Source organism: Catharus ustulatus, chromosome Z (genome assembly GCF_009819885.2).
Source record: "Catharus ustulatus isolate bCatUst1 chromosome Z, bCatUst1.pri.v2, whole genome shotgun sequence".
NCBI lineage: Eukaryota > Metazoa > Chordata > Aves > Passeriformes > Turdidae > Catharus > Catharus ustulatus.
Genome location: NC_046262.2, coordinates 47,779,670 through 47,882,138, shown reverse-complemented (window position 1 = coordinate 47,882,138; position 102,469 = coordinate 47,779,670). Strand labels below are relative to the sequence as shown.

At 37.3% G+C, this 102,469-nt stretch overlaps 1 protein-coding gene across 2 annotated transcripts; it reads right to left on the bottom strand.

Moving 5' to 3' along the window:
• Positions 1-16,767: 16,767 nt before the first annotated feature.
• ALDH1A1 (aldehyde dehydrogenase 1 family member A1) lies at positions 16,768-62,237 on the bottom strand. 2 transcript variants are annotated; one of them, XM_033085037.1, is made up of 16 exons: positions 62,161-62,237; positions 60,026-60,140; positions 59,156-59,306; positions 47,669-47,787; positions 40,447-40,551; positions 36,566-36,706; positions 33,655-33,784; positions 32,489-32,550; positions 30,410-30,538; positions 27,885-27,998; positions 26,161-26,263; positions 25,414-25,598; positions 22,999-23,163; positions 21,062-21,219; positions 19,461-19,535; positions 16,768-17,358 (listed from the first exon to the last, which is right to left on the bottom strand). In XM_033085037.1, exons 4-16 carry the CDS (start codon positions 47,756-47,758, stop codon positions 17,286-17,288), a joined length of 1,530 nt encoding a protein of 509 aa, XP_032940928.1. In that variant the 5' UTR covers positions 47,759-47,787; positions 59,156-59,306; positions 60,026-60,140; positions 62,161-62,237; the 3' UTR covers positions 16,768-17,285. The 2 variants fall into 2 exon arrangements, with proteins under 2 accessions (XP_032940928.1, XP_032940930.1); XM_033085039.1 differs by lacking the exon at positions 59,156-59,306.
• Between the last annotated feature and the right edge of the window lie 40,232 nt (positions 62,238-102,469).

The following is a 102,469-nucleotide window of genomic DNA, read 5'->3' as shown; positions in this document are numbered from 1 at the left end:
TATTGGGGATACTTATTAGAAAATTTGTATTCAGTTGACTTTTCAAAGCTAGAAATTTTGTCCCTAATATCTTTTCCTTTTCCTTAGAAGAACATTTTACTGAAAGCACAGCTGTGTATAGAGTTTATGAGAATCAGTGAAACCCTGCATATATCTTGTTCTCTGCAGGTGAAATATACTTAGCCAAAGATTTCAGATTGCACCTGGGAAAACTAGGACCAAAACTAGGGAAAGCTGCATTATTCCATCTGAAGTCTCTATAAATGTGTTATAAAGGAAAAAGAAAAATAATGGTTTGCCTGTAACAGTGAAGAAGATATAACTCCTATTACACAACCACTTTCAGCTAGTAATAGTTTTATCACATTCTTAAAGACTAGAAATAAATTTTAAAAATCAGAGTGGTAAAGGAATTATCTCCTGTGTGGGAAAATATATTTGGGGAATAGACATAAGACAATTATTGATTAATTTCTCCTAACTGTCCTAGTGGTATAGAGACACTTAACATTGCATAAAAGTATGTACTGCACAATCTTCTCCGTGAATTTATGACTGGATACTTGCATTGGTCATTATGTAGTCCAAAATGGAACAGGTTATTTTTCTGACAGGTCTTGTGGAAACAGAGGATAAATATAAGCCCAGGGGCAAGTAGATGTTACATAAACCAATAAGATAGGTTGATTTTTTTTGTTCTGATCTTATTTCCTTTTTCAGAAAATTTGTCTTTATAATTATTTTAAGGCTCACAAGCTTAATAACAACAGAATTAATCAACTTACTGTCTTCCAAAAAATAAATGCAATTCCATTGAGGGCCTTCTGTATAAGAGATTCATTTCGTGCAGTAGAAAAATCGTAACCATATCCTAGTGTAAAACAAGTCTGTGACATGACAAAGCAACCTCCACCTAATTAAATTGTGGATCTTATTAAGAAAAGGCTTACAAAACACCCAGTGTAGTCTATGTATCCCTGTAAGCCACAGTGATCCAGATACAACTTCCCTCTCAAGCAGTCTTTAACGCAATTGTCAGAGCTTGGAAGGATTAACCATAGGAAAGTTCATCTTATACTTGACTATTGTACTGTTTTCATGAGCAACCACTACACTTGTCTGCAACGAGGGTGCTGGGAATCTTATATTTTAAGTTCGAGAAAGTACAGAAAAGTGCAGTGTAAGGTGTTTCATCTCTCTCCTCATCTATGAACTTCAGACTCATGGAAAAAGTATAGTAATTCAAACTATTTATAAATTGGTAAATTTTCTAACAAGTTTAATTTTTAAACTGGTTATGTCTTCATTCCACAAGCAAAAGATTGTAGCTAAGCGTGGAACCCAGTATGGTAATTTTGTCATGCTTTTGGCAAAAACTTTTTCCTGCAAGCTGGGCTTGATCTATCCTGAAATACTGATTTACACAGAGATTTTAGTTCATTATTTGTTAGCATTTTGTAATAAGAAAATTTTAGGTATTCCTCAGAAAATAGAAAAAGGGAAAAAACTGACTTTAGAGATATTTTATAGCTTGGTGTTTTTCAAGAGGTGTAGGACACTTAGAGTAGTAAAACATTTTTAATGCAGTCTGGTTCCCTAAAAAATATAAAGGGATGTTTACAGACCTTAATAAGGATTCCTTGTTCTGTCAGGAGTGAAAATTTTCTGTGGATGTTAAAGGCTTTCTCGTTGTTAATGAGTTTAGTATTTCATTCTGTGAGATTCTTTTATGTTGTGAATGGAAGGGAGACACGGTAAAGAAACCACCAAGCTGAAATTGTTCTGGGGAGCTTTCTGTTAGATCTGTATGCTGTACTGACTTTCAACAAGGTGTTCTCACAAAATACATGTATATGAATAGATGAGCGTGCAATAGCCAGTATGAACAACAATAGCAAAGCTAGATGTTTTTCACAAGGATGCTGTGATTGAAAATGAGATATTTAGTTTTATTCTTTGGTGCTTAAGAGTAAAGGTATGTCATCACTCTGTTTTGTGATGCTTTGATTTCAGTACAACATGGAAATGCTATTAATGTTAGGATGTAAAAGTACTATCAGTATCATATTTGGGTGTAAACATTCTATGTGGAGTATTTGCTTGTACCTCCATTATTAGAAGGTTCTAGATTAGTGTAAAAAGCTGAAAGACATTTGGCATTAATAATAATTCAAGGGGGGAATAAATATAATCTCCCTGTGTGTCTGGGGAACAGATGAATGTACTGATCTGCAATTCAAAGGCCTGACCATTTTAATCTGCTCAGCATGAAAATTTAAAGAAAGGGGCTAGTACATGACAACAGAATATTTTGCTTTCTTTTGAGATATATAGCATTGCAGTTGCAGCGCATAGTTATAGAAAGTTATGAATCACATCTGTTGGAGTGTTACTAAAATGATAATGAAAAATACTATTGCACACTTCGAGGCTTGTTTTGGTCAATAATTTTTTGTGGAAATGTTTTGTACATTTTTACAAAATAGTGTCTGCTCTTAATATCACAGGTATGTAAATTTTCAAAAATATTGGTGATTTAGTCTGAAAATTGCAAAAGCAAAGAAAATTTATAATACCTCTGGTTGATTTTCTACTTTGATCTATTCTTATATGTGTACATTGGTATCATACACAACAAATTACATGTTCAATAAATAATGTTCATCACTTACCATTTGACTCTTTTTTCTGTGTCCTTGCCAGCTCTCCACAGTTGTGGAGAGCTTTTAATATTTCACATTCTTAATCCATTGTGAAGAACTTAATTTAAAAAAAAGTATAGATCAAGAACATTTTTTTCAGTCTCTTTGTTGGAAATAGATAAGAAAAAATCCATTTGGTAATTTGCTGTCAATAATAGTTATAACCAGTTGTCTCAAAACATTACCTCAGTTATATTATAACAGTTATATTTCCATAATTCTTAAGAGTTTTCATTCAATACCAATTTTATCTATCAAAACAATGATTTTAAAATATTGAACTTTCTGACTACAGAATGGTACACATGGTTATCTCAACTGATTGATCCAGAAGCTAAAAACAATTTTCATGCAATGATCTATCCAAAAGAGAGAGATGTGGCAAACAGAAAATTAGGACAATTAGGTTGCATCACTGCTAGGGAACGAGTCCTGGATTTTTAAAATGAAATAATTTTTTATTTTTTTTTAAGACCTGGAAAAATTAGTAGAAGAAACATAATAAGTGATATGTTATAACAATTACCAGAAACAAAATCTTCTAAAACAATTCCATAAACTCTCAAAATACGAAGGCCAGTTCTTGAGCAAAACAACAATAATCTAATAATTTATATAAAGTAACAATCTGATCCTTACAGCATGAAAAAATGTAGCAAAATTTCATTGTAATTAACATGGGTTAATTTCTTGCTAGCTGAAAGTAAATGTGATATTTCAAAACTTTTTTTGTTAAGTCACCTAAGAACTGCTCTGCAGATACAGCCATGGGTCCAGATATTTTGGATAAAAGATAATTTTAGAAAGCCTGCAAGTCACACTCACTTGTTTAAAGGGACCATATTTAAAACACTGAAGACATTTTTCCCAAAAGCTGCTAAGCCTGGTAAGCTGGTTGCTATGATCTGATTAGTGAGAGATGCCTCTGCCTGAATAAAAGTGCAAACAAGACCATATGTTGAAATAAATAATATTGCAGGGTCACAGAATCACAGAATAAGCTAAGAATATGGATTTTATTTAACACTATATGTGAAGTAGAGACATAAAAATTAATAGAAGGGGGTGGTGGGGAACTGTTCTGGAGATACCGACTTTATACATTCCAAATATTGGGTATCCATGGGGTAGTAGCCGATGCTGCTCTCATAACTTGTAGTATGCATATGAGCAGTTGCTTCCTTTCCCACAGTTTGCCACGCCGGGAATTTTTGTCCAGATATGTTAACCATAATGTGATAACCAGATCTCACCCCCTGGAGATTAGATTCTGGGACATTAGGCTTGAAATTAGTACCTTCCTGTCATAATTTTTTATCTCCAGTTACAGCTGTGGTGATCTATTTTATGGCCCATTCCTTCTGTGGCCTTGACAGTGTTTTGAGACATGCAACTGTGTTTTTAAAGTCCTTAAGGTGTAAATAACTAAGACTGAGAGACTAAAGTCTCTTCTACAATTTTTAAGGCATTTTCTTGTTGCCAGTGTATTGCACCATTCTGGCACCTTCTGGTATCTCTGATGACCAAACACAACAATAATGCTGAAGGATCACAAATCAGGTATGTTCCAACTGCAACCAGATTAAAAATAGAGAAGCGTTTGTTTGTTTGTTTGTTTGTTTGTTTGTTTGTTTGTTTGTTTTTTAACAAGTAGTTTCTTACTGTCAATATCGGCCTCAGTCCTCCCACATAAAAACAGACTGACAGTTCTGTCTGTGCCGCTGCTGCTCTTGTGTGCCTCATGCAGATGGGCATTCTTAGATTGTAAACTGGGCCCTCTAATATTATCTGCCAGAATAAGCTCCTTGGCATTTGGTGTTTCCTATCCTCAAATGAACTTTGCTGCACAGTGGAAAGCAAATATTCTGTCTTTTCCAGAAACAGAGAGAAGTGGCACAACATGTATTGGAAGTAAGATACTCCGGGTCATGGTGACAATTGACTATAAATAACAGCTTTTAGAGAATTTTAGTGCCCACCGTCTGCCTGTTTAATATGATGCTGCTTTCCAAACAATATTAAAGTGGTAATATAATGAGCAGTTTTTAAATGAAAGCTTTCAGATGCACAAAATATAGCTGTATGTGCATGCACAGTACTGGATTTCCACATTTTTAATGAGTTTAATTAATTAGTATATCTAGCAGGTACATCCAACAGAAGACTGGTTTTCCTCGTAACTCACCCTTGGACCTGTCCTACTGGAGAGACTCCAAGGTGTTCCTCACTCCATATTTTGTTATGTCTTCTAAATGCTGGTGCAAAACTGGGTGTCCTTGTTAAAACTTCTTTTCTTGAAAATAAGACTAATCAGAATTTCAAGAAGGTGGCATAAATGTGTGAGAAAGGTAACCTACTATTCTAGAGTAAGTAAGTGTCAAAAGCTATACTGCTATATATAAAATATACATGTATTTTTATTTGTATATAAAAATATACAAAGCTACAAATATATAAAATATTTATAAAAAGCAAAAAGTACTTAGACATCATCCCCTTTACCCCAGCCATTCCCTACACATTAGGATGCTAAGGACGCCAGGAATCCTTTAGGCTCCCATCGTCTAAGCATTGACTCAAATCAAGGACAACTCAAATCTCTGGGCCATCTCCTGCAGATTGGTTTAGAGGAGATGTAAACATATCATTGTCAGTATGGAGCTTCCTCTAACCTGGACATGGTTTCTGGTTTGGTTTCCTTTTGAACCAGTCTTTTAGAAATACTTCCATGAAAGGCTGCAGCACATCATTGAAGAGCAGACAGATACTCATGAGAAGAAGGAAGTGACTTTATTTCCCTTTTCTATGCAGCATTGTGGTGGTAGCTGTAGTTCCACTTCCTTGGTAATAAGCCAGTCTAGATATGTCCTATGTCCCAGTCTGACATAGCAGAAGCAGGATTTGTTTTTGTTCCTGGGCTGCCACCAAATCTGCTTGCTTGAAGGTTTGTCACCCTTTTCTTGACCGGCAGCTACTGCTCCCTTATGCCCCGTATCAGGGAAAGAAAAGGCACAGTATGTCTGCATATCCTCTCAGTTCATGGAACATATCCATGCTCTTTCTGTGAAACTGGCAGTCTCTGTGTGTTAGGCATGCATATTACACCAGAGGCACTGTGCTGGGATGGTCATGCCATGGCTGAGGCAGAGGAGAGGCTCTGTGTGTAACCAGTGTGGTTGAAAGTGCAGGCAGTGTTTTTCTGACTGCAGGACTTCTTTTACACATGGGCTCCATCATTTCCTTCTTGTTCTGACGTATAGATGACAGAAGTCCCAGCAATCTTCCTTTTTCTCTTAAGTCACAGGCTAAAATAATATTTGCTTACTAAATGTTTATCTCATTGTCCTATATGCAGTTCCATATGCAATTTTGCAGAATACCACCAGAATGCCACCATGTATGATTCAGGCCTTTACCTGAGTGAACCTGAGCTGGCTATGTTTAATTTTAAAGATTATATGGTGTGCCTGAAAAGATTTTAACACTTTCTAAAAGACACTCATTAACACTTTGAAAACCTACCTTTACCTTGTTTCTTTATTTGAAGGTACCTCTCACCCCAATTAAATTTGGTTGGTAAAATGCTTCCATATTTTTATAAAATAACCGAAGAAAGACAAATATGTCACATTTTTCTTGTCAGCATACAGACTTGATGAAATTGTCCCTCAATTCTAATTTGTCTTTCTCTCTCTCCTGAAATCTTGCTCTTCGCCTTTCTTCCTTGCTAACTTTGGACATCACTTTTAGTTTCTCTTCTACCTCATTCACTCTATCACTTAAAAATAGAGATTAGGAGATCATAATCCAGTATTTATGTTCATTGACTGCAGAAGGATGCCTGGTGTCCTCACTTTATTAATTGCTGAATATAAGCTGAATTTAACTTACTAAAAATCCAAACTTATTGCCTTTATCTGCATAGCTACTTCTTTATTTCCAACATTTTACGTTGTGAAATTTATTGACTACATCGTGTCCTGAACTAACTATGAACATTTTGAGGCAGCTTGGGCTTTTTATCTGTTTGTGAAGCTCCCATTGCAAAACTGCTCCAAATCTAACTAGGAGCTACTAAGTGAGCATCAAGGTGTGTGAGAACCTAACCATTAGTTTCACACTGATATGGGCCATCAGATATGTATTAATCTATTACCTGCATGCATAATAGGAGGTGGCTTTATAGCTTACAGTGAAGTAAAAACGGCTTTTTTCTCTTTCCCTTCCACTTGCTTCATAAAAAAGAAAAGAAAAAAAAATTACACGTACCTTGGTCTTCTCTCCGGTAGAGGTCAGAACAACATAAGATAATTCCCACCATCTGTGTGAGTAATTGCCTTAGGAAAGAGTAAATCCTTCCTACTTGATCCTGTAAAAGTCGACAGAATTAAGGCTGTTAATAGTTTCAGATCAACTGGGAAATTGTGTAAGTGCCAGAAACCTGCTGATGTGATGTTTCAGCTAATGCCAGTGGTACATGTTTGCTGTTCTGTGGCTATCTAAAAGAAATAAAAAAATTAATAGACTGTTGTGGGTTGGCAAGGTTTAGAAATTTTTCCCATTATTATGTTAAGCTAGCCGGGATGGCTCTCCTATTAGCCGTTAAGAGCTGGAGATAAAGGACTGCTGAAGCAATGATGGCCCATTAGGGAAAGGTGGAGTCCTGCTTTTGTGTTCCGCAAGTAAGAGGACACTGGGGGTAGGAGAACTACACAGCTCGCCGGCCGAACTGGAGGAGAGAGGTTCTTTTTCTCCTGTTGGGATCAGGCTTCTTGGATTTGGACTGCTAAAGCTTCCTGCTTCCTCTGAACAACTGGGAACTGGGACGCCCACGGTGAGCAGAATTTCCTTCCTCACCCTTTTCTTCCACCTGGGGCGGGTGAGGTCACCTGGCCCCCTCCCCTGCCCCTGCAGCAGCCGCGACTGAGACGCCGCCCACCCTGGTCCATCGGAGAGCCATCGGTGACTGACAAAGGGACTGGGACTGAATTCCATTCTGTTCTGTCACTGGTTTTCTTTTTTTTTTTTCTTTCGTATAGCTGATGCTGTTTTTGTTTGTCTTGTAGATGTTTCGGTGGAGAACTGTTGTTCCCAACCTATACCTTTTTTGTGCCTGCGAGTTCCTGAGTTCCCTTTTCCTGGCAGTGCTGTCCCTTTGAACCGGGACATAGACCATCTGAAATAGTGCATAGGAAAATTCAGGGGAAAAAGATCCTTCCCAACATTAATGTGTTTTCCAGAGATGATAACTGGTACTATAACTCTTTGGGAATCACTCTTTTGATTTCTGCTTTTAAGTCAACATTGCTGTATCATATAATCTGGCCTATAGGCACTTTTCAGATCAAAATAGTCCATCTATTCTCTCACTGCAAGTATATGACAAAATGTGATACTTGCTCAAAAAGCCAGACTTAAATATAATGCATAAGTATAGAGAAAAGGCAAACTCCAAACTCACTAAAGCAAATTTTCATTTTAAAATCTTTTATTTGGTCAAAAAACCACAATTGCCTCTGTCTTACATGTCTTGTTTAAAACAATTAATTATTAATTCAGTACTGATTTTTGTTTTCCTGGATAAATACATAGATGAGTAGTAATATTCAGATAGATAACTCGTATGGAAGATAATTTGGGAAACGTTTTCACAGCAAACATGTACAGATAAACTGTAGCTCCTTCAATAGAGGTAGCAAATATCTCTGCAAAGAATTCATATCATGGTGTCTGGGTAACAGCTGAAACACCACAGGAATGAGAGGTTACATACAAAGATATGATAAAAGAAAATTCCACAACCTTTATTTATAAGATGTGATATAATAGCGCAGAAGGGTTGTCCTGTCTCACACAAACTGTCCTCAGAAACAGACAACAGTGCTTTAAAAAGCTAAGACATCTCTTTCAAGAGGTATATGAAGGCATATAACCCTTCATTTTCTACATCATGAATGAACAAGTTCAAGAATACTTCAGACTTCACAATTCCATTCTCTAACACAAAGGAAATACGAAAATGTGGAAAGGATTCTGTTCTCAACTCAATCTAAGGCAGAACAGTCATGGACTTTGACTTTACCTATAATCGCAGGCCTCCAACTCTCCCCTGTGCCACTGATTACCAGCCTTTTACTTCTACCATTCAACCAGTTCTCCATCCATCTCATTTTCATTATCAGGAGATTTTTTTCGGAAATTTTACTACTTATGTAGGATTATCTGTCCTACTGTCTTATGGCATTCCAAAGATACTTAGCAGAATCACACATTCTACATTTCAAGTCATGATATAATCCCTGCACCTGTGATGAGCTTGGATAAATTCCAGCAAGGCTGCTTGAATCTGCTCTTTTAGTTCAGCTTGTCTTGCTAGGGTTAGTCTACAAATACATGGCCATCCAAAGTGACTCAGCTGATATCTCTCTTAGATGGTCAAGGAATTGGTGGATGGTTTCCTGTGTCAGCTCCAACTGAGAGATTCATCTGAGGGTCAATAATCAATTCCACAACAGGCATTTAACTTCCACTTTCATGGCTTACATTCAGAATAACAGAGTAAAATATTTCTTCTTCTGACTACCTTGTCTGAAATCAACTGAAGTTTCTGTGAAAACATCTTTCCACTAGCAAAATTACCCTGGTAATACCCGTGTGTCTGCTAGAGTATTCCTAGATGTGCTTAAAACTTGTTTCAAGTGACAACAGCCTGGTGTAAACTGTACAAGGAGTAACCAGCTCATCTTCAGGCTGAAATCCTGTCAAGCTTTGCAGACCACAGTGTGAACACTCAGGCTAGAGCTCCCATTTTTCTGTCCTATGGTCCTGGTGGCAAACAGATTTTGTTGTGCAGGATGCCAGTGTCAAATCTTTGACCCCAGATTTTTCCCAGTCTTTTGCCTCTCCAGAAAATGTCACTACAGCTACCTGCTTTGTAAGATGGCACTTTCTCCTTTTTTCCTGTTTCACTAGAAGCAAAACACCAGTGCCAGAGACAGCAATGATGGTAGGAGCTATTTCCCTGAAAATACTTACCTGTGTGCTATGTTTAGTTGTCTATTAATCATCAGTTTTGCAATTGTTATCTTGGCACTTAGCACACAAGATTTTTCAGATTTCTTCTCAATGTTCTTAAAATACTCACTTGGATATTGAGAGCTCAGGGTGCCTCCTGGAAATGTTCACAGACAGCAAGGATGTTTTACTGGTAACATTTATGCTATTTTGTCAGTATTCTAGGCATTCACAGGTGTGTTCTAGGAGAGATTATGATGAAGAGTAAAAAATAAATTTTAAAAATAACCAATTTTTACTGTAGCTCTGCATATAAATTATATGAGATTGTGGCATAAAACGTGTGATTAGCTAGCTGACAGATTATGAAATAAAGAATATTTCAATCCTAGATTAAAATGGAATCCTTTCTTGTTCTGCAGTACTTATATAATTTTCTTTCATGTGTTTCTTATTGCACTGACAGAAAAGGTAAGATGAAGTATTGTTGGGCCATTGCGTCCTTGAGGCTAGGAACATTTCATTTATAGAAACCCTTCTGCAGGTACTCTTTTGACAAATTATTTATCCTTATCTATATATTTTTTATTGCTGTTGTTGAAGAAGTGTTTGCATTGCATTATGGCAAAGGAAATATGTATTTACCATGAAGAGGAAATAAAACCCATCTGTCACAAATGTCTCAGCAGCAGAAACACGTTTCACAGATGTTCAAAACATTCTTGAAACCCACATTAATATCTGCATCAAAGATTGAGCGGAACAGCATCCTACATATTAGTAGGTTATCTTTGGATTATTCTGCTGGGGTTTTTTTACTTCTATTTAATAAGTATTGGCAAGAAATAAAAAAATATAATAAAATAACACATAAATAAACTATTTGGTCTACCTTGCTCTGCAGGTTCACAAATGTCTTCTTCTCCTTTGCTAGCTATGGAGTGTCCGTCAATATTACTGATGTCTGCAGACATTTACGTCTTTTAGACCTGCACTTCATGTAAGTTTATTATTAGCTATGGATTCTCTGAATCTGTTCATTACGCCAAGGGTAAATTTTTTTCTCAAATTTAAATTCTTCACATGTATATGCTGACCTCTAGTCTTCCTGGAATAGCACTTCTAAAGGAAATATATATGAGGAAGAACAATAAATCTTAGGACCTGAAATTTTTAGGTGATGGTTTGAAAATATCAAGGAGATGGAATGTTTAATTTAATTTTGCTTTCAAATATTATAAGTAAAAATGCATTCTTACAAATGCTAAAACTTCATAATTGACCATATTTTAATGCCCATTAAATTTATTTCTACCTCTGCAAAGCGTTCAGTGTGGTTTTCTGCATCAAGCCCATATTGACAGTACAAATTTTCTTTTGACGTAAAAATATATCCCTCTTCAGCAGGATTTTTTAAGTTTGTAAAGCTTTTTGTAGAAAAAATCTTGTCCACCCTCTTCCCTGGAGTACCTCTGTCTTCGTCTGATTATTGCAATGAGACTGGACCTTGAAATTGTGGATTTAACCAGGTGGTCATAATTCATTGCCACACACATCCACAGGTTTGTGCATCAGTACATTAAGAAGAAAAATTTCTTACAGAGAACACAATGACAAAAAAGTAAACAGATTTTTTTCATGTAATTATATAATGTCTTATTTATACAGTTTTATATAATTTTAAATATTTAATTTATTTCTGAATGCTCTAAAATTATGTGCTCTTTTTTCTATGCCTACATTTCTTTTACATTTTCCTGGCTGAATACCAATGTTATTACTCTAATCTTCAAAATAATTTAGTCCATGAATCATTCAACACAAAGATTACTTTTAAAGATGTGCATCTTCTTTAAGTATAAGGGTTTAAATTTGTCTTTCAGACAAAACCATGTTTTTGTAAGTTAAAGCAGTAATGCCATGCAAGCTGTCCTGAGGAAGCAAAGCACCAGATTCCAATCAAGAACTTCTGAGCATATCGATGTTCATAGGAGGTGTTTGTCTGAATGACACAGTTATCTGAAGCCATCAAAATTGATGTCAGTGATAGCTGACATTCCTCAAAAATACTCTGAAAAACCTGAGTAGGTGGAACTAAAAATTTTGTATAGGCTACAGAGTGTTCAGAAGTGATCTCTGTTATTGATAAAGCAGTGCCAGCTTGGGCAATTCTGAAAGCTAGATTTAACAGTGAAAAATACCAGACTGCTAGATTTGGTGCTAGAAAATTTTGGACTCTAGGAGTCAATCACTTTAATACACAACTGGCTTCTCCCATGTCTTCTTATATGAAGGAACTCCTAATGATCTGTGAATCTCTTCTTTCCAGCTGCAATAGCGCTATAAACCCCGACTAAAATCTGCATCAAACTGACTCACCCCACTTCTTCTCACAGGCAGCAGCTGGTTTGCTAGAGAAGTAGGGAAAGAAGGAGGCAATGAAACCACTGTGACCTTGAGCTGGACAGGCATGTTTGCTGAGACAGAGAAAGCATATGTCTCTTTCTTTCTATATATCTGGTCTGTCAAAAATTTTTATTTTATAATCTCCTTCTATGAAATAAAATTTTGCTAGGTTCAGTTCTTGTAAATATATTCCATAATAAAATTACGTGCATAGGAACTCATATTTGTGTTGCACAGGATTAGTACTTAAATATAGGTTTCAACAAAGTATAAACAGGGAAAAAAAAGGAATAAATAACATGTGCAACAAAAAGAATCTCATAAAAATTTATTGATTTGGATAAAAAGTTTAAAAAGAGGTATTCTGGTGTCTATAAAGCCATATACCTAAACAACACAATTTCAGCGTTAAAAAAGCCAATGGAGGTTAGCTACAAAGCCTATATATTCTCAGAAGGAAGGAAAAATGAAAGATTAAATATTGAAGATTTTAGAAAGGCTGTCTTAGCGGTGGTTAGTACATCATATACAGAAAAGAACACAGTCCAGGTGGTTCTTGAGATAATGACATGTTGTCAGATATGATCCATTTTGTATCAGTGAATGCATGGACATTTTTCTTTTAGATATAATTTTTTTAGGTTAATGTAGACCTCACTGAAAAGGAGTGAAGTTACAAAGTGCAGAAGAAAACTATTGTGAGGAAAACACATATCCTGCTTTGCTGAGTGTAAGGTATAGGCTCCTAGGATAATTTCTCATAGAGCTGGACCTGTCCTTACGGTTATTGGCATCCCCCTACACACACACCCCTTTTATTTTAAAAGTAGAATAAAATCATTAATGTTGGAAAAGACCTCTAAGACCATTGAGTTCAATTGTTTTCTTCTGTTTGTTTGCTTATTAAAGTTCATGTTAAATCTTTCAAAATTATGAGATCTTACAGTGATATATTTTAAAATCTCAGGGTGATCCTTTGCACTTCTACCTCTTTAAAATCCTTATACTTCTGTTTCTGCTCCCTTCTTTTTTCCCTCTTTTTCTTGCACTTGTTTTTTCTGCGCTTATCTTTTGTGTCCCAGATGGCCTACTCTTCTCCCCAAAATACCTTTTGTCTGCCAAGTTCACATCTTTCAAATTCCTCCTTAAAACCTATTTCATTGAGGAATTTTCACTTTTTATCCAAGCCAGATGCCTTTCTTTCTCTGAATATTTATTTCCATATCTTTTCTTGTCTGTCTTAAGGCCTGCAAATATGGTAGTCAAAGATTATCAGTAATTTTCTTTCTTAAAACAGAATGAGAATTCCTTACAAAATCACTATTTTGACTGAAATAGCCTAAGGGTCCCCCTATCCTTCTGTTACCATTCAAAAGCTTCCTCTCTCTTAAAAAGACAGTCTCAGAGGCAGGGGTGGAGGCAGGGATCACCTCATTGATAGCAAGAAAATGGCACTAAGGAGTACAGGTTTCTAGAACTTGCTTTTCTATGTTGAATAAAATTGCTTGAAACAGATACTTTCCAGCAAAACTGCAATATCATGTCCTTGGTCATACTTCAATGAATATTAAAGGTGTTAAGGGGATAGAAACAGAGTTCACTAGGAAAATAAATAGTCCCACTTAAATCTGTTGGAATGCTCCTCTACATTACTTACCTGGACAGCCATTGCCTTCATGAACAATCATGAAAACATCATGGTTTCAAAAATAAAATAAAAATATAATAACTGCTGCTGACACTAGCAGTTAGTTTTCAGGAGCCTTGAAAGGGCATGCAACAAGCTCATTTCTCTTGTTAAATTTCATCATCTGTGAAACACTGACTCCAACTTTACTAACATTATAAGCAATATTTGCATAGAGATCAACTAACGCTCTTCTTGTGTTTCATGCCAGTGAGTTTCAATGGTGCTGCTTTGGTACAGAATGGGAGTAACACAATAATGATTCAATCCCGGAAAGAAAGGGCCTCCGCAATCACTTGTGTAATATTTGCAGAGTTTAAGTCCTCATTTATTCCTATTCAGATCAGAAGTCATCATACCCATGCACAGAGGTAATTCAAAGACAGAGCAAAGGTATTTCATCATCTGATGGAGACTCTAATACTATGACCATAGCTACAAACACACCTAATTTTGAAAGGATATTTCTTTCATTAACAGTGTTATTATTCTTTTTTTCTTTTTTTCTCTCGGGCATCATCATACACTGTGAACAAACATGCCCATGTAAATGGAACTGGACTATGAAATTTATTGAGGCCCTGTTTTCTTCCTTCAAATGTATTTCAACTGTCTAAGGGAATGAAACACATATTGACATCTTTAACTTGCCAGCTACCAGAGCGGGGATCTCTTTGCATTGACATCTCTTGGGAATAACTTCAGTGTGCCATCAGATCAATCCAAATCTGTACTTGATTGATGAAAACTTTAGGTGTTAAATCTTGGCTGAATGACAGTCTTTGCCTCTCTCCTCTTCTCCCTCTCTCTTTCTCCTCCCTTGTCCCTGCCATACATAACATGCACACGAAAGCACTTCTCTGACTCAGGGCATTTGAAATAAGGCAACTTCAAGTTGCTACTAGATGTCACAGTTTGATCACATTGAAACAATAAAATTGACAGAACAAGACCATTGTCATCTTTCTTTTACCCATCAAGACCATCAAACAGCAGCTAAAGTACATATTTACTATAGTGTTGCATGCACTATTAAAATATTTTGGACATTCTAATGAGAAAATATATGTATTCATACAAGGGTCCAGTTTCTCCTTCTATTATACTCCTGTATTGTGCTGTGTTTTCCCATTCCTTGCATTGTATTCCAAAGTCATTCTTTTCTTGGGCTTGCAGTCACAGGCACTGTGGGTAGGACTGGATTTGCAGTCCTGTGCTGCCAAAGGACACTGACAAGAGGGGAACCAGCTGCCTACATAGCACTTATTCAGAGGAGAGTTGCTTCAGACTAGCCCTAGTCTGCTTCTATGACCTGAAGGTTGCAGTGTTTGGACCGTACCAAAAACCATGTATGAGTCTGCTGGCTTAATGTCACCAAAAAGGAGCCCCTTTTTGCTCCCTTCTATCCTTCTTCCAGGTAAAGAAGGTAAGTTGGGAAGATCAGAAGTGTAATTTCAGATTTGCCTCCTGATCCAAGACAAAATGCACATGTAGGCTTAATGTAATTTGGTTTAATTATCCTTCTTTGAGACTTCTGCTCATGAATGCAAAAGCAGAATTTGGATGGTAGAGGTTTTTGAAAACCCACACTAACTCTACTGATGGCTTTTGATTTCTTTTAAAATATGAAATTCATCACTGTATCTACATTTTTACTGACACTAGTTCATTGTGGCTTTTAAAGACTTCCAGATAATTTTGCCATTCTTTTCTCATCTGCAGCTTATTTTTTAAGATTTTTTTTGTTGTTGTTTTGACCTCATTTGGCACTTTTTTTTTTTCTGTGCTTTCTTCTGTCTACTATCCTCTGCAGAAAAATCTCTGCCAATTATTACACGGTACACTATTACTTTCGATTCAGTCTTCCTGCTTTCCCTGTATTAGTCTTTCACTTGTTTCTTATCTGGGACCAGAATTCAATTTGTTTGAAAATGATGTCTGATGAATATGCTTTAGAGGCATGAATATGGGATTTGGAGTGGATACCTTTCAAAAATAGATAATGTAGAGGCTGTGGAGAGAAATACCTATGCCACAAATTTTAAGTCCAGTTCTTCATGGGAAAAAACATTCTAAGATGAGTCATAGGGTGAAAGTCTCATCTGTATTTTGTTTCAACTATCTTATTAAAAAGCAAAATAATTAAAAAGTGACAAGTGAATCCAAACGAACAAGACCTTATTTCCTTTTAATACTGTGCAAATTCTCCATATCTGCAGCTTAAAAATTTTGTTGTGCCATGTTCTTATTAGTGGGTGGGACTTGTACTATGCATGAGGTTATTTGTAAGGCTGAGCCTGTTGAGCAAGAGTTGACTTGTGGCTCTGGATTTATTCCTGAGAAAATATGAGCCTGTCAGCAGCAGGCTGTGTACTGGCTGTCTCTGCCACTGTCCCAGAGGTTTTTGGTGGCTGCTGGTGCTGAGAGGCCATCAGAGGGTGCTGGCAGCTGAGCTGCTAGAGAATTGTGAAATGCCAGAGTTGAGTTTATGGTTAGCTTGGGACACAGCTGCTTAAAGAGGGCTTTTATGAGAATAAGCAGCTTTAAAGAGAAGATGAGGAAAAAAGATGAAAAGAGACAATGGATTAGAGGAGGAAAGAAAAGGGAAGAGACCAGGCAAGATTACTCACATACAAGTATGTAGCAGGTATAAATCACACAGGAGATTGCCTTTCCCCTCCTCCTCTTCTTTCTCTTCACTGTTTCTTGCTCATATGTCTGTTGAGTTTTGTTTTGCACTTACCACTTCAAAGCCAAGTGCTGGCTCTTTGCAAATTTTCTACTGTTCTGTGCATTCATGTTTTTCCAGTCATAATTCTGGCAAAATATTGGTATCTTCAGCCACCATGTAACAGATGTAGTTTATTTCTGATTACTGGAACACTCCACTGGTGCCTCTGTGGCACATATGGCCCAGTGGTAAACTGGTGTGATAGAAAAAATTAATGGGAGAAGTACTAGGTTTTTTGCATTAATTTTAATATTTTTAAACATTAGACAGATTACATTCATACAGCATGACGAACAACTTTAATAGTCTAAGTAATATATCTAGAGAAACATAGACACATCTGCTAACTACTCTTAAGTGCTTTTGTTTAGGCCACAAATAAAATGCAAGAGAGCTTGCCATCTAACACTTACAAGAACACATAAATCCAAACAGTACTTGTAGAATACACTGAAAAACAAAAATTCTCATAATACTACAGAACACTACAAATGCAAACAAGAGTGGATATTTCTGGATATGAATTTTAAAATTAGTTATCTGTGAACCAGACATTAAAGATTTCATAATTAATCACATCAATTTTTTTCTATGCTACTCCTTATATTGTTAATGTAAGAAGGTACCTGTTATACAGTCAGAAAGCAGAAAACGTAATGAATCACTTGGACAACAAAACATTTAAGAATTCAGATAGCCTTTTCAGATTCATTTGAAGATGGTAATTTCTGCACCTCAAACAGCATTACGAGTTCTTTTGAGGGATTTTGATTGTGACAGTCTTAACTTCTGTATATTCATGAAGTCCATATTCTCCCCTAGAAAAAAGAGAACCAAGAGCAACATTGATGCTAAATGCTTTTTACATGAGTTTTTTTCTGGATGGGATATTCAGTGGTAGAGTGCAATTGGTTGGTTACATAGCAAGTACGCTGGACATATTTGGAAGACAGCTGTGCAGTTGGACTGCTGCTGGAAACCTTTAGGAAAGCTACAGCAGTGATCTCTTGAGAAAAATGGGGGAGAGAGTAGCTTTATTTCTGTGAGTGGTTTTTAATTTAGAGCTTTTCTGATCTGGATTTCAGATCAAGAATATGTTAGGTCTTCACAAGCGTTTTCAGCAAGTTATTTGTAAAGCTCTTCTTCTGATGTCAAGAGCTTTCTCCAGAGTCAAAGAATAGGAACTTTATTTCAAGTAAATGGAGGACAAAATTATTCCATAATGAAACCTCACACACAGTAAAAAAGAGTTAAAATCTTTGACATGTTACAAGCATGTTTCACCTTTATATTTTCAGTGGTGAGATGAAGTTGTTTGTGTTCCTAAATATTTAACATCTGATGTCAAATACAGAGTTTGATGTAGTCAAACTATTTAGACATAACTGATTGCTTTATGGAACAAGGGTTTACTACAGTATAATGTTACACAGTTCTCACTGCTGTCTTATTAGATAGATATATAAGCAAAACAGAAATCTGTGCTCAGGACACTTATGCTGGATAAAATGTTTACTGATTCCCTTCATTTTTGGAGAGGAATTTTGTTAGTATTTAACATTTGGCAGCTAAATTCGCAATGGTATTATAACTCCAAAAATTACAAAGATAATTTTGTTCTGGGGGTCAAGAAAGCCAGTGGCTTAAAACAACCACATCCTATTTTTTTCAGTGTAGGTTTTGCACACATATTTCCACTTGTCGTAAAAATGGTTGTAACATATTTACAAATTTTCTCATGGTAGACATCTAGCTGGTGATAATTCTTTCCTTGTCCTTTAGTGGGAATATTTTTATTGGTCTGATAATTGTGACTGTGACCCCAAAAGCTTTGTTAGCATGAAAGATTAATTCCTTCAATATGTACTGTTATAGAGAGCATTTTTAGTAGTCTGTTATTTCCAACAAATAAATAAAAAAAAAAATCTGAAAAAGGCTGTAATTCAGAATTTATTATCTCCTAGTTATTGGCACCCAAAAAAGGCAAAGCTGTCTTTGATAAAAAATGGCCTAAATTATTGAAGCGTTTCAATTTCCAGTTTTCTAAAGCTCTCGACATTGGCTTGTCTGTTTCCTTTGAAGTCAGTGGGAGCTTTGCCATCAGAAACAGATTGTGTCCAGTGATGAGCAAATGTGAAAACACTAGCCTTTACGCTGAAGAAATTATGTAACAAGAAGGTCTGAAGTGCCTCACCTATAGGTATATTTTTTTAATCACTGCCATGGTTCATTAGAAGTGTTATGTATTTATCTTAATAAAAAAAGAAGGCTTACCTGTGCCGATTTGTAGTCATTGCTTTAAAAATAGTTTTTCTCATATATATGGCATTTTTAAAAAAGAATGAATACAAGTAAGACAGGATATGATTCAAGTTGAAACTGGATTAAAACTTGGAAGTTTGAAAAAATTTGATTAATTTATACTTTTTATATGCTACTCTGCCAGTATTCTGGGAAAAAACAAAGGTCCAAAGACCACAGAGGATTATTTTCATCACAACTTTTGATCTGGCTGGCAGATACTGTAAAAACATTAGTTTCACACACTTTTAACTGAAAAATTTTGATTAAACAAGATTTCACAAACTACCTGCAGATTTATCTTCATGAAAATGACAGTTTCTCTATATATGCAAAAACTGTAAACTATAAACACAGTGGTCAGTTTTGCTTACCGGTATACTGTAACCACAATACACTACAAACTGGTCATATTGAAAAAGTGTCCATCTAAGAAATTTTCTTATTTATTTTGTAGAGGAATTGCTGGTTGTCATTGCCTCTGTCAACATGATGCCTCTAAGCACTCCAGAGACTAATTTGACAAAATCCCAAACTGATCATTCTAGTTATGCATATTTAAAGTCGGGGTTCATTTCGAATTTTCTGTGAATCTGCAGTTTTAAAAGTATTTACTTACATTTCTCGTCCATTTCCTGACATCTTAAAACCTCCAAAGGGACATTGAGCAGACAATGCACTATAGCAGTTAACCCTGGAAGAATAGGAAAATTATTTTTGACAGGGTGAAACAATTTTTTCTGTTCTGAAAAATCAGTGTTTTTCTGTCACCTCTAAAAAGCCTGTGGTAATAGTCACAAACAATATCTAAGGACATATTTGAAAAAATATATGTAGTTTGAAGTTCAGATAAATGAAGCTTCAAAAACAACTATAGCTATTATCAGAGTACTAAAACTCAGTAAGGGTCTTCAAGCAGAGAGACAGTCATATTTTTCTCTGATCATTGCAATGAAATTCCTAATTTGTACATAAGCTCTCTCACAAAAGATTATCCACAGATAAGTGTTCTGCAGAAAAGTTTATCTACCCTTCTAGGAGGTAAACTCAGAGTAGCTTCACTATATGTTTAGGAGGTTTTGTTTGGTTCTACTCAGTTAAACCTTGTTCTGTATTGTGGTTGAGAAGAAAGGCACAATAATGAAAAATAAAGGAATTTCATAGGAGAATTTTTAGGTATGAAGAATTTGGCAGAATGTGCATCCTATTTCCTAACTGAGAAGCTCTTTTTGTCTTACAGCCTTGTCAAATCAAATATTCCCTATTTTCATATCTTTTATTCTATTCTCCTGCCAGTCTAGTGGTATCAACAAAAGAGATTCTGTTCATAGTTAAGGATTCCTAGACCACCAATCATGTAAGAGCAAATCCCAAACACTCCACTTCTATTCTAAACTTTCTTCCATATAAAGAATAGCACCTCTGAAATCAAGACTGTTAACTTATTTTTGGAAAGCATATGTTCTTAGATCACAGGGCCTGGGCAGGAATTTGTGCTGGTTGCAAGTGCTTTTAGATAAAATGTAAATTGGACACAGATTTTGCATTCAAGCAAAATGGGTTGTTCTCCTTCTGATGCACTGAAATAACTGTAGGGAAATACAGGTCTTTGTCATTGATTGTCATTAGGCCCTGTTGTGCCTCCAAGTTTTCACACTTTCCTTCTTTAGCTTTTTCTTTTCCAGCTCTGTGTAGGTTACCTCTTCTTTTCCATTGCTGGAAATAGTTGGCCTTTTAGTAGTTTTCCCTGTTGGTATATTCTTTCTTTGCTCAATCACATTTTACCAATCTTTCCCATTACAAATGGGTTTTATGCCTAAGTTAATGGCTACTGAACTTCAGATAATTGACTTCTTTATACAATACCAAAATTGATCTTGCAAATTATCTTTTGGGCTATCCTTGATCCTAAAGTAAAGGACACTCCCAGAGCATTACCTTTTGTTTCCTTCTCTTTTTAACAAATCAATTTCCTTTTATTGACTAAGTTGATGGAAAAATTGTATGAATTGTATTACTAACAAGAAGTAATTTTTGAATAACACACTAAATAGGGAAACATGTAGGAAAAATAAACAAAAGAGACAAGGATCTACCTCTATAAAGATGACAAGGAATAAATATGAAGACCACCCAAAATACTTTGAATAATGTATTACAATCAGTGCCATTGACACCTGCAGATCCAAAGCAAGCATTTTTAGAAAAAACGTAGCTTACCATACTGTTCCAGCCTGAAGGGCAGCTGCAAACGTCAGTGCTTTGTCAATGTCTTTGGTAAAAACTGCTGCTGCTAAGCCATAAGTGGTATTATTTGCCCTCTTGATAACCTCATCTACAGTTTTAAACTTCATGATTTGTTGAACAGGTCCAAATATCTGTATCAAACACAAGTAAATATATGAAATGAACTAGAATTACTTACTATTTGAAGTAATTATTTAATTTTAAGTTTACTTCTCTCAGATGGCCTTATTCCTGAGTTCATTCAGTCAAGAGTTAATAAAGTCCTTTATAAATTTTCATAAAGATTTTTGCAGTATGAAGGAAGTCGAGATTACCTCTTATAAATAGTTCATAAAAAAATAAACAAACACTGAAAACAAACAATGATTAAAAGGCACCCATCACAAATGTAGTTAACATGGCGTCACAGTGTGCTATCTCTCTGTACTGGTTACCAACAAACTCGTGTTTTCTGGACAGGCTCCATTTTTAAAGTCAAGAAAGGTTCAATCTTTCCTTCTCCTAAATTTATTATTAGACTTCTAACCCTGTAGGTAGCTGCACAACTGAGCATGTGCTCCAAGTGAAACAACTAATTCTGCTCTCATGTGGGTGTCAGGTAAGAGAACAGTCCCTCAGTTTTGGCTTTTCCTGCTGACATTGTTGAGAGTTCTCAGCCAGAGGTGCCCATACCTATCACAGAACACCAAGACTGTGTCAGCTGGGGGGATATTACAATATCTAACTAATTCTGTTCCTACAGACTGTGAGCCTTCTTCTTGACTTTAGTGCTGGTTTCTATCTAGAGTAGTAAGGATTGATTTCCACAGATCAGAAAAACACCAAAAATTCCCTCAGTTGTTCCCATTTTGAGCTTCAAAACTCAGACATTCTTTAAAGTCTTGGTTATCCATAGCTTCTTTGTTCATGACACTTGAAATAATGTCAGGGGCGGTTCTTGTACTGCTGACCAAAGGGTAACTAACAGAACTGTGAAAAAATCACCACTGTGCTGTTTCCTACTTGTTTCCATAGTACAGTGGAAACAATCTGAATTGTGTCTCATGCAGTTCTACCATGTTTTACAACTCTCTCCCCGTCACAATTAATTCTAAATGCTGTGGTGTTCATTTTAACTCGGACTGTTGATTCTTGATGGATGTAGCATGTTTAGCAGACTGCATCAGCTTTCTAGTATGAAGTAGTATAATGGACACCGATTGCAGCTCAATTGCAGCAGTTATTAATTAAGATAAACATAAAAAAGACAAAGCAAAGAGGTCATGACTTGACTTTGAGTCTTTATGTAGAGAACTTAGGAGATGGTAGCTCAGCATTCCCAAATATCCCTCATTCCTTCAGACAATCACTGGTGCCCTAGCATTGTCACCTTGGTTGGAGTAATAGTAGACTCTTCAATGATGTGTAGACACATCTGCAAACTGATCTAAATTAAATAACCCCACAGAGGCAAAACAAAATGCCACCAACAAATTCCTCTGGAAGCACAGTCCAACTAGTTTCTCATATTGCAAAGTTGCTGCCTGGTGCATACAAGCACCAAGTGGCTCCTTAGGCAGTGTAAAATGTTCACAAGTTGTGCCTCCAAGGTTTGCATCTCTGTTACAGGTCACTGTGACTTTGATATGTGAGATATGGACCGTATGGAGCAATGCAAACAATCCAAATCTCAGCATTTATCTACTTCAGGAGCCTTTGTTGGCAGGGCAGCCTCATACTCCTCTCCCCTCCTCGAGCAATCTGGTGAAATGAAAACCCCAGAAAACAACAAAAGCACTTTAAACTACACCAGGGTGGAACAACAAGTTTAATGAGAGAATTTTCATATAGTCACTGGACTTTCTAAATGGATACAGACATGGAAACAGACAACTTGCAGTGAGAGAAGAGACTGCTGAAAATTTGTTTACCTCTTCTTTGGCGATGCGCATGTCATCCGTAACATTAGAGAAAACTGTGGGCTGGATGAAGTAACCCTTGTCTCCCCATGGACCACCTCCACATTCCAGTTTGGCTCCTTCTTTTTTCCCACTCTCAATTAGCTCCAGGATTTTTTTAAACTGCTCCTTATCAATCTAAATGAAATACATTTCAGGAATGCAAACAACACACGCTGGTAACAGTTGGTCTACTAGGTCCGTGTGAGCTGGATAAAAATATGGTTTTTTTCTCTGTGGCAACAGACCACAGTGAATAGACCTGCTACAGGTCATCTTTATTTTTTTTTTCCCCTAGAAAGAATTACTCAAAGCATAGAAATGAATCTGAAGAAAAACAAGGATATGTAACATAATTACATAAAAGAAATACAGCTACACCCCATGATAACAATTTTCCATTAAATGGGATCATACCAGTTCTAAAAGGAGTAACTTTTATAATCTGTAAAATAATTACAGTAATTTCACGAATACAAGCCGCACTTTTGACCAAAATTTTGCTCCCATACCGGGAATGTGGCTAATATTCAGGTGCAGCCAATATGTGAATAATTTTCTGGCTTTTTCAACCCTGGGAGTGCAAACCAAGTCAGTGCAAACTGCAAAGTCGAGCTCCTGCCAGTAAAACCCTGCATTTACGTGGTTGTTACAAATTGATACTCTGTTGCGCGGCGGGTGGAGCTGCTCTGTGCAGGCAGCACAGGGGGTGGGGAAGGCGGGACAACTCTCTCCTCGGAGGAGGCAGGGGCTCTCTCCTGCTTGGCCCCGTGGCTCGGGGGGAAGGCGGGGCAGCTCTCTCCTGCTTAGCCCTGCAGCTCGGGGGGCTCCTGTCCCCGTGTGCTGCCGCCGCAGGAGCAGGCAGGCTACATCCCCGGCTCGCATCGCCGCTGTAGGTGCTGGCGGGTTCTGTGCCCCACCTGCCGCCGCGGGGTAGCGCCGGGCCGGGGTGACCGAGCCCAGCAGTGGCAGCGGCCGGCCCTGAGCAGTCCTGCCGAGCGGCAGTGCTGAGCTGGGCCACCCAGCCCTGTCGGCAGCCCCAAGCCCTCATGGCCCGAGCCGAGCCAGTAAACCCCGCCCTGCCGCGGTTCGGTTACTATGTGGCAACTTCGTTGCACCCGGCTCCTCGCTGTGAACGACAGAGCGGCTTATACTCGGGTGTGGCTTATTTATGGACAAAAAACGAAATGTTTGCCAACACCCAGCAATGCAGCTTATACTCAGTGCGACTTGTATTCGTGAATTTACTGTAAGCTTCAACTGAAGGTTGCTAGGGAGAAAAATAAGTCAGAAAAGAAAAATTATGAGACTGGAGGAGAAAAGAGTCTTAACGTTCATTCAAATATTTTCATTATTGCTTTTTTTCACGTGTTTAACTTCCTTAATTTTTTCAGTAGGAATGTATTTACATTTACATCTTTCATTTAAAGTGTTAGAATTAAATTAAAATTCAATAAAGCCACAATAATATGGGAGAGGATTTCTGTTAATTTTGTATTAGCTGTACACCAGACACATTTTTTTAACTTAAGTTTTTTAAACTTCCTGCCCTTAGACTTTTAAATTTGAATTTATTAACTTGTACCCAAAAAAAAAAATAAAAATTTTTTTCAGTTTCCCAAATCTTGTGTGGCTTGGAGTGCATATTTTTCCAGTATACTGGCTGTCTTTAATTACTCACAATGATTGTGATAACCAGTAAAGAAATGGGAGTGTTTTTCTCCCCTATTTTTTCTCTGTCTCTACTACAGCACTTTTATTCCATATCCTGCAGTATAAGGTGATGTGGGAATAAGACAAGATGAGAACTATTGTAACAGTGCTCTGAAGTGATCTATTGAGTCCACAGCATTATGATAGCAATACTTTTTAATACTGCATTTTCACATTCATTTGATGGGAACACTGTTGGTGTAATCTTATAACAAAAGGGGGGGAAATGAGACTTCTTTCATTATAATTGTGTAGTATTCTAAAACTGAGAGCAGCATAATAAAAGTCTAGTGCCTTGAAAAAGAGGAAAAGATATTAAAACTTATTTTTCAAGCTAGTCACTCATCAATCTAGGCACTATCTGAAAGAAAAATTAGCGATGTGAGATGGGTGATTGCACTTGCACTTTCACAAATCTTGCATTTGAGCTTTCTCAAAGCATTTCAATTTTTATAAGTGTTCCCCTTCAATAATAAAAAGAACTAGAAAAGATAAAGAGACCTTGGACTTATGATATCGGCACAAATAGCAATCACTCTGATTTCTTCCTCATACTGTAGACTAACCTCTACAAAACTGTACTTAGCCTTAAAACTACTGCAACAGTAGGTTTAGGAGGACATCAAATTGTGATGTCATGACAGAATCATGCTGGAAATATGTAATATTACTCACTTGAGGGCCTTGCTGTACACCAGGCTTCAAAGGATCCCCAAGAGTATATTTCTTTGCTCTTTCAATGCTCCGGCGAACAAACTCATCATAAATAGGCTCTTCCACAAAAATCCTAGATCCTGCTATACAACATTGTCCCTGGTGATAGAACAGACCAATATGGGCAAATTCCACAGCAGCGTCCACTGCAACAAAATGCAGAGTTTGTCAGAACATGAACCTGAATTGTCACATCATAAATTCTTCACTAATCTTTGTCACCCATCTAATTTCCCTTTCTAGCACTTTTTATTTTTATGGCCCTTTAAAACAAAGATACACAGCCATTTACTTATGACCAAACTACTCTCCTCCAGAGGATCATGGTACAACTAGCCGAATACACATTCAGGTATTCTATGGGAAAGGTAGATTTAACATTATTTACCCTGTCAGGAGTACCAAGAAGAGCATTCAGACAGAAAGTTAATGATCCTGTTTAAGATCCTTCTCTCTGCTTTTCGTTCTGCATACATATTTCATTAGGATGATCATTAATTACATTAAGAGTGAACAGGTTGTCAGAGGTTCATATCTATTCAGGAACCATTAATTTTGGTGGTAATCTAACTTAAAATTATGGTATGATCAGAATACCTTAAAAAATACTTCTTTTTTGAAAAGGTTCAAATAATTTACTGACAAAAAAAGGAGAAAGCACATTGGAGTTGCAATAGTAGTTGTTTATGTAATAAAATTGCTACTAACAGTCTGCATCTGCAAATATAATGTTAGGACTTTTTCCTCCAAGTTCCAAGGTAACTCTCTTCAGATTGCTCTTCCCTGCTGCTTCTTTAATCAGTTTGCCAACCTAAAAGATAGGGAGAGGACAGCTTAATGTCAAAAAGTTTGTCATGACTTCTATAATACTTTTCTGATTTCCTCAAAAGTGAAAATCTGTTAAGAGATTTCTACTATCCTAGTAACAAATTGAAAAATAAGTTAAAAAAACAAACAAAAAAACCCCAAAACAACTGAAAAGAGTCAGGATGCATAGGGTCATTTACCCTATGAACTGGAGACGTTTCCTAGAAGAGTCTCCCCCTGTAGTGTTAACTGCCAAAGATATATGGTGGATTTTTGGTTACTCCCACTCTGCTTCCATATACCTCTAATCTGAAGCAGGTACAGATTGCTGCTCTACTGGTTGCTCCCATTAGCCTAAAATTCCTTGAGTTTATGCATGAGAAGGCTCTTTAATGCACCAAGTTTATGAGAAAATCCACACTGGCTGCATGGACATTCTCCCTTGTTTCAATTTCTCTCCTAGATGAATGAAGAGGAGGAAATGGAGACTGTAAGCTAGAACCTCTGCTCTGCTTTTTCTCTGATGACGTGATTAAAGGAACTAATTACTATGAATTTCCCTGGAAAAGCTGTGAAGGAAAAATCTGCTTGTAGCTCTTGTGGCTTTGGCTACCTATGTCTAGCAACCATCAGGTTGCAACTTCCTCCCTCTGCCAGCCTTCCTACCATCATTTCTCATTGCTAAATTGCACAGCTAGAAAAGAGCAGTCACCAAACTCTAGAATACTCCCTCTGGTCCATCTCCCTGCTTTGGAGGGCTGCTGAGCACTGGGAGCTGTAGTTGTCACTGTCTATTGGGAACATCTGTGGGATATTTCTCAGATGTCAGGGTTTTGGGTTGTTTTCATTTCCCATTACTGTAGAGCTGAAGGTTTCTGAGAGTAAACACAGCTCTTGCACTCAGTGTGTTCTGATCCCTGACATGAGGCAATGATATTTATCTTTGGAGTCTACATCCAAGAAGTTAAGAGACCATATGGCAGCTTTTCCATTTAGCATGCATGTAGACAGACAATATAACGAACAGTATCAAGGATATAGCTAATCCCTAATCCTCCATATATCTTGCAATGAGAAATCTTCAATTATAGCACTCACAGTTCTTCAGAGCCAAGGTTAGGGAAAATGAACAGCAACCTTCCTTTTAAACAGATACATATTCAAAAACTCTTCTAAGACCACCCAGATGGTACTAAGTATCACTGAAATACCAAAAATCTGTCACCTCACCTAAATGTGTGCTGACCAAGGGATGAGATTTCCTCGGTACCTTCCTGTCATACCATTGTTATTAAACTTAACAGAACTTCTTGAAGAAAGAGGTAAGCAGTATTATGAAAAATTTTTGGTTTAAATGAGTAAGACTTAAAATACCCTTGGTATACTAGAGGCCACTGTATCTCATGGACTGCCTTTGTTTGAAGGGCTTTCCAGCAATACAAACATTGTTTAAATATGTTTAAAGTTAATAATAACCAACAAATCATTAAACAGACTTTGTTTAACAAACCAGCAGAAAGAAGAGAGTTAAAACAATTACACAGAATAAGTTAGACATTAAATCATTGCTGGGAATCAGAGGGGGCACATTTCCTGCTTATATTTTCTTGCATTCATTATAGTACCTCTGTAGAGCCTGTGAAAGCTACTTTATCTATATCCATGTGGTGAGAAATTGCTGCTCCAGCGGTGGGTCCAAAGCCTGGCACAATATTCACTACTCCAGGTGGAAATCCTGCCTGAATTGAAAGAAAGAATCCTGTAAATTTGGGGAAGAATAATAACTAGAAGAACAGGTGTCACATGGTCTTACTTTCCTTTTCAGTTTTCCAGCACATTTTCTTAACCATATATTTATTCTCAGCGCTAGAGTCCCCAAAGATATCATTCTCACATGATTTACACTCTCTTTCTTTCACCTGTCTTTTAGGCTATTGAACTACCTTTATTTTTTTCTTTTTTTTTTCTCCCCCAAAGAATATGTTACTTTAGTTCTTTATCAAGGCCATTTCTGAAGAAATTTTTTTTTTCATTTTCTGATTAAGATGTATAAAGAAATATTGCTTACTTTCATATCTTCTTCATTAAAACTGTTCAAATCAACATATGTTCTTGCTGGCTTCTGCACATTAATATCCATGCTAGATGGAATTTAATTAATGATCTACTACTGAAATTCTGTTAAGGAAAATGATGGAAATCTGGATGTAGGTTGAAAGTACAGTGGGCAACATGAGAGTTTACAGCAAAAAAGCTGCAGATCACCTACCAAGCAAGAAAAACCAGGTTGAGATATATGCAGTTTCAATATCTTGCACATTTTTAAGCAAATAAGCTTTTCCTATGGTTCAAAACAAAGGCATTGTTTCCCATAAATCCTGTATTAGATATGCTCTATTCACAGCAAAATAAGCTATTTTCTTCCAGCAGCTTGTCAGGCAAATTCCGAGGGTGTGAGAAGAGTAGATGGAATTTTGTTGATTTATGAAGCAGCTGTACAATCTCAATGACACTTGCAGAGCAGAAATAGAATTAATATATCAAATAGATCAATTATCACTTCAATAAGGCTCTTTATAGTACTAAATAGGACTTTGGAATTACATGCAGAAGCTCCATATTTTTTGGAAAACTGTGAATTTCAGGTGGTGAGTTGGGGCACCTAAAACTCATGTCCTGCATTTTGGATACCAGGTTGTTACTTTTGTTCAAGCAACTTTTATTCCTTACAGTTTCATGATCAGATACAGTCTGTCAGTGCTTGCTATGATAATTTAATTTTCCAGATAAATCTTTGCCCTGAAATTGATTAGACAATGAGGTTCTTCCCATTTGCTTAGCATTGTGTTTCTTACTTAATTTGTGTAGAGAAGTAGAAAAATCTCACTTTGAGCATTTAATTTCCATGTTTGTTTTAGGAGCTCTTCCCCATATAAGGTAGTAAGGGAGGCTTGTGAGTGCTGTTAAGAAAGATAGTGAAGGTTACCAGAAGTGACTACATATTTTTTTCTTTTTTAAAAGAAAATTGGACATTTAAAGCAGTTGTTAAAGTGGTCATTAGCAGCAATTTGGGCTCCAATGTTTTTTGATATTTTGGATACTTATCACATTCCCACTTCTGAACCTTCCTTTCAAGAAATCAGAATATTAGAATAGATATTTCATTAGATCACAACAGAATTGAGTTGCTGTCCCTGTAAAGTTACTTTTTCCAGAAAAATACACTTTCACAAACTTATTGTTAAAAATTAATGGGGAAGGTTTCTCTGATATTTTTTAATGCTATTCCTCCTCCACAGTATTATCTAATAGCATTTACTATGTGTTGCAATAACAGCAGGATTTAGTTCCATACTGATAATAATTTAATTTCTGTGTAATATTAACACACAACAAGTCAGTATTTTCTGCTGAATCACTGTTTCAAAGGAGAATTAGAAAATGTGCCAAGTCATTTGCACTTAAACTCTGAAAGGTTACTGCACTGGTGATTATTGACACCTGTGCCAACATTTGAAACAGATTGTATTTGTTGACTTTACTGGGAAGAAAGCTAAACTGTTTTTCTGATCTCTTTGGGTGTTTGTTGCACTGGAAACAGTAGTTAGCTTTGGAGACACTGACTTTCTGAAGAAAGTGGCACACTCGGGAGCACAAAGTGTCTTCTCATAGTTGCTGAGGGAAGAGCAGTCACAGGTTTGGCAGCAGTCACCAGCTTGATTTTACAGCTCCCTGTTAATAATAAACTTAGGTGGATGAAAACTTTGTTCAGTTGAAAAAAAAAAAGCTGTACAAACACATTCTTTTCTTTGATAACTATGCTAATAAAGTCATTGCCATCCACCTCCAAGGACTGTGCACTTGACTCCTTGTTTGCCTTTGAAACGTGCTGTTCTTTTGTAATACAAATATATTTGCTAAAGAATGAAGTTTACTAAACTGTTGTTGTGGGGGGTTTTGTGTCTGTACTAGGTGAAAGATACGCATGCTTTTGCCCTGGTTTGGCTTCACTGGTTTACAGCAGAGTAAGTTCCACAGCGCAAGGCTAAGCATGCAATGACCCTGTCTTACATTACCTTTGTGCCATTTCAGCTGCAGTATACCCTTACATTCCTGAGAGGGGCAAATAACTCTGTTGTTGGTGACTTACCTCTTTAATTAAGGAACCCATGTAAAGGGCACTGAGTGGAGTTTGTTCTGCTGGTTTGACAACCACTGTGTTTCCACAACAAAGGGCAGGGGCAATCTTCCAGATGAGCATAACCAATGGGAAGTTCCACTGAAAGACATGTGAGAAAATGTATCCTATTTCTAAAATTACCAAAATACCTCAGCTTTTCCTATTACAATAGTGCCAATTTTCAACTGGGTGGTTGAATGTATTGTTGAACTCCTTTCAGAGTGAAGATGTTTTGAAAAAACAATTGGCAAGCCAGGTAATACAAAGACTGGGGATTTTTGTGTATGTATAAATCCAGGGGATCCAAGGTTTTAGTTCCAAGCTCAGGAGACAATGAGTGTACTCCTTTAATGACGTGTTACAGGAAGTTGTTGGATTACTGGTGCAGTTGAGAGTTTTGCTATCTTAAATGGTCACATCCATCATCAATTCAGTTTTCTAAGGGAGACAAGGTAATAACACATAATGCTACCCCTGCCCTCTCCCCTGGAGGTTTCACTGTCAGCTGTTGAGGGCAGTTCAAACAGACTAAAAAGCAGCTGAATGCTTTGGATACCATGTTCTGCAGTATAAGGGACAATACGACCAGGGGAAAACAGCTTTGGCCCTTTGAGAATATTTACAATAGTTTGGGTAGCGCTGAGGCCATGAACCTCAGTTCAACACCTTCTTGAAATGGGGAAAAATGCAGTTAAGAGCTACCCATTATGTCAGAAAGGCTAGGAGGAATACACACACAACATTTCTTTTTTTCTCTCCTTGTCTCCTTTCAGACTTACTCCACTCCCAAAAATAATGGGAGCATAAATAATATAAAGTAATCTGAAGATTCATTGTTAAAGTGGAACTGCGTAAGTGAAAGAAACTGGCAATGGTGAGCTATCAAAAGTGGTTTGCAACATATACATAGTCCATGGTTTTGGTTTATGTAGAAACCTGCAGTCTGCTGGTTCATATTTCAATGGAGAGAAAATGAAGATATACTCAGAAATACTTAAAATTTTATAAGGGAATTCACTGCTTGTACTAACTGCTGCTTGTACTTCCAGAAGATAATTGTATTTTAAATGGCCACATCTAGTGTTTCTAGGTCTTTAGCATAGCTTGACTGAATCTTTTACTTGAAATGTCTTGTCTGACCTTCAAGAGTATCTAAAACAACAGTTTCTCAACCTCTCCTAGAGACTGGATACAAACATATTCAAGCAATGTTCTCCAAATCAATGGGGTGGTCTGAAGAGATAGCAAATTTTCAACATCAGCCTAAAGATATCAGGCACATGAGCAGCACCCACATGTCTGAGCAGACCTTACAGACAAGATGACTTTTTCAGAATCTAATGAGTTGTCAAGCGGATCAGGTGAGGTTGCTCATAACTACTGTGTGCAAGGGGGTGGGTGTATTAGGAGAACCTAGTGCATACGGCTATTCTCACAGACACCCACCAAAACTAAATTTAGAACTCGAGTGTTTTGAGTGATTAGGTAGGCCTTTTGAAACTTCAGTTAAAAAAGCGAGTTCAAAACTGGGAATTTAGCTCTGTTAAACAAGAGCTCTATTGGACACATTATTTGTGTTTTAAGTTGTGCCATCATCATGGCGAATGAGTCTTAGCCACAAATAAAGACCCAGATCTGAATGCTGTACAGAGCAGAACAGATATTCTAGATCTTAAAGAGCTCATTTTTATAGGATTGTAGGTGTAAACATAGACTGCTACTATTACGCTCTCCTACATGTTTGTTTCTATTTCTTTCAGTTTCAACAAAACACAATTCCATTTTCCAAATTAGTTCATAAGTCAAACTTCTGGGATTTATTTTCGTTCCATACAGAGGAAGGAGAGGGACAAGGTTGGACCTTCACAAGGCTGGACACATCACAAACTGAGGAATCAGAATCACAGTACTCAAGATAGTCTCTGTCTTTGAGGACCTGAAAATTTCTGGTTAGTAACATTTCACAAATGCACTTGCCTAGCAAAATTTCAAAAGCGTTTCCATCTGTAACAAGGAACATTTGTGTTTATATAAGTGTTTCCAACTTACAGGAATAATTTGGCCACACACCCCAATGGGCTCATGTCTTGTAAATGTAAAAAAGTTTCCATCTGTGGGAAAAAGAAATAAGTTAGGCATTTAGACAAAGCATTTTTGAGAAATAGTTAAATCAGAAAGATGATAAAGTAGGATACCAAACTTATCTGGATACAATTTTACTTAAAAATGATATTTTCAAAATCTTAACTATGTAAAAAGCCATAAAGTACATCTGGATTCAATGTCTGCTTTTTTCATAGCTCCAAGGTTTGATTTTTCCAGTCTGACTGTCTTTTTGCAGTGACAACCTTGTTTCTCAATATGGGATGCACAGGACACAAATAAGCATTCCTCATTTAATTTTTCTTTTATCACCTTTTTTTTCTTTCAAAAAATTCTCTTTTAAATCCTAGGTACATATCAGACATTTTTTAATATTAAATCTTAGCTTAGATCAAATCCATTAAATATAAAATTCTCTTTGATTCAAATAAATATGTGTTCCATTAAACCTAGTATAGAAGTCTATATGAGGCAAAAGAGTTGGAAGTATTTATCACTCTAGTTTTCCTTAATTCCTTCTTTATTACCTTTCCCTTAATTCCTTCTTTATTATTTTTTCCTAATTCCTTCTTTATTATCATTCTTTTCTTTGTCTTTCTGAGAGAAGGTAGCTAGAGAGACAATGTTTTCATAAGGCTGCTTAATGGGAAAGGGAATGGAATGAAATTTTAGCAAATGTTGTTTCCTCATTCCTATCTCTTAGTACTTTTTGTAACACATTATCCAGTCACTGAAGTAAATATTACTGCTTTGTGCTAATCTTTGCTTAAATATGTGGACACCCAGGTCTCACTACTGTAGTCTTGTATAAACTGTACATTGTTATGCAAAAGTAGCCTATCACATTTCTTAGATGTACATACAGGTTAAATTTTTTTGGTCCATAAACAATATTTGTTAGCAGTGTATAGAACAAGAAATAAATGTGAAGACCTACACTAAATGTTTAAACTCAGAACTATGACAAATCTTTTAGAACCTATCTTAAAAACTTTCTAAAATAGTTTCCATTTAAGGTATTTTCTGTGTTGCACAACTTTTAGATAAAAGACAGCTATTTACAGCTTGTGTTGGCCTCAGTTCTGTAGTTTTGTTATCTCAAAACTACTCACCCATTGGAACAGTACGTCCATGGATTTTATCAGCCCAGCCCGCACAGTAGCGTAAAGTTTTGATACAGGCACCCAAATCCATTAGATAGGCTGTGGAAAAGAGCTTCCCACCATCAACGGTTTCCATTGTCTGCAGACAACACCAATTAAAAAGTTACTATCAAATATTAATAATGCTTATTTTGTTTATGCTTTGTAATTTAGCTTTTGGTAGCTCACTTTGAGGATTTCAGCTTTAGATCTTTTAGATTAACTCCCCTCTGAAAAACACATTTTGAAAAACTGAATCTAGCAATCTATAAGTGAGAAATTTTCATGATTTTTTTTTTTGTATTGAGCTATGCAGATAGCATGATCACAATGCATTGTTAATGGTAAGATTTGCTCAGAAAACATCTCTCCCATTTGAATCAGTTACACAGTTCTTCTTTATGTTAAATATTCTGCAACCACAGACCAAGAGATCGGGCAGGAGACAATGCCAATAACTGATGTAAATAAAATTTTCTCAAACTAGCAGGACTCAAGCCTTATAAAAATTACCCTAAACACACCTTGAGTGTTTGATGTGCAAAGGAAAGACCTGAGCCATCTAGAACTCTTAAGTGAGAGAAATAAATGATGAAAAAGGAATGATTATACAGAAGAATAGGGCTGCTTTTCTGCCAAGTCTGCGGAATGTGGTTTGGATTAATTTCCATGCCCCTTAATATTTGGAAATAAAGATCATGAGCAGTTCTTAATAGTGTTAACATATCTGGCATTTCAAGAGCATTTTCCTCAAGCTGTCCAAGACAGAGAGATTGAGTACCTTCAACTTTATGAACAATCCTGTTACAATATTCAGTAGGAAGAGTCCATTTAATATCCAAACTATAATTTTAAGATGCAATCAGATTGGTATTCTTTAGCATTTCAGGTTGGATAAACAGACTCCAAGAACATTTTGTCATCAACAACTCCCCTGTGAAGTCCACACTTTTAGTTAACTGGACACATTTTAGATACCTCACTTGGGAAGAGAACAGAACAAGCAGTGAAGACAGCAGTGCCTGATGGCTCTTAGCAGTAAGGAACAGATGGAATGAGATATGCCCTTGCCATTCCAGGCAATATACGTGGCACTGTTTTTGTTCTGTTTGGACGTGGAAGAGTATTCTTCCCTGACTTCAAACTTATGAAATCTCTAGTTTTCAGCATCACAGGAGATTGAATCCTAAGCAACAAAATTTTCAGTGATTCTTTCAGTACCTTGCTTTGACTTACTCCTTCAGTTGCCTATCTACAGGTCTGTTGAGCCTCTGAAGCATTTTATTAACAAATAAAGCACTGAAAAGGAATAATTTTCATCCTGATCGAATGCATGAACACAGGAAAATGACTTTGCAATGAGCTTTGGACAACTATTTTGATCTCTAGTGTTCAGGAGGATATGTTCCTCTGTAGTACTAGTATTACAGGTAGGATAAACTGTGAGTGGAGAAAATCTCTCTTCATCAAAGTCTGGAAAACACTTTACTCATACATACCTTTTCTGAAAAGGGAAGTAGTTAATAAGGTGACTAAGTTGCAGGAAATATAAATAAAGTCAGTAAAATAGAGACTTGGGAATGGCCCCAGAGAAAAGCAATTCTTTCATACTATGAAAATGGCATATGTGAAAATAACTTATTAAATCTTTCATCTTTCCTGTGGAAAAAAGATTGTATCTTAATCCTCTTTGCATTTGTAATACCATCGACTGTGCAATATAGAAACAAATGCCAGCTAATCCAATTATTTAATGGACTAGAGGGGATAGTGCTCTGTTTAGAATGTAACTTTCTGAAAATTTTGTCTCTTTCAACTCAAATCTAGCATTTTGAAGGATATAAGTTCCACCCACACAAGGTTTCTCCTGAGAAACTCTACTACAGTCATAAGGACATATAATGGGCAACAGATGCTTTGCAGATTTACACATCTGAAGGTTTAAATTTTATGAGCTTATCTACAGTGTCTTTTGTGGCTAATGGCTAAATACTTCAAACTGTAACTAGATCAGTCTGAATGATGATCCTGGATGTTGGATACTCCTCCTTCTCAAAGTTTTCATGCTGTTTGCAGAAAACCAGGATTCATCTTCAGCACAAGCAATTATCCCACCTAAATTTTTCTTCCAAAATGTGCTTGAAATAGCAGAAAAATCACCTTAATAATATTATCGTATGTGGAGTTTAAAACAAGGAGGAGAGGATAGAAGCCTTTATCAAATTGTTGGTGTATTTTTGTTTTACGTGTCATTTCTTGCCTTAGTGCACCGTCTGTAGATGAGAGCATTACAAATTATGTGCTTTCTTTTAAATGCACTAAAATAGCCAATACACAGTGGTTTGTAAAGGGAGAACATCATTCCCCAGCACATATTTTTCTTCTTAAAATAATCTATTGCTGCCTTTAGTTCTGGTTAAGTTTTATCAATCATTACTAGTTCTAAGCTGGAGTTAATGAAGGACCAGTGATAAGAAAATACAGAATCATGAAATTCAAAAATTTGTCCCGGTTCTCTCTTGAATCATCTATAAACTTGGAGCCAGGCTTTCAGTTAAGGCCTTGATTCAGGCTTTGGTTTAGAAGCATTAACCATGTGGCCAATGTTAGCGTGTCTTTAAGAATCAGAGAGTCACATTGCTGTGGTTGTAAGTAGTTTAAGTATCACTTCAAAGCTAATCAGATGCTCAAGCACTTTGTGGATGTAGGTGTTAATAGACCAGAGTGCAAGCCGGCTTAGTGAAGGCCATTTGGTACGGAGAAGAAAACCAAGTACTGAGACAGACCAGCTTTCCAAAGAGTTGGCATGTTAAACTTGCTAGCAGCTGTCTTTAAAACCAGGGCTTTTCTCCTTGTCCTGCTGCTCACATGTCATACTCACAGCTAAAATCAGACGGTCTCTTTCGACTAAGTCAGCCAGTTTATTCAGGAGCCTTCCTCTCTCTGAAGCATCCATCGTACGCCAGGTTGATCCCAGCTCAAAAGCCTTCCTGGCTGCTTTAACTGCCTCATCTACATCCGCCTGTGGGGGTAACAGAAACATTTACATGATCAACAGCCACTTCTCCCACAAACCTTTCTTCTCTGTTAAATGTGTAAAGTTTAGCGTAAGTTCAACACAAATTTTAAATGAGAGAAACAATCCCATTCTAATCAAAATTAGTATCAGTAATGTTAAACGCATGGGTTATTTTCTTTCAAACACTTCTGCTGCTATTTCAGCAATGTAAAGTTCTATGAGAAACAGATGAGTTCTCGAAGTTTCCAAAATAAAAATTTATTAAATAACTCTATTTTTAAAATTTGTATTTTTAAGCCCTTTGTGTAAACCAAACACTTACATTGATGATACAATTTAATGTCTTTTATTTACAAAGGGATCCTGGGTCTGTAAGACGAATACTTGATTACTCATCATCTGAAAGTATCTCAAAGTGTAGTGAAGACCAGGCTAGAAAAGCCTGTTCCTTAGGTTGTTTCATGAAATGAAGACAAATTTGTTATTAAGGAAGACAAATCAATAAATTGAAATATTTATGTATAAAATCACTTTAAAAATAAGCCAGGCATAAAAAGCTAAGCCTAAATATTTTGAAGTCTAAGCATTGTCTTTGCATATACCAGTTAATTTGTCAGTCCATAAGTGTTTTTGATTGCATATTTTTTTATTTATCATTTGGTTTTTACTATAGAAAAAAAAAAAACCCTACAATGAAAGTATTCTGGGCATAGGGTGTTCCAAGATTGAAGAAGAAGCAATTATAATTTCTAGAAAAAAGACTTTTGGTACTTGGAATTCTTCTGTATTTCAAAATCCTTGTAAAATTTACTAACAAAAAGAGTGGCATAAAAAAGAGGTTTATTCTAGTTGGTTTTTTTTCAGAAATAAAGAAATTTCAAGGAAAAAAAAGAAAAAATATATACACTTCCCAGAGAAATTTCCATGTAATGTTTGAAGGATATCTTTCAAACATATTTTGGCCTGCTATTTGCTCATATCTCCTCCAGGGAAATCATTATCAAGGTTGACAAATCAGCAAATTCAACTAAGTCAACACTATAGTCAATTGTTTAAAACCTGATCTTGAATCTTTAACTGATATTGGCAGCCATCAACGAATTTTAAGAAGCTGTCAGTGGGGTGTGTTAGTGGCTTGAAAAGCCCAGCACGCACCTGTGGGGCAGAAAGCCACAGAACTTCCAAAAGTTTTTCCAGGAAGTTTGGGTAAAGTTAGGAAGCAACTGTATGAATAGCATAGCCATTACTATAGAGTAATACTGCTCAGTCACCTACACCAGGTAGGTGAAATCTACCAAATTAAGAATTGCTTTTCTTCAGAATCTTTCAGCATATTGTCAAGCACTTCACCACTATGTGTGACCCCTATCATAAATTTTCTACATCTTTGGAATAGTACTCAAGGGCTGTGGCTTGGCTTAAGTGGAAAAGGAGAAGGGGTAAAAATGTCATATAAATATGAACTATATAAATTAAAGCTCTTTCTGTTAGAAGTGCAGAGGTAATTAAAACTGAAAAAAATAATATAGAGTAATACAGGGCTATGAATGAAAAGTAATGAAAAAAGATTTTTCTTTGTATGAAATTTAATTTCATTACATAAATTTACACTATGAATATAAAGACTCCTTTCTGAGCCAGTTTAGATTTATTAGAAAAATACATTTAGTTTACACATGCTGACCATTTGGTGAGCTGCTTTGTTATTATTAGGGGCCTTCAGGATTAGGAATGTAACCTGAAAGAGCCATCAAACTGGAAGAAAACAGTTCCCACCCACATATACGTCTGTTCTTTGTAATCTCCTTTTGTTTTGTAAAATACCATTGCAAGGCAGTGGACAACCCTTTGTCAACCCTATTGTATGCACAAATTAAATTCCTAAAATCTCTTGGCTCACTATCTGAAGTCTAGCCTCTTGCATATTAGGTTCATAATGGCTGTGTAATTTACTAGATCTGCACAACTTACTAGGCTATTTAGTTAATAGCAGTTGTCATTGCATATTAGTTTGCAAAATTATTGAAGAGAAAGTAAACCTGTGTTTTGAATAGTATTATCTCTTTATTTAATGAGTTGTTAGCTTGTAAGGAAAGGAAGCTGCAAAAATTTTGAATGGAAATGGAACAGTTTGCAAGTTATGACTAATTTAATTTAGGGATGATAAATTATCAGTGTCTCAGCACTATTTATAGATCGTTGGCATTAAAGAAAAGAAAAACCTTTGAAAAATTTCAGTTTTTAAAATTTTAAATAATTATTTCACTTCAGGTGAAATAATTAAAAGTCAGACTTTCACAGCCATGTTTTTCTAAGAAAATGTTTAAAATCTGTCTTCATTATGACCTTCTTAGTAATTTGTGGTCATTATGGCTCAAATACTAGACAATATTAGAGGCAACGATTTTTAAGAGAACCATGATGAGATTACAGACCAGAGTAAAAAAGATTTAATGCAAAGATGATCCTGAGTGTACTTCTCAAAAGAGAATTTTATTTCAGCATGAATTTCTGTAAATTAAAAAAATTTTGAAAGAGCACTTGCTTATATTGGCAATATTTTTTTTATGAACTAATATCACAGACAAACTTAATAGTTTTACATTGCTTCTACTGGATAACATTTTTGATGCTAAGCTTAAAAAATGTTTTTTTATACATTCTAGAGATGCTTATTTCTTGATTAAAATGAATATATAATTTTGTGAGAAATGTAAAAAAAAAAATTTACTTTGGGACGCAAGATTGACTCTGAGGTAGAAATGCAGAAAATTAAATACATATGTGCAGGAACCAAATCAGTAATTATGAAGCCATTTTTACTTCCAGTTACAGTCATCTTATGAACTGGAAATACAACCTTCACTTCTTGTATTTACTTTCTAAGAATATATTTAAAAAACACTTTCTTCGGTCAGCGCTTTTAATTCTGTTAAACACATTGCTTATCTTATTTTAAAAAACTACCACCTTCCTTACATTTAAACTGTATAGTATCACTAGGCAAATCCTGTTTTAAAGAAAAACACATTACATAAATAGAGAGAATAGACCTTAGGTTTTCATTATGTCTTTGATTACATGGCATCTATCTGAAACTTTTTAGAACAGAATCCCATAAATATAAAAAAATAATGTTTCTTTACAGATTTCAATAATTTTTTTGGTCATCTGCTTCATTGATTCAACATGCTTTAAGAAGATCAGTTTTGGAGGAATTAGTGACTATTTGATAGGTTATATTCAGCTTGAAAGTAATTTTTAGGACTATGTATTTATTTAATTGTTTATAATTTATTATTTGTTCATTATTTCTTAAATGTTTGTCCTTTTTATATTTTATATAAGGTAAAGCCTTATATAAATGTGTAATGAACAAAATTTTATTACTTTGTAATGAAGAAAACATAAGAGGGAAAAGAAAATCCCAACTAAATTTTTATATGTCAATGATCACAGATAAGAAAAAGGATCAATAATATTAGTAAAACAAATCAGAAAAAAATATTTCTTCAAAAATTTTCTCATATAAACCTATGGTAAAGCAGTGTTTCATCATCTCTTTAAAAAAATCATAGCTTATTAAAAAAGTTTGGGAAAGAAGGTATATGGGATGAAGTAGGTCCATCTGAGATGATGTTTTACATCACATTACATTATATTTACAAATGATTGCTTGCCTTCCTGCTTTTAAGATACACTGAAACAAAAGTGGCAGTTAAGGGCAAGAAAGAAAACCCTACCTTGTCACCTTCTTCCACCTCACAGATTTTCTCTTCAGTTGCGGGGTTAAAGACTGGAAATTTTTTACCACTGATTGAATCATGCCATTCGTTGTTTATAAATATCTGCAGGGGACGAAAGAGTGCAACTATATTAGTAACACATATATAGCTGTTGTCTGTTTTGTGTTTTGATGAATAAATCTATCTGTCATAGCTGAGAGCTGCTGGATTCATAAATGTCTGAACTAAAGCTGGATAGCTGTTTCTACATTATTCTGAATAATTATGAATTATCATATACACACTTAACCAGGATCAGTTTTTAAAAATTTATTTCCTTTGAAGAGGCAAACTTTCTTCTACGTTGCATTTTTACTTTGTTTCATGTCATAAAAATATGCTGCTGTAAAGAGGCCCCTCCTCTCTGTGAGGTACAAGGGAGGTACAGCCCTTAATGACCTGTGGAAAACTACCTGAGTTTCCCATGGTCACAGGGTTGGTAACATTGGAGGCCCTTTCTGTTACACAGCCTGACAGAAGTAAACCCAGCCCTTGGATTTAATAAGTGGATTTAATATTGGATTAAGAGACCACTGTTGTATTAATCTTTGCTTTGATTTATCTTCACTCCCTCCTGCCAAAAAAAGAAAATCCCAAACAAAACCATACCAAACCAAAACGCCCAAACATACAAAACCAATAGCAGGGTTTTTTTGAAATTTAAGCTGAGACTATAAAAAACCTTGCTATTGTCATAGTCAATTGAATGAGTTAAAGAACCATGGAGTGGATACAGCTGGAAGGGACCACAGTGGGGTCATAAGGCCCAATCTCCCTGCTCAAGTAGGATTATATTAGAGCACATTGCACAGAATTGCACCCAGAAGGTTTTGTGCGCTTAAAACATGCGTAAGGACCTCTGTCTGAAATTTGAGGTACTTAGCTCTGTTCACAAATGCAAAATAGATCCTGGGTCATACCTGTGGGCACACAAGATCTGTCCTACTCTAGAGCCTGCCCTCTCTGGGGCACTGTAGGTAAAATGGTCAAAGTGGTTTAATTTCGTTAACCTTGAAACAGAAAGGAAATGCTCATTGCAAAGACCTGATAAATGCACAGTTGTTGAAAAGAGCAGGAAAAGTTGCTAATAAGTGTTTGTTATGTACATGGCTTGTTGAAGTGGACATGATTAAGGTGTACAGTCCAAAGTTATCAGCACCTGTCCTTCTGTGCCTGACTGTCCATGATCTCTGGGTCCAGGTCAGTGCTGAATTGAGTATGCCATGCTAAGCTGTCCTACCTTGAGCCCACCCTCTTGATACTGGTGGGCTGGTGCCCTCCCTTCTCATGCCTTCCATTGACATTGTGTTCCAGGAATGTGTGTGGGATCTCAATTGCACTCACCTGTAAGTATATGCCAGGCTCTGATGCACTTTGAGCTCTAATTTTGCTTCTTTCTAGAGTCAAGACATCTTGACCCACAATTAGTCACTCTAGTCTAGCAGTGAGACCAGCTAGCACTCTCCATTAGGACAAAGAACCTACTGCTCCTGCTTAGAGTAACAGGAACTTTGAAGTAGAAAACCAAATAATACTTGGGTGTAGGCAAAGTAGATGATGGTTGACTTAGGGCAAGACATCAGAACTGCAGGATAATTGCTTTTTGTCACAGAAACTTGAGGAAAAAATCCTTTCACCACAACCACATATGTTATTAGAATGTGACTTTCAGGGAATAAATTTTCTGCATAATATTATAACTGGTTGAGTTGTTATTAATAATTGGTGACTAGTTTATTATATATCTATCAAGATTGATAAAATTAATATCTCTAAATCGACATGGTAGCAATCTGTTAATATATTAATATAATCCTGTGTTATATTAATACATTCCTGTATTATATTAATACTGTTCTGTATGTTTCTTCTTGTCTTTTTGTGTACAGTGTAATTGTCACCTCTGACCATCAGGACTGACCAGCAAACTTCTGATTTAACTAAAGCTGTCCGTGAAATAAATATCTAAGTCCATGGAAATTTCTGATAGGTGATGAAGCAAGTTACAAAAATATCCACACAAAATCTCAGTTGTGGTGGAAGGACAAAGACAGCAGTTAAATGGTTAATATGAAAAAAGTCATTGCCAAGAAAAGAGACAAAGTAAAAGGTAAATATTAATATAACACTGCTATGATGTTACAGTATGCCAAATTCATATCTGTCTGTGAAAGGAATAACAGAAAAACATACCATTTTTGGAAATATTTAAAATGCTTGTTTAAATACTACATTTATTGCACCAATCAATATCACCCATAATATTAGTTTGGAATATATTTCTTTATTAATGTTTCTAATACCATTCCTGTTTAAAACATAACTTCATTACATTAAATACATATACAATACTGTATCAGAGTTGTATAAATCAAGCCACCCAGATGTCTTTCATAAGCCAGATAGCAGCCTTCCAAAATGGGGGTAAGAAAGATGGGAAAGAAAAAAGTTGAAACTCTCATGTAAGCTGTATTAATACATTTCAGGCAGCTGTACTCATTAATGTGCATGGAGCCATGGTCCTAAAATGCTGTGGAGTATTTGCTACATAGAGGATCTCTAAATTCAGGCAACACTGAACTACCAGCTGAGAGCAACCTCTAGCAACAGCCTTGACCTGCTGAGGAAGACAATGTCTGGGATGGTCCTGCAATGGTTACAGTATTTTCCAGTGAGTCAGAGCTCCACTGACAGCTCTCCAGACACAAATGCAAAGGACCTACCCCTCTGTGGCAAGTGCTGCGTGTCGGGGTGTCTGTGGTGACTGGCTACTGCCCATGAAGTTAAGGGCTACAAGTTTATTCTGCAAAGATTTAGAAATATTGTTACAGATGTTTTGTAACTGTAGCTTCACTGGAATTTGAGAACTTTTTTTGTTTGTTTGTCTGTTTGTTCTTTAATTATTTTTTAAAATTTTATTTCAACAACCCAAAGAGTTAACTACTGCTCAGATTTCTTTGCAGTAGAAGTAGAGATACAGATTTCCAGTAGATGAGACTGTACACTGTAACAGCTTAGTATTCTAAATAAAGCACAGGCAGCATCAGTTAAAAACCCTCCAATGCGTTTATTCCTCAATGTCATAGGGAAATAAAATCTTGTACTTCTGAAATGATTGATTTCAGTTGAAATTATCTAATACCATCCATTTGGTGTAGAAGTTACCTGTAAAGCTACAGTATTTCTGTCCTTGTTTACAGAGTTGATTTCATCACTCAGAAGACCTGAGCAGAGAATAGAGACACAAGACCTGAACTTTGCCTCTGCCAACAGGGTGGGTTCCTTTCTTTCGCTTCTGGAGTACTTTGAAAGAATTGTGAATTCATTTTGAAGTATTGCTGGATGGGAAGTGCCATATTTGTGTCTGTGCTGCATGAGGGAAGAGCACCATAGCTCTGCTGAAAAAAAATTTTAGGGCCTTTACAGTAAGTGTCATCATCTTATGAAACATAAATTTTTGCTTAATCTTCCTTGGAATAAGGATTGCCTTTTTTGTGGGTTCAATATTGTGCAGTCTGTACAGGGTTTCAGGCTTCAATGCCTCTGCAAAATAACTTTAAAGTACAGCTGAAAAAGAAAATTTCTGCTGTTGCATTGATCCCGTATTCAGCATCTTTCTATAAAGTCACTGTTTGTTAGGAGGAATATTTATATAATTCACTAATGTTGATTTGCATCATAGTTTATACAGACATGTAGTCAAGAAAAGTAATGGAACCAAATGAAATGTGGACCTTCACTAACTTAGCTAGTAAGGATAGCTTTTTAAACATGGAAATAAAGGTCTAAATTCTCTTCTGTGTAGATATCAGAAACTTTTATAAATTCACAGTATAAGAAAAAGCAAATCCTCTTCCCACCTTAAGTCTGCCCCCGGCTACTGCAAAATATTTCTTGACAATACTTTTCAAATAAGCCCAGTTTCCTGTTTCACAGAGGGAAAAGTGATCATCAGATTTGAACCTCATCTGACTGCTCTTAAGCTTTCTTGTGTGTACTGTGAATGGGGGAGTTACACAAACAGCATGTTTTTACAGTCCAGGAGCAGTGAGGAGACACCAGGGCCAAGGCTGGACACGTGCTTGAGGCAATTTAGCATCACTTGTGTGAGGTGGTGCACAGTGCAGAATAAGTGTTGTACCGGTTCAATCCTGCTTATACAGAGTGTGACAGACATTCAGGTACTCCTGAGTACAATGACTCATTAAAAAATTTACCTGGCAGCAAATTTTACAGATACATCTAAACCTCAAAGTTTTGTGGCCCAAGAGGAAGCTCATTTCAAGCGCTACAAATTCTAATTTACTAGTCTCATAATCTGGCATGTATTCCTGGAGCAATACAATTAAAATATGTGGCCTTTCTGAAGGTATTAGGTAGTACCAAAGAATGAGAATTTAAGCTTTAAACAAATACATCATTATAGGTGCTGCTGTGAAATCTCTTTCTTTTCTCCCCCTCAGATTTTTCCTTACAAGAAGTTTATATTTAGCTAATATTTAATGTAACTTTTTTTCCCCTCATGTGCTATTATTTTACTAGGAACATTTTACTGCTGCAATGGACTAATAATCAGAGAACATACTCTTTTTACTAATTTTTTTCATTTTCCACTTAGTGACTGTGTCTACAAAGTGACCTGACCTTAGAAAGAGTAAGTTTCTAGCTCATTACCTTTCCCCAGATATTCCAATTGCATTTTTAAGCTTTTATGTCTCCCCTTTGTTTTTGTGCAGCTACTGGCTGCATTATTTTAATATTCAGCCAAAATTTTTCTTTACTCATAATGCCTTACCTTCCACACTTCCTGATATTCCACATGTAGCTTAGCAAGAAAATGTTCAGCTCTTTTCTCCCCCTTGTGTAATTTGACAACCTAATAATTAACTAATCTGAGTTTCTCTGATTAAAGGAGTACTACAGGGTTTAGTGTATGTGAAAGCATCATGACAGAAAGCATTTGTCAAGCAATCATTGTCTAATTCCTCAGTGTTGACTAAGTAAAATATTTACTAACACATTTTTAGCTAGCTACCAAAATTTATTGGGTTAATGGAAATATCTTTAAGGGAGGTTCATGTATAAAACCAGTTCAAGATTACTTTCTGGCTCAAAATCCAAGCTAATTTCAGTGTTTAAAATACATTTGATTTGGTGCCTGAAAGTCAAATTTCATGGAGAGGGTTAAGTGTCATACTATATGTAAATGGCTTACTCTGAGATAGAGCTATATCAATCTATACATCATTTAGTTAAGTGAAACCTGTGAAAAGCCACAAATAATCCCAATAATGGAAAATAAAATAGAGAGACTGTTAAGTAGAGTCCTTTGAGCATCTCCTGTAGATTTCTCTTCAGATCCTTTTATGATGACTCTTGGTATTATGAAATGGTAGAAAAAGAGAAATTAGAGGTTAATAGAATAAGGACCTGGTTCTAGGTGATTTAGACAGAAAGGTTAATATATCAGCAGTAAGTAGTGCTTCCCTCATCTTGACCCTTGTATTATTAGTCACCCACATCCCATGTTCCAACTTGCGTGGGACAGGGAGGCATGGGATGGATAAGAACACAAGAGTGCAAAGGCCGTATTACATTGCGGGATAAGTGTTGCACATGGAGTGATAGTTCTATTTTCCCAACTCCCTATCCCTCAGTATGCTACTGGGGTTTTCAGACAATCCTGTGTGCTATTAGAGGAGAGGAGGAAAGCATTGCAAAAATCAAGCCTCCATGGACATGTGCTAGATTCTGTAAGCAAGTGCATTGCATTTCTGCACAGTTAGAATTTATATGCAGCTTTTAAGGTAATGGTACCTACTGTCAAGACAAAAGAAACATTTATTATGTGATACTCTCCTTGATTGCACACTACAAACCAGACTTATCAGCAATGCTGGCTGTCTTGTGGTTGCTTTTTTTGTCTAACAGAATAGATTTTTGATAATGAAATATTTTAGAAGGATGGAAATATTTACAGGAATTTGTGTCTTGCATATTCATACATTAGTTTTTTTTTTTCTCATATTAGCTGTTTTCCTTTAAAAAACTAAAAAAATCAAAGAGTGAAATATATATTTTTTGAGACAGGAAGAGCAGTAGCAGGCTATCACATGGTAGAACTACATATCTTTCCTCTTAAATATTTACAGAGTAAGATCCTGCATGATTTATTCAAGAAAGGCATGCAGTGGGAACATGGTGAAGATTTTTCCATTAGACAGAAAGGATAGCATGGAATTTAAAATAAGTAATTTAGATGAATACCTGCTTTAGGAAAAGAAACTAAACAGTGGTTCTAGAAAATAAAATTATTTCCCTTGCAATGGTATTAAGAAAAATAAAAGAACAGTAACCAAGAATCTCCAGAGCTGAGGTCCTTTCTGATCATTTTAAAACTGAGTGTTTCAGAGGGTAAAGTTTCTGGCAACACTTTTTTTAAAAAATTCTGGCAGATATCTGTGTATTATGATACAATATTATAATATAAAATGAGCAAAGGCTCTTTTAAACCTGGAAACACAAGTCTGGATTCAGACCTTCTTTATCTGTGCATTGCTAACTCTATATGGAAAGAATTTTCTATTTCAAAAAGTTTATGGTAATATTGCGTAGTTATATTGGTAGACTATATCTAGTTTAGTAGCTACTTACCTGAAAAACAATTTCAAAACCAGATTCATTTTCTCTAATGTAAATATGGGACCAGAATTTATTTTATTTTAGTTTCATTTTCACACATCCCTTTCCGTCTAAGTTTATGTGGTTTAATTGTTTGAATCTGAGTATAACAAAATGCAATATGCTAACATTTTAATTTGCTGTTTTAAATCACTGTTCTGAAAAATAATATGGTAGAAACATTTCCTTCTTTGCTCCATTTATGCTTTCTGGTAAACTTATCACTGATGAAAACTTGTTTCGGGAGAAAAAACAACACCCACACCAAGTGAAATATGGAACTATTCTAGCATGTATACACATATAGGTGCTTTAACTCAGGTTAAAAGGATCACTGAACATCAGTTGCTAACATGCGTAAAATCAGAATTCACCCAGAATAGACATTTTAAGCATTGATTTACTACGGCTTCCATAGTTCATATAAGGTTAAAATGAGCACATCCTACTGTCTGAAGTGAATACATGAGCAAGATTAGGAAAAGCAAGTGCTACTAACCTTGGTGTACTTAATTTTCAGGTCCTTTAATGGTTCTGGCAGTGCTGGCATGACTGGAGCAGGATTGCCATCCGAGCCTTGCTTCTTCATGTTTTCAGTTGAGAAGTTTGAGGATGTTCCTGAAACACAGGTGAAATGAGATATAAAGGGAATACAGTGGTTTTTGCCCTGACTGAGCTCTTGGCTTTATTTGTGCTTTTTTATCTGAACCAGCCTTGGCATATTTGCATACAGGAATATGATTGGATGAAAGAATTCATTGCAAAGAGAAAATGACACTACTTATTTTTATGACCAAAAGCAACAGCCTTTTCAGTGAGCTGAGACCTCGATGAAGCACATGCTGCTGAAACAATCTGCCTCAGCAGACACTGTGAATTCCTTACTGGGGAACAGAGCTTAAGACCTCCTCATCTGTAAAATTGCTTTCTCTCAGCAGGCAGGTATCCACATTCTAAGGGAACTTCTTCACGTACTTGAAGGCAGGTCTGGAGGTAAAGACAGACTTGTTAGCTCTGAAAAAAACCAAGCCCTTCTTACTAGAAAGTTGATGAGAATAATTGCCAGAGCTAGAAAGCATTCATTAGAAAACAAGCCACCTTAGGTTATATTTTAATATGTTCAAAGTACATTAGAAGTAGTGTAATTAATGTTTGTTTTGTAGCTCACAGAGATAAGTGAAGCCTGTGGTGATAAAAAATTCTTCATGTTTTTTTTTCAAGAAATGTGAAGGCAAAAAAAAATGATCAATCCAGAAAAAAATTCTCTCTGGGTAGAACTTAGCAAAAACTTGTAGTTTTTTTTCTTCTAGACAGCACCATAAATTTAAGGACAAAGTTTTTAACACAGTGCCCTTTGGAATATCTAAGTCCAAAACAAATTGTTCAACAGACTAGACTTTTCTACCCTGGATGGAGTGCACTTTTCTGTTCTTATTACGCAAAAAATCCCACGTATCTTGCACAGGCAAAAAAATTTATAAAATGCAAGAAACTCTTTTTTTCATCAAGTCCTCTCTTCTGATTAGTGGTCTGTCAGAACTTTTTATATGATAGGTTTCTGATTAATGCACAGTAGATCCATGCCATAGAAATAGAATGAAATGATCTTATTGCTTTCACTGAGAACACATAAATGCTTGGAGAATTCACTGCTCAGAGTTATTTCATGAATCAGGCATCATCTAAACCATCTGTCAATGGAGGACCTGCAACTGACAGATGAGACAGGACATATCATGAGCTTAATTTTACCATGCATTAATTTTATTTCACGTAATTTCTCAATTAAAGTGCATGTCCTCATTATTATTGATGATTTTTGTGTCTGGACATATGGTTTGAGCAAGAGTTTCTGAAATTTAGATAAGTTCAAGTTATTTCTGGTAAACAGAGAATTTTACTGTCACAATAGTTGTCTCTCAGTGAGATGTAAAGAGCTGCGTGGAGTGAAACAAGTTTCCGTCACTCACATTATCCTGTGAATGAGGGGCATCCATTCGCACTGCTAAAAGCACTGTGATATTGAAGGTTCCTGCTCGATTGTGTACTTTGGGATGCATCCATCAGCTTTTCTGCCTGATTTGCCTGACTGAAGACATCTGAATGTAGAACAGTACATTTGAAAGTTTTTTGAGCAGCATTTTCAGAGTTTAATATATTGGGTTACAGTGTTTGCCTGCCTTAGAGAATGTCTTTGAGTCTCATGTCTCATGCAGAAAACAGAATGTCTAAATAGGGCTTGTTCATTTTTATCTGGAATATTACCTTTCCTGTGTGGATTTTTTTTTTCCACTAAAGTCTACTCTAGCAATCTTCCTGCCACTTCCTGCCAATCTTTCTCTATTAACCACAAACAGTTTGTTTCTAGTTAATTTCCCTGAAAATTTCTCAGATTTGCCTAACTGGAGATGCAAAACAGAGATCACTGGATTTCTCTGGTTTCAGTTAAAGTGTAAGTCTTTCTCACAAATAAGTGCATTTTAAATGCATTCTCATTTAGGTACCAGTGAATTCCCAATTTAAAAAACAAACAAACAAACAACCCTGCATTTTATCTAGAAGCCAATTATTATAGCTTCTTATGAAAATGATAACATATATCTTCTTTCCATATCTATAAAAGAGCCTGAAATCTCTGTAGTCAGGCTTTAAAGATGCTGGATGAAAAATTTCAACTTTTCCAAACATGCTGGAATTCACTGCTTTGTTTTCCACTCCATTTATTCATTTAAGACATACTTTTCTCTTTCTGTTTCCCTCTTTCACCCTTGGATTTCATGAATCACTTTCACTCTCCTCTTTATTTTCAGCCTAGGAATGCTTTTAGTCTATTGCAGGAAGTATTTTATCTCCCTCATATGCCATTTTCCTGTTTATTGTAGCTTACTACTATTTTCATTCTAGGACATTTTTTCCCATCCTGAGTCACAATTCTTTCACATTTCACCTAAATAATGATAGGCAATTCAAGATCTATAACTATTTCTAGTACTGTACTATTATTTCAAGTAGTGAATTATACAACAATGGGATCTTACAGCTATTGGAACATACATAGTTTTGTTGTTAATGTTTTCTTGGAAACTATTTTCTATGCAATTCTTTCCTTTCTTTTGGTCAATAATTTCATTGTTATTGTTGCCTTTCCACTGCTGAAGGGAGGAACCCTAGTGAAGTATGTGATGTATTTTCTGACTTTGTGATAGTGTTTTCTATATTCCAAAGCATAACATTTATTCCAGTTCAAAACCACCAAGTTCCCCTGCTTGATACAAGTTCAGAGAGGAGCAAGAACAAAGGTTCACCATGCAAGTTGTGACTAAGCTGTGCTGTGCCTTGCTGAACCACACACTGGCTGTGGTAAAATACGAGAACAATGACTGCATGAACTGGATTTATGTCACTTTGTGTCAGGAAGTAAAATGCTAGATTTTTTTAATGTTAGAAAAAATTATAAATAGTTTCTCTATGTGTCTCTTCTCTAAGATTAAAAAAAAATTAATTAAAAACCACACAGCATACCAAATTGCAAGTTCTCCTCATACAGTGGGACATCAACAATGTTGCAATCTTTTCACTAAGTTCATTGTAGCCTAGGTGAGCAAACTATTGGACCTGTACCAAAAGTGCACAGATGAAGGCAGAGCTTCTAGTTGGGCTAACTGGAACTCCAACTAATGAAACCCGTGTGTCACAAGAACAAGCCAGATGTGACCTGTGACTGGATTTTTGTCCCTAAACATAGCACTAGTTCCATCTCTAATGCCCTGCCCTTTCCTTTCTGCCCTGAGATACCAGTCCAGTATCAATGTTTTATTTTATCTGGCATTTTTATGTCAGTGTATGATGAGCTAATATTGTCTGAAAGCCATGATTTTGTTCTATGCCCTTCTAAAATTTCATAGAGAAATGTAGAAGAAGATTATTCTGGTAATTTCATTTATCCAGAAATTACTTTGATTTTTCTAAAGGCCATAAACTCTTGGTGTTTTACACCCCATAAGTAGACACAAGCTTGTATTTTTTCTAAACAACCTTTTTTTAATCTCTCCTGTCCTGTTTTCTGGTTTTTCTTTGGGGGGCGGGGGGTGTTTGTTTTTTGGGGTTTTTTCCTTGGGTTTTTTTTGTTTTTTTGGTTTTTTGTTTTTTGTTTTTTGTTAATGAGTGCCATATTGTCTTTGAAGTTCCCACAGTCCAGGTGCCTTCATTCTCCAGCAATAGGGCACAACTGACAATATTTGTATAAAGCTGAAATTGTAATCATAACAGTAAGAAAATCTGGTCCATAGGTTTCTGTAGAAAACAAACCTTCATATATTTGATCATTAAAGAAATCTAATTCTCATTTTGTTCTTGACATGCTCAAAGGTGCATAGATCAGATAAGATTGCATATATTTAGCTTTAACTGCCTCTAAAGTCAGAGGGGCATTAGAGTGCAAGGACTTTATTGCAAGTAAACAGAGTAGATATTCTGTACCTTTGGATTTTGTCACTTACAGCTCTGGAAACTTTTCAAACTGAATAACTCTCTCATCCAATGATCAATCAGAATTACAGCCTGAATTCCAAAATTACTTCTAAAAGGGAGCATAACAATCTAAGTAACCTCTACAAAGTTGTTATAATTTATAACACTGGAGGTAAATAATTTTCTTCCATGGTGATTTATACAGTACTGTCCAAAGTTCTCTGGAATAGGAGTTGCACAGGATATCCTGCTGCACTCAGTAGTTGTATTGCATCACCTGTCCTGAATACAGACCGAGTCCTGAAGGCTGAAGCACATGCCTAGGATTTATAAAACCTCACAATTAAAAAAAAGAAAAAAAGGAAAATCCCTGTTGAGACAATATCACTGTTACTAAAAATGTTGATTATCTGAAACATTTCTTCCAAATTCAGAATATCCAGGGAGTTCAGAAGGGGAATTATTCAGGGATTTGAGCAGATCTCCCATTGATACCGGCAGAAATGAGCTTTAAGTTAGAAGGGGAAGATCTAAGGATCAAAAGCACCAACGCATGTTTTGAAATTGGAAATCTCAGAGATTTGCAAAATCACTAAATTCTCATTCTGAAATTCTTTATGCTCTTTGGCAATCTTCCTTATGACATTGCATTAATGGCAGTAGAACAGAAACAATGGTCACTGTTTAATGTGATATGGAAAGGCAGACACATCAGAAGTGAGGCAGAACTTTTGAAATTCATGCTTTTTTTGCCCATCCAAATTAGGAGCCCAAATCTGGGTAGAATGTGCAAGTTCCCGTAACTCTAATTTCAAAACACAGAAGTAAAAATGACAAGATTTTCAAGGCTACAGAGCAAATTCCTTTGCCTTTTGCAGGATACTGACTATCCTGCATTTCTGAGAATCCAAGTGTTCCTTTAATGTAACTACCAGTATCTCTGAGCACAACTAGTAGTTCTTCAGTCATTATAAAATTTCTGTGATATATATACTCATGGAATGAGGCAGTAGACAGATGCATTTCTATCTATTTGAGTTCGAAATTTGAACTCTGTTAATGAAAAATCTTCCCCTTTTGCAACATGGACAATAACAGTGTACAATGAAAGACCTTGGAATACATTTCTCCATTCTCTTCATTCTCGTGGCAAGTGATGGGATTCAAGGAAATGACATGAAGCTGAGTCAGGGAAGGTTTAGACTGGATATCAGGAACAGGTTTTTCCCCTAGAGGGTGACTGGGCACAGGAGCAGGCTCCCCAGGAACATGCTCACAAGCACCAGACCTGTCTGAATTAAAGAACCATTTAGAACATGCTGTCATGCACATGGTGTTGCTCTTGGGGTGTCTTGTGCTGGGCCAGGAGTTGGACTCCATTGTCCTTGTGGCTCCTTTCCAACTCAGCGGCATCCCTTCTGTGCTCCTGTGATTCTCATCTCACAATGACATTTCAAAAGAATAAATTGTGACAGTGGATATGTTTAGGCTGTTGCATTTCACTGTGCAAGTTGGAGGGAAGCGATGCTGTCCAGATGACTTGAACAGGCTTGAGAGGGGGACCTATGAGAGCCTCATAAGCTCCAACAGTCTTGCATCAGGGTTGGGGTAATCCAAAGCACACAAACTGTATTGGCAAAGAGTAGATTGAGAGTAACCCTAAGGAGAAGGACTTGAGAGTGTTAGTGGATGAGAATATCAACAGTTTTGACAATTTACCCTGGCAGCTCAGAAGGTTAACTGCATCCTGGGCTGCACAGATAGAAATGAGGCCATCAGGGTGAGGGAGGCATTTCTCTCCTCCCCTCAGCACTGCTAACAACCCAGCTGCAGTGCTGCATCCAGCTGTGGTGTTCTCAGCATAAGAATGATGTGGACCTTTTGGATCAAGTCCATGGAGATGCTCAGAGGGCTGGAGCACCTTCTGCAGGGAAACACACTGCAGGGAGCTGGAGCTGTTCAGCTTGGAGAAAAGAAGGGTCTGGGGAGATCTCTTTGCAGCCATCAGTGCGGGGGGCCTGGCACAAGAAAGCTGGAAAAGTGAAGTTTCATGAGGACAGGTAGTGACAAGAGATAATGGCTCTAACTGGAAAAAAAACAGGTTTAGATTAGGTATCAGAAGGAAATTCTTTACCGGGAGGGTGATGAGACACTGGCACAGGTTGCTCAGAGAATTTGTGGATGCTTCATCCCTGGAAGTGTCCAAGGTCACGCTGGATGAGGCTCTGAGAACCCTGGTCTAGTGGAAAATGTCCCTGCCTGTGGCAGGGGGTTGGAATTAAGTGATACTTAAGGTCCTTTACAATACAAATCATTCCATCATTTTATGGTGCTAAATGCATTTGTTGAACTATTTGTTTCTCTTTTGGCTAGTTGTACATCTATTCATTGTCGCCTAATTTTTTTTGGCAGGAATCACAACGTATAATGGTTTTTGGAAACAGATGTTTTATTTTTGTATATAGGACAATTTGCGCATAAAATAATGACTAAAATGTGACCATAAAAACATCAAGCTAAAATAAAAGGAACTGGATATTTACAGGCCAATAAGACAGTGAGTAGTGATTGGGGAATTATTACACCATTTTAAAAAAACATTTATCTGTAGAACCCATTTCAGTTGCAGGAAGTAATATTTTTCATAATGTAGATTTAGTAGACTATTTCATCATTACAGTATTTCTTCAAAGTTTCAGGAATATTTGGTAATAAGTAGTACATTTTGCATCCTTAAATTGAAATTATTTACAATTTTTTTCCTTTTTTTCAGTTTATCATTAAAAAATCATACAAAAATAAAAGGTTTAAGGGTTTCCGTCGGGAAGATAATTAAGCAGAAACAAAATAAAAATAACTCAATGTAGTCTGATGCAATGAAAGGGTATCTATTTCTAGAGAAAGAAGAAAATTCTCACACAACTGCTGTAAGACCTGTAAAAAAACCATAAATGGCTTGTAAAGGTCCATCTCTGTCTCTGCATTTGCCCTAAAATATGGACCATAAGCACCTCTATTTTATTCATATAAATAGAATTTTCCATACTCTCCTAATTCCTACATATTATTCAATCCTATTCAATATTATTCATCAAATATTTGCCATTAGGGTTATAGAAACTTATATAAATAAGTTATCATATGACCAAATAAAAGGGGGTTTTCAATTAGGATAAATTAGTTTTCATATCAACAGGAGAATTCTAATTAATAAATGTCAATTGCTTTTCAAACTTTAAGACAGAAGTCAACAATTATACTTTTTTTGCAATTCTGGACAGAATATCTGGTCTGAGAAAATGAGAACTCTTAATAGCACAGTATTACCAGAACAATGCATTAGTTAAAAAATTATTGCAGTTTTATTATAGTCTGTAAGTTCAGTCTTGTCAGCACAGAATGAATTATATTTAGAGTATCTTTTTGTGAACCAGAACAAATTTATTCCTGTTTTTCCTGCTAAAAATTAAACTTATTTAAAAAAAAATCTGGTACATAGTTCTAATGAGGGGGCAAGTAATAAGTAAAGCAATAATTTGAAGATTTCTCAAATAATTGATTACAAATAAAGAGAAAGATTTATGACACAGGTCACAATAAAAGCTCTTATCAGTGAATTTCATGAATAATTTGACACAAATCAATCGAAAAATCTGGTCAGGGTTAGATCAGAATCAGATTCAACACTAGTTATTAACCTACATTAGCAACAATTACTGCCAAGTAATTTTCAGCATTTCCTCCATAAACCTTTGTTTCAAAGCCAAGTTTTAGACAGCCTCAACTGATTTTACATAATTGCTATGCGTGCTTTTTAAGCCTTTGTGTAGTAATTGTGTTCTTCAGCTATGAAAGACTCACAAGTGAAAACAAACCTTTCTTTCTAATTTTAGTTTTGAAGGGGGTCTAAAAGAAGCCTCTGTACAGCTAAAATTAAAAATAGTCAGAGGTATATTTAATATCTACTTCTTTACTTGATATTTAGAAACAACTCTATAAATGAATATTCCTTAATTTCTTTACATCCGTCTTTATTATATTAATGTTACTTTCTTGTATTAATTATCAACACCATCATAACAACAGTAGTTTTGAAGGGCTTATTTTTGTATGTTTTGATATAGGATTTATTAGGTCCTGAGTTCTCTGCAGAGTAAAAATACAAATCTTTTTACTCAAGATGAGTAACTTTTTCATACATCATGATAGTTAACTACTAGGACAGAATTTGGAACTTGCGATTAACAGAAGGCATCAAGAAAATGTCTACTGAAGTTGCAACTGAACTGATGTAAAACTAATACAGTGTCCATGATTATTCATTTTTGTCATCCTGTCCCCCCACTCACCACTCTAATTCAATATTTATTATTTATAATATTATTTCCAGGAAGCTCCTACAGACCTAACAAGAAAACAGATAATCAATCTTGAGGTCAAAACTGCTCTTTATAGCACTTGAAATGTAATTAGAACTGCTGAGAAATAACCATATTTGCAGTAGGAAAGTGACTTATTAGGAATAAATACTTGGCACAGTGACTGTGAAATCACACAGCATTTCCAAATTGACTGTGACACTCAAGTACTTTGCTTGTATTGTAATGTCAGCGGAGGACTTTGATAGATTTCCAACTCCTCTGTTTCCCAACTTTTTAGTTTAACTAAAACAAACAAACAAATAGTATGAAGCAAGACATGCCTTTGTTTGCAAATTTCAGGGAGGTTTCTGTGGATGCTGTCAGAGATTGCTGCTTCTAATGAGAAGCGAACTTTAACCAGGTTGTAAATCTTTGCATCTCTGGTCTGGGAGACTAGGAGTCAGAATTCCAATATAGGATAAAACTTTTGCAGCACATTAAGAAGAGTCTCTGTTTTCCAGCTGATAGAGTCTACTCTGTTTGTAAGGTAATCAGTAAGATTTACATTATCCCCTGTTCTTAGCTAAAGTCTTAAATCCAAGTTCAGATGTAGTGAGATGGCTATGTTATCTTGTTAATTGTTATTCCCATTTTTTTCTACTTTGTCATGATTACAGAATCATGGAATCAGCTATTTTGGAAAAGACCTTTGAGGTAATCAAGCCCAACCTGGGACCTAACACCTTGTCTCAATTAGACCATGGCACTGAGTACCACATCCAGACTTTCCTTAAACACTTCCAGGGACAGTGACTCCACCACCACCCTGGGCAGCCATTCCAATGCCCAATTGCCCTTTCTGTGAAGAACTTCCCAATGTCCAAATGGTTATAATCCAATTCCCATATGTTTGCTGGTAGAAATATTGTGCTACTGTGTGTGTCTTACTCATTAGCAACCACTGGAGAATGAAAATTAACAGCTAAAGCTGTCGACTAGGATTTTTTAAAAGATGATGTGATCAGTCTAGCATCCACTGAATTCTGTCAAGAGCTTTCCTGTTGTTTGGCAAATCTTCTGAAGGAGCAGTTTTAAGTCCTGGTAATCATCTAATTAAATAACTGCAAGTAAAAAGGAATATGAGTTGTGAGAAATTTGAAATGTATTAGTAGTTTCTGTGAGATGCCTTGAATGCATTTTCAGGATGGAAAATAGATGATAACAATGTAGCACAGGAAATCAGGTCAATAACATGCACTTTGGGAACTAATCTTTTAGCTTTGCTACAGAAATGTGTTAGCCAGCAGAATTACAAATGCAAACCCAGCAACAGTAAATCTTGGAAGGAACCAAGCTTACAATGAAAAACATACCCCAGTATGGGGTGTGTGACATTATTCACTTTTCACCTAAAATTAAAAGAACAATTTGTGGATGTGCTACCTGTGTATGCATTTATTTTTTATTGCAGATAGATAGAAAAAGATTCACTTTTTTGGACTGATTCAATAAATATATTCAATAAATATATTTAGAGGAAGATTAGAAAAAGAAGGGAAATCATTTCTCAAAGGAGTAAGATTGTTTGAAAAGGGAACATTTTAGTCCAATAAAATGTTACAATACTTAACTAACTTATTGTAATTCTGAGGTAAAAAATGCCTGCAAGTATTTTCTGATTGCTACAGAATTTATAAGAAAACAAGACTAACATTTGTTGGGGTTTTTTATGTCCAAGAACGTGGCATGTGTTCTGCTTCTCTTTCCATAAACGCAGGAGATCCTACAGTCTCAGAGTGCTTTTCCTATTTGATATTTTGTGACATTAGGCTAATGCTCTGATCATCTGTGGATGCAGCCCTGGTAATCTATGTAGTTAAGAATGTAAGTAAGCCTCTTTTTTAGAATATTTTTGTGTAACATCACCTGCTGCCAAAGTGTCCCAGCAAAGAGAGCAAAGTTCAGACCTCTGAAGCAAATCTCTGAGGAGTTTAATGTATTGTTTAAAAATTAAGTTAAAATTACATCCATTTTAATTTAACTGCACAAATTACAAGGAAGTAGGATAATCAAAAGACTCCTTGTTACTTTTAATTTGTGTAAGAAAAATGATGAGAACTGAGAACGCCAAAGTTTCTTATCCCTGAGATAAATAAGTATATTGATAACATTTTACTGCATTTTTCAACATCTTGCTGAAACCTGCCAAATATATACTCTCTGACATATTGCTTTGGTAGTGAGAATGCTGGGGTTTATGTGCAGTAATTATAATAAGTACTGAAAAAATGCTTTGTGTTATACATTTCCTGGATGACAGTTGTATTCTGGGGTGATAAGAACAGCAGTAAACTGAAATTTACTTGGATGATCAGCACATCATGCTGGAGACAGAGGAGGCAAAAATAAATCAAAGGCAGGAGACAGTGGTCAAAGCCAGAGTTACTATTTATTCCTTACAAATTTTCAATGAAAAACAAGTGGCATACTGTTATAAATCTGGCTTGAAAAATTAAACTATTGCTTGTCTTTCTTGGCTTAGCTTGCCAGACTCCACTGAGACAGAATTTTTGCAGGCAGTGGAAGACAGTACTTAATCTTTCATAACCAACATAAATTCACAGATGTTTTGCTCAGGATAAGGTTTAAATAAAAATCCTTTATTATTCCTTTTATAATTTTCAAGAAAGATTTAAAATTTCATCTGAAAGCTAAGTAAAATTCTGGTGTTTACTCAAAACATCCCCTGAAATCTTGTATTAATTTGGTATAGGCAGGTAGGAAAACTTTTACTTAAACAGATGGAGAGTTTGCAGGGAGAAGCAGCAGAGGAAAGAGAGATTGACAAACTACATACAAGCTAAACCTTAGAACACTAATCAAAATTAAGTTTTGATGAGATGAAGATTTTGCTACTATGGGCTAAGATATGAATTAGAGTAAGAAAGAATTGTAAATATCGATCTACTTAAATAACCTGAGTGAATGTAAGCAAACTTATTAGGAAAGATCTCAATAGAAAACTTCTGTTTTGTAATTTGTACTCTTAGTATTTTCCCATTCTAGTTCAATGATGGCTAAATCCTCCTTTTGCCACCTTAGAGAAAGCACAAGCACACAATTTATATTTCCTTGCAGTGGGTAAACATCCATACCTCTCTGGTGTGCCTTTTGAAGAGGAATTTTCCCAAAGCAATTGTCCAAGTTTTCAATTGCTGGAAGCTGGAGACTGAACTGCAGTTCCACTTTTCCGTGTAGAAACCAGGTTTTTTTTTCTGGGCAGAACAACTTTTCTTCCACTGTACTCTAGTCAGTTAATCACAGTAGTTAGGGGCATACAAGGGCACTCAATCTCTTTTCTAACTATGAAACTTCTCACTTTTTTAAGCTGACAGCTAAATACTAGGTGCACTAAAATATGTTCTTTTTTATTCTCTCACGGGTAACTGTTGTACTGATGAAATTACTGTCTATAATCCTTACACTTTCTTGTCTGTTTTTCACAAGATTAACTTTTTTTTTTAATTCTTTCATCAGTAGCAATTCTTTCAGCAAAATGCACATAGCAGATTTCTTAGAAGAAATCAAATATTTCGAAAAAATTAAAAATATACTTGCAATAATTATGTAGTACCTGTGTAATATCTGTCTAATATCTTCCAACATTGTAAGTCCTTATAAATTCAAACAGCTTTACACATTCCTTTTCAAAGTGTCCTTCATTGCCAAGGACACTTAATGATAGAAAATAATACTGTCTTATCTTTGTGAAAGGGGAAGAAAATTTCTACTCAATAGTTTTTCTCAAAACACTACTCAGGAGTGTTCTGAGAAAAACTACAGAATAGCTGTTCACTGAGGAGAAATGAGATTCAAGTGCTGTAATTTGCAACGAAGAGGAAGAAAAATTTTAAAATGAGAGCATGTTCATCTAGCTATGAAGTCATGTAAGTTCATATGAACTCAAAGAATACTGTTAAATTGCACAGGATGGAAGTAAATTCATCAATACTTTTGCTACTCACAGTTCAGAAATGCTCAGTGGTTGAGGAACTGCATTTTCAGTTTCCTTAATACAATCACAGCTATTTAATCATAGACAGCAGCTTTTGGATGGAAGGACAATCAGTTTAAGAAGTTCTGAAAGACAAAGTACAAAAGTTGCTTTGACAATATTTTTCTCATGATTTATTTTCCCATTTCTTCTCTTTGTGATAAGACATAAAGCAAAATAATATAAACATTTTATTCTGTTGAATTATAAAGCCTTGTCATGTTTCAGTGTAGCTACAGTTGTACAAATAAAGCATTTTAAAACAAGACAACATCAAATACAAGAATTGCTTTTTTAAGAGGGTAGAGAAATAGCATCTTGCCATCCTACCTCTGTGACAACTGTAAGAGTGAATCAGGGTAAAATTGCAATATTCATTTCAAATCCATCTTCTTCTTTCTTATCTAATCCCTAATTCCATCATGAACTGAAGTATAAAACTAGTTTATTATGAAGGCTACGTACTTTTGTGCAATATTTCATTGTTCATTTTATACAAATATTACAAAGAATATTTCTTAAAATTAGTCATGGTCATTTGTTTTAGAAAAGGTTTTAAAATTTCAAATGCATAGAAATGCCATAACTTCGCAGATGCCTCCAAATAAGAGTTCTGTGTTCTCTTTTATTTTTCCCCAGACCTGACAAAAAAATAAGAAAAGCTGCCTCCTTTGATCTGAAAAGATATTACTTCTCAGGGCTTTAAATTTTATTTACTACTAAATTTTCTTTAATTTTTGAATAAATATTAATGCTAATAAAAGTTTAAAAGAAGACAAATTAAATTCATTGACCCAAATAAAGGCTTAAGAATGACACTAGCAACCAAGAAAAGATACTAACCTGAGTATTGTTTTTTCAAATAGGTTTGTGCCTGTAGCTGTATAGCCAATATGGAAAATTCAGAATGAATATTAATGATATAAAATACTTTGCTTAATGATGGGCATTTGCAGAAGCCTGCAGTCTGTGTAATGCCATGCAATGGGAAAGTATTTGTAAAAGGAAGTGTTTGTGAAAAGGGATGGTCAGAGTTCAAAAACTAAAAGGATATTTGAGTAGGTAACTCCATTACAGTAAGAATATGCTCACTTTATCCTAACAATTTAGTTATCTATCCCCACAATTAAAACATAAAGCAGTTACATATCTCTGGACAGAAGATGAAAAAAAATTTGTATGAATATTTAGGTTGCTATATGAACATGAAAAAATTTCTGTATACAGCTAGCTGTACTCACTCTCAGTAAATCTTTTTCCAGCATTCCTATTAATAGATTAAGGCTTATGAATCATCCAAATTTCCTGCCAAACCTCTGGCTTCTGAGAAAATTAGCAATACAAGCAATACAAGCAATACAATTTATATTCTGCATGTGCCTGTGCACAAGTTGATTCTGTTCGATCATAATTAGCATTTTTCTGTATAACCTAAACTAATTCTTTTAGTTCAGAAATTCTATTGCTACAGTTCAACATTATAAGCTTTTTTGCCTTTATTCTTTCATTACCTCTTTTCTGTTTTTCTGGATTTTTTTTTCTTTTTTTCTTTGGTTTAACTAGCAATATCTGCTTTTATGTACTTTTTAGTCTACTTTCATGTTTAGTTTACTTTTTATGTACTTTTTTAGTATTACGTTTGTCTAAATATGTAAGCGGTGAATTTTTAAATAATACTTAGTCTGAGTTTTAATTCTGATATATATTCAGGAACTGTATCAAATCCAAAAACGTCATTTCAAGTGTCGAAAAACCACTGTTTCATGCTACCAGTATATCTGTGAATCTACCTCTATATGTCTCAAGAGTAAGTCTAAACCAACTGCAATGCAAGCATAAGCATCAGCAGCACAAGATAAACTGTCATCATGCCAAACTGATCTAGAGCTGTTTTTAGTATAAATACTGTTGATCCACTAGGAGCAGTGCCTCTTACAGGATAATTTATAAAACAATTTGCTTTATGCTTTTGTAATATCTCTGGTTAAAAAACCACATGTATGAAACACTGTGCCACTAACACCTACAGGACACAGACACCTTTGTATTACCAGTGCATTTTAGAAGCTTCTTTTCTCCTGGTTCTGTAGCTGTTTATTATCTTACCTTGCATTCTGAAGCTTTCACAAAGTGTCATACTGAACGTGGCTCAAGCTGAGCTTGCATGTGTCTGAACTGCAGAGATAGCAGTGAACTGAGAGCACTTGGGACAGTGGATCCTGCTTTGTTACATAACAACCTTCTAGTCATTCCTCTCAGCTTGTGAAAAATGCCTGCCCTGGTTCATTACACAAGAAAATGCAAACTTACTACACCACAGCATTATCTTTCTCTTGCTCTTGCCATACTAGGATACATATTGATGGAAGACAGGGGGTTTGTGTGCATTGCACAGAAAAACATGCTATTTTATCCATGGAGCAGTTTCAGGGACTGGCTTATTGTTTAACATGAGGAAAGCTACAAGATATGATAGTTCAAATCTGATCGTCTGAAGGGGTACATATCTTCACCCTTGAAGAATCACCAGTATGTATTTACTGCATGTATTTGCTATGTGTGTAGTAAGGGGGAAATTATTTCCTCCTTTTCTAAAAGTTTTTACATCCTGGACATCTTTTTGATAGATTTTAGGTTAACTTAGTTTTACTACTGCCCCCTAATACTTTTCTTTCTGACTAATAAATGGATTTATATGAGGTCATACTAGTTTTATGGGTTCTGGGTAATACTGAAAATTACATAGTCTCTGATGCCAAAACTTAACAAAATTACCAATACGATTACTGCATAAAATTACTAATGTCTTCTAGTATAGAGATTTTTTAAGTCCTGAATTTTTTTAGAGTACATATTTATACCTTTTTCTTATGCTATTCTTACACATATAGAAAGAGAAAGATTGTATAAATAAAAGACTTAATTGCCAATACTGAGATGAAGGTGTTAATGTAAGTTCTTTTAATTCCATAGGTGAAAAAAGAACAATTTTTCATCTTGCAAAATAGACCCACAACAATCACTACATTTTTGATTTACTATGGAAAGAAAAGATCAAAGGTAGGAACAGTTTAAGGGCCAAAACTACCTCCTCATTGAATTTAACAGTTTGCACATAACTGTACCTACAACTAGGAAATAAATAAACAGCGTATCAAAAAAAAATTGTAAAAGACTCCTCAACTTCTTGTAGCATCTCCTCATGAAGACGTTTGGTGTCATGTTGTCTATGTCCTACAAGAAACTTCTTCCCCCACTACCCCCCAGTAAAATTTCTAATTTTTGAGGGTGTATTATCTTCTCCAGTGCTGTAGCACTCTGGTATGTTCTGATAATCAAGCTTATATTTTGTCATTCATTAAGCATTCCTTTTGTGTCTCATTAATCTGATGTCTTCTCTGTCAAAAAGAGATTTTTCTGGCAGAAAGGAAATTATTTTTTCTTAACATGTATAATGATATTTTGATGGCAGTACTTTCAATGTCTCTGTTTCCTTTTTTCCAATAGATTTTTCATTCTGTATCCCAGATATCAGATTTCATAAAAGACTATTGAAAGTTGTTTAATTTTAAAGCTTTATTGCATTAGTATTGCTACTTAATGGATAAATTGTTAACACAAATTACTGACACACAACTTCATACACATGCAGGCACATACATATCGAATTAGCAATTTAATGTAACAATTATTATAAATGGGGCTGTCTACCATTCATTAATTTTATGCAACAATCTTTGAAGATTGAAGCTTTATATACTTATGCATTTATGTATACATATATAAACAGTCCCATAAATGCTCAAAAGCACTCACATTTTTTGTTTAATGCAGGCACATATTTTTGTATTAGTTGCACAGCTATACCCATCTTTCCTAAGCAGGCATTTCATCCAAAGAGCACCACACAAAAAAATGTAAGGCCTTACCTTCAGAATCAGGGTTTGATTTCTTAGATGTGTTATAATTCACTTCCACAGCACACTCTGCCCTAAGGTCTGTGATCAGCACTACAGAAAAAACACCAGGCATGACCTTTACTTATACACAATTCATTAATAGAAACAAGTGAATACTTAGATTCTTGTTTCAGTTCAACATTTATCAAACGATATTACTGTTAGAAAGAGATCCTTCAAGCAAACAATCTGCATTGAATTGGGAGTGATCTTGATGACACACTTCAGGGAAAAAAAGGGCCTTATTATACAACACAGCAGATGAAAATACCCGCAGCCATTGCACGTACCACTCATTCTGTTAACCATGTAATATAAATTGTCATTTTGACATGTAGACTATTTCTCTTCCTCTATCACCTCCATGTCAATCCAATTCACTCATTCTTGCCAATGATGAAATGAAAAAGAAGAAAAAAAAAAAAAAAAGAAAAGGAAACAGGGAAAGATTGTTATCCCAGATCTGCGTTTGTGGAACATTTTAAAGCCAGTTAGGTTAACCATTGGGAAGATGTTAGTCTAGATAAGAGAATCCCCACTGGTTTTCTGTCTCCCTTAGACAATGAAATCACGTAGTTGTGTCTGTGCCTCTGTTTTGGATTGCTCTGTTTTAACACATAACAGATTGAGGGCTGCTTACTATTCCTAATTAACTCAAACTAATGAGAGAGTGGGTAGAGGGAGTGCCAAAAAAAGAAAAGAGATCATGTGTTGGAAGAGATTGAATTACAACTTAAAGGGGATGGAGAAAGGGAAAGAAAAAGGAAGAAAGTGGAGGAGATGCAAATACCTTTAAGGCTGAAAAGTAGGGGAAAAGAATTGCCTGAGAAAAAATTTGCCTTTTATTTCTCAGAAAAATAAGTGATACAATATTGCACTAATGTTAGATTATTGCTTCTATTTAGAAACTACTTCAGCACCTACTGCTGTCCTAGTTCTGCTCTCACTCTCCTATTACCAATAAGTTAGCTGTTTGGCTTGATAGCACAGCCACTAATTAAACCAGTTTCAAGAGAGAGCAAGTAACATTTTTCAGATGGGCACATACTGTGTGAAATGTCATGTTTTCTCCAGGCCCAGAAGGAGACTCTGGCCAAAGCTACCAAGTTTCTGTGCCTGAGGTCTCCTTTCTGCAGGAACCTAGATGAGGGTGGGAGCCTGCAGGAGGCAGAGAGGACAGCAGGAGCGTGTTTGCTGTGGTTGCAGCTGAGGTTGTAGCCAGGAGGGAGACCTCACCTCCTCAATGGATGTCCCAGCTCCATCGATTCAGGTTGGGCAGGAGAAAAGAGGGGCAGAAAACATGAGAAGGAGAAGGTAGAAGGGGAGACCGGATCATGACAGGGAGGAGGGGCAGGCTGGTTGGGGGAGTCACTGGGGATCAGGTTAAAAGAAAGAAGTGTCGTGAAGAAAATAGGCTGTCAGACCAAGAGTGTGGAAGACACAGAATGAGTCAAACTTTGACATTAACAAAATTAGGGAAACACTAGGAAATCAGTGAGAGAGGCTGAAAGCAGCGTGGAGTTGAGTGAGGAGGAGTTTTAGCAGGCAGTGTGCTGTGGGGAGAGGCAAGGGAGCAAGGAGAAGTGGGAGAGACAAGGCTGGGGATGTAGCCTGGCTGCCACCACTGCCAGCCCAGAACCAGAAGCCCTTGCTAGACCCTGTGCCTGCATGTGCCTGCACACACACAAAAAAAGGTATGTGTATCCACTCAGACTGGGGTTAATGACTGCACTGCATATTCAGCCAAAACCAAGGGGAGGTGGCAGGTAGGCAGGAAGAAAATAGCCAGCTGTTTTTGCCCATGGTTAGTGCATGTAGCGGGGCCAGGTCGCTGCCAGGCTATGTGCAGATGAAATGAAGCAGAGGGCTGCAGCAGGGCAAAGGACACGCCACCGAGTCCTGACAGGCTGAGGTGTGACCTGACAAATCCTAACCACCCTGGACATCCTCAGCACAGCCAGGGGAGGGACGGCAGGAGGGCAGGGACGCGGGCTGGGCTTGGAAACAGGGGAGAAGGAGCAGGGTAGGGAAAGGGGGCCGTGCAGCACCTTGTTTCAGACTGAACATGATTGAAAATTGAATTAAAAATTCAGCCAATGGAGGACAGGACTTTGCACCAAGATTTTTTTAGATTTTGGGGGTTTTTGTTCCCCAAATAAATTTTTGGAATATTTTCACAGACAGAAAAATAACTTTAAAAATTCCAACATCTTCATCTCATTGACAACAGATGAATTTGGCTTGGGTTTTTGTTTTGGTTTGGTTTTTTTCCAGTTTGTGGTTTTTTTTTCCTCGGAGCAGGACATGTCCTGCATAAGAGAGATTCAAAAATTAGCTTTTGAAATGTACTCTGCAACATAGGCAAATGATAAAACAGCCTGATATCTGTGCCCCAGATACATGAGCACCTGTATCTTTGCAATCACTAAGTGACTTTGGACATCCATAGAATTTAACCTACTGCATTAGTGAAGAGGCATGGGCACAATAAGCATAAGAAAATATGTAGATAGTGCAGCTGTGGGGATATTCTTTTTACAGATATGTATATATGTCTAGGTCCACATGGGCCAGAGAATTTACTTTCCTACAAATATATCTCCCTTCAAATCTTCCAGGAGAAGCTGTTGCAGTAGGCTGAGAGATGTTCTATTTTAACCTGCATCTAACCTTAGCTGTTTAACATAGCAAAGGAAAAAAGAGAGTGTGAATTGTAGTTTAAAAATCAAAAGTCATGGAAGGAAAATTCTGTTAGAAAAGTTCCTACCATGGGAACTACTGACCTACAGCTAGTAGGCTTAGAAGCGAGCCAACAGAGATGTGGAGCAATACATGTGTAGGTACCTGTGTAAAACAACAATGTTTTACATTCTCTGCTACCATAACTCCCCCAGAATAAAAAGGGAAATAATGAGAGAACAGATTAACTCAGTTAGAGAATGGTGCTAATAATGCTAAGATTATCCTTATGTTTCCCTTCCAACTCAGAATAATCTGTGAATGATTACTGAAGAGAAAAAAGAATCATATATACTACAGTTTATTAATTATTTGTTACTAAGAGTTTATTTCTCATAGTAATGCAAAACCAATAGTTTGTACTTTTGCTCTGAATAAGGTAGAGTTGACCCTAAGAGAGAGGAGAGGTCCTAGTGGACAGGAAGCTGTCTAACTTTATCCAAACTTTCAAAAATGGCAAAAACAATGACCCCGGAAGTTACAGGTCGGGCAGTCTCACGAACAGTGCCCAATAAAGTTATAGAGAAGATCGTTCTGTAAGGTATTGAGAAACACCTAAATGACAACACAGTCATTGGTCACAGCCGGCACGGCTTTAGGAGAGGGAAGCTTGTCAAACTTGATTTCCTTTTATGACAAGCTAACCCACCCAGCTGATCAAAGAAAGCCAGTGGATGCACTGCTTTGGGATTTCAGTAAAGCTCTCAGCACTGTCTGTCTCTCAGTATCCTTATGGACAAAATGTGCAGCACACAGCTGGGTAAATGCATCATGGGATGGGTGAGCAACTGGCTCAGGCACAAGGGGTGATAGTGAATGGGGTGACATCAGCCTGGTGACCTGTCACTAGTGGGGCTCCACAGGGCTCCATCCTCAACCCTGTGCTCCTCAGTATCTCCACAAATTACTTGGACGCAGGAATGGAAGAGATACCTAGCAATTCCACAGATGATACAAAACTGGGATGGAGCTGTTCACTCCCTCAAAGGCAAGGAGGTCCTACAGAGAGACCTTAAAAATTAGAGAGCTGGGCAACCACCAACCATGAGAAGTTCAACAAGAGAAAGTGCCAAATTCTGCACCTGGGATGGGACAAACACAAGGGGTTGTGTTCAATAAACTGGGGAATGAGATGCTGGAAAGCAGTGCTGCAGAAAGGGACTTGGGAGTCCTGGTCTGCAAGAAGATGAATGTCTCTGTTTGGTGACGAGTGACAGGACCTGACGGAAAGGCAAGAAATTGTGTTGGGGAGGTTTAGGTTGGCTATTAAAATAAAGGTTCTTTACCCAGAGGGCGGCTGGGTACTGGAACAGGCTCCCCAGGGAAGTGGTCACAGCTCCAAGACTGTGAGTTCAAGAACCATTTGGACAATGCTCTCAGGCACACTTGACTCTTGGGGCATTCTCTGCAAGGCCAGGAGTTGGACTCCATGACCCTTGTGGGTCCTTTCCAACTCAGTGGAATCCCTTCTGTGCTACTGTGACTTTCATCTCACAATGACATTTCAAAAGTACATGAATAAATTGTGACAGTGGGTAGGTTTAGGCTGCTGCATTTCATCATGCCATCTCATACTTGGGAGTGGTATTTCACAGAAGCCATATTACAATTAATACACAGTGCTGACTGTAGTCAGCACAAAGCACAAAGACAGTCAGTTGGGTACAGGATGTCAAAAAGGCAACTGTTTTACCATTTTTAGACATGATTATTTAGAATATAACATTTCTGCACACATGACACTATCCTGTCTCTTCTTACTGGAAAATACGTAGGTTAGAAATCTCTGGTTCCAAATACTGATTAAGGACACACAAAGAGAACAAAATAGTTGGTCTGTGTTTTTGCCGGCTTTAACTGGCAGATCCTTCTGAATTGCACCTGCACACACATATAAGTAAATAAGAAAGATCAAATCTACAAAGTTGTAAATTAACTTATCTTTCTGAAACAGGTTTTGTACCATGTGCAATTGTGAGGTGTTAGTCTGTAGTGTTGCAGAGTCCCCAGGCAGGGGCCAAGGAGAGCCAATTGATTGTAAAATCCAGGCCTTTGCAAGCAGTCAGTCCTTCATCAGTGACGTACTTTTCGATCATAACAAACATCATTCAATCAATCACCATACACCACTCTGTGAAAAGGTAATGGTTATATAACGTGTTTTTCTACCTCTAATTCAGCTGAGTCACTTTCCCACAGTCCTTTTCTCCTTAGCTGAAGTAGTTGAAGAAAAAATGATTTTACAAGGCCTTCCCTTTGTAAGTTTTTACCTGTATGCAGTATCCAATCAATTTTTTCCTTAATCAGAAACTTTTGCACTCTTTCATAAATCCAGATGAATGTTTTATGCCAGCTGAAAAATTTACACATGAAAAAACAGGAGGAAAATGAAAAGTGGTGACAATTTGGCTGAAGTCCCAGAACAAACAGGCAAAGCTTGGTAGAGAACTGATATTAAACCAGTTACATACACTTAGTACATTACATACTTACACAAAGCTAATGCAGACAATCCTGTCTCACTAGACCACAGCAGTGTATAACTCTTCTTTGTCTAAGTGAAGCTGTAACAGTCTGCTTTAACCATGGAAAACCTTGCACAAAAAACTGCCAAAAATGAAGCTTTACAATTGCCATGAGACTTTGGAAATAGATTGCCATAAGAATTAGGCATCAAAAATTTGACTTCTGTTGCTCTCAGGAAGGCTAAAATGGATTGAGGGTATAAGGAAAAGATACAACTCCCACTTGCACATTTTACAAACTAAAGGAATATTAGATTAATCTTTCCTTTTCCAACTGTCACAGTAACAGGAATGAATGGAGAAAAATTAAAATCAACTACTTGGAGAACTAAATGTCTTCCAAAATATATGTAGATGCAATCCTCAAACACCAGCTTACGCAAAGTAACACCCAACACCCAAAGAAGAGGAAAAAAGAAAAGGAAGTGAAAATGTGCGCTTCTGCTACAATCCTAATGTAGAAAAGAAAGGGAAATACAGTAATTTCATGTCTATAAGGCAAACGGGAGTATAAAGTGCACTTCTGGGTGTTGGCAAATTTCCGAACTTTATCCATATGTAAGGCGCACTGAACTATAAGGCACTTTTTTTTTTCTTTTTGCAGTGAGGATCTGCGTGCAACAAAGTAACAAATTAGTAACAAAATTGCACAATTGCGCAGTTTACTGGCAGGTGCTCAATATGCAAACATTTTTCACAGATTGGCATAGCCTGTAAATACAGCCCCAGGCGCCCTCCCTGTGCTGCGGGGCTTGACACTCCCGCCTGGCGCTGGCTGGTGTGGCTCGGCTCGTGGCTTGGCTTGCAGTGCGCCTCGAGGCTCAGCACCCCCTCCCACCACGCCTCGCAGTTCAGCTCGTGGCTCACACTTCCGGGTTGGCAAATTTCTGAACTTTGTCCATGTATAAGGCGCACCGGATTATAAGGTGCATTTCTGGGTTTTGATCAAAATTTTATTCAAAAGCGTGCACCTTATAGTCGTGAAATCACTGTACTTCTATCACACAGTGTAAATAATGAAAAACTATATTTGGGTTACTGATACGTGTTGGAATCAATGAAGTTACAACAGATTAAAACTTTAATCTACAATACACTAGTACTACACACCTGTAGAAGCCCTTCATTAAAGACTGAGTTCCACTGAATAATACAGAATTTTTCATTCCTCTCATTCATATCAAAGTATTATTTTTTAATTTCTGCAATTATATTCAACGTTATATTTGTAATTACATCAACATTTGCTTTGAGGAGACGTGCAAAGTCAAGCCAATAATGTTTTCTACATGATAATTATCAAAGACTTCTTGGGCAAATAACTTCAGAAATAAATTTTGCTTTCCAAAGACAATAAATATTCTAACTACATTAAAAGTTTATCTGGAAATCTATTATAAACCTCCCCATCATAATAGCAAAATGCCTTCAATGTGTACCTTACTATCCCATAGACATGTCAATTCATCAGCAACCACATGCACATTGGATTTTACATTTTACTACAAAAAGTGTTCTGCAAATTCTGCAGACTGGAGCTCAGTGAATCTGTATGAGTATTCACCTCTGAGAGCATGAAAAAGAATCAGTATCTGAAGCATACCCTCTCCAATGTGGTGTTTTACAAATGCAAACAAATCTAAGCTTTCTTTTTAAAATAAAGATGGTCTGGAACCTTCAATTTTGTAATAATTATTGGATCACCAGGTATTCTATTCTGCTGCTATTTTGTGCTCTATCATGCTGTGCTAAAGCAGTTGCTTTAGCAAAATTAGTTTCCTGAAACTCCTACTTAATTAATTGTAACCCAAGTGAAATGTTACCAATGTTCTGAGATCTTTTAAAAAAATATATTGTAGCCCAGGTGGAATTACACCATCATTACTGGAATTACCAGTTTTTGTGTTTTGGCTAGCATGGAAAATGACAGACAACTACAGCAAATTGTCTCAAACCCACAACCAGCAATGCAAGCACTCTTCTGGGAGCAGCCCTCTCTGAGCTCTGCTGAGGCACACACCTGCACCAGTATCTCATCCCAGTGGGATGGTCCTTGGAGCCTGCTAGCTCACCAGTGGGCAATACTGGAATACTGTCACTGATTATGAGGCCTCAGCTGATACTGCCCCAATTCACGCATACTCCTTGAGGTGCAACAGGGCCTACTAAGAGATGCTAGGGGATTTAATGGGAGCATTTGACTGAACCAAGGGGAATTTTTGATGGGTTCCTTCAAACACACAGATGCAGATGTATAAAACTCTTTACCTGTGCACCTGTCTAAGAGGTGGTTATGGCATGAATGTTCTTATCATGAATTCATAATTAAATCACTGTTATAGTTGTAGCATATATTTTTGGATAAGTGTATAAATGTTAAATTAGTCAATGATTAAGTGCTACTATACCCTTTTGAACCTTTAATTTCTTGTATCCACATCCTCTGTACTTTAACCCTCTTACAGTTTCTACATAAATCACTCTACGTTGATTCTAGTCTGACTTCCTTATGTATGATTCATCTGTAAGTGATAAGAGTGAACCTTGCCACTGAGCTCTGTAAAATTGCACTTCCTCAAATTTATATAAAAATCTACTCTTTTGCCAACAGTTTTGATAACAACTCTTTAAGCAGCCTAGCAATTTATTTTTGACATGAGGTTGTCAAGCACAGGCATTAGTGCCCAGACATATATGAACACACAAGAACAGTCAGCACTCTTAGCATCCACTTTTAGCAATTCTGTACATCCTGCTTAAATTTTATCAGCACCTGACTGGACTGTGACTATCCTACTGATTCCTACATGCAGAGTGATGCAGCATTTGGCAACTCATACCCAAGTTTTAAGTCTGTTCATTTTGTGTAAACCCTTTCTACATCTTTTTCTAGCTTTGGAGTACTGAAAACTCTAAAATGATTATCAGCACTCAATGTAGACTTATGGCTGAAGCTAATGTCACACCAAATTTATATCAGCACAACTCATTGAGTTTAGTCACACTACTGTTAAACTACTCCAGCAGTGAAGTAATGTCAAATCTATATAACCAGAGGTGACTTACATTTCAGTCTCATTTTTTACTATTTGAATGTGTTTCTGCACTTGGCAAATATTACAAAACCTATCTTGTCTCTATTAGTTCTAGTGTGGATTCCTGAGAAACATAAATGTGGTGTAACATTGTCCTCACAAAAGCTGAATATCTTCTGGTAGATAGTAATGCACTCTTCAGAGGAGAGCCCATATGCCAACATATGGAGAAATTGCCATTTGACTCATAATTTTTTCATTCAATCACTGGCAGATCAGTGGAGGATAAGGGATTTTTGGCTCTTGTCCATCAGATTTTATCTTTGTTCTGCTGTAGAATGCACTAACAGTCGCCAAGTCAAGCTAACAGGAGCTTAGGGAATTCAGACAAGTCCATCCCCTAAATAATGTCTGAATCTTCAACTGCATGACTTATCATGGGTTAATTTCAGGCACTGGTGTGTCCACCAGAGATAAACAACATATGTTAGTTTGGAGGAAATGCAAAAATTGTGTAATACAGCATTTTACAGTATTATTGTTACTGAATTTTTTCAGGACAAAACACCCTCTTGGAGTGAACTACACGTCTGATACATCTCAGTGTGTTGCATTCATGCAGCATACAAATTTCAGTTTAGTTTAACTTGATATCTCTTGGAAATTAAGTTAAGCAGCAAATATCTGCTGCCTCAAAGACTGTATTTAGCATGCTGAGAAATAGTACAGATATTTAGCACGTGCTCCATATTAACTGTAATTCAGATTTTCACAGTAAGACAAAAATGCTTGCATGTTCTATTTGCTATAGAAACATCGCATATCTGGCTCTGAGAAAGAGTTGTCTAGGAAAATTCTAGACACAACACTGCTAAATTTGTTCCCAAGCAGCAAACCTCTAGCTCCAAAACTCATGGTCATGTTTCTATAAAAAATTCAGTTAGAGGCCTTTCCCCCAAAACAAATGCAATGGATGAGTCTTTGATGCTGTTGGAAAATCAGTACAGCAAACAATTTTATGGAAAATGCTTCAGTCATTGTGTCACTTTTTAAAATGTGTGGCCTTGTAGTCGTAAATGACAGGATAGAACTGCCAGGAAAAGGCTGGAGCTTTATGAAGTGTCATAAACACTGAAGGAAGAGAGGACAAAGTGCCCAGAGCCCAGCACTTTTCACAACGTGGTAGTGTGAAAACCAACAGGTTGGCTCTGCCACAAGTGATGCACTAGGATTTCCAGAATGGGTCAATCAGAGTCTCTCAGGAGAGCAGTCTGTGTGTCCTTCAGCCTGAAAGTGTTTGTGTTAATCACAGTTTTAAAGTAACCTTATCATCTTGGAGTTTGTTGTTTCTGCTTTTTTATTGTAAGGTATGAATAGCTAAATGTGAGGAGATGGATTTGTAGCTTGTCATGGTGATTTAGTTGAACTGGAGTTAACCAAGCTGCGTAAAGAGCCTATCACATGAAGGTTTATACCATTTCTTTGCACAAACAAGCCCCCCACTTTTAATTTTTTTTTCTTCCTAGGTCTTCCCTTTTAATCCTTGTTTTTCCTTGAAGGCAGCAGTGTGTCTGAATAAAAGAATCTCTTCAGTCGCTCTTTCTTTTTGTGGATGACCACCTGCAATAAATTTGAAGAAGACATTTTACTGATCAAAAGGGTTTCATTTAGCTGATTCTTTAGTCTAATGATTTCTATTACCTTTATGAACTCTCATGTTTTCTTGCATGTTATATTTTTTCAAAGATAGCTGCTTTCTCATTAAAGTGTTACTTGAGTGTGACTACTCAAGTCAGCTATTTTCTATATTAATAGAACATTTGTATTCAAAGAAGTTTTGAATAGCGTACTGGTGTACTGATTCAATATTGGTTGAATCCCAAAGATATTTTAACACTATGTACTCAGCTGACATAAGTGCTTTATTTAACTTGTTTTTCTTCATAATCGAATATTCTCAAAAATGTTACAGTGATTCCATTATATTAATTTGTTAATGTATCAACAGAAGAGTTTGGTGTATGCATGCTTAATCTTCATCACTTGCATCATGTTTTCTTCCAAATGGTAGTAATAAACTGCAATATAGATGAAAGAATTGTTAAAGTGAATTACGCTGCAGTCTATATTTTATAGAAATACTTCTATTCCTGACAACCTGATAAATTAATACAGTGTATACTATAAATATTACCTACAGACTATTACAAAATGTTTAGTAACAGTACAAGACTTTTCCTTCTTACCAGTTCATTATTTTCGTTGATAAGAATTTGTTGATTTCTAAACGCAACTTTCACATTTGAAACCCCTTAAACCTGAGGTAACTCAAGTTGCTTAAAAGGCTGCAGTGGCAAATAGTCTTCTACTGCCATTTCATTACTGTTGATAATGTACATACAGCATTTTAAATGTTGTGCATGTGGTTAGGATTTGTTAAGGCATTACTTGCATAAAAACTCTTTTGGAATAATGGAAAATATAGCAATTTAGGGCTCATTTAATTTGCATCCATATTTAGCAAATCCTGGCCAACAGTGAAATAATTTAAATTTATAGTGTGTGTAATCAAAATTAAGTTATTAGGCTTTGTGGTAAGGACAGCAGTTGTGGTTGTATCTTTTATGTTACATTATCAAAACTGTTACAGTAAGACTCCAAAGAGTTAATAATCAGTTATTTTGGGAGTTTTCTACTGTTATCTGAGAGACATCCTCCAGTTCAGTTTTCTGTTTAATAGTTACATGTGGCATTTTTCAGAAGGTATCTGAAGTAACTTTTCAATCCAAAATAACCATTATTTGTTTTATTGCTCCATAGTAGCAACAATTTTTCTTCTGAGAAATTATTTTAATTCTGTTTAAAACTGCCAGGTTTTCCTTATGATGAGATCAGTACCTTTGCAAGGAGCCATGGCAAGAGAAACCATGAAAGAGGCAATGAAGGTAGAACTAAGCAAAAGTTCAGTTTGGATTCTGAATTCATGGGTATACTCCAGATCAAGCATACTCCAGAAAAAGAAGTTTCACTGTGGAATTTTCATAAGCTTTCATTTGCTCAACCCTTTTAGGAACATTAATGTACTTCTGAACTGTTGGAACACTCTTTTCTAGACGTTCATAATGGAAATTAGCTAGGTGGCAGCATCTGAAAATACTTCCTATCTTTTCCATAGAACTATCAATTTTACTGTCAGTTTAGCCTTGAGATGTCATCTGAAGTGCTTTCTTTGTTTATTCCCAGTTGCTTACAGGGCTTGTCTTTATCAGATCGGTATGAGAAATGTCTAGAGTCCTACTCAAGCCTATACAACCACATCACAAACTATAAAGTTACTTCTGTGTGTTGATGTGTATCTTAAACACTGCCTGTATTTAGCAGTGATATCTGGGAATCATGGTCGCAGCCAGACCTTTACATAAACAGTAGATCAGTGAAGAGATACTAATATAGTGGTTGTATGATGAATTTAATTGCAATTTAAACTCAGGTGAAATACAAATAAGCATGACCTTTGTTCATTATCTGCTCAGAGTAAAATTGTATTAGTGTTTTATTTCATCAGTATCTGGAAGTTTCTTACTCCTCTCACAAAGCAATTTCCTGTTTACAGACTGTTAATGATTTAGTTGCGTTTCTGGACCATGTTCTGTATCTGCTATTTGTTATATGGATAGAAGTTATAAAGTTTTGCATTGAATTCAGCTCACAAGGTGTTATATTTCCAGACTCAAACTCATTATACTGCTTTAAAGTGTGTTTATTTGTTTTTAATGACTTGGCAATAATATTATTCAATAATTTAAAATTAAAAATTCATCCCAAATGAATGGCAACACTGTGTTACCCATTTTACTGAGCATAGTGGTGGGTTCAGTAAAAAAATAGTATAACACTGTGGAGAATCAGAAACCTTAGATGAGTTCTGTGGCAAAGCAAAGTAAATAAGAAACTAAGATAATGAGATACATAGAAGTCAATAAAAACCAAGACTCCTGCAACACAGGCTTTTTGAAGACATTGCCAGAGATTTCAAACAATCTGTACTTAAAAGACAAAGTTAAATATCTACTACTATTTAATGTGCAGCCATGCAACCTTGAAGTCTTATCTGTGAATATTGCCAAAACAGAGTGACTTTGGTGACTTTGGATGGATGATTTCAAAGGAGAAAAAAATGACTACTGATGGATGATTTCATCTCTCCAGGAATGATGCTAAGAGGGCAATAAGGAATTTTTATACTTTCTTACAGAGTAGCACAGTGTAGAGCAGAATGTAAGAGCAAGTAATGCTTCATTTCAGTGATCTATATTGCACTGAAGTGAGAAATGATTGCAGTATGACTAGACATTTTTGGAATGCATCCACAGAGGATGTGTTAGAGCAGAACCCAGTGACAGAGCACACTGTGCTCCCTTTACCAAGATGTCTGCAGACTTATGTAGAAATTATTTACTAACGTTTCCAGCATTCATTCACAGTAGCATAGCAATATTAAAGATGGGCAGTAAGGACTAAAGGAGTCACAGCTAATATGGGGCTTTTTCAATACACAGGAAGAAGTATACCGTGACCTTGGAAGTATTAGTTACTTTTCTAGTTACTTTTCAGGGGATGGAGTTTAGCCTGAGGTAAAATTCCTGCTAGAGAACTCTTCCCACAGCACTACTGACCTAATGAGACTCTTTTTAATTTTTTTTTTTTTAAGAAAGAATGTGAATCAAAATATTCTTTTAGTTAGGCAAAAGAAAAAGAAAATCCTGATGGGTACCGAAATTTCTCCATGGATTCCATTTTCAAAACCCCTGTAAGAGCTGAAAAAATATATAAGATTGTTACAAATATGAAAAGTCTGGTTCTTGCAACTTAAGTCCAAAACATCAGTTAGGAGGCAATTATGTCTATTCAGCTAATATGTTTTCTAGAGAATTTGGAAGATTCCCACTCCTTCCTCTACTTTTCCCACTGTCTATCATTTGTAGTCCACATTCTATCCTGTCTGAAGATAGAATGGACTAATTCACACTATATTTCTGAATTATACAATCCATTAAAACTCGATGCTATGTCATGGTAATCTAATTCATTATTCCAGAGAAACTTTGGTCCCTGGGATCAAATGATACAGAGTGGGTTTTGATTGCACTGTTAAGATTAGCCTTTAAAGTGCAGATGTGCTTGAGATGCCCTGTGGTTTGCTCCCCAATGCCCTTCAGGTGACAATTTCTGTGCATATGCTTTAAATCCAAACTTCTGAACTAATGTGATGCTGTTTACCTCTCCTAGAGCATCTGCATCACTAATAACTGCTGAGAAGGAATGAAGCCTGCTAGAATTTTGCAGAAAGTTCAGTTTCTTCAAAAGTCTACAAGGTTTTCCCCTGAAGGGTGTATTCCCAGATGGATTTTTTTTGTCAGAAGCAGCTCAATAATTTGCTTCAGAAGAGACACTGAAACCAAACTTAAAAAGTACAGTAACCTGGCATCTCCCAGTAAATTAGAGAGCTCTTGGGCTGTGTAGTTGTGCCCAAGGAGCTTGACAGAATCACAGAATGGCTCAGGTTGGAAGGGACCACCTTCTGGTCCAACCTCCCTGCTCAAGCAGAGTCATCCCAGAGCACAAAGCACAGAATTGTGTTCAGTCAGTTCTTGAGTGTTTGCAGTGAGGGAAACTCTGCACCCTCTCTGGGCAATCTGTTCCAGTGCACAGTCACCTGGACAGTAAAGAATTCTTCCTCATCTTCAGGTGAAACGTGAAACTTCCTGTGTATCAGTTTATGTCCATTGTCTCTTGTCCAGCTGCTCAGCACCACCAAGCAGAGCCTGGCTCCATCCTCTTGGCACCCTCCCTTCAGGCACTTACAAACACTGATAAGATCCCCTCTCAGTTCTCTCTTCCTGAGGCTGAACAGGCCCAACTCCCTCAGCCTTTCCTCGGAAGAGAGATGCTCTGGCCTCTTCATGATGTTTGTAGCCCTCCCCTGGACCCATTCCAGGAGCTCCAAGTCCCTGCAGTGCTGAGGAGCCCAAAACTGGACACAGCACTCCAGATGTGCCTCACCAGGGCTGAGCAGAGGGGCAGGATCAACCTCCCTGGAGTGCTGGCAGCGCTCTTCCTGATGCACCCCAGGGCACCTTCAGCCCTCCTGGCCACCAGGGCACACTGCTGGCTCATGGACTGCTTGTTGCTCTTCTTTCTGAACCTCTGATATTCCTGAACTAAATTCCCTTTAATATGAAATTCGCATGTGTTCAGCCCATACTTTTCACCCCATTTTTTAATGTGACACAGAAAGACTTCTTTTAAAACATTAAACCCCATGCCTCAGAACCATTTTAGCTTGAGGGTTGGACTTTTCATGAGCTGGTTAATCTTTCTAGTTTGTGGTAGTCTATATAATTTTAAAGAACTGATTGCCATTCCTACATTGAAATTTAAATAAGAAGCAAAAACCAATATCTATTTGAACCAGCTGAAAAATGATTCCATGGCAAAAGCAGGACTTAAAAGTACCACTTAGCTCGCCAGCCCTTTCCTTGGAATATGCCTGCATAAGTAATTGCTGTGGTTTTAAACTCAACTAGAGATGAAAAACCATGTCACCACTCACTCAAACCCTCCCCTCTTCCCTTTCCACCCCAGTAGAATAAGGAGAAAAATCCAAGTAAAACTTATATGTGGAATTGAGAACAGTTCAAAATTAAAAATCAAGTAAAATACAATAATTATAGTAAATAAAATTAAATACAATAATACTAGTAAATAGTAATAATAATAAAATTGAAGGGAGAAAAACTGCAAGTACTGCAAAATGCAATTTCTCACCACCCACTGACCCATTCCAAACCTCCATTCCTGAATCCAGATCAGCCCATCCTTCAGGTAACTCCTCCAGTTCATATGCTGGTCATGATGTTCTGGGGTGGAATATCTCTTTGGTCAGTTCAAGCCAATAGTACCAGCTATGCTCCCTTCCAGATTATTTGGTGTGCCTTCTTACTGGTAGATAAGGAAAAATGTCCTTGAGTTGGGATAAACAAAATTTAGCACAAAACCAAAACATCAGTGTGTTATCAACACCATTCTTATTCTGAATCTAGAACACAGGACTGTAACAGCTTCTGAGAAGAAATTAACTCTACCCCACCTGAAACCACAAAAGCAATGATGGGAGCCAGCCCTTATTCCATACCACATATGTAATGCCAAGTTTCACTGTCCTCAATATTCCACCACCTTTCTTACTTATCTGTTCTGATAGATATACATATAAATATAAATTTCTAAGTCCATGGAACACCTTTGTTAAGTGTTCATAAAATGTCTGCACAAAAAAACCCAACCCAACAAAATGAAACAAAACAAAAATCAAAAGCACTAACCAAAAACCCCATAATATTTTGAATTCCTTTAGTCCATGATTTTGGTTTTCATTCTTGATAATAACCTTTTGGGCAGTGAAAATGTTGTGAGGTGTTGGATCGTTGCACGTTTCACATTTATGTACTGATTCCAGTACTGCTGCACTTGTTCAGTTTTATCAAAGTTCATTCTTCATCGTTGTGATCAGAGGGAAGTCAGGCTCAGACCTACAGAAGGTTATGGTTAACCATGAGGTGCTCAGTGAGGTGATGCACATGTAGCCATCACAAAAGTGGAAATACACAGTGCTGTAGCTATTACCATAATTCAATTTACTTCATCACCTTTGCTCACCCAAAATCAAATCCCCTTGGGGCACACCCTGGACTTCCCCACAGATGGGTTTGCCCTCGCCTAAGGCGGGAATAATGTAGACAGTTTCCCACAGCATGTTTTTAGTGTGTACTACAGGAATTTTATGCCCTTCCACGGTATGTAAAAATTTTGATTGGGCCAGGCCAGCCTGGTCCTCTGCTGTTGACAAAATCAGGTGGCCTTTGCTAAAAGTGCATCCCAAAGTTTGAAGGTCCCACCATGCATTGCTCTCAGTGCAGTCTATACCAGTCTACTATATCGTTTGATCTTTCCAGAGGCTGGTGCATGACAGAGAATGTGATATACGCACTCAATGCCACATTCTTTGGCCTAAATGTCTATGAAGTGGTTTCAGAAGCAAGTTTCATTTTCTGATTTAATTCTTTCTGGAGTACCATGTTGCTGTAAGACTTGCTTTTCAAAGCCTAGGATACTGTTCTGGGTGGTGTCACTCAACAAAGGGTATGTGTCTAGCCATTCAGTGCTTGCTTCCATCACCATAAGCACACAGCACTTGCCATTGTGATTTTGGGGATGTGTGTCATCACCAGTTTGCCAGGATTTCCTATACTTACGTTTCAGCCATAAGCCTCCATACCTAAGTAGGTTTATCTACTTGACCCTGCTTGACAGAAGCACATTTCATGATCATGGATATCTGGAAGATTGTATCCGTGGTTAGGCTCACCCTGTATCACCCCTATTGGATGTCTCAAGGTGTCATGGACCCACCAGTCTAGGAGTAACTCAATCTTATTTGATAGTCCAAATCCAGCTGAGCCACTTCAGTCCTAGAAGCCTGATCCCCTTGCTGGTTGTTCTGATGCTTTTCTGAGGCCTGACTCTTGGTTACATGACCATCTCTGCAATCCACCTTCACAGCCATGTTCTCCACTGGGGCAATAATGTCTTGCCAAAATGCAGCAGCCCAGACAGATTTACCACCATGCTACCAATTATTCTGCTTCCTTTGTTGCAGCCACCCTTGCCAGCATCCATTAATCAGTATAAAGTATTGTCCCTTTCCCTTGCTCAGCAATGCCTAAGGTCAGCTGGATGGGTTCCACCTATGCAAGATGACTCAATTCACCTTCTCCTTCAGCAGTTTCTGTGACTTGACACAGAGGACTCCTACACATAGTGCTTTTCATCTCAAATACTTGCACACAAGATGGCAGGATCCATCAGTAAAAAAGTCATATTGCTTCTCACTTTCTGGTAATTTATTCTATAGCAGGGTACCTTCAGCATATATTACCAACTTCCCTGGTGTCATTCCAAAGTCTTTGCCTTCTGGCCAGTCCATGATATACTTCAAAGATTCCTGGAGAACTCGAGTTTCCTGTCCTTACTCCATGCAGCATCTGTTGCATGATGTGTAGAAGGATCTTCCCTTTGAACACCCAATCCAACATGAGTAACCAGGGTGTTAGTCAGAGTTGTGCTTCAGTACCAATCATCTCTGAAGTGGCTCAGACACTTTCATAAGCTGCCAGTATCGCCTTTTCAGCTGGAGTATAGATGGGTTCAGATCCTCTGTATACCTGAGTCCAAAACCCTGGAAGTCAATCTTGAGTGTTCCCTGGTGCTTTCTGCCAGAGCCTCCAGGTGGGGCCATTCTCCCCAGCTGCAGTACAAAGCACATTTTTTACATCTTGCCCTGTTTGGACTGACCAGGGCAAGCTACAGCACGAACTATCTCCTGCTTGATTTGCTCAAAGGCTTGTCACTGCTCAGGGCCCCATCTGAAATCATTCTTCTTCCAGGTCACTTGACAGAAAGGGCTTACAATCAGACTGTAATTTGGAATGTGCATTTTCCAGAATTCCACAACACTTGAAAAAACCTGTGCTATGTATCCCACTGAGGGTGATGTTTTGTTGTTCACTTTTGAGTGGAATAATTGCAAGAAAACTCCTGAAAGAAAGTAGGAGAGGTTCTGTTTTGTTGTGATGATGCCATTTTTTTGAAGTTGAGGTGCTGAGTACAAGTATAAATTAATCTTCAGCTCCTGCAAAACTTGCTGTTTTCACTTCTGGAGTAGTAAATGAAGGCAGACAGATCTGGTGAGATGTCCTTTTTTCAGAGGACAAAGGGATCACTGCAATGATTACTCAAATTTATCATTGTTAGGGAGTATCTAAGGTTTGCACTGATTTTTAAGACAGATTGATCAACTCAACTTGTCACACAAGTGCAGGTAATAAGGATGGATCCATCATTACGGCCTAAAATAGAATAAATAAAAGGTATCCACAAGAGAAATCTTTGGATGGCCCTTCTCATGGAGGGCAAGCGACCAAAATGTTCCAACAAGATGTAAATAATTTGGTTTTTGTCCCTTCTTTACTGTTCAAATGATGATTTTTTTTAGATTCAGGATCTCAACATACAACCATACAACTTAAAAATGTAATTAAAAGTTTATATTTCTTCAAAATACATTTTTGTTTTTTAAGGATAAGAAAATGAAAAATGCAACCAGCTTTACATAGTTTGTTTATTAACCAACAGATAAAATTTGAAATCTGCTATAAGATGCTATAAATATGTTCCCATCATGGGAGGAGATATTAGTAGAGTTGTTTATTAACTTTCAGAAGGTTATTAATAGACAAATTACAAGTGAAGAAAAGAACAAAAGAAAATATAGCTTCATTGTATAGAAAGGCTAAGTGAAAAGTCACAGGGCAATGCAATCACGTCTTTTCACACAGAGTAAATAGAAAAAACAATAAAGCTCAGCTGTGAAAACAGATAAATGAAACGATGAAAGCAACGCGCTCCAAACATGCAGAGAGGTTTGAGTGGAAACTGCATGATGTGACCAAACATTGATACAGAAAAAAAAGCAATGGCTGAGGCACTGTTTATTTTAGGGAACTTTGGGGCAAACCATCTCAGTCAGATTAGCCTTGTTAATATGTCACTTAAAGGAAGAGCTGGGAAATAGATTCAGGATAAAGTGCTGACGAAAAGCAGGAAGGAATTGTGAGCACAAGGACAATTAGTTAAACCCTAAGGGGATCGGCACATCCATGCAGCTTTTGTAGATACGGTCAAGGAATGTCTTTGTAGGAGGCCTGTTTCTTTCTGTCTTCAGGTTGTCAACCTACAAAAACACATGACAAAAATAACAATTGTTGAAGCATGAGGATTAGGTAACTGTTCAGGTTGAAAGGAGGAAATACTCTTTTTTCAGAGAGAAAAAATGGCAAGTGAGTTGGCATGACTGATTTTATCTGTGAGGCTACAATGAGATTTTTAAATATACGTACTGTTCAAATGTACTAAATGGAACTAATAGTTGATGGCAGTTCAATAATGTAGATTACAAACTAGCAAGGTCAAATTAAAAGATTATTTTAATTTTTTTCCTTTTTTAATCAGAAAGAAAGATGGCTGATGATTGATTTAAAATACTTACTATAGATTTTTATTAATAATTTAAACAGAAACAACAGCCAGATATGGTCTTCACACTGAACTAGCAGTGTCTCTTTGCAGTGTAGAAATATATAATGAACTCCATCCTTAAAGTTTAGTAATCCAACATAATGGAACTTTCACACCTTCTCTAAGCCAAAAACATCTTAGGATCATAACAGTAGTTTGGGGATTTTCTCATGATTTTTTCTTCATTGCAAGCAGGACACAGGATGTGAGTTTAGAAAGGAATCAGAACCACTGTGACTGTACTACCCAAAGAACAAGTCATACTTTAGGTAAGAGCAAAAGAGTAGAAGTATTGGATATTTATTGTTTTCATCTAAAGCCAAATAGGAAATTCCAAAGAAAAGGATCAAAGCTTGCAGGAAATTAATTGTTACTAAAGTGTGGAAGTTCAAATTTAAAAAGAAAAAAAAGAAAAAAAAGAAAAAAAAGCAAGAAAAAGATCAATTGCACCTCCTTGTGGTCTACAAAAAAAGTGAACAAGTCTTAGACATGGTTGTTGAAGAGCTTTCTGAAGCAGATTACTGGTGAGGCACTGGCATAGAGCTGGGGATGCCACAGCCCTGGAAGTGTTCATGGCCAGGCTGGACAGGGCTTTGAAAAACCTACTCTAATGAAAGGTCCACGACAGTGCAGGCACAGGGGCTGGAATGAGGTGATCTTCAAGGTCCCTTCCAACACAAGCCATTCTATGATTCTACAGTTATTGCAAAAATTACGTTAACTACGCATCTGTACTATATTTGCTATTTTCATAGGAGTTGGCCTACAGAAGGGATCTTTTCTGAGTAGAATGAATATATCAATTAATATATAAAAAATTAAATATTGTCACTATTACATAAAACTGTGACCCAAATGCTGCCTACATCTCTCTGCTACCAACTATTCACCCATTTCAAGGGCACCACATCAGATTGGTTTTTTTCTCTTTCTTGCTCCTACTTTCAAATATCTTGTAGCAGACAAAATATTTGATATTTGCTTGAGATTTTCAACTACACTGACAGCCACAGGTGACTGTAGAGGATTCAAAGTTATATTTGGGCTGCTTATGCATCCCTAGGATCTTCAAGGATCCACTAATTTCACCTTGCTCTCTCTCAGAGATTGTATCTGCTACAGGCATGGTTCTGATACGATTTCACCTTCCAAGCTGTGGACAAAATAAACATTTAACAAGATGTCTCCATCACTTCCTTTCAATGCTGTGTAGAACCTGAGCAGTATTCACCAAACCAGGTGTTTCCCTGGAGCTGTATGGGAGAATCTTTTACTTGGAAATCAAAAATTTGCACTAAATTTAGCAGTGAAAATAAAATAAAATAAAATAAAATAAAATAAAATAAAATAAAATAAAATAAAATAAAATAAAGTAACAAACCCCAAACCCACAAAAACCCCAAAAATACCCAAAGCCAAACAAACCAAACATCCAACAGCAGGAAAAAAACCCCATTAAAAAACTCTGAAGAGAGATTACAACATCAGCGACAAAGACAAACAAGAAAGCAAAGGTATTAGTAGCTTTAAAGTTTAATTTTTATGTGTCCTTGTGTTAGGAATATCTAGGAAGACCATGGCTATTTTCTATTCTTTGCTTGCTTACTCTGCTTGAGATCATGTACATATGCACATAATATTTTTAAAATCTGTAATATAGTCTTGGTTTGAGTAATCTCCTTATTTGCTTGCTATTTTCAGATTGATAAAATATATCCATCTAACATAATTAATTCCAATTTTCTGAAATTGATCTCTGTACTTAAAAAAATTTTATTGTGTAAAAGGTGGGTTCCATAGACTAGGAAACAAATAAGGAATTAATAAAGATCTTGTTCTTTTATTACTGTTAAATATTGTTACCTGGAAAAGTACAGAATATATTTCAGAATATTCTGGTTTTTTTCTGAACCATCCTCTTATTTATAAAACACTGGAAAACAATTTTTCCAGCAAAAGTAAATAAGTCAACTTTCAGAAAACACCTGCATGACTTCTATATTCTCTTTAGTCTGAAATGATTATTTGAAAATTATCTATTTTGTCATTTCTGGTGCTCTGACCAGAAAACCTGAGGAAAGCTTAATTTTCACTAACAGTATCCATTGAAAGCATAGTACAGCACTACTTGTTTAACATAGAAGGCAGAAAAAGGTTTGAGCTCCCTTAAATTATCAGACTTTGCATCCAAAGTGGGAATTAAACAACTTAGCATCAAAAATCTTCAAATAATATTTGATGTTCATAGCCACACTTTCATTGTCGGATCACAGCCAGAGGATGCCAGCTTTTTTGCTGTTAAGACAATGAGACACAGATACCTATTCTACGGAGTGCAAAGCTTGTTTTTGCAGGCAGATAAATTTATAATGCATCAGTAACCCCTGGAAGTTGTTGCCTTTAGCACTGGTCACAGACTGTGACAGGAATTATTTAGATGCTGTGGATGCAATTCTTTTGATCTCGCCTGAAGCCATTCAGAACTTCTATCTGGAAGTTGCTGCTGTCATCAGGTTTCTTGGGACTGGTGAGGGCGAAGTCCTTCATATCTTGTCTAGGCAGGAGATTCAACTTATCATGGTCTGACATAACATACAGATAGATCATGGTAGGATTTGGTACTCCAGTATACCTGGAATTACAGTTACAGTAGTTTCACGAATACAAGCCGCACGGATTATAAGCCGCACCCCCGGTGCCTCGACAATGTTGCTGTCTTTGTCAATAGATAAGCCGCACCCCGAATATTAGCCGCACTTTCGTTCGTCGCGAGAATCCGTGCGCAGCTTTCACAAATTGGCCAATTAGTAACAGGATCGCGGCATAGCGGGCTTTACTGGCTCGGGGCGGGGCCAGGAAGGCTCGGCCCGCTCATGGTTGCCGACGGGGCCGGGTGGCCCAGCTCAGCGCCACGGCTCGACGGGGCTGGCCGGCTGGTGCTGCCGCCGCGGCCGGGCTCGCTGGCCCCCCTCTCCCGTCAGCACCGCCCCGCTGCCGCGTTCACTCGCCCGGCTGGCAGGGCTGCCGCCGCCGGGCTCGCCGCCCGCCCCGCTGCCGCTTTCGCTCGCCCTGCGCCGCGCCTCGCAAGCGCCGCGCCTCGCGAGCGCCGCGCCCGCCCCGCGGCGCCGGCGCTTCGCTCGCGGCGGCGGCGCTTCGCGAGCGGTGGCGGCGCTTCGCGAGCGGTGGCGGCGCTTCGCTCGCGGCGGCAGCGCTTCCGCGAGCGGCGGCGGCGCTTCGCTCGCGGCGGCGGCGCTTCCGCGAGCGGCGGCGGCACTTCGCGAGCGGCGGCGGCGCTTCCGTGAGCGGCGGCGGCGCTTCGCGAGCAGCGGCGGTGCTTCGCGAGCGGTGGCGGCGCTTCCGCGAGCGGCGGCGCTTCGCTCGCGGCGGCGGCGCGTCGCGAGCGCCGCTTTCGCTCGCCCCGCCGGCAGGGCTGCCGCCGCCGCCACCAGGCTCGCCGGCCGCCCCCTCCCGTCTGCACCGCCGCCGCGTTTCCTCGCCCTGGCCGGCACTGCAGGCCCCCGCACCGCCGGGCTCCCCCACGCTGCTGGCCCCGATTATGCTGGGCTTCCCCCGCTGCCAGGCAGCCCCACCCGCCGGCCTTCCTGCTTCTGCCATGCTCCCCTGCACTGCTAGCCCCAGTTCTCCCGGGCTCCCCCGCCATGCTGGCTCAGGCTCTGCCGCCCTCCCTGCCCCGCCCTGCTGGCTCAGGCTCTGCCGCCCGCCCCCACACTGCTGACCCCGCCTCTGCCAGGCTTTCCCACCTCTGCCGGGGCCGGCCGGGCTCCAGCTTGGCTTGGGGCTGCCGCGGGCTCTCACTTCTGTGTTGGCAGCTTTTAGAATTTTGTTAATAGATTAGCCGCCCCGGAATATTAGCCGCACTTCCGGGTTTCCACCAAAATTTTGGTCAAATTGGTGCGGCTTGTATTCGTGAAATTACTGTAATCATGGGAGATTTCAGTAGAAACACTGGGACATTTAGGAATGCCTGAATTAACTGGGGACTCCTAATTTTGCCAAATTAGTGCCTTGATTTGTTTTGATAGATTGCTGCTTTGATAGATGCAGCAATTTACTCTTTGTAGTACTTATTTCTAACCTTCTATAGGTACAGCCCCTTGTATGAACTGGGCTGCGTGATAAAGTCCTCTGTTTACACTAAGACAATGTTTCTACATTGAAGAATGAAACACTTATACAAGTAATAAACCTCTGCACCCAAGATCCATCACACAAAAATTTTGGAATAAAGTGGGTGTCATGGTGCCTTTTGAATATATAATTAACCCTGGGTGGGTGCCAGGCACCCGCCAAAACAGGTCTCTCACTCCACAGCTGGACTGGGGAGATAATAAAAGGAAGGGTTTACGGGTTGAGATAAAGACTGAGAAATCACACAATAAAAACAATCATAGGGAAACAGATTCAAATTAGAGATACTAATTGAATTTATTGCTAACAAAATCGGACCAGGATGATGAGGAGTAAAATAAGATTTTAAAAATATCTCTGGCGTGAGTTGCAGCCTGCTTCATGAAAAGCATTGATATCTTACCAGACAAGAGGTTAGAAGTCAGAGGCTTCAGCCAACCATGCCTCCCACTGCAATGAGGAGCTACCAGGATAAAAAACTGTTCAACTGAGCTGAACCACTCAAGAATTTGCTTGGATGCTGTTCAACTATTTATTAGTGCTAGCGAATGGCCAAGACTTGCCTGGGTAAGGTTGTTGGTCTTTTGTCAGCCTTTCTGTTTTTCGAATGGCACCTGCTGTTGTATGAAGTGGGAAAGCCATGGTGTTGGGTTAGGGCAGATAAATTTTACATGAAAATCTCTCTCATTTCAAAAAAGGATTTATTTAGGGTGCAAATGTTGGTAGGGAGTCAGAGTACAAATTATGTGCACAAATTAAATACAGATTCTCGCAGCAAATATCTAATCTTTCTGCAGTCTGATCAAAGTTTGCCCCCATAGATTCAGCAGTGGTTTATCCTGGAAGACTCTTTGCATCTATGAATATCTGCATAAAAGAAAGCTGATGAGGCATGCAAACTAGAAGGGAACAGATTCTTCCTGTAAATAACAAAAATTTGCTAAACAGACTGCTTCTACTGAGGAGAGCATCTTGGTCATCAGTAGCAATCTAAATGGCTTTAAATACAAATTTTGATACGTGTACTTCAGGTCCAAAGGAATAATCAAAATTTTAATGGCTCTCCTCAAACTGAACAGTCTGGACAGCATCTTTTGCTGGTCATTTAAAATATGTCATCCTTGGCAGGTGTTTCCCTTAGGTGAGCTCATGTGTTATTTTTGTTTCCTTTTAAAAAGAAAAGGTTTTGGTGTTAAATGGGATATATATACATAAACACTGGGTGAGCGTACTTAGTTTAAAACTCAAGTGGTTAAAATGTGAAGTGCACGCTATCCGCTCATTCCCAAGGAAGTACAAATCCTCTGGCTTTAGAAGGAGACAAATATTTTCTGAAAACGGGTGTTACTACAGCTGGATTGCACACAAAATGATACACAAATAGGCCATGGTTTAATCAGGCACATGATGGTATTTTCTTTAGAGTTTGAAAAGTAGGGTTTGTTGGAGTTTATTTGACTCTCATTTCTGCCATAAAGGTGAACTAGAAACACAGATTTTGCTCACGACCAGTTGTAAAAATCACCCCACGCTGAGTTTCAACAGGTTAAAATATCTCTTCAGACAGATGGGACCCTACCTGACTGTTTAGACTGAGGCACAGTTAAGATGTTATAATTTAGGCAACTTTCCTGCCTCTGGTGTCTCTTGGCACAATGACTTCAGTTCACAGCTTTATTGCTGCAAAATATCCATGAGTCTTTGTAGATCTTTTATTTTGCCCCATTTTCGTATATGCTCTGTGTCTGTAGATTGACTTATTAAGCACTTAGAGTGGGGACTTTAGAAAGTCAACATTCTCTTAAACTTAGAGGGAAAAAATGAGCAAACTAAATAAGGAAATACATTAGTCTGTATTTTCATTCTTTCTGTGAAAGAAAATTTAATATGGTTTGCTTGTCCAGAATTATTTATGTCAAACATTATGTTGGTGTGGCATCTATACATGCCTGTCTTAAATGAGCCATTTATGGTCACTCAAAGTATAACCATCCAATGGTATTAGGAAAAATAGTTTTAATATGGATTTATAAAAATGCAATTTGACAAAGTTTGATGGCGAGGCCCACTCTCACCACGAGGATGAAACATATAATGCAAATTGAGTCAGACCTGAGTTAGAATGAGACTAATGTATAAAGATAAGGAAGACTCCCCCAGTGAATGATGAATTTCACAGTGGACCCCTCTCTTTCTAAACACCTGATAGAACATTGATGTGTAAAAACATCAGGGTCATGCACCTGGGGAGGAATAACCCTGTACACCAGCACAGGTTGGGGGCTGACCTGCTGGAGAGCAGCTCTGTGGAGAAGGACCTGCAGATCCTGCTGGACAACAAGCTGTCCATGAGCCAGCAGTGTGCCCTGGTGGCCAGGAGGGCTGAAGGTGCCCTGGGGTGCATCAGGAAGAGCGCTGCCAGCACTCCAGGGAGGTTGATCCTGCCCCTCTGCTCAGCCCTGGTGAGGCACATCTGGAGTGCTGTGTCCAGTTTTGGGCTCCTCAGCACTGCAGGGACTTGGAGCTCCTGGAATGGGTCCAGGGGAGGGCTACAAACATCATGAAGGGGCCAGAGCATCTCTCTTCTGAGGAAAGGCTGAGGGAGTTGGGCCTGTTCAGCCTCAGGAAGAGAGAACTGAGAGGGGATCTCATCAATGTTTGTAAGTGCCTGAAGGGAGGGTGCCAAGAGGATGGAGCCAGGCTCTGCTTGGTGGTGCTGAGCAGCTGGACAAGAGACAATGGACATAAACTGATACACAGGAAGTTTCACCTGAAGATGAGGAAGAATTCTTTACAGTGACTTTCCAGGTGACTGGAACAGATTGCCCAGGTAGGCTGTGGAGTTTCCCTCACTGGAGATATTTAGGAATCATCTGGACACAATCCTGTGCCACATGCTCTGATATGACCCTGTTTGAGCAGGGAGGTTGGACCAGATGACACTTGGTAATCCCTTCCAACCTGACCCATTCTATGATTCTGTGATTCTGTGATTTAACCCTGAGCTATTCTGAATATTACTTTAATTTATCCCCATTTAAAAGAGAAATATCTTCAGTAAAAGTTGTGGATTTGCAGATTTGTTATACTGTGTGTTCCAGCTTTTGAAAGATAACACAAAGAAGGAGGCAATAAGGTTATGTTAATCTGCAATAAAGTTATGATAATCCACTGAAACTGCCTGGCAGAATTTTCAACAAAAGGAGACTGCAGTGCTACTGTTAGCAACTTCCCTTTGAAAGATCATGTGCAGATTTAATAATTAGTAAGTTAGGAATATTTTGTTTCATCACTTAGGGTGCAAAGAAATCAAAAAGATGTGACCATTTTAGCACTAACTCTTGGGCACTGTAGAAGTTTTTTGTCATGGAAGTAAAATTAATTTGTGAACATCTGTTATGAGTTTTATTTTAATCTTTTCTTTCCAGAATATTTCTCATTACTAATTCATGTAATTACAATGATTATGTAATATTAAGAGGGTAGTACAGCCACTTTTAATTTTACGCAAAAAGAAAGATTTAATAAATTTAGTCACTATCATGGCACCATATTTTTTTAAATACTAGCTGCCATTTTTTAATACAATATTAATGTCTATATTTAAACAAAAGAACTAGTGCCTGTATGATCAAGTATAGTTTCTCATCACAAAGCCTATTAAAAACTTATTAAAAATGGCCTCTTAAGTAATTTATACTGTAGACGATCAAACATAGCTCCTTTCAGTTGCCCTCTTTGTACTATACAATACATTTAAAACTAAACTTGGGTCTTAAAATATATCCTTTTGCAGTCTCTGTGTGCCCCAGTACATTACTTATTAAGGCCATTTAAATGACCTTTGAAAGAAAAAAACCAACAAAGCTACTTTTAAAGAACTAATTGCATAACTTTTTCTAACACTGATAGTGTGTTGTCTTTAACTGACAAATGATGTTTAATGTAATTTTAATTAATCATCAAAATTGTAAATATACCTATAGCTGGCGTGGCATATAAAGTGATTATATATGAGTTCTTCTGCTATTCTACATCATGATGAATTTAACCATATTATTTTCATAAAAAACAAACAAATAAGATTTGCATGCCAGTAATTTTTGAATTTTATTGTTATTTGGCTATTTTCAAACACCTGATGAACAAACACCTGTTGCTAATTGTCATGATCAGTACAGAACATGGTATCTGTTGAAAATTCTCATCAAGTTGAAAAAAGACCTTGGACCACATATTGGGTAATTCTTGTGCTTTTACTACACACTATATTTTACTATATTTAAATGTCGCAACTAGCCCATGACTCACACTAAAAAGCTGTTTTCTAACAAGTCCTTAAATCTTACATACTGTTTTTCAGAAGTGGTGGCTAACAAATCCTTATTTTTTAATAGTACACTTTAAGAAGATTTCAAATCCCCCAGCAAATTGCTCAGCTTTGCTATTTAACAAGCCAAAACACAAAGCCACAAGCTCCCCAGCCTCACAACAAAGTTCAGTACAGACATGGGGTAGAATACAGCAACCATGCTTAGCCCAGTAGTAGCAAGGGAAGATAGAAATAAAGGCAGAAAAGATAGAAGTAAGAAGTTCACAAGACCCCACATTGGTCCTGCTGCCTGGATGGTCCTGGGCTGAGGCAGTGAGGAAGAAAGCAAAAGAGGAATAGAGGGAAAAAAAGGGGGTCTGATCTGCTTCCTTTTACAGTTAACCTATTGCAGCCTGTGATGTAAACAGTAGTTGTTCTGCCATTTCACTCACAGACACAGAGCCAGCCCTTGGAACACTCCTCCAGAGAGTGGGTCAGGAATGACAGATCGTGGCAAGGATGACAACTGAACACAGGTCTCAAGGCAGAAAAGAAAGTTGGTTCAGCACAGTGCTGTCCCAACTCTATGGAACCCTCTCTTCCAATCACAACTTTTGTGTTGCAACAGTGAAAATGTTTGAGAAAAAGCATGCTTATGCCTGGTCCTCCACACTAATCATTGGTACTGTCAGTGCAATTTCAATCAAAAGTGCAATATAGGAATCTATATCAAAATCTGACTTTGAGAGATTATTTCCAGTTTTGTATAATACTCTATTCCCTACCAAAACTATGTTTTCCATCTAAAAAGCTACCTACATGTTAAATATCAAAGTTCAGTATTCTAGTCATGTCCATAAATTCAAATTTGGACCATAAAGTTATAACATAAAGTAATTTAAAAGGATACATTTCTTCTCTTTCTCTTCCACTTCCTCTGTATTTGCATGGCACAGCTAATATAATGCCCATGAAATTTGAATTATTTCTTCCTGTATATGTGTTGGGCTTTGTTTACACTCATGAAACTGATTTCTGTTCAAAATAAAATCTTTTTTACGGAATAATTTGATTAATATATCTGACGTAAAATATAATACTTCATTTTTATATGCTTGGATACTACTACAGCTAGATGTATTCTGGTATTGAATCAAATTTTATTTTTCAAACTCAGATGGCTCGACAGGAGGAAACTGGAAAGTGGTCTGAAAATTTGTCTCTATAAACATAGTTTAGACATAGATGAGGTACGATCCCTTTAATGTGAGAACTTCAGATCTGTGATTTAAATATGCAGCAAAGCCTCTTCTAAAGTATGCACCTCATTTCTCTTATCGTCAATGGAGAAATGTTAACAGTTTTTAAGGACTCTGGAAGCAGAACTCCATACAGAAGACTATGAAACTCTATTTTTGGAACTGGTCGCTGACCTGTCCATGGCCTTTTGTAGATGAGCATTGTGTGAGCAGAAGAAAAATGGGGAAAGAAATGCATATCCTTCATGTGATGCTGTTGTTGTGGTCAAATGGTATGGTACACAAAAGAATATATAATAAGTGGTATAAGTAATAATGTATTTTTATACTAGTATATAAAAACCAAAGAATACGGGGGGGAAAAAGAAGCTCCATTTGGTGAACCTATGTATCTAAAAAGGCAATTAAGAACACTTAAAAGGACTGAGGTACTTGCTAAACATCAGCAAAAAATGCCGTCGTCACAGAAAAAGGCCTGTAATTTAGAACTGACATATACCATCTCTTGAGGCACTCAAGAAAGCAAGAACTCAGTTTCACCGAGAATGCTCTGTCTGTCCCATGGAGGACTTACTTGACTTGCAGAGCATGCCACAAATGTCCCCACATGTCAGTAGGATGGGATGGGTTTAACTGCCAAGTGCCTCTAGACAATTTCAAATCAGGCTAAGTTTTGTGTGTTTCAATGAACTAAAAATCATTCATACTGTCAAAGCTGCATTTATGTCCTTTGCAGAAGGGGTGGTGAAATGCAGAAGCAGAGAAATAAAATGGCTGGTGGAAATGAAATAGAGTCAACGGTAGGAATTTGGTAAGTAAGGAGAACGCAAAGAGCCCAAATGCTGAAATAATGAGATGAAGACAAAGGAGATACTGATGGGAGCAGAGGGTTCCCATGCCCTCAGATCACACTTATTGCACAGATGAAGACTGGGAGGATTGGCCTCTGGTAGTGACCTTGAACATGCCAAAAAAGTTACCGCAAGCAGATATGTAGAGTCTCTTCTCAGTAAGCAGTAGCCACACTTGCATTAAACCACAGAGAACACTAAGGCTGTCCTGTCATCTAGGTGTGCAGAGAATGAGGTCATGCTCCAGTCTGAGCCCATGGCCACACTGCCTCCCTCTGCCACCAGAAGAGAGGGAGCTGGCACAGGCAGGACTGAGTTCTGCCCCAAATGTGGCAAGGATGCAACTGGTTGCTCTATTTGTGGAGGTGAGTCCAACACTGCAAACACCGTAGATACAGCAAGAGTCTGCATCATCAGGACCAAAACTACTCAAGGGCACAGAGTAAGGTAGAAGTTGCCACTGACTTCAGGATTATATCTGTAATAAAGAAATTATTATAAATTTAGCATTGGGATAGGATAATCTGCCTGATAATAATTTTTGATTGTGCACCTGTGTCTTCATCTGTCATTTTCAGAGTAGATAAGGAAATAGTAATGCACATACAAAGCATTATATAACACTACTGAGAAATGTAGCCTGTGAAAAATTCTTTTAACTATGACTTGAGTTTCATGAGAGGCAATAGATCTAGTTGTGCTGAATGAAACCAGGTTATGTTTTCTCATTTATTAGCAATCTGGGGTTTCCATATTTTTTTCATATCATAAGGGAGTAACAATTTAATAATTTATTTATTTTTCTACTCTAAAAATGTATTTGCTGATTTATTCAGCTTAGAGCATCCCACAGGAAGCAGGGGTCCTGGAGGGCTAAGGGGAACACCTGAACACACCCTAGATCAGTGCACCTTCAAGAATTCCTCTAGCGGGAATGTATAGGGTATTTGCAGCCCCAAGTCCCATATACTCAGACTGATGTGAAGCCTACTACTTATGATACTTAGGATATTTTGAGAATGATTTGTGGATGAAAATTTATCCCTTTTTAAAAAATTTTATGATATATTTCTAATGTTCTAAATATAGGCAATATAAAAACAACAGCTAATATAAAAGTTCCAGCTTTATCAAACATTAAAAGAAAATACTTTTTTTAGCTGTTGGGCATTAATAAAGTAATTCTAAGCTTTTAATTCATGAGAATGCCAGAATATTTTAGAATAGGGAGCTTTAGCTTATAATTTACTGCTGAATTTTTCTGTTGGTTTTTTTGGTTTTGATTGTTTGTTTTGTTGTTTTCTTTTGTTTCTTTTTTTTCCCCTGTAGCTATAGTGAATATTTACAGAACATTAAAATAAAATTTTAATAATAAATTCATGTGATAATATTTTACTTAAGAAAAACTCATTATTTTTTGAACAAAATGAAAAAAATTCTATTTGTTTTTTTTTCAGGACAAAAGATTAGATTGCTAGATTAGAGATATACAGATGTTTGCTTAAAGAGTACTTGAATGTTACAGCTAAGATTTTTCCCTGATGAGAGAAAATAATGTAAAAATTAATTTTCTGGATAATGTGATTTTTCTAAATAATTGTTATTTGTTCTTTTATTGTACTCTTCTGTAATTTGATGACATTGCTTTTTAAATCTTTTGTTTGTTTCCATATACCAGAGGAATAGTGAAGTAAAGTTATTAGGGACAAATGCTTTACATAAATCCAGGTAGAAGATGCCAGTTGCTCTACCCCTATCTAGTGCTGTAGCCCCATCACAGAAGATCACCAAATTTCCCCTTTGTAAAGCCATCTTGGCTGTTACCAACCATCTCTTGGTTTTCCATGTGCCTTAGCAAAGTTTCCAGGAGAATCTGCTCCATGATCTTGTCTGGCACTAATGTGAGACTGACCAGTCAGTGGCTCCATGGGTCTTTCCCCCTTTTATAAATATGGTTTATCTTTTGTTTTCTCCAGTCTTCATCTGCCTGCTACAATTTTTCAAAATTGATGGAAAATGACTTAGTAACTCTGACAGCTACCTCAGAACCTTCAGAAGAAATCTCATCAGGTTCTCCCATGGACTTGTACATATTCAGGCTTCTTAGGTAGTCTCAAACCTGACCCTTTCCCATAGTGAAATTAGGGTCTTCATTGTCCCAGTTCTGAATTTGAGTTTGTTCTCAGCTTGGGTGGTGTGGCTGGAGCACTTTCTGTTGAAGACTGAGATACAGAACTCATTGGGAACCTCATCCTTCTCTTTGTCCAGGGCAGTCAGGTCTCCTATTTCCTGTTGCACAGGGCCTGCATAACCCCTAGACTTTCCCTTGCTTGCAACATACCAATAGAAGCCCTCCCTTTTATCTTCAATACCCTTGGCCAGGTTCTATGCTAACTGGGTCTTGGCTTCCTTAACCTTGTCCATAGCTGCCTTTGCAATTCCCCTGTATTCCTCCCAGGTCACCAGTGCTTCTTTCTGCTTTCTGAAAGCTTCTTGTGTTGCTCTGAATTTGCTCAGCACCTCCTTTGCCATCCGTGGAGGCTTCCTGTAATTTTTGCCCAATTTCCTCCTTGTTGGGGTGCATTGCTCCTGGACTATGATTCTAAAACAAAATAACACAGTTTTCTTATTCTTATTTTTATCACTTACTGTATATTGATTAACTTAATTACATTTAAAGTATGTAAGGACTGGTATTTACAATTATGTTTTATGGCTGATTTTAATTAAAATCTAGTTCCCAGCCTTAATGTTGACGTTATAAGTTAGTGAAGTTCAACAGCCAAGTAGAGAAATTATTTATTTTCTCACTGTCACAAAATTAAAAACAGATATAAAAGCTAGCAACTTGCATATGACACCATAAAATTGCTTCAGAAAACTTGTATAGACATGAGATTAGGTGAGGGAAAGAGTTAAATTATAAGCTTTGGAGTCAGGCATTCAAAAAGGTTACAGAAAGAATAAGAATAGTGCCAAAATTTCTTCACTGATTAAATCTTTTCACATGAGGACATTAAATAGTTAACAAAGATAAATAATAAAGTTAATAAAAATATTTATTTTTTTGATATTTTATTTTACACTTCTATACATAAAACATTCAATTACTTTGCACTATACAGTTTGATAGCTGAACCACAGCTCAAAAATCTCCTTTGACTTAAAGCAGAGTCCTGGTTTTCTACATGACTTCCATTCTTGAAAACTGATTTAAAACTGGCCTTAACTGTCTCATTATCAAAAATTCAAAATTCTAAGGGCAGTAAAAAATCAGTGTCTAGGTGTACATTCTGCATATAGATTGTATATAACTTTTCTAAATATTTAGGTTTTTTCTCTCTCTGCAGTGGACTGGAACTGGTTCAGTCCTGTCTAATGCCTGGACTTATCATCAGTGTTGTTGCATCTTGGAGAGGTATGTTCATAGCAAAGCACTCAAGATTACCCTCTCTATCCACTCTAGCTGTTTTTCTCTACAGCATCTTCACCATAATGTATCTACATTTCAGTGACATCTATGTCCTTGCTCCTTTTCTCCCACATTCTTTTCCAATAGTCTCAGAGTGCACTCTAACATTCAAATGCAAAATGCCCCGAGTATGATAATGGCACTCAGAAAAAAACAGCGTGTTCCCAGTACTGCAGTTGCCACAAGGACAGTGATAAGGACACATCAATTTGTTTGTACAAAAGCACTGTCATAAGGATGTTTCATCCGTACAGAGTGTTCTTTCTGGATAGGTGATTCAAAACTAGAAGATGCACCTTATGAACAGACATGCAGTAAAAAAAATAAAGCTTGTGGATATTACTATTTGAATTATAGATCAGTGTTGGAATAAATTTTTTTTTCAGTTTATGATATGGGACTTGATGCAGCTGAGTAGTTCAAATAAACTACTTAGCTCCAGGTACACATGCTTAACAGATGACAAAAAAACTTCAACCCAACTCTAAAAGTGCTCATTTGGTATTGAAAGTCACCGTGTGCATTTACTTCCAGGAACTTAGCATTATCAACTTCCAGAACTACTTGTGGTCTTCAACAACAACAACAACCATCATCTTCACATTCATTTGACCCTTACTACAACAATGATTTCGAAGTTTATATTTTTAAAGTTTTCTTCCTATCTATGATTTATTGAATTTTATCTTTTATTAAAAAAAAGAAAAAAGGAAAAAGGAGAGTGTGAAAAGTTGAAACACATATCATGGTATAAAAGCCAGCGCTTTAAAACAAAACAAAAAAAAAGCTAAATAATTTGAAGTGGGATGGAGCAAAGTTAATTTTGGAGGCTTGTGCTTCACATATTAAAGTTAGCCTTAGGAGCCACATTTCCATGGATATTGCTTGTGGAGACACATTAAATGCCCCACATTAGACAGGAAAGGTAATACACCTCATCCTCTTGCAATGGAACTAAACCTGTTTGACTCAAAGACCCCTTTGTTCAGTCTCAGACTCTTTCAAGTCATTACTACGTTTTTGTTGGGTTTTTTTGTTTGTTTGTTTCTTTGTTTTAGAAGATTTCTTAAAAATATTCATTAAAAAACATAAAAATTTCAAAGCACTTAAATGCCTGTATAAGCGTTCTGATATTTTGTGAACCACATGTATTGAATGCTTCCAATTTGTTGTTAACTCAAAAAGTACCACAGAAAGTGCTTTTGTGTGTCAAACTTTCTCTACAGTACTCCTCTTTAAAATAGGGAGCTTGTTTCAGTGTTGGCATCTCTCTTAGAGTTTCTTCATTAGCCAGTAAACCTAAAATCTCAAAACAAAACCAAACACAAAAATACAACAAACAATACACTTAAAAATTAGCAAAAACATGATTTAGTTTTTTAATTCTTTATTTACCAATGAAGGACTTCCCTACATTAACTTGACATGATAGTTATCATAATCTTACCCTACTTACCTACGTAAGGTAAGAAATTATTTAGGGAATTTTGAGTCTCTTCATTTTGAGATTCAACAACTGAAATATTGTAAATGTATTACATCCACTCTGGTTATTGATGCATTGTAATGTATATAGTTAGGTCAATTTCAGCAGAGAGTCATAGAATGAGTCATGTTGGAAGAGACCACAAAGGGTCAGCTGGCCCTACCACCCTACTCTAGCAGAGCTGTTATATGGCACTTGGCGCAGGATTGTGTCCAGATGATTCCTAAATATCTCCAGTGAGGGAAACTCCACAGCCTACCTGGGCAATCTGTTCCAGTCACCTGGAAAGTCACTGTAAAGAATTCTTCCTCATCTTCAGGTGAAACTTCCTGTGTATCAATTTATGTCCATTGTCTCTTGTCCAGCTGCTCAGCACCACCAAGCAGAGCCTGGCTCCATCCTCTTGGCACCCTTCCTTCAGGCACTTACAAACATTGATGAGATCCCCTCTCAGTTCTCTCTTCCCGAGGCTGAACAGGCCCAACTCCCTCAGCCTTTCCTCAGAAGAGAGATGCTCTGGCCCCTTCATGATGTTTGTAGCCCTCCCCTGGACCCATTCCAGGAGCTCCAAGTCCCTGCAGTGCTGAGGAGCCCAAAACTGGACACAGCACTCCAGATGTGCCTCACCAGGGCTGAGCAGAGGGGCAGGATCAACCTCCCTGGAGTGCTGGCAGCGCTCTTCCTGATGCACCCCAGGGCACCTTCAGCCCTCCTGGTCACCAGGGCACACTGCTGGCTCATGGACAGCTTGTTGTCCAGCAGGATCTGCAGGTCCTTCTCCACAGAGCTGCTCTCCAGCAGGTCAGCCCCCAGCCTGTGCTGGTGCATAGAGTGGTTCCCCCCCCCGGTGCAGCACCCTGCAGCTGCCTTTGTAGAACGTAAGACAGCCCTTCTATGCCCATCTCTTCTGTCTGTGGAGGTCCTTCTGAAGGACAGCACAGCAGTGGTACAAGCCTCTGCTCCCAGCTCAGAGTCACCAGCAAGTTTTCTGAGGAGGCATGTGCATTTTCATCATATCTATTGATAAATAAGTTAAACAATAGTGGTCCCACTACTGCACCTTGAACGACATCTTTAGTGGCAGACCTCCAACCTGAGCCTGTGCCACTGATTATGACACTCTGGGACCTGGCATTCAGCCAATTCTCTATCCACCTCACTGCCCACTCACCCGGTTTACTCTCCCTGAGTTTGCCCAAGAGGATGTTCTGAGAGAGTATGTTGAAAAACTGCAGAAAACATCCACTGCTCTCCCCTCATCCATCCAGGTCGTTGTTTCATCATAGAAGGCTATCAGGTTGGTCATACATGATTTACCTTTAATGAATGCATTCTGACTGCTCCTGATCAACTCCTATCCATATGGACAGAGACGGCCTCCAGAAACAGGAGCTCCATTGCCTTTCCAGGTATTGAGATGATTGGTAGTTCTCTGGGCAGTCCTTCTTGCTCATTTTGAAAACTGCGGGGTGGCATTTCCTTTCTTCCAGTCCTCAAGCAGGTCTCCTCAAATCCATGTCCTTTTAAAGATGATGGTGAGTAGCCTCACTGTGATTTCCACCATCTATCTCAGCATTAAAGGATGCATTCTGTCAGGGTTCACAGACTTGTGGATGGCATTTGCCCAGTGCGAGAAAACTCAACTCAAAGAGTTACTTTTTTGAGTTACTTACTCTGATGTAAATTCACATGAGGCAATACTTCTTTTGTAACATACCAATAAGTAAGGAATCCATGTATCCCAAATCATTGAATCTATGAAACCAGAGCTCCTGGAGCATGTCCACAGGAAAGCAACAGAGTTGGTGAATGGCCTGGATCACAAATCTTATGAGGATTGACTGAGGCACCTGTGGGGTTTTAGCCTGGAGAAAAGGAAGCCCAGGGGGAACCTTATCACTCTCTGCAACTACATGAAAGGAGGTGGGAGTGTGATGGAAAGTACATCTTCTCCCAGGAAACAAATGACAGGACCATGGGAAATGGCCACAAGTTGAGCTAGGAGAGATTTAGATTGGATATTGGGGCAAATTTCTTCATGTAGAGGGCTGAAAAGCATTGGAATAGTTTGTCCAGGGAAGTAGTTGAGTCACTATAACTGGAGGTATTTTTAAAACTATGTAAATGTGGCCTGTAGGGACACGGTTTAGTAGTTGACTTGACAGTGTTGGGTTAATTGTTGGACTGGATGATTGTAAGGGTCTTTTCTATGATTCTGATATATTTTACTTGTAAGAGATATCAAGGACCACCAAGATGCATAAAGACTTGTACATGAACAACAAAATAGATACACAGGTGCAAAATAGAACATGGGAATCCTTTCAGACACAGAAAACTGTAACCCTGTAATTCACTAGTTAGCAAAACGACATCATTCTTGGATGTAAATGAGCTTTGACATCACAGAAAAAAATCTCAAATCCATTAAGAATAGCTAGAAAACAACTTATTTGAAACCATGTGGGGTGATATATTGTTATGTGTTACCTTGATTTCCATTTTAAACTTCTGCATGACTTCCTCGGAATTGTGACTCTATCTCCTCAGAGCATATTGCAGGATCTCCTGGAGAGTTCCCATAATCATATAGTTACACAGGATCAATATATAACCCAGTAAATCTTATAAATAAGAAATAATCTTTTTTCAAATAGAAGAACACATCCACCTTCCTTTCCCTAAATCACCAAGATCAGGCTTTGTGTTGCAGAATCATAGAAAAACCACATCAAATATTTGAAGACAGATTTTCTGCTAGTCCCATTAGAAGAGCATAGTGTGTTAAATTCATGCAATGGATATTTTTAAGTTTTCTTGAAAAGAGGTTACTGCCTTGTGAATTACACGTTTGTTATTGCATTCATTGCATGTCTGCCAAATTTGGGGGAATTCTCAGTTCATCTACGTAGAACATGCATTGAGATGTTTAAACATAATATAAAATGATTTCTATTTTCAAAATAATAAAGACATCAAAGAAAATATTCACAGTGGAGTATAAATTTAGAACCCCTATGTTTACAAGCCGTGAACCACTATTATAAATCATATAGTAGCTTACTAAAACACATAAAATGGAAGATGTCTCATGGGAACCCTCAAGGCATTTTAACAACGTGCTTTTTACTGCTCCACTGTTGTTTTATGTATTCAAAAGTATCTTGGCTGAGGATAGTAAAGCTTCTATTATTTGACAAGATGATTTCTCACCTGACCAGTGTACATAAAGACAATCTCTTTTAATCCAATTGGGGATTTCTCCTGTCTGGATACAATCAAACACATTTTTTTCTGTTTCAACATATTCTAAATCAGACTTTGCTCTCCCAATATTTCTGAAAAGTTTCGTTGGGAGGTGTGTCCTATCATTAAAAAGAAGAAGAATTAAGGAAAAAATAGAAAAAAAAAAGAAAAAAATAAAGAAAGAAA

Coding starts and splice junctions, on each gene's coding strand:
- ALDH1A1 (XM_033085037.1), bottom strand. CDS start 47,758: ATGAAGAAGCAAGGCTCGGATGGCAATCCTGCTCCAGTCATGCCAGCA. Junction 33,785..36,565: donor GAGACCGTCTGATTTTAGCT/GTGAGTATGACA, acceptor TGTTGTCTGCAG/ACAATGGAAACCGTTGATGG. Junction 26,264..27,884: donor CTTTCACAGGCTCTACAGAG/GTACTATAATGA, acceptor CCTATCTTTTAG/GTTGGCAAACTGATTAAAGA.